The sequence below is a fragment of the Salminus brasiliensis genome, chromosome 7, assembly GCF_030463535.1.
Source record: "Salminus brasiliensis chromosome 7, fSalBra1.hap2, whole genome shotgun sequence".
Taxonomy (NCBI): domain Eukaryota; kingdom Metazoa; phylum Chordata; class Actinopteri; order Characiformes; family Bryconidae; genus Salminus; species Salminus brasiliensis.
Window position 1 is genome coordinate 43181589 of NC_132884.1, and position 118012 is coordinate 43299600.

Sequence of the window (118012 nt, forward strand, 5' to 3'; positions counted from 1 at the left end):
CTCTTGACCTTCATACACTATATGGACAAAAGTATTTGGACACCTGCTCATTTATTGTTGCTTCTGAAAATAAAGAGTTGATTCTGCTTTAGTTGGAGTGACTGTCTCTACTGTCTAGCATAGAAGGCTTTCTACTAGATTCTGGAGCAGAGCATTGCTGTGAGGATTTGATTGCATTTGGGATGTTGGATGAAGAGCACCACCATCCATCATTTCAGAGAACACAGTTCCACTGCTCCACAGCTCAATGCTGGGGGCTTTATAACCCTCTACTAGCCCACGCCTGGCATTATTGAGGAGCATGGAGCCAATAAGGTCATGATGTTTATTTGCTCCAGAGGGTCCTATTGTATTGGCAGCACTTACAATTTGTACTTTTTTGAATTTCTCCCCGACCTCTCAGCACAAGTTCATGAATACCAGCCTCATCAACGCTGTGTGAGGCTCTGACGCTAGCCTCGCACAGCAGGACCACGTCACTGCTAACTAGCTTTAGCCTGCCCAGCAGTAGTGCTGTGACAGCTTGGGTATCATTACAGACAAGCCTAGATGAGACAATTGCTGTCCTCACACACTCCCTGGTCACCCAAAACACCCCAACCCAGGGTTTTAGCACTGCACTAGTACGCAGCTGTAGCTAATCTATTCAGTGTGGCGCAGTTCGCTCCAGCTAATCATAACATGAATAATTGATTCACTCTTGATTTATAACTCGTGCTTGGTCTGAGCATCAGGCCTAACGTTTCTCAGTCTATTTCTCTGTATGCAGACATTGTAACTATACAAATCCTCAAGCTAATTCCGGCTAAATCAGGGCACCCGATCATTTCTTGAGTTCCTCGTGAACTAACAAGCTAAAGAGATCAGGTTTATTGCCCTTGTGTAAAACTTCTGTATAATCAGCCCTCAGAAACGGCCTCATTATGCTAGGCTGTTGTGACTCGTCTGGGCTCCTTTCAGTTTGGCTTTGCTCACACATAATCTCATCCAGGATAGCCTAAAGGCTAATGCATATGAGGGATGAGATGCGACTGGCATTTAAACGCCTTCCTATGATGGCATTTCTTTGACGGTAGCGCTAATCCAAAGTGGGTTGCGGATGCTGCGCTCGATTTGCTCCCTTAACCAAACATGACTCCATTTTTAGCAGGTTAGCATGGCTAATTTGTCTCATAATTAATATTCGCGTCACAGCAGTCGGCCGCATTTACTCTGCAGTCCTCCCTGATTGCTTTAAATGGGCACGCTGACCTACAAATGTCTGCCCTTGAACTAAAATCATTGAAAAGCATTTGTCACTGGCTTGGGAATGTGAGGCTTTGTGGGTTGTCACTACAAAAGCCTGAACGCCCCCCTCTCTCTCTGGATGTCTGCTGAAGAGTGGATGTGTCAGTCGCCAAACACAGATCCTGCTCTACATATAAACCTACACCGTTTTATTAGTGGTTTAAATAGACATTTAAATGGCTTCATGACATCATGGCCCATATCTGCAAAATGTTTTATAACCAAACTACAGACATCCCACCCTGCAACAGCTCATAGCATATATAGTATTGCCTAACTGAAATGAGTTGTTGCAGAGTGGGATGTCTGTAGTTTGGTATATATATATATATATATATATATATATATATATATATATAATAGTAGTTTGTAGTTTCACATCTTAATTGAAGGGGTTTGTGTAAACATGTTATGTCATCATTACTTTGAGAGATACGTTGGGTTGTAATTAGTTATTAGTTATTAAATGGCTGGTAGCACTTTTTATATTCGGCTATATAAAGTAGTGTTGATTCATGCCGGCTGTTCTGTGTGAGCAATTATGCATTTTTATTTGTATTGGTCTAACCAATGGGGCAGTGGTGGTTCAGCGGTTAGAGCGCCGGGATATCGATAACAGGGTTGTGGGTTCGATTCCTGGGCTCGGCAAGCTGCCACTGTTGGGCCCTTGAGCAAGGCCCTTTACCCTCTCAGCTCCCCGGGCGCTGGAGTTGGCTGCCCACCGCTCTGGGTGTGTGTGTGTGTACTCACTGCCCCTAACACATGTGTGTGTGTGTGAGTGTGTGTTTACTACCAGATGGGTTAAATGCGGAGGACACATTTCGCTGTACAGTGACAAATACGTGCACCTTTACCATACTACAGACAACATTATCTTGCAACAGCTTTTAATATTGACTTCAATTAAAAGTTGTTTCCTTTTCCTGTTTTTGATTTATTTTTTGTTACTCTGAAATATATTTATTGTATCTGATTGGTTCTGCTGTTGAGTTTGACTGTCATTCCAGACGTTCCAGAAAGTGGACAAATGAAGGCCCGGTTCTGCCCCAAACTGACTACCATGTCTGAATCTGGGTGCTGGACCTCAGTCATCGTGGCTGCAGATCAAAAACCTCCAACACAGGAGTTTTACAGGAGGAGCAAAAACCCTTCTGAACTTTCAATGGAAGTCAGTCATTCCTAGAGCATTCCTATTGGTCCCTTCATCATAAATCAATTGCCCCACCCCCAAGATTCTGATTGGTTCTGCTGCTGAGTTTAACTATCTTTTTATTTATAGCTACAGGCTGACAGTACGACTAACAACTAGCTTTACAAAAAGTTAACAAATCAAGGCCCGGTTCTGGCCCACACTGACTACCATGTCTGAATCTGGGTGCTAGACCACAGTCAAAGTGGCTGCAGTAGGTCCAGTCTTGCGGTCACTCAAAAACATTCAAATCAGCAGCTTTTCAGGAGAAGGAGAACAACTTCTTAACTTTCAATGAACGTCAAGGTAAAACTATCGTCAATCTAAAACTATTTCTAAATATAGAAGATTTTATTCCAGGTCATTTTGGAGCATTTCTATTGGTCCATTCATCATGACATTCTGATACAGTATAAAGAACAACTGACAGATCCACACAGTGAAAAACACCAAATATGGAAATACAAGTGACGATACTCATAATTGCTCACACAGAACAGCCGGCATGAATCAACACTACTTTATATAGCCGAATATAAAAAGTGCTACCAGCCATTTAATAACTAATAACTAATTACAACCCAACGTATCTCTCAAAGTAATGATGACATAACATGTTTACACAAACCCCTTCAATTAAGATGTGACCTAATATGACTCATCAGAATAATGAGGACATTACTGTAGGCTACAGAGAGTGCAGTCATTTTAATATAATAACAGAACATAAATAGTCGATGTAATATCCAAAGAAGCACACCAGCAACTCTCCGATTCAGCAGCCATACTTTGAGGGGACATGTTTTAAATATTATATGATTTTAACAAGTAAGTAAATTATTTATTTTTGTTGTTGAGGATATGAATGAATAATGATTAATAAATCAGCCAGTCTTAATTCGACCCAGCAACAACCCAGCTACAGTGACTGCATTCAGTTAAACTCCTTTAACAACAGCTTCTATAATAGGAACCATGAAGTAATAATGACACCTGGACGAACCTGACCACAAACAGCTCTGTCCTCTGAGACCTGGCAGAAGGTACTACCACATCTAAACACTGACCACCAGCTTTAGAAACAGCCCCCCTCAGTCAGTCAGCTATGGGTCATAAATAACTCTTTGAATGCTCAATATTTATTTATTTGCATCCTAAATAGCCTGGTGACACACTGGTGTTCTCTGAAACTCCATGACATCAATGTGCTCCATACTGCTGAGTGGTGGTCCCACTTTCCATTACACTGAAGCATACACTCTTTCAGCCCTTTACTCAGCACTGTGCTCTCAGATTACTGCAGTGCGCTCTGCTCAACTTAGTTCATATGTAACTCGTGCTGTGTTTCGTTCATCAGACGTTTTAGTTGAATGTATTGTTCATTATACAGCGTATTACTACTACAAAGGTGTAGAACATGGTTGGAGAGGATTATTCTGGAGGCGTCTGTTTTATTTAAACCTCAGATGTTTAGTCTGGTCTGCTCTCGATGGTTGAAGTGAGAGGTGAAGAAGATTGAGGTTAAAGGTTAGGATTAGGATCAGGGTTAGGGTTAGGGCTTGGTTTTGGGTTGAGGTTAGGATCAGGATCAGGATCAGGGTTAGGGTTAGGTTGTGGGTTGAGGTTAAGGTTAGGATTAGGATCAGGGTTAGGGTTAGGTTGTGGGTTGGGTTTAAGGTTAGGATTAGGATCAGGGTTAGGGTTCAGTTGTGGGTAAGGCTGGGTTAGGTTTTGGGTTGTGGTTAAGGTTAGGATTAGGATCAGGGTTAGGGTTAGGTTGTGGGTTGAGGTTAAGGTTAGGAGTAGGATCAGGGTTAGGGTTAGGTTTTGGGTTGAGGTTAAGGTTAGGATCAGGATCAGGGTTAGGATTAGGGTTCAGGTTGAGGTTGAGGTTAAGGTTAGGAGTAGGATCAGGGTTAGGGTTAGGGTTCAGGTTGAGGTTAGGATCAGGGTTAGGTTTAGGTTTTGGGTTGAGGTCAGGGTTAGGATTAGGATCAGGGTTAGGATTAGGCTGTGAGTTAGGCTGGGTGAGGATATTAGGTCTACTTGATGTATCAGATGAACAATAAATCTACTGAATGTCAGTAAAGCATCAGCAGAACATCTTCAGGATCTTTACCTCAGTGGATCCAGATGCTTCAGTGCTGCTGCTGCACTGATCTGCTGCTGATGTGTTAATTAATTCCTCTGTCTAATAAAGAACCACTCCAAATAAAGTGTTACCCCAGCAGTAGAGTAGAGGCTGTTACTGCAGCAAAGATGGACAAACTTCTTGTTAACACTCTTGATTTCAGAAGATTTGCGGGAGGTGCAGGTGTCTACAAACATCTGGACAATGAGAGCATTTCAAATTGGTGATAAATAATCAGATCTAAAACATATGATTTGTCAGATGTATTAAAATGAAGTCCCTTGTAGAGCCTCATAAATAATACACACATACAGTATCAGATTCACTAAGGAAGGGCAATTCTTTTATATTACAATGACAATATACTCTGCAGTATCCAATATTCAGCATTAATTATTCATGCTGTGCTGCCACTGCCTGTGAGTTTTATAGCAGAAGCAAATGAAATGTTCTTACCCTGGTGTACTTCCACCTCTGACTGTGTGTGACTCACAGCAAATGAAATATAGTATAAAGTACTGACGTTTCCACCACATTTGTAATGTTTTCCAGGGTCGTAAATGTCATATGAATATGGTAAGACTCAGTGCCAGTCCTAGACTTCACAGGGGCCTAAACCAAATCTACATCCTCTAGCAAAGTAATGTTGAACACGCCCTTCTTTAATATCTACTGTTAATCATCCCGTTCACACAGGAGTCCTGCTACTTCCTAAATAGGAAGATGGGAAGATTAAACTTAGTTGCACCCATTGCTGAAACAGATGTGCAAATGCACACACACAGCTTGTCTAGTCCCTGTAGAGAAGAAGTACTGTCAATAGTATAAGACTCTCTGGAACAGATCACCATGCTGCCTAATGCCATTTGGTATGGTATAAAGCCCCCCAGCATTAAGCTGTGGAGCTGTGGAAGAACTGTGTTCTCTGGAATGATGGTGGAGGAGCTCCATCCAGTACTTTTGGGATGAGTTGGAGATGTGGTATGGTGAGCATCCAACATCCTGTCAATCAAATCCTCACAGCAGTGCTCCTCCAAAATCTAGTAGAAAGTCTTCTTCTCTGAACAGTAGAGACAGTTACTCCAACAGAAGCAGCATCAGCTCTTTTCAATATCTTTGATTTCAGAAGAAACAAGAACAATGAACAAGCAGGTGTCCCAATGCTTTCCATGCCCATATAGTGTAATAGCATACTAATTCACATGCATGAAGAAACTAATACACTATTTTAAAGAGTTATCAAGAATATTCAATGGGCAATACTGAGATCAGCAAATTATTAAGGTTACATATACCAAACCCTCGTCTCTCAGCAGTGAGAGAGTTTTACTGTAGGAGCTCCAGATCTCATCAGAACAGATAAAGCAGGAGAACATAAATCCAGTAAAAAGGAGAAACAAGGGCTTCTCATTCGGAAGAAAGTAGTGAGATCTTGTCGGTGAGCTAGTCTGAAGAACAGAGCTCGGTTCCTCCAGGGTTCTCCTGGACGCCCCCCAGTCCAGCCAGCACAGCGTGGAGGATGTGTTCAACTCCATCAGCAGCAGCAGCAGCTCACCTGATTTACCATCATTAAGCCCTGATTTACCACCAAACCAGGTGTTGATCTGAGGAGAACTCTAAATAATACTAGACTCCATGAGGAGAACTTTGGAGATGTTCTAATGAGGAACACAGTGATGGAAAACCATTACTACAGTGCGTTAAATCAACTACTCTTGCTTGGGATTTGCCTGAATGAGACTAGAGCCTGTGCAAGCGCAAGAAATCTTTGGGTCAACAATGTTCAGATTTAAAGAGCAGGTATTTAATGAGGGCTTGAGGCAGACATTATACCCGAGACTGATTCCGTGATCCATCAGGGCCTGTTTGAGTCCCTAGTCCTTCTATTCTGGCTTAGAAATGAAGCAGTATCCTTCCAGCGCCTGTTGGAAACAGTTTGGAGTGTTACCACCAAGCAACACCATAGCAACCATACGAGATGCCATAGCAACCACATGAAATACCATAGCAACTGCTTAGCAACCATCTTGCATCATCATCAACCACCTGCAACTGTGTAGCATCAAACCAGCTGCCACCTACCTGTCCGGCCAGTGGGCCCCACGTTTCGACCCGCCATCCTTTAAGATCCACTGTCCAACGCTCGCTGTCCTCAAACCCAGACTGAATGACCCTCCTCTTCTGAGAGGACTTGGGTGAACAGTAGAGTATTATGGTCTCCATATTGACTTGTGTTTAGTAGTGTAGTAGCTGAGGTTATTCTTTTATATACTTAAAGTATATACTTCTATATGCTATTATTCTTGAGTAAACAGTGAAGCACTTTTGTAAGTCACTCTGGAAAAGAGCGTCTGCTAAATGCTGTAAATGTAAATAGCAATAAGCACTGAATACTGACTCTCCAGCATCTATGCAGAAAAAAACATGCATTTAACAGTTTAAAATTCTCAACATTTAACTCGTATGAGTGTGAGTGAAATATGCTTTGGGCTGTTCAGAGCTCCACCCTTACCTTTAGTACAGCTTCCATTCTTTTCAGGAGACCCACTTCCAGTGTTTTTGCAGAAAACTACATTTCAGTCTGAGAACTGAGAAAAGGTTCTTCTTCCCACGATCCAAGTCCTCCAAACATGAGATCTAGACGAGTCTGGGGTGTTTAGTCTGACGATTTAAAATAAAGTGTTACCCGAACATCTAGTGTAAAGCCTTCCTAGAAAAGTAGAGGCTGTTACTGCAGCGATGAGGGGTAAAAGTCCTGTTAAAACCCTTGATTTCTGAAGAACTGCAGGAGGAGCAGGTGTCTACAAACTTTTGGACACCTTTTATTCCAAATAGTGCGATAAACAATCAGATCTGTCAGACATATAGAAATGAAGTTCCTTGTTCTTTTATATTACAATGACAATATACTCTGCAGTATTCCCACAATTCCTCCAAACATATTCAGTGATGTTGAGGTCTGGACTAGTCTGGGATGTTCAGTTGTGGTGTTTTGAGGGCAGCAGAAGCTTCTTTGCTTCATTTGTCTGTTTGAGTTTTACCTGCCGCTGTTGCTAATGGTTCTGTAAAGCTGCTTCGTGACAACACCTGATGTGAAAAGCGTTTACATATATATGTAATTAAATAGCTAAATTTATTTCTAACGAGCTAAGAGTGCAGGAAGTCCAAACAAGCCTCAGCAATTTCTGATGTTCACAAGCCAAGTCATGTCGAGTCAGCCTACAACAACAACCGGAGGCATTACTATTCTGTCATCCAGACCGGACAGGGTGGCTTGGGAGTGCGGTTCTGGTCACTGAGCTGCTGCTGACAGCGAGATAAGCCTCATTAAAGTGTAAGTGAGTGTTAGAAATCTCTGAGAGCACAGGGGGACGTTCACTGGGGAAGCTAGTGTTCACAGTGGAATCTGGCTCCATCCTCCCTATGTAGTGCACTATGTGGTCAATCCAGCTTAATGAAGACACTCAGACACTTCTCGAAGGTGTTGGGAAAGATGTTAGAACCTGCAAATAAAGGATTTTTCACCAGAATCACAATTCAAAAATAGGCCTGAGGTGTGTTTCCGAGCTTGTTGCGCACAGAGGGACTGAAAGGCTTTATTTAATCAGTTTGGGAGTGTGTTGATTAGGGTGTGTAGGGTGTGTCCGGAGTAAAACTGGCTTTTTGTCGTCTGTTGGTTGGTCCTGTTTGATCAAAGTTGGCCGGGCAGTTATTTCCAGTCACACAAGACCAGGCTGTGTTTATGACTGGGGAGAGACCAAAATATTAAAAACTGAAGGTCAGATTATCGTTCACTTAAATCACTGATAATCATGAATCGTTGATAGCGTTCAGCTCAATAACGCACAAAAAATGTGATTGATCAGCATCAACCCTCCTCCTCTTAACCTGCTGGGCTTGAAGGGTCCAGAAACAGGTGGCATGTTGATTGTTACAGGAACTTCTATGAACTTTATGTCCAAATGTTTGTGGACTCTATGGAGCAGATAAACATCATGAACCTATTGGCTCCATGCTGCCTAATAATGCCAGGCGTGGACTAGAGGGGTATAAAGCCCCCCAGCATTGAGGAGCTGTGGAGCAGTGGAGGAACTGTGTTCTCTGGAATGATGGTGGTGGAGCTCCATCCAGTACTTTTGGAATGAGTTGGGGATGATGAGGTGGGGTGGTGATCATAACAATCACAACAAAAGATACTGTCCAGAGATTTTGGAGGAGCATTGCTGTGAGGATTTGATTGCATTCAACAAGATCAGAATGTTAGATGATAACCAGCCCACCTCATCATCCCCAACTGCCCAACTCATTCCATTTAAAAGTACTGGATGGAGCTCCTCCACCACCATCATTCCAGAGAACACAGTTCTTCCACTGCTCCACAGCTCAATACTGGGGGGCTTTATACCCCTCTACTAGCCCACACCTGGCATCAGGCAGCATGGTGCCAATAGGCTGATGGTTACTTGAGTCCTATTCTATTGGCAGTACTTCTTCTCCACAGGGACTAGACAAGCTGTGTGTATGCATTTGCACATCTGTGTCAGCAATGAGAGCAACTTAAAGTAGCTGAGTGCATGCATTAGAAAGGGTGTCCACAAACATTTGGACATATAAAAGTAAGTGATATTTATCTGTGCAGTCAGACGGGTCTGTGACCAGTCCTCCCTCTGGACCTGTGATTCATAAGGACTCGCTTTAGCCCCGCCCCCTGCAAACTGGCGAGGCTTAAACGAACCAGAAATACAAAGAGTTGCCTGTCAGGTGAGGGGAGAGGTGTTATACTGAGGGGTTCTCTGACGGCTTGTGTGTGTGTGTGTGTGTGTGTGTGTATTGCATGCATAGGCTCGTATTAGTGAATGCATTGATGGAGAGTGTGTGTGTGTGTGTGTGTGTGTGTGTGTGTGTGTGTATTGCATGCATAGGCTCGTATTAGTGAATGCATTGATGGAGAGTGTGTGTGTGTGTGTGTGTATTGCATGCATAGGCTCGTATTAGTGAATGCATTGATGGAGAGTGTGTGTGTGTGTGTTTGGGTGTGTGTATGTCTGAGTATGTTAATGAGAGAGACTGGCATCGTCAGTGAGTCATTAGTGAGTGTGTGTGTGTGTGTGTGTGTGTGTGTGTGTGTGTGAGTCAGATGCTGCTGATGCTCAGCCGTTTCTCAGTACGCAGCCGGCACCTGCTTCAGACCCACCACACTCAAAAATAGTGTCTCTCTCTCTCTGTCTCTCTCTCTCTCTCTCTCTCTCTCTCTCTCTCTCTCTCATCTTCATCTCTCTCTCTATCTTCATCTCTCTCTCTCTCTCACCTTCATCTCTCTCTCTCTCTTTATCTTTCTCTCGCTCTCCCTCTCCCTCTCTCATCTTCATCACTCTCTCTTTCTTTCTCTCTCTCTCTCATCTTCATCACTCTCTCTCTCTTTCTCTCTCTCTCTCATCATTATCTCTCTCTCTCATCTTCATCACTCTCTCTCTAATCTTCATCTCTCTCTCTCTCACCTTCATCTCTCTCTCTCTCTTTATCTTTCTCTCGCTCTCGCTCTCCCTCTCTCATCTTCATCACTCTCTCTCTCTTTCTCTCTCTCTCTCATCATTATCTCTCTCTCTCATCTTCATCACTCTCTCTAATCTTTATCTCTTTCTCTCTCTCCCCTTCATTTTTATGTACTTTTTCTGTTTGCTCATTCTCTGTCCGCTCTCTTTACTTCCTCCATCTCTCTCTCTCTCTCTCTCTCTCTCTCTCTCTCTCTCTCTCTCTCTCTCTGACTCAAACCAATGCGTGCAATCAGCTTTGAAGTGCATGTCTCAGATCCCCTCTGAATGGACTGAAACTACTGATTGTGCTCCGCCATGCTCTTGTCTAATGTGACTCGACGGGAATCAAATACCGGGTTTTTTATCTAGACGTGCTTCAGTCTCCAGACTCTCAGACTGGCCTGACCTGATTCTGCATTCCTTTACAAACATCAGATCAGCTTCCTGTATCAGTTCAGACCCTGAAACAGCAGCTTCAGGACCATGCAGATGCTCCACTGACTAGAACAGGGAGAACGTATGTAAAATGTAAAATCCTGTAGTGTTACTCTAGTGCCTCGGTCCACATGCTCCACCTTCAGATCAAGCTCCTGCAGCTCTCACACTGTCCAGAAATGCTCAGTCAAAAGTCATAACATGAAGTTCAGTAGAAAATGCTTTTGATGATCTTCCTGTGTTCCCATAGCAACATTGTCTACCAATTTCCTCACCAATCTGACAGATATTTCTCCAGATTCCCCCTAAAATTGTGTGTTTTCATGGCGAGTGTGTGTGATGACTGAGGTGTGTAAAGAAGTCCCAGAATTCACACCTATATTATCTGAATCTCCTCTAGGTGGCGTAATAGAGAACTGATTAAAAGCAGATTAACTTCAGCTCACAGAGAGAGCTAGCTAGGCTAAGGTACAGCTTCCAAACATGGTGGAGGTAGTTTCACACACTGCCACTGTAACCAAGACCCCCAAAGTAAACAATAAGAGACCCCACCCAATATACATTGACTGCAGCTGCTGTTTTTCGTCGGTTTGCTCTGGTCTGAATCAGGTAACAGGTTTAAAACCTGGAGCACTTTCTCCTCTTTCTCTCCAGAGATGCATCTGCTCATAGCTGTAGTGAAGATCTGGGCAGTAGACCAGCTTAACAACTGGCTACAGGAGCCGTTTAGCTCAAACCTGTGTAGACCATCTGATAGTCGGGTCAGATTGAGGTCAGATCACGTTCTCACCACAAGTCAAGCTAGCTCCAGGGTCAGTTTGGGACCAAACTGAGACCACCTCCTCTCAAGGGTCTTGGTGTGGTTGTTTTAGTCTGCATCCGAGTGAGATTACTGTATTCACACTTGTCCAAATGAACCGCATCAAGGGTGAAAACAGGCCTGATTGGACCAGACTGAAATATGTGCAGATGTAAAAATAAAAAATGCATTAAAAATAAGATCAAATATGATGGCTAAAGGTAAAGTGCAGCAAAAACAGGAAGCTCAGGTTCAGGAGTTGTTGGACAGAAATGAATGGAATTGCTTTTACATAAAAACATAAAGCAGCATATTTATTTATTTATTTATCATTTAATGAACATATTCTTTTTTACAATAACAGCCTTCAATAACAGAGCCTGCTTGAGGAGACAGAAGGATACAACAACCACAGACAAATGACAGAAATTATTGATTGAAATTAATTAATAATTGATTGAATTCATTCATAGCAAAGCCATACCTGGTGTGATTCCTAAATGTTAAAATTGTGATTAAAAACCTCCCATTTTAAAGTTTTCTGGAGTGTGTTCAGTCTTTCACAGCAGAAAATGATGAAATTATGAGGTTGATGATGATGATGTTTCAGGGCCTTCAGCTGAATGATGCTGGAGGACCTGGTGTTATATCTAACAGACACTGGTTGTCAGTAGGGTGGTGTCTGACCAAGGACAGTTTTGAGTGTAAACCAGAGTAAATGAGTGTAAACCACTGTAAACTGCATTGAGTGTGTAAGGACGACCAGATAATCGGAGTGTGAAGGTAGCAGTGATGAAGCAGAGCAGAATGGTGCAGAGCCTCCAGCTTTGAAAGGGGACTGTAAACCATATCGCCATAGTTCAGTCCTGACTTCACAAAATGGTAAGACAGGGTAAAGGAACCAAGCCAAGAACATCCCAGGGTCGCAACAGAGATACTGGAGATGTTCTTCCCTCGTCTTCAAGATTTATTTCTTCACCCATAAAAACCTCCTGCATGTTCTACATTTTATAACCCCTTGGACGGGCGTTTGGGAACATGCAATGAAAGGGGAACGAATGCTATATTTAAAAACAGGGCAAGGGTTAGAATTACAAGCAGCACGTTACAGTGAAATGAAGCTAACCATAGCCTCGCTTTGACTTCCACAGGCGCTGAACATCAGAATCCTGTGCTAATGCATGCTGGGAACGTATGCGACTCTGAATTGAGGTGTGTAGAGTAGCCTAAAGCTAGCTTAAAGCCTGTAAAATAACGACTGTATGCAGTTAAAATAAAATAAAAAATAAATGACTTGAGAAAAAATGGGACCCTTAGCATCTATGCAAGACTGGGGCAGTGGTGGCTCAGTGGTTAGCGCTCCAGGCTATTGATGACAGGGTTGTGGGTTCGATACCTGGGCTCAACAAGCTGTCACTGTTGGGCCCTTGAGTAAGGCCCTTCACCCTCTTTGCTCCCTGGGCACTGGCGGTAGCTGCCCACCGCTGTGTGTGTTCACTACCACAGATGGGTCAAATGCTGAGGACACATTTCGCTCTACAGTGACAAATACTTGCACCATTTCTTTACCTTTACCTGGTAGACCACTAACACTGCCCCCCTCAGATCTAAAAACATCAACAGGTGTGTGTGTCCATCCTTCCACTGCAAGAAGACAATTCAACAGTGTGGGACTGAGGATGTAGAGATGATTAAGAAACTGCTGTTGTTCTTAAAGCAACAGACTGACCACCCCAGAGTCCAGACCTCAACATTATTAATGTTCCCCGTCAAGTGTGTTGAGCTACAGTAATGTCGCATTACCAGAAGTTTGAACAGATATGGTGGAGCTTCTTCACATGTTTTAGAAGAAGACTGTACTAGCCTTTACCCTCCCTGTACTGGTAGCATTGTAGGACAGGGGATTTCTAGATACTGCAGCTGGTGCAGCTAAACATGATCCTATTGACACAATACTGTCTAATGCCAGGCGTGTGCTAGTGGGGGGGTAAAGCCCCCCAGCATTGAGGAGCTGTGGAGCAGTGGAAGAACTGTGTTCTCTTGAATGATGGTGGTGGAGCTCCATCCATACATCTGGGATGCGTTGGGGAGTTGGAGGGTGGAGTGGTAATCATCCAACATTCTGGCCTCACTAATGCTCTAGTCACTGAATGCAATCAAATTCTTACAGCAATGCCCCAGAATCTAGTAGAAAGTCTTCCTCCATGGACAGTAGAGACAGTAACTCCAGCAGAAGCCGGGTAGTCTTTTTAAATATCCTGGATTTCTGAAAAAACTATAAATGAGCAGTTGTCCCCATACTTTTGTCCACATTTTAGCACTATTGATATTTGCTGCATTGAATAATGTGTCATATTGAAACACCACTCTACTGTAGAGGAAGTGTGTATCATCGCTGGTATACACACACTTGTATTAGACTGTGCTTGCACATCTGTCTTCTGCACAAATCCTCTCGTGGCAAAAGACCAAGTCTGAGTGTATATTTAGCTCTGTGCTGTGATGCATTCTTTCATACAGTCCTTTCCTCACAGAAGGTGTGAGATCTTTAATTATAGGCTACAGTCAGACACATTTCAGGTGAGGAAACTTTCCCCCAAAATGAGGCCACATCTTATTGAAGTTCCTTCTATACTTCTTTAGATTTGTTTTTAGATTTAGATTACTTTTTGTAGATTCGTTTGTTAAGATCAGCTTGTTTAGATCAGCTTGTTTAGATCAGCTTGTTTAGATCAGTCTGTTTAGATCAGCTTGTTTAGATCAGTCTGTTTAGATCACCCTGCTAAGATCAATCTGTTTAGATCACCCTGCTAAGTTTAGTCTGTTTAGATCAGTCTGTTTAGATCAGCCTGTTTAGATCACCCTGCTAAGTTTAGTCTGTTTAGATCAGTCTGTTTAGATCAGTCTGTTAAGTTCAGTCTGTTTAGATCAGTCTGTTTAGATCAGTCTGTTAAGTTCAGTCTGTTTAGATCAGTCTGTTTAGATCAGTCTGTTAAGATCAGTCTGTTTAGATCAGTCTGTTTAGATCAGTCTGTTTAGATCAGTCTGTTTAGATCAGTCTGTTAAGATCAGTCTGTTTAGATCAGTCTGTTTAGATCAGCCTGAATATACTTTTAGCTGAGTCTATTCAGTCAGTAGAACTGGATTGTATTCAAAGAGGGGAAAAAAGGCTCGAATTAAAATGTTCTAAAATGTCCACAGTGGAACCTTCCTGGCGTGGCTCATGCATTATTTAGCTTCAATAAATCATTTTGTCAGAGGAAAAAGGTCTTAATGAGGTGGTAATGATATACCAAGGTGCCGCCTGATTGCCGTATTTCTAAATAAAGCCCAGATAACGTCGTCTTCTTCAGTCCATCATCATGAATTTAATATTAAACATAGTAAAATTGCTACAGTAGGAACGTTCTGCCCGATTTCACACTCATTTAAGCCAGTTAAATCACAATTACAGCTCCCTGAGCTTCCTGAAAGACCTTCGGGTGTTATGACTACTGTAAACCGGCTGCTTGTTGGTTCTAATTTTGTTGCATTGTCTCAGGTTTTACAAAAGGTGCCAGGATGCTGAAGAAGCTATTTCAGAAGCAGCTAACTTGAGAAATGTCTCATTCTGCAGATTTATGAGACGCTGGATTTATGGATGTGGATCTCTGTGAATGTGGTGAAAGGTATTTTTAAATATGAGCTCCTCTTTAAGGCACAGACAAAATGAGTGTGTATATTCCCCTAGCATTGCTTAACTTTAGAATACTATAAATGCAGGGTACACCAGTCTGAAAGAATCAAAACAGCTCTTCTAATGGGTGGACTAATGAGTGGACACAGGCGTTATCACTCAGCTTATATAATCTCCTTAGAAAAGCACTGACCAATACAACAGGGTGCACTGAGGTCACCATACCAATGTGTTTTCTATTAAATAACTGTACTGAATAAACTCATGAAACACTGCTTTTACCTCTAAATGGTTTTAAGGTTCCATGGATTCACTATTTTCTAATATTTCATGTCATGGAACTGTCACTGTCACACAATGTAGGACTCACAAATGGTTCTTTCACTCTCAACAATACTGTAACCTGTTTTTGTAATTTTTATATTTACATTTTTTATAAACATTTAAAAGATATGTATTTCATAATCCTAACCTTAACCTTAACCCAAACCTAATCCTAACTCTAACCCTAACCCTTACCTTTACCTTTACCCTTACCCTTACCCTTACCTTAACCTCAACCTGAACCTTAACCCAAACCTAATTCTAACCTAAATCTTAACCTCACCCCAAACCTAATCCTAAACTTAACCTGAACCCAAACCCAAATTTAACCCTAACCCTAACCCTAACCTAATCCTAACCCTTACCCTTACCCTTACCTTAACCTTAACCTTAACCTTAACCTTAACCCAAACCTAACCTAACCTAACCTAACCCTAACCTTAACCCAGACCTAACCCTAACCTAACCCTAACCTTAACCCAGACCTAACCCTAAACTAATCCTTACCTTAACCCTAACCCAAACTTAACCCTAACCCTAACCCTAACCCTTACCCTTACCCTTACCCTTACCCTAACCTTAACCTTAACCTTAACCCTAATCCTAAACCAAACCCAAACCCAAACCCAAACTCCAGAGTGTAGAGGGTGGTGAGCCGGTCTGTATTAGAGCTGTTAGATGATCAGTGCTCTCTCAGGTGAACGTCTATAGATCTGAACCTGGACTCTCCACATAAAGTGAAGATCAGCTGGATTCAGTAGATAAACACACAGTACTGTTTACAGTTGATTACTGAATGTATTCAGATGCTGCACTGCTGCTTCTTCTTTGATATGGAGTTGATATTTCTGAGAGTTTATGGAGGGATTTCATCTAAAAGAATCCCTCCTGCCGCTGCAGTTCAGCACTTTACCACTATATCACCCAGACCAGCTCAGGAGAGGCTTGTTAATGAGCCGGTGGGTTACATCAGGTGTTGTGTTGAGTTGTGGAATCTGTGCAGGACCGGGGTTCTCCCAGACCAGCACTGAGAAACACTGTTCTAGAAGCTGTGAGATGAATATAGACGTGTCCAGGCTGGAGGTAGAGCGCAAGATTTAGAGCTCTCTCCTCTATAAAGAATGACACGACATGACAGCTGTGCATACCTCCTCCACCCCCAGTGTTTTGGAAAAGTACTTTGCTAGCCAACATTACAAAGTATTTTCCCTATCAGTAGCACGTCGGCTGCATATCGGCGGGGACAACAGTGGCAAATTCTTTGCGAGCTAAATTGTACACGTGTTAATGCGCGTTTAGCACCCAGTAGTGCTCCAGCGGGGGCACAGATACAGGGGCTGTGATTCAACATGTTGACATATATTAAACCTTCTTAACTTTTAACGGTAAAAGATTTTATTCCAAGTCATTTTGGAGCATTTCTATTCATTATGGAATAGAAAGAATTCACATCAAACTATATGGCCAAAAGTATTGAGACACCCCTAATAAATGTTTTCAAGTGTTTAATTCAGTCTCATTCAGCCACAGGTGTATAAAATCAGCCTAAAATAAGCCTCTAGTCCTGCAGTCTGTCTTTCTTCCACACATCAGTGAAAGAACGGGAGGTTCTGAAGAGCTCACTGAACTCCAGTGTGGTTCTGTATGTAATAGGAGACACCGCTGCACCAACAACAACAAGTCAGCTGGTGAAATTTCCTCCCTCCTAGATCTTCCTCCATCAGCTGTGAGTGGTGTTATTATTGAACAGTGGAAGAGTTTAGGAGGAACAGCTCACAGAGAGCAGCTCAGCCACCGAGTGTCTGTCAGACCACGTAAAGTTACAGAGCGGGGTCAGAGCCGAGTGCTGAGCTCAGAGCAGAGTGCAGAAAAGCCTCCAACTGACTCAGTAACTGCAGCAGAGCTCCAGACCTGCTGCTGCTGGTGGAGCTTAGAGCAAAGAGGGGGACCAGCTCCATATCAATAATGCCTATGGGTTTAGAACGGGATGGCTTAAAAGCTCCTGTAGGTGGAATGTATAAGTGTCCCAATACTTTTGTCTATATGCTGTCAGTGTCAAGAACACGTGAACAGCAGCAAACACTGCAATACAAGAGAAAGATTTATGGTCTTTAGCAGACGCTCTTATCCACAGTGCTTTTCTGTCCACTAAAAATATCCCTAGCTAACACGAGGTGCCAGGATGCTGTCCCAGCTCTAAGCTTAGATACGAACCAGTGCAATAGTCAATACTGAGACCCGCATACACAAGAGATACAATATTTAACTCTGCAATATCACTTAGAGTACAAACGTCTAAGAAAATGTAAAAAATATATACATTTCAAATTAAAAATAGTTAAAAAATCCAGTTCTGGATCAGATCAATCATAAATTAGTGTAACTCTTATGACCCAGTCTGTTGGGTTATTCATGTGACCCAGTGATGCCCTGGGTGTATCCTGTTATATTGTAACTAGAGTTGCAGCGGTCCTCCATGATATGAAAATGGATTGTTATTATTCCGTGTACATTAGCTTAACACCAGTATTGAAAAATATGCAACCAAACAGAGAATCCTACCAATTCTTACTATTCTCAGAGTTTTAAATACAGTCTTTCTGTTAATGGAGAAAATAATCAGCAGATAAATCTATAATGAAAAAAATGATCAGCTGGAATACAATAGTTCAAATGAGCTTCACCATCATATGCAGTTTTCTTATTTATTTATTAGGCAATTTACATATCGCTGTTTGCTGTCCAATGGAAACCATGTATCTCCATTTTGTCAGTGTTTAGTTTTCTCCATGGCTTGAACCCTGTAGCTGCTTCTGTACATTATGTAAATCATTCTGGATGAATGGACCAATAGAAATGCTTTAAATGACCTGGAATAAACTCTTGTTCTACATGAACTTCCATACAAACTACAAAGTTACGTTTATTTCTTCTCTTGTAAAGTCACTATTTTGGACAGCAGCTATATACTTCCATTAATAAACTGTTTTAAGGATCGGTGTATAATAATAAAAAATAGTAATAATAATAATAATAATAATAATAATAAGATGAAGAAGAAGAACAACAACAAGTTATTGTGCAATGCTGTATTCTGTGATACAGTAAAACCATTTTCTGAGATGTTTATCATACTGTTACCACCCTAATTGTAACTCAGCACATGGTTGTGGAAATGACCCTGACTAAAAACCGAGCTGTTTTTAAGTGTAGTGGACATAAGCTGAAAATTGCACAGCTGCCCACTTTAAAGTCATATTTTGTTACTGAGATATGGTTTACTGGTTTCCAGTTTGGTCCATTTAGCAAACACTGAATGTATTTAGCAACACAGACTCTACTGACCAGAGGTGATATTCTCCTAACCCCATCACTCTACCCCGTCTCTGCAGTTTTACTGTAGAAGCTCCAGGATCTCATCAGAACATAAATCCAGTAAAAAGGAGAATCAAGAGCTTCTCATTCTGAAGAAAGAAAGTAGTGAGATCTTGTTGGTGAGCTAGTCTGAAGAACAGAGCTCGGTTCCTCCAGGGTTCTCCTGGACGCCCCCCAGTCCAGCCAGCACAGCGTGGAGGATGTGTTCACCTCCATCAGCAGCAGCAGCAGCAGCAGCAGCTCACCTGATTCACCATCATTAAGCCCTGATTTACCACCAAACCAGGTGTTGATCTGAGGAGAACTCTAAATAACACTAGACTCCATGAGGAGAACTTTGGAGATGTTCTAATGATGAACACAGTGATGGAGAACCACCATCACGTTCTGTCGGACTGTTTACACTGTTTATTAGTGTTTACTAATATTTGTGTTTTACTAAGCAAATTGCATTAAATTCTATGTGCTTAAAACATTTCTGTTTTGTACAGTACTGAATATCTATTGTCAAAATTAAATGGGTTGTAAGGAAAGTAGGACTTGTGTTAAGGTAAAATTGGACACTTTTAAGCAATTGGGACCGATAATAATCATGTATTGACACATTTTAAAGAGCTTAGATGTCCACCAGCCCAACCCTGCTCATACCACGCTGATACCGGGTTATACAGAACTCAGAAGCTGTAGATGAAAGAGTTACTGGAAATACTGGGCTGAATATCGCTATGATGCTGTGACCCTGATAGATTTGGTTCTAGTCCATGCAGGCCATTACATAATTACTGTGTTGACCTGAGCAATTATCTAACATCAACTACTGCCCCCTACTGGTAGAACTCATTGTTCCTTATTCTGAACCACCCAGAACACCGGTGTAAACAGGGTGAGCGCCCTTCAAAGGGTGTAGTCATAGCTGCAGGAAACATACATGACACCTGGAGATTGAGCTGAACTGGTCTGGGTGGGTTCAGACTGGTTAGGTTTGATCTGAGATCAGAGGCGTTTAGGGTGAGAATCCTGGAGAGGTTTTCTGATTTGCTGCTGGAAATAGTTCAGACGCACTAGCCTAGATTTCCCTTCTAGTTTCTCCAGAGGAACAAGAGCATGCGCTGAGGGGGGAGTAAAAAAAAGACTGAATTTGGGTCATAGAGAGAGAGAGAGAGAGAGAGAGAGAGAGAGATGCCTGAAAGAGAGCAGAGAAAGTTCCCTGAAGACACTGGAATTCAGCTCATTCTTCTCTCTGACCTGCAAAAAGGCAAACGGCACAAAGCTCATCCACTAAAAGCTTGGGTGTAAAACTTTCATGGACTTTACGCTTGAAACCTCTTGCAGATGTTTATCCATAAATGAATCACAACTCTGTACATTTTAATGACCTTATAATTGTCATTTGTGGAACTACAACCTAATTATTCATTTGTTGTCACAGGTCTGTCCACTAGAGGGCGGTGGAGAATCAGTGATGTGGTTGGAGGTCCAATGCAGTGTTCCTTTGACCCTGGTCCTGGAGCTCTGCACATTGTTGAGGTTTCCTGAACATGTCTAACACTCCTGATTCCAATCCCATCCTCAGCTAATCAACACATCTTTACTGGGTTGAACTGGGGTGATAGAGTCTTCCTAGAGTCTTTTTGTCTTCCTGACACAGTTACTGGAAAATGACGTGGGTCCCAGTTTAAATACCATTAATTAGTTCATAACAACTTTATAATAATCATACTTTATTATCATAAACAAAAAGGTCAACAGTGCCACATTCCTCCACACTTAGTTGAAGCTCAGTTGTTGGCAGCTGTGGGTTCTCCATCAGTCAGTGTTGATCATCAGATCAGCTCATTAACATATGAAGAGACTACTCTCACAGTCTGAGCTCTGAGTGATGTTGCTGAGCTTCGCCTCTTAAGCTGTGCTGATCTTCACATTTGGAGCTGATGAGTTTCACAGTTTACATTAAGAGCCTTTCTGATGTAGACACTGAGGTTCTGGTCCCTTCTGTTCTACAGAAACGAAGCAGAAACTGTCCACCATGTCTGCACAGTAGACTAGAAGTGGAGACGGACTTACCTACACATTTGGTAGACCCGCCCCTTCTCCCAGACCGAGCCTCAGTGTCTCAGACCGTCTTCATTGAGCTTCCAGTGCAGAAGCAGAGCGGATTTCCCCCTGGATTCCCAAATTGTCCAGGAAGTGGACGCTCCAACAGTGGAGCTCATGTAAGTTCCTCTACAGCTCAACTCCTCCATGTACTCAACAGAGACAACGCCATGCAGGTCCTGCTGCAGAACACCGGTCTCTTCCAGCCAAGCGTCTGATATGAAGAAAGATCAAACTAAACAAGAGGAAATGAGAAGGTCAGGTGATGATCTTTGAGTTAAATGCCGATCCTGATTGGGCTTTAATAGTAGAAACCTATTGAGGAAGATCTGCTGAAGCTGAGAAGTTTAACACTGACTGATAGGGATGACAATGGAAGAACAGGAAGCAGAAACACTTTATAAGGTATTTATGACCTAATTAATAAACAAACAAACAGTAAAACATGTATAAACCTTTACAATACATTGCTTGTTCTGTATCTAGAACAAAGCATAAACTATTTCAAAAAGCTGTAATTATAGACTTTTTTAGAGTTTCATACTAATGAATGCTACAGTTGACAATGAATGTTTGCTAAGTGCACCTTGAGGAATACAATGTAGAATAAAATATAACATACATTATATGGACAAAAGTATTGGGACATGTGTTCGTTCATTGTTTCTTTTGAAATCAAGACTTTCAAAAGAGCTGATCCTGCTTTTGTTAGAGTAACTGTCTCTACTGTCCAGAGAAGAAGACTTTCTACTAGATTTTGGAGAAAGAGCATTGCTGTGAGGATTTGATTGCATTCAGCAAGATCAGAATGTTAGATGATAGCCAGCCCACCTCATCATCTCCAACTGCCCAACTCATTCCATTTAAAAGTACTGGATGGAGCTCCACCACCATCATTCCAGAGAACACAGTTCTTCCACTGCTCCCCAGCTCAATGCTGAGGGGCTTTATACCCCTCTACTAGCCCACACCTGGTATTATATTGGCAGTACTTCTCTACAGGGACTAGTCAAGCTGTGTCAGCAATGGCTGCAACTTAAAGTAGCTGAATGCATTCATTAGAAGCGGTGTCCACAAACATTTGCACATATACGTTTTGAACCTCTGTTTTAGCATCAGTCATTATACGTGCTTAGCACAGGCTTGGAATGAACCCACAGCCACTCATGCAAGCAAGTGGTTTAAATCATTGTATCAGCACTTCTAATCCAGTAACTGGAGCTCAGTCAGTGTCGATAACTCTGCCCGAGTGCCAGATTGGCTTTTAATGAGACAAGCTGTTTGATTGTGACGCTAACGTTTACAAAATGACGCATTTTTCTGTCAATGCACTTTTGTTATATTATCTAACATGTGGTGCAAAAAAAAGGCTCGAAATCAGGCCCGACCAGGACGAATGTGACTTTCGGCAGATGCAATCGCTGGATCGCAAGTGCTTCCATATGAGAGTCCTCTCTCTCTAATCAACACTCATGCTGGAACACATCATATGGTACGTGGCTTTGGTAGCGTCCGCGCTTACTGGGGTTCATTACAGGATCCAGCGTGATGCAATTTCCGCCCAGATCTGTGCGATCTGAACACTCGATGTGATTTACTGCAGTTCCTTAGTGATAACAAAGGCCTAAGATTAGGTCATGAGGGCAGTTAGTCAGAAGTGGCAACGGCACTTAAACGTGTGACACTGATGAGCCTTTAACTGCCTGCGTTGCTCATCTAGATTAAAAACAGATAAGGAATCAGATGTTTATAGAGCATGGAGTGTGTGGCAGTGTGCGGGAACAGAGAAACGACACATTTCTGTACAAAATAAGTATTTTACTGTAGTACACAGACTCAGTCATCTTGGCCAAGCGCCATATGCGAAGGCTGGCCATTTAGAAACAAAACAAAATCAATATTTGACATGAATAATGGGCTTTTTTATGGAGAGATGAGGAGGGAGTGCATTCCGTGGACTTCTGCTTTTCTTGGCACAGACAGAAGGATTTACTGTAGACGAGGGAGGCTGGACCTCTGAGACGCGTAAGGCTTTGGTGTCTTCAAACATGCCTTCAGAAAGTAAATGGGGAAGGATTGTGCACCAATATGAATTATCAAAATCAAATGACAAAACCAAAACAATACAATAACAATTACAACAACAATTACAACAATGAAGTGGATCAAAGGGCAATGTGGATCAAAGGGCAAGACGTCATCAAGAGGTGTGTGTACCATTTGAAGTGCATTTCCACTGTTCCTTCTGTACTGTGGTAATAAAACCGGGTCTGAAAAGACACTACATTTCATATTCACACACACACACACACACACACACACACACACACATACACACGCACACACATACACACACACATATGCACACACATACGCACACACACACTTACCCCACGCAATTAGACCAGCATTCACAGATTCATCAGATATCAGGGTAATAACTACCCGGCTGAAAAATCCAGCTCAAGGCCAGTTTCTGCTGGTTGCTGCTTTCAGAGGGTCTAAGCTGGTCTTTAATGGTCAATGTGGTTGCAAAGCTGGTCATTCAGGCAAAAGCACACTGTATGCTGGTAAACCGGCATATGGTATGTTGGATTTAATTTTGGTCATGCTGGTCAACCAGTTTGGTCTTTCTGGACAACCAGCTTGGTCTTGCTGGTCCACTACTATGACCAGCATACCAAGCTTGATGGTGCTGGTCATGCTGGTCAACCAGCATGGTGTTTCTGGTCATGTTGGTTGACAAGCTTGGTGGTGATGTTTATGCTGGTCGACCAGTTTGGTAAGGCTGGTTCTACTGGTTAACCAGTTTGGTTCTGCTGGACAACCAGCTTGGTCTTGCTGGTCCACTACTATGACCAGCATACCAAGCTTGATTATGCTGGTCATGCTGGTCAACCAGCTTGGTCTTGCTGGTCGACCAGCTTGGTGGTGATGTTTATGCTGGTTAACCAGCTCGGTCTTGCTGGTCGACCAGCTTGGTGGTGATGTTTATGCTGGTTGACCAGTTTGGTAATGCTGGTCGAACTGGTTAACCAGCTCGGTCTTGCTGGTGGACTAGTATTTGCTTGATGGTGCTGGTCATGCTGGTCGACTAGCTTGGTGATGATGTTTATGCTTGTCAAACTTAGTCATGCTGGTTATTTAGCTCAGTTCGATTGATCAAGCTTATAGACCAGCTTATCCATCAAACTCAAGCAAAAACAAACCCTGGTCTGGAAATAAGCTACACTAGTCAACCAGCTTAACCTCCTTGACCCTCTTGTGCTGACCAGACACAGGGTAGTCACACCTTCTCTAGTCCATCAGTGAGAGAAGGAATCTATTTTCTCCTGTCATCTCCTGGAGCTGCTTTACTGTAGATCACTCCTCTCACTCTGGAGCTGCTGCTTTACTGTAGATCACTCCTCTTACTCTGAAGCTGCTTTACTGTAGATCACTCCTCTCACTCTAGAGCTGCTTTACTGTAGATCACTCCTCTCACTCTGGAGCTGCTGCTTTACTGTAGATCACTCCTCTTACTCTGAAGCTGCTTTACTGTAGATCACTCCTCTCACTCTAGAGCTGCTTTACTGTAGATCACTCCTCTCACTCTGGAGCTGCTGCTTTACTGTAGATCACTCCTCTCACTCTGAAGCTGCTTTACTGTAGATCACTCCTCTCACTCTGGAGCTGCTTTACTGTAAATCACTCCTCTCACTCTGGAGCTGCTGCTTTACTGTAGATCACTCCTCTCACTCTGGAGCTGCTGCTTTACTGTAGATCACTCCTCTCACTCTGGAGCTGCTTTACTGTAGATCACTCCTCTCACTCTAGAGCTGCTTTACTGTAAATCACTCCTCTCACTCTGGAGCTGCTGCTTTACTGTAGATCACTCCTCTCACTCTGGAGCTGCTGCTTTACTGTAGATCACCCCTCTCACTCTGGAGCTGCTTTACTGTAGATCACTCCTCTCACTCTGGAGCTGCTGCTTTACTGTAGATCACTCCTCTCACTCTGGAGCTGCTTTACTGTAGATCACTCCTCTCACTCTGGAGCTGCTGCTTTACTGTAGATCACTCCTCTCACTCTGGAGCTGCTGCTTTACTGTAGATCACTCCTCTCACTCTGGAGCTGCTGCTTTACCGTAGATCACTCCTCTCACTCTGGAGCTGCTGCTTTACCGTAGATCACTCCTCTCACTCTGGAGCTGCTGCTTTACTGTAGATCACTCCTCTCACTCTGGAGCTGCTGCTTTACTGTAGATCACTCCTCTCACTCTGGAGCTGCTGATTTACTGTAGATCACTCCTCTCACTCTGAAGCTGCTTTACTGTAGATCACTCCTCTCACTCTGGAGCTTCTTTACTGTAGATCACTCCTTTCACTCTGGAGCTTCTTTACTGTAGATCACTCCTCTCACTCTGGAGCTGCAGGGTTTTATTTTACACCACAAGAGAGAAGATCCAAACTGAGAGGAACAGAGTTAAACACTCTTCAGATTTTGATTCCCTGGCCAAAACACCACTCTACACCAGTAAGGGTTCTTGGGTAAGACTCCTAACTCCACATTCTCCCACCTGTGGAACGTCTTTCACCTGTAAGATGTCTGCATAAGAGCTTTAGAGAAATCTGGTAAATGTCAGGCTGCTTTCAGACAGCAGAGATCCATGATCCATGTCTTCTACATGTCTTATCTGTTTTAGGCTACCGTCCACAGAAACACATGTTTTAGTAGACTGTGAACTGGGGCTTTTGGAAACACTCTCAGTTTCCAGTGTTTTTGTGTGGACAGTTTTTGAAAATGCTGACCTCAAATTTGCTCAAATTTGGCTGAAAACACGATAAAGCTCAATTTCCCTGCCTGATCAGGAGAGCATCTGTGGGTTAGAGAAATCCTTTGTTGTTAGTAACTGTGCTTTAGCGTCACACCACACGTATGTCTAGTTTGGATGTTAAGCTGCTTCTTGAAGAATTTCCCTAGTCATTGTGAGGTGTTAGCACCTCCTGCTGGGCTGGCATGATCCCCGCAGCATTCTCATGTGGAAGACGAGATCTAAAGAGAAGAGAAATGCTCCTGGGGATGAAGAGAAAACCTGCTTTTTAAAACGTATCCAGATACGAGTGGATTGGGTTTCAAATGCAAGCAACCCATCTGTGACAAAGTCAAGAATGAGAGGAGTAAAGCTTTAAAGCAACATTATGCAAAATTTTAAAGCAGCGTTAATTAGTTCACTACAGGCTGTATTCATTACCACAGGGGGCGCTATTTGGCAATAGATGGAACAAGCTGTAACTTGCACAATTGTTTGTTCTAACTAAATTAAAAAAGAAATATTGGGCTGTTTTATGTTTTTCATTGTACCGTACTCGTAACTACGGTGGGCCTGAACTGCACAAAATACGCTATCTAACCAGTAAAGGTTAATTAATTACCACCATTAATAAGCACTAGGCTCCTACCTTTTACAGCACCAGGAGTAGATATATAGAGAGGATGGTTGAAGAAAATCCTTTTCTCATATTGTTTTACAGAATTAAACTTTGCTATCTTTACCACAGTCAACTACTACTACTCTTCAGGCAGGAAAGTGACCTACAGGAGCTGACACCAGTAGGTAACTTCCTCATTCTGGAACAGCTTCTGTAATGCTGTGCTTCTGCAGTTTATGCCAGCTTTCTGGTCTATAACCGATGTTGGTACACAACTGGCTACAGCAGTGGCCTCCAAAAATGAGTGATGATGTAAAGTGGAGCTTTTTCAGTTTCCTTTATTTACTTAAGCTGGGTGAAAAAGTCCCAGAAAAATCGTATCTGGTATTATTGTTCACTGGAAACAGTCAGACATCCCTACCAGGCTAAGCCCTGTGAGAGATGCTGGATGCACCACTGCAGAAGCTCCATTGCAATTCCACCAAGAACATTTTGAGATGTTACTTTTCTTCTACATGGAAATTTACTTTTACTTTTACTGCCATCATTATTTATTTAAAGTAACAATGCCTGTACTTATTTGAGTATGGGTTCAGGCTATTCCACACAGCTCTGATGAGTATGTAGACATGAGTATAACAGATGATGCACAGCATAGACCCATCCAGTTACTATGAACACTGATTAAACAGCACATGTACTTTTAAAAACATCAGCAAATCCATTCAAACTAAATAAAAACATACACTATATGTCCAGATACTTGTGGACAGCCCTTCTAATAAATGCATCTAGCTACTTTCAATTGCACATATTGCAGAAACAGATGTGCAAATGCACACATTGCTTGTCTAGCCCTTAGTAGAGAATTACAGGACTAAAGATAGGACTTTCTGGAGCAGATACATTTAATCAAGTTGGCACCATGCTGCCTAATGATGCCAGGCGTGGGCTAGAGGGGTAAAAAGCCCCCCAACATTGAGCTGTGGAGCAGTGGAAGAACTGTGTTCTCTGGAATGATGGTGGTGGAGCTCCATCCAGTACTTTTGGGATGAGTTGGGGATGATAAGGTGGTGTATTAATCATCATCCAACATCCTGACCTCACTAACCCTCTTGTTGCTGAGTGCAATCAAATCCTTACAGCAATGCTCCTTCTCCAACATCTAGTAGAAAGTCTTCCTCTATGGACAGTAGAGACAGTTACTCAAACAAAAGCAGGAGAAACTCTTTTTAATAGCCTTGATTTCAGAAGAAACAATGAAGGAGCAGGTGTCCCAATACTTTTGTCCATTTAGTGATCCATCTGGTCGTTCACAGAATGTCCATTCCATCATCAGTCCAAGCCTTAAACAGTCCTTATATATTGTAGAGTGCCTGTAGGGACTTGAATACAGTGTGCTGTGCTAACCCTCATAGTCTTTAGGTATGAACACGCAGCATCACAAGCATCTTCTCCACAGCCCAAAGAGTTCGGACCTCTTCCATGGAATCAGCATCGGCAGATTCCAGTACGACAGTCCTGGAAAGTTGCCAAGACAATTAGTTGATAGCAATTAGCCTTTAGTGTGAGATCACCAGCCATGAAGGCAGAGAGAGAGAGAGAGAGAGACATAGAGTGAAAGAGCAAAATGTCAGATGCTTTCAGCAGCTTTCTGCTTTGGAGAAGATCAGTCGTCCAGTCCAGTTTGTTCTCCAAGACCTCACTTTCCAAACACTAGTGCAGAGTTCCTCGACTGCAAGACCGACTTCGCTCCAGCGGCTCCGAAGTTCTCCACATCAGAAATCGGCGGGACGGATCATCATGGCTGTGGTTTTTAGGGAGTAGCTGGGGCCTCGGAAATGGTGCCACTTGATGCCGTTGAGCTTCCGAATGTTCTGACCCAAAGTGTAGTACATGCCGTTCAGGTTGGAGAGGCCACACGCGTCAAACCACCAACCTGTAGCGTGAAGAGTTGAGGAAAGAGCTTGAGGGAATGTCCATGATGAAACACAAGTCATCCTCAGACACTCTTAACAATAAAAGGTGCTACAGAGGAATGTAAGGAATGATTTTTGTAATAGAGATGTCCTGAGGTTCTTCACACTCACACATCACTCACGTCTCTGGCATTACTCAAAGAACCAGTTGTAGCTCCTATATATTTTTTTTTAAAGTGTATCTCCAAACAGCAGCTTTACAGAAGAATTTTCAATGGAAATCAAAGTAAAAATATCTATTTATTTATTTAATTAATTTTGGAGTATTTTGAGAATTTTTGAGATTTATATTATGTCAAAATGTGAAAAAGCTGCAAGATGGAGATATAAGGTGTTTGAGTTACAGCAGTGATATACAACAACAACACTATCGCAGTTGCATCCACTTATGGTAGTGTTTTAGGCTGCAGATCTGGTAGCAACCCACAATCAGTTTTCATAAAAACCATGACAAATAAGTATAATAATAATAACTATAATACAATTATTAAAATATAAATAAAACTTGTTTAGAGTAAGAATTAAAGACCCATCAAAATTAAACCATGATTCAAATGTAAGTCACTGCATAAAAGCATCAGACAAATGCAGGAAATATAAATGTATATATTTGTAGATAGATTACTGCAGAATTCCTACTGCACATTTACTGCTGTACATCTCACATTAAAGCTGATGACTTATTTCTAACCTTTTTAACCATTTAAAGCATAAAACATCATACAATTCTTTAAAACTGGAGTTTTATTTGACCTTCATACCTTTTATTTAAAAAAAAAAGGTAAACAACTTAAATAACACTAATAGGACTTTTATTTTGTGTCATATTTAATACATTCAGAATTGATTGATTTTTTAAAAACAAACTAAAACATTAAAGTCATAAAACTGTTTAACTCCTGATTACTTTTACACGTCATTTCAAATTTAGAAATCTGAATGTGTTTTTCCTGTATGCATATTTTCTTAGTTCTTATTTTTTGTTTATCGTGTATTATTGTTAGTATTTATGCATTATTAAATAAGGGATAAATGCTATAGGATCATAATAAATATGTATTACTTCATAAATAATAATACATTTATCACAACAATGTTGCTAAGGTCTCAAAAACAGTGTTTCAAATATGATACACTTGTCTTTAAAAGGTTTAAAAGTGTAGTGTAGTACATATGTAGTGCATATATATAATTATATATAATTATTATATATATAGAATATATAAAATATTTAATATATATATTTTTTGGACAAGTTCTGTCCAGTCCGGCTGTCATTGGTTGCCGGTTTTTCAGTCACGACATCAACATCGTTATTCACGCCTGAGAACCAGGTGCCTTACCACACCTTACAGGATACTGAGTCATAAATATTGAATACAGTCCCGCTGCACTGGGAGGAGATCAGAGGCGTAAAGACTCTATTATAGGCACCACCCACTACAGAATGAGACCTACATCACCCAGAAATCAGGAGACCCTTTAGGATTTTTGGGAGAAGCAAATCGGCCTCAAACTTCTGATGGTGTCTGGTGCCTGGCCAGGCTGTAGTGTGTTAAAAATGTAAATGAGCCGAGCATTTCTCTGTTTATTTATATATTATATTTACCTTATTTATTTATTTATTCACTTTGATTTATGAGAAAGTAGCACTGACTTTATCAGTGTCACTGTTATTGGTGTCTAATAGTAACGATTGACTCTGTTTTATCAATAGTAAAGAACCCTATGGGCAAATCTTGGGCTTTCTTGTGATCCATAGTGGTTTCGTCCAGTGGAGCCGGTCAGGAAGCTGAAGTTTCAGAACATGTTGGAGGTACGGAAATGTGGAGGCTAGTTAAAGCGAACCCGACACCTCCGAGCAGGACAGTCCACCTCTGTTTCTCTTCTCTCCATTTCTGGACTCACTCGCCCTCTCCACCGGCTTCGTGTGTTTTGACTGATATGAGTCCCCACTGTGGGCAAAGTATCTCCTAACCTTTTAAAGCAAACTGTGATTCTTCTGAAGGGTCCAGACCAGCCCTCCTCAGAGTGACCCCCGCAGGTCTAAGTGTGATTGGATTAATATCACTTTGCTCAATGCCTGTTTAGATTGGACTGGGTGGGGTGGCGGCTCCATCTTTAAGCTGTTTGATTATGAATGGCTATGCAAACACAGAGGGCCATTCTGAGGTCCCAGACTGGTTTTAATGCAATTAGCAATTAATAGACTGTTTACTTTGGAGATCATTAGAGGCTGAACTGAATCGTGGGATTGAGTAAACTGTTTGAACAGAGGGCCACACGCTGCGAGAGGGTGGAGAAGCCTGGAGTTCGGGAATGTGTCTTTGACTAACTGGACGTTTGGTGGACGAGTAAGGTAAGACAGTGAGGCCTTAGTGTTTTTTGAGTGATGATGATTTGGTGCAGTTTTAGGGGCTGTCTGGCTTTATGTCATATTATTATATTATCATTAATATATTACATTTATTAATGTTTAATTCTTTTGTTATTTTCTTTGTTATTGATGTAATAATTTGTATATCAACATACATTTAGCAATGTGTAGATCGGACCGATGCAACAGAACTGGACCTGTTCTGGCCTGTGGATTAGCGAATAGCCTGTCTACAGTGAAGCATGGCGGCGGCTCAGTGATGCTCTGGGCTGCTTTGCTTCCTCTGGCTCTGGAAACCTGCAGCGTCATTGGATGTCATTGGACCTTCCAACAGGACAATGACCCCAAACACACCTCAAAATCCACCAAGGCTTGATTTCAGAAGAAGTCCTGGCAGATTCTGGAGTGGTCGTCACAGTCGTCTAACTTGAACCCCATAGAAAATCTTTGGTGGGATGTGAAGAAGGCGGCTGCAGCAGCAAATTCGAATATCAGTGAAGTGGTGGACACTGCCCATGAGGACTGGGCTGAGCTTCCTCAGGAACTCTGCTGCCAGAAGCTACTAAGTACTGAAGACGCTGGTGATGAAGGGGTTGAGTAAAGTGTGTGTGGAGTATACTTTTGATTGCAACTGTATGCAGAGTTTTACTGATCAGTTTTTACATTAAATTCTTCAATATGAAGAGTTTTTAAGGGTTCTAAAGGCAGCGGTTCTATATAGAACCAAAACAATTCAAAAGCACCTTTGGTGTAAGCCAATCTTTTGAACATATAAATAACAACATGTCCAATGTCCAATTCAGCCTTTTTATCTATGAGTGCCATGTGACAACAGTTTTGAGTTAGAAAAGCCATTGATTACATTTTTTTTGTCAATCAATCAATCAATCAATTATTTAGTTTGATGGAAACGAATGAATGTCCAGCTGTCATTGTTTCATTAATTAATTACTTAATTATTAATTTAATTGCAATTTACACAGGAGCTTGATCAAAGTGTAGTGTTTTCACACATACACAACACTAAATGCCCATGAATGATTAAAAAGTGTCAAAGTAAATGATTCAGAGGTGTGTGAGTCACAGAAACCATCCTCACCTCCAGTCAGCATTAGTGCACACTTGCAAAGGCAGTTGTCGTTGTCGGAGTCCCGGGTGCTGAAGCTGGTGCCGTGCGATGCCAGGCTGCTGTGCTGTCCAGCTGTGCCACTGTAGCCCCTCAGCAGAAGTCTGGACACAGAAAATCAGCAGATTTTCAGAGATTACTGCAGAACGAGCAGAGCGTTATGGTTGCAAACAAACACATTCTTCTGCATGAAATCCACACACTCATTGGCCAGTGATTCAGAAACAACCCCTAAATAATGCACTATACTGATAAAAGTATTTGGACACTTGCTCAGTCGTTGTTTTCCTCTGAAATCAAGGTTATTAAAAGAGTTGATTCTGCTTCTGTTGGAGTAACTGTCTCTACTGTCCAGAGAAGAAGACTTTCTACTAGATTCTGGAGCAACATTGCTGTGAGGATTCGATTGCATTCAGCAACAAGAGTGTTAGTAAGGTCAGGGTGTTGAATGATGACGATCACCACCCCACCTCATCATCCCCAACTCCTCAACTCACCCCATCCGAAAGTTCAATGCTGGGGGGCTTTAAAACCCTTTTAGCCCACCCCTGGCTTTAGGCAGCATGGTGCCAATAGCTTCATGATGTTGATCTGCTCCAGATTCTATTGGCAGTACTTCTCTACAGGGACTAGACAAGCTGTGTGTGTGCATTTGCACATCTGTGTCAGCAATGTGTGCAGCTTAAAGCAGCTGGATGTATTCATTAAAAAGGGGTGTCCATAAATATTTGGACATGTAGTGTATTTGTAACTGTTCACTGAAGTGTGGCTTTTATGTAGAACATAAATGTGCACTACCTGTACTGCTGCTTTTCACCGGCGAGCTGGAATTTTTCATACAGTGAGTACGGAGTGTTCCCCTCCCAGTCCCTCAGCTCCACTCTGAGGGAGTACTGGGAGCGGGCGGTGATCAGGTGCACAGCCTCATTGCCCAGCCAGTGTTCTCCACCGGGGTCACCAAAGCCCTGAGGAAAGAACATCAGCAGATATTTTAACTTTACAACAGTGCAACAGATTTAATAAGACGAGCCACTTTATATTTAGCGTAGTTACACATTAATAACATGTGCAATAACAGAATAACTACTAGTGATGAATTCACCATTACATCCTTTATTGAAATACAGCTTATTTAACTACGTGTGCATTACTTCTGTAACGTATACCAGGTGTGTAACAACTAACCGGGTTAGTCCTAATTAATTGTCAAATCGTTTAATAGTTTCACCATAGCAGTGTGGGATACAGTTTTCTGGCTGCTATATGGTTGCTAGTTGGTCGCTATGGTGTAACTAGGTGGTAGGTATTATGTTGCTAGATGGTTGACATCCCAGGTGGTTGCTATGGTGTTGCTAAGTGGTTGCTAGACGGGTAGTGTTTTAAGTGTTTTAGGCGACTGCTATGGGGTTTTTAGGTGGTTACTATGGTAGTTGCAATGGTGGTTCCTCCTGGGGTCCCCATGTGGGGGGTTGGGATTGGTACTCCTTTCAGCCTCTCTGAAAGTCTACACTGCCATCGATTCTGTGCTGAAATGGTTGCTATGGAGTTAATATGGTATACTGGGCGGTTGCTTTGCAGTTGCTAAGGGGTTGCTAGATGGATACTGTAATGTTTTAGGTGGTTACTATGGTAGTTGCTATGGTCACTGAGGTGGTTGCCATGGAGTTGCTAGGTCTTTGCTAGCATATTGTTAGTTGGCTGCTGGGGGGTACTATTTTCAGCCTCTCTGAAAGCCAGCTCTGCAATGCTGAAATAGTTGCTATGGAGTTAATATGGTATCCCAAGTGGTTGCTATATGGTTGCTATTTGGTCGCTATGGTGTAGCTAGGTGGTAGCTATTATGTTGCTAGATGGATGACATGGTATCCCAGGTGGTTGCTATGGTGTTGCTAAGTGGTGGCTAGATGGGTAGTGTTTTAGGTGTTTTAGGTGATTGCTATGGAGTTTCTATGTGGTTACTATGGCAGTTGCAACATACTCCCACATGGTTAGGTCTTTGCTAGCATATTGTGTTAGTTGGCTCCTGGGGTCCCCATGTGGGGGGTTGAGGTTGGTACTCTTTCCAGCCTCTCTGAAAGTCTGCTGAAAGTCTGTGGGCTTGAGGGGTATGGAGCCCTCCAGCATTGGGCCTGAAGGGTTCTCTGGAGTGATGGACCTCTAGCCAATACTTCAACATCAGCACTTAGCTGAATACAATCAAATGCTTACAGCAGCGTTCTAATTTAAAGCCTTTCCAGAAGTGTAGAGGCTATTACTGCAACCCCTGGAAGAGCAGGTGTCTTGGACATATAGTGTACGGTATGAAAAGTGCGGACGCTCAGCAACACACTGGAGAAAGTGAACCTTCATAACTGTGTGAAACACTCCAGCTGATGTTTTACTGCACGGCTATTTTAGGAGGATCGCACAGCGAAAGCACCAGGCTTTCTAAAAACACTGTGAATGCCTGCAGTGACGCCAGGCTGTCAGATGCTGTTTTAGTCCCCATGTTTCATTCTTCGGGTGATTTGTTAGCTTATGTCATCGGAACGAAGCCAAGCTCTTCATCAAGTCTTCCACTGAATAAGTAAGAAAACATTTGGTAACTGTTCTCTTTCTGTGTAAATATTATCCAGCCCTGTGCGTGTCGTCCCACGAACCAATGTAAAGCAAGGACAGAGCGTCCTCTCCGCTTTAACACCAACAATATAATGGCTCAGTAGATTACTGGGTCCTGAGCCAGATCCAGGGTTGCCTGGGTAACCTCTCAGAATGCTGCTGGGTGCCAGGGCTTTATGTGTGAGTGTGTGTGAGTGTGTGTGTGTGTGTGTGTGTGTGTGTGTGTGTGTGTGTGTGTGTGTGTATACTCACCATTTTGTACTCTTTCCAGCCTCTCTGAAAGTCTACGCTGCCATTGATTCTGCGCTGAAATACTGTCCAGCCTCCTCCACTGGTCTCCATGTCACAGAACACCTAAGACGACAGCACGGTCAGGGTTCGGGGGGGCAGTACCACATCCTCTGACATTCGTTATTCTTAATGTATTAAATGTAGAAGTTACTTCCTGTACATCATACGTAACTAGATTTCTTTTCTAGATGGTTGCTATGGTATACAAGTTGGTTGCTATGTGGTTGCTAGATAGTTGCTAAGTGATTATTATGGTGTTACTATGTATTTGCTATGGTGCTGCCAGATGTTGATATAGTACCCCAGGTGGTTGCATAAGCTATCCTGAGTGAAGGATGATGGATGATGGATGCTATAGTGATGGTGGTGGGTTGCTATGGAGTTGTTTAGTGAAAGCGAGGGAATTTCTAGATGGTTGCCATGGAGTTGGTAGGGTGTCCCAGGTGGTTGCTATGTAGTTGTTAGGTGGTTGCTATGGTGTTACTATGACACTGGTAGTGGTAGCTGTGATGTCGCTATATGGTTGATATAGTATTCCAGTTGGTTGCTATGGTGTATCTACCATACTGGTCATCTATAACTGGAGGAGGAGGAGAAGGACGTCAAGTTGCTTTCTGTGAAGCTGATTTGTGACATCATCAAGTTATGAAAAATGCATTACACAAATTTGGCTTGACTTTGATGTATAGTGAACTTTGATGTTTAGCAAACTTTCGATGTTTAGTGAACTTTTGATGTTTAGTGAACTTTTGATGTATACTGGAACAAAGTCAAAATGCCTTACAATGCACACCTGTGGTATATACAGCTATCTTATGGGAATCATTAGGTCAGTTAATGGCTCAGCATATAATAACGTTTGATGGCCAAGGAATTTTAGGCCGATTTCCAAGACCAGGTGCACCCCGGGGTGCAGACTCAGTCCCTGTACTGTGAGATGATAATGATCTCAGACACATTGCTAAAAGAACACCAGGACGAAGTCAGATACATTTCTCCCAAATCTCCAGATCTAGACATCTCACTCGTACCTGAGGCACACAGAGTCCACCTCTAAAATAGCTAATAAACTTCCCCTCATGATGAATGGTCTAATATCCCTCTACGCTCTGCTCAGAGACGTTCTGCAGCATTCCAATCAGGACTAAAGCTGGTCTGAGGGCAACCAATGCCCTTCTCCATAGAAGATTCCTAATATTTAAACAGTGTTAAAATAACTGGACAGACATGATTCTTCAAACATTAACAATGAACAGACTGTCCGCTTTAATTGGACAAGCTATCAATCAATCAATTAATCAACCAATATACCTTTTCTTAAACTTGGAGTACATTGAGAGTGACCCTCATTTACAGTATAGCTAAGCTGATATATAAAATATGGATTGAGAAGTGAAAAGGACAAGTAAGTTATACAAAATACAATGAATTATATTAGTAAATAATAATAATAATAATAATAATAATAATAATAACAATAATAATAATAATAATAATAATAATAATAGTAAAAGAAAGAGAAATAAAATACAACTTTATATTTACCAAATTCATATTAAATGGTAACATCAAATAAAACAAATACTATAAAAGTAGCCCCTCGTCACATTAGACACAAATATAATACACTCCATAACTGACTGCAATCTGCAGCTCACAGACATCACACCAATCTCCATCTCCAAAAACCTTGTATCTCCAAACCTTGTACCTTAAAAACCCTTGTATCTCCAAAAACACTGTATCTCCACAAACCATGTATCTCCAAACAACCTTATATCATCCAACAATCTTGTATCTCCAAAAACCTTGTCTATCCAAAACCTAATATCTCTAAAAACATATATCTCCAAACAACCTTGTATATCCAAAAACCTTGTAAACCTTGTTTCTAAACAACTTTGTATCTCCAAAAATGTAACATTACAGGATCAAAACATGCAATGGAAATCAATATAGTAGAGTTTCAAGTCATTCTGGTTGTTTTCTACTGGCTAAAATGGAAAAACATGTTCTCATCTCACTGGTTTGGGGTCAGGAGCAGTTACTTATTTTTCTGGGAGAAGTAAGGCTTGCATTTACAGCATTAACCCTACGTTCTTCTCCAGAGCTCTTACATGTGCATCATGTTACAAAGGTTGGCGAGAATGTGAATGAATCGCTCCAGGTCTCTAGGTGCTGGGCTTGTCCAGCCGGGGAAATAAACCAGGAATTGAACAGGGAAGATACCCGCTACATTACATCCACCATTACCGCTTATCTGTCAGTATATGAAGTGCATATCATCATTAAATCATTATTTCCAGTGTTCTGGAGGTAAAAAACAGGCAGTCTGGAGCTGAACACGGCTGTTCATTCTTGACTCATCTCTCCAAAATTCTTCATTCCAGATGATTTTGATGTGCTTTTTAGAAAGCTGGAAACTGTATCAGTGGTTTGTATCTTGTGGTCAACCCTCTGCTGAGTTGGCAGCCAGGTGTGTTCTTCTCTTTACGCTAGTCAATACAAATGTAAACACTTTTCAATCCTGGGTAATGTTCTCCAATGTTCTCAATGTTCCAATGTTCTCCACCCAGTTTCCCAGAAGAATCTCAGTGTTAAGATGACCTTGACTGGTGGAGAGAGAGAGCATTCAGTGCGATGCTCACTTGACCATTTGAGAGTCAGCTTTGTGCTCAGGCGCTTTCGGGAAACTCAGCCTAGTTCAACAGTTTTCTTCATGATTATCTTCAGTCCTCCACTATGGTGGTCTCCTGTGATCTGCCAGGTTGTTTGCTATTGCTAAGCTCACTAGTGCGTTCTTAATTCTTAACAATGGACCAAACAGTCAATTCTGACATGCCTAATGTTTTGGCTGTGTCTCGGATTGACGTATTTTGATGTTTTAGCCTCGTGATGGCCTGCTTTACGGGCAGTGACACTGCTTTGGTCCTGAAGAAACAACAGCAACAGATTTTAGATGCAAATTACAATCAACTTTTTGTCAGCTCTCCTGTGTGTGACCTAATGGAGCAATAACACAACACTGGCCAAGAAACAACTGAGCAGCCAACTGTCAATTACTTGTGGTCCCTTGAAATGGGGGGGATTAGTGCTGTCAGAAGTTAACATGTAAATAATCTGTTAATGTATTTTCCTAGTTCGACCCTTTACACTATCTGTAGTTCAAGGCTGAACTACGCCAGCTGCTCGTGAGCCATACATTGCTCTGATAGATCTTGTATTGTCGTTGTCATGCAGAAATATCGCCATGCTTTGCGTATGCTTTGCGTAATTTTATAATGATTGGACCAATAGAAATGTTCCAAAATGTCTTGGAGTAAAATCTTTCACACTGACTTCCATTAAAAGTTCTTCTTATGTAAAGCTAAGATTTAGATTATTTTTCAAAAATGTCTATTTAAGGTATGTCACCTATAAATGATTAATCATTGAAATGGGAGCATTTAGTAATACTTAAAAATACTCGTCAAATTGTCATGTCTGCCTTTGTTTGGTTTTTGCTATGTGCTGTTTGGGTCTTGTCTGCCCTAGCCACGCCTGTCCATTAGTGCTTTCACCAGTGTCTCCTTTGTAGCCACGCCCCCTTGTTAGTCCCAGGTGTTCCTTGTGAGTCTCTTGTTAGTGTCTGTATAAGTACCCCCTTGTTTCGTCCCTTGTCTGGTCGTGTGCGTGTTGTGCACTGTGCTTGTTCATGTTCATGTCAGTTTCACGGTTTGTTGAGTTGGCCTGTTTATGGGATTCTTGTGTTGTTTATTTGGTAAGCTTTGTTGTTGTTTGGTTTCTGTTTGTTTGGTTTCAGTTTCATGTATTAAAAGATCCTGCGAGTACGTCTGCCTCTGTCTCGTGACAAACCGTGACACAATTAACTATCATTACATTTGATATAATAAATTATATAATTGTTACTAGTGTATGAAAACTAGAGTTGCAAGCACTTTTAACACATGTAGCAGCTCAAAGTGCTTAAGCGTAAAAATAAATTCATTAAATGAAATTAAATCAGTTTAGATTGTCAACTTTCCTCAAGTGGACTTTTGAGTCTGCTGAAGCAGTGATGTGGGCAGGGGTCTGTACCTTGGTGGGTTCGGTCATGTCTCCGATGTAAATGTGATAAACTCCACTGGTATTCTGACCAGACCTGTAGACTTCAGCACAGTCGTGAAACCTCCTCTCGCTCGGTATGGAGTCGGACACTGTAAGGGAAGATGTTTATATGGTCAGTAAATAAAAATGTGTCTAATAATTAACCCATGAAAATCAAATCAAATGAAAACAAAACAGGCTTTTGTCAGAAACACAGTCATTCATGGTGAAGGGTCTTGCTCAAGGGCCCAACAGTGGCAGCTTGCCGAGTCGGGGTATCGAACCCACAACCCTGTCATCAACAGCCCAGAGCTCTAACCGCTGAGACACCACTGTCCCTCACAACAAGTTAAATTTGTTGTTTTCTTACAGTCAACTGGTTCTGACAGTTAACCCACCCGCTCAAAACGCCCCCTGTCACTAGCAATGCTCCCGACACTAGGAGGGTAAGTACTTTACTAAGTACTGATACGGCATCGCCAGGCAGCCAGCATGCTTGGAGGAAAGTGCCAGGTCCCCCAGATCCAGCACACCAGCTAACGAACACCTATAACAACCAAGACTTCGGCCAATGATGGCAAAGCGCCATGGCAGGGAGCCTCGGAAGCCCTGTATTATATACAACATGCAATGAAAGGCCTACATGACTGTCTGATCACATAAAAAATAAAAAATTACGAAGATAAAATAAATAAAATAAAGGATATTTTTAATATATTTTTATATATAATTTTATAATGAATAATTTTATATTCTACATATATATATATATATATATATATATATATATATATATATATATATATATATATATATTATTCATAGATAATAATGAATCTGTGAGAGTAATATAATTATTAGTGTAGAATTGTCAGTGTACAATGTATTTGTATGTGTGAGTAAGACCTAGTCATCGTCAGTCCCAATTCTAACACTGTTAATACTGTAGCAGTTCTGTGAATATGCTGATATGAACAGCTGCCAAATCAGAGTTTGTTTGGTATCCTTCACTCAGGCATGGGTCAAGCTGCATGTTGGCTCTCTGCTTTTCGGGCTGATATCTGTGTTGTTGGAGTCTCAAAGAGATTATTTTCTAAATTGGAAATCACAAGAAAGTGGCTTAAGTGCTGAAACTGGAGAGGGGAATGTGTAAGCTGATCTGCGCTTGGAACGTGAACAACATGTGTGTTTTAAATTAGCTGAGCTTATCAGTGCAGTATGTGTTCGTGGTTGTGGCGTATGATATATTTAATGCACTAAGGATGTAAAAACACAGAGCCAAAGGCATCAAAGGTCCAGAATCTTTATATTCTATACCTTATAACTGCTGGAATGACTGTGGGCTTAGTTCACACACAGTGATAAACCGTCAGTATTTTACTTATCAGACCTCCATATGAGCAGCACCAGCACATTACAGAGCTCTGGAGACTCAGATAACACATAAAACAATATTCCAGGGGTCCATTAGGAGGCAATAACATGGCCTACAACTTTCCAGAACTCTTTATAATTAGTTGATTAAGTGTAATTATTTAATTTACAATAAAATAGACAAAAATGACAGAGCTACATATGGGCTTCAGAATCTAAAGAAATAAGTGGATGGTCAGTTTACCAGATGCATAAGTCCTTTTCAAAACTCTTGACCAACACATTGGTCATTCACACATACAGCATTTTACACTGTGAAGTGGTTCACTGCTTGAGGGCCCCCTTGAGGCCCTTAAAGTCAACCTAGTCCATTTCTGAAAACTCCAAAAATAGAAAGCAAGCACAGGGAATATATAAAAAAGAATATATAAAACCGGTATATAATATGTAAAATACATAAACTCACTGGGGTAGGAGCTGGACCACTGACTGTATATAGGATATATAAGATCTATACACTCACTGGGGGAGGAGCTGGGCTGCTGACTGTATATAGGATATATATGATCTATACACTCACTGGGGGAGGAGCTGGGCTGCTGACTGTATATAGGATATATATGATCTATACACTCACTGGGGGAGGAGCTGGGCTGCTGACTGTATATAAGATCTATATGATCTATACACTCACTAGGGGAGGAGCTGGGCTGCTGTCTGTATATAGGATATATAAGATATATACACTCACTGGGGGAGGAGCTGGACCGCTGACTGTATATAGGATATATAAGATATATACACTCACTGGGGGAGGAGCTGGACCGCTGACTGTATATAGGATATGTGGAGTCCATGCTTTGATGGGTCAGAGCTGTTTGACAGCACAGTGGGGACATACACTATATATATATATAGGTCCCCACTGTGCTGTCAAACAGCTCTGACCCATCAAAGCATGGACTCCACATATCCTCAAACTAATGCAGTGTATTTGTTAATAAATGTGTGTGCATTTGTGTGTGTGTGTGTGTGTGTGTGTGTGTGTGTACCTGTCCCTGGAGACACCAGGTTGATTAGCGTGTGAACGGACTTCATCAGCTGCTGTTGTTGTCTCTGTAGGGCTGAGTTGTTGCTGCTGGCGGCATGCAGCTGCCTCTCCAGGGCCGTGATGGCGGCGGACTGCTTCCCTACCAGATCTCTTAGCCTGTCTTTCTCCTCCTTCATGTCCTCCAGCTCTGTGCGCTGCTGCGTCTCCAGCACCAGAACTTTACTCTCCAAACGGCTGCAGAAGACAAGAACATTCAGCAGTTATTGAGTGGATGTTTATTAAAGCAATCAGACGAGTGACTGTAGAAAACATGGACAGCACACTCTCTCAAAAGTGAAGCCACTACAGGTCTACAGCCATCACATCTACAGTACACTCCTGACCCACCATCACATCTACAGTACGCTCCTGACTGACCCACCATCACATCTACAGTACGCTCCTGACTGACCCACCATCACATCTACAGTACACTCCTGACCCACCATCACATCTACAGTACGCTCCTGACTGACCCACCATCACATCTACTGTACACTCCTGACTGACCCACCATCACATCTACAGTACACTCCTGACCCACTATCACATCTACAGTACACTCCTGACTGACCCACCATTACATCTACAGTACATTCCTGACCCACCATCACATCTACAGTAGACTCCTGACTGACCCACCATCACATCTACAGTACACTCCTGACCCACCATCACATCTACAGTACACTCCTGACTGACCCACCATCACATCTACAGTACACTCCTGACCCACCATCACATCTACAGTATACTCCTGACCCACCATCACATCTACAGTACACTCCTGACTGACCCACCATTACATCTACAGTACACTCCTGACCCACCATCACATCTACAGTACACTCCTGACTGACCCACCATCACATCTACAGTACACTCCTGACTGACCCACCATTACATCTACAGTACACTCCTGACCCACCATCACATCCACAGTATGCTCCTGACTGACCCACCATCACATCTACAGTACACTCCTGACCCACCATCACATCTACAGTACACTCCTGACCCACCATCACATCCACAGTATGCTCCTGACTGACCCACCATCACATCTACAGTACACTCCTGACCCACCATCACATCTACAGTACACTCCTGACCTACCATCACATCTACAGTACACTCCTGACCCACCATCACATCTACAGTACACTCCTGACCCACCATCACATCTACAGTAAACTCCTGACTGACCCACCATTACATCTACAGTACACTCCTGACCCACCATCACATCCACAGTATGCTCCTGACTGACCCACCATCACATCTACAGTACACTCCTGACCCACCATCACATCTACAGTACACTCCTGACCCACCATCACATCCACAGTACACTCCTGACCCACCATCACATCTACAGTACACTCCTGACCCACCATCACATCTACAGTACACTCCTGACTGACCCACCATCACATCTACAGTACACTCCTGACCCACCATCACATCTACAGTACACTCCTGACCTACCATCACATCTACAGTACACTTCTGATCAACCTGGGCCCAAAACATCAGCTTCTGTCAGTGTACAGGACTTTTACACCCCTGTAATCATATCATTTAATGGATCCTCAGCTGTTCTAAGTCTTCTCAGTAGACTCTCAACCTCCAAGAGGAAATGGCTTTGGAAAAAAACTGGGGAATCCCACTAACAGAGGGCACGGTTCCCATGAGCATGTTGGACCATGGCACTAGGCCAGGTCAACAGTGGGAAATTACTGCACCATTCATGTTCACTATTCATCAGTGTGAGGCCATGTGGTCACATAAACCTACTGTCTTGGCCTGAGCACAGGATTCACTCTTGCTTCTTTTTTTACATACACACACATGTCCACAAGTATCCGGACAGCTCTTGCAATTAGTGAATAATTACTGAATACAGCTTAACTTGCACCCACTGTTGTGAGCACATTAGCCATTAGAGGTCACTGTGCCTAATGCTGAGCATGGGTTTAGTGGGGTATAAAGCCCCCAGCATTGGGCTGTGTTAATCTGGAGTTCTCTGGATAGATATGTTCAGATTTGAAGCGAGGCTTCAGTAAGGCTTGATTTTCTCCTCTTTCTCAACAACAATAGCTTAACAATAAGTGCTGATTACATGACTAGGGCAGTGTTGGTGGTCTACCACCACCCAGGTTTTGCAGGTTTTTTAGGAATCCCATTTTTCTCTGGATCAAACCCAATTTGGGAAAATCTTGCTTTTTCACGTTCACTTTCTCCTTCCTCATGCAAGTGGATAATTTGATGTCCAATCTTCTTAAAAACGAGTCTCCCAATAGCTCTCAATGTCCCTGGTCTTATTCATAAGTACTTTTATTGTCATTACACTTGTACAGTACAAATATTCCTATTGCATGCTTGGGCCAGCTTAGGTCAGCACAAGAATTACACTTAGCCCCTTAGAAAAGAGAGGGTACAGGACCTTGCTTAGGGGCCCAACAGCAGCAGCCTTGCAGACCCCACTACACCTTTTTTATCCATGAGGTCCATTTATAATGTTTGTTTGGGTTTAGGTACCAATAACCTCTCTTCTTCCCTTATCATTAATTAAACAGGCTGCTTGAATCACTGGTAGACTCTGGAGTGGGGGTGTGAGGGCAACTGCCCCCCTGGTTCCCATGGTTGAAAAAGCTTCACTAAAGTGGCTATGAGGCACAAAGTGACTTACAGGTTGTCCTTCACATGGAACAAAAACAGGTTGAGTGCCCGCTAAGCCATTTCCAAGTTTCTTAACGAGTGCACTTGTGGGCACCCCTACTTGAAAGTGTTGGGTGCTCCTCTAATGGAGAATAGTCCCTCCAGTGGATAAAATAGAATGCAGTGCTATAAAGGGTGACCCTACATGTCTGAGAATGAGGGGAAGTTTCCTAATGGAAGCCCCATCAGTGGATGAAATGGGATGTGGTGCTCTATAGGGGTCCTAACTTCCTAGCCTACGCTCCCTACAGGTGCCCTTCTGAGGAACAAATATGTAACATTGTAAATATATATTGTATAAATAAATACATATTGTGAATATGTATTTATTATTTAATGCTTATATGAAATAACAATTATTTAATTATCACACTGATGTTGCAGGTTTTAAAAAACTTAAATATGCATAAAATATGAAAAACTTGGTTTTTAAGAGTTGCATATTGCTGGGCTTTAACCCCAGCACCCTACTGCAGTGTGTGAGGAGGTGATGCAGCAAGCTTTCTCTTAAGTTCTAAAGACTGTAGCCTTTTAATCAAGGATGAAGACCGTATATCGTACGGGGTGCATCATGGCGCTCTGTGCACCTTTTGTACACTTTTTATTTTCGGCCCTGCCCTTTAAACAGCCCGCCACTGGTTTAAATGAATGTGCCTCTGTTTATGTAAATGAGCTCCATTCTGATTGGGTGCCTTGTGTTGGTATTGTGCCTCATTCAAATTTCTGTCTGGGCGGAAACACTCCTTATAACTTCAGTGTGAAACTGCTGAAGGCTGAATACGGTACACATGGATGCATGTTGTTTCTTGTGACATCACAAAAACTGAATTCTAAATGAGCTGATTTTGGGGCTTAGTTACAATAAATGGACTGTATGGACCGAGAAGTTTGATATGTCGAAACTCAGCTTCAAAAACTTCTTTAGTTTGAAAAATTAAGGACAGCCCTTAATTGCAATTTACATTTACATTTACAGCATTCTCTCCAGAGTTCTAACAGAAGAGCTTCACTGTTTACTCAAGGAGAACCTCAGCTAGTTTAAATAGACTAATAATTTAAAGCTCCTCTAATATTAGACTCTACTAAACACAAGTCAGTATGGAGACCATAATACTCTACTCTTCACCCAAGTCCTCTCAGAAGAGGAGGGTCTTCAGTCTGGGTTTGAGGACAGCGAGCGTTGGACTCTGCTGTTCGGACACCCAGGGGAAGTTTGTTCCACCACTTCGGTACAGGACAGTAAAAAGTCTGGACGCTCGTCTTCCGTGGATCTTAAAGGATGGCGGGTCGAGCTGAGCCGTACTTGAAGCTGGAAGGGCTCTTGGTGCGGATCGGCTTTTGACCATTGCCATCAAGTACGGAGGGGCTGGCTGGTCCAGTCTTGGCTTTGTAGGCCAGAGTCAGGGGTCTGAATCTGATGAGGGCAGCAGCTACAGGAAGCCAGTGAAGAGAGAACACAGCAGTGGAGTGACATGTCTGAACTTAGAAACGTTGAAGACGACTCGACCCGCTGTGTTCTGGATAAGCTGCAGGGGCCTGATGGTGAGCAGAGGGAGACCAGCCAGAGGAGAGCTGCAGTGGTCAAGTCTTAAAGTGACGAGAGACTGAACAAGCACCTGGGTGATTCTCTAGAGAGGAAGGGTGGAATTTTCTGTATGTTGTACTGGAGGAACCTGTATGAGTCAGATTTGCAACATGACTTGAGAACGATAACTGATCATCCATGACTACACCAAGGCTTCGAGCTTTTGAAGATGGAGTGACCAGTGAGTTCTCAAAATTTCACCTACATTTAAAGGGTCCATTCCCAGTTTACTCTTTAAACGCTTAGGAGTCACCTAGCTAAAGAAACTGCACACAGCTTGTTTAAAGTAAAGAAAATATAATATCATTGTTTTATTAACCACAGGTCCTCATGCCTTCCTTATAGTGCCCTCTGGTGGCAGTGACGCAAAGATTAAAAGATGCTCTTTTACTCAGTATCATAAATATGTCACATTTTGAACAGATTGAAGTTGTTGTAATGACCATTGGAACATTTCTGAGTCAGCTTTAAGCCAGCTGCCTCATGATGATTCAGCATAAATCAGAAGCGCTAAAACAATGATGTCAGCAGTGTGATGATTATAAACACATGCGAAACATGTCCCAGCATGAGATGGAATCGGTCCTTCAACAACATCGATCGACTTTATATTTTGCTTCAGTTGAACTCCACGGCCTCTAGACTACCTCCCCCCCTCGGCCAAGCTCTCTGCAACTCTCCGCTGTCCTCCCACCTTATAAATAAACACCCAGCAGCCGTGATTTTCAACCTGTGAGTCTCAGATGCAGGAGAGGCTCTGAGAGAAAGGTTTTCTTTCAAAACACAAAATGCAGTGTGGAGGAACTGGAAATGGGAGGATGTCTTTGCTTAATGTTTACATTTAATTCATTTAGTTTAACGGGCTCTTACAGACTCCAACAACTAACATCTGATGCTTTCAGTGAAGAGGTGTTCTCAGAGCTGAGCACTCAACTCCAACCCTAACCTTGACCTTGAATCAACTCTAAATCCTAAAACCTAAACATTAAATTTAACTCTAAACTTAACCCTAGCCCTAACCTTAACCTCAAATCATTTCTAAATCCCAAACTTTAAATCCGACCCTAAACCTGACCCTAACCCTAACCATTAAATCAACTCCAAACTCTAAACCTTAAATCTAAATCTATCCCTAACCCAAACCCTAACCTAAACCAAAACCATAGAATCAACTTTAAACTCTAACCCTAACCTTAACCTTGAATCCACTCTAAATCCTTAAAGCCTAAATCTTAAATCTAACCATAATCTTAATCCTAATCTTAATCTCGAATCAACTCTAAATCCCAAACCTTACATTTAACCCTAACCCTTGAATCAACTCCAAACCCTAAATTTTAAATCTAATCCTAAACCTAATCTTAACCCAAACCAAATCCATCAAATCAACTCTAAACCCTAACTTTAACCTTGAATACACTCTAAATCCTAAAAACCTAAACCTTAAATCTATCCCTAACCCGAATCCTAACCTTAAATTTAAATCAACCCTAAATCCTAATCCTAATCTTAACCTCGAATCAACTCTAAATCCCAAACCTTACATTTAACCCTAACCCTTGAATCAACTCCAAACCCTAAACCTTAAATTTAACCCTAAACCTAATCCTAACCTTGACCTTGTATCAACCCTAAACCCTAACCCTAATCAAAACCAATGAATCAACTCTAAACCCTAACCCTAACCTTGAATCCACTCTAAATCCTAAAAACATAAACCTTACATCTAACCCTAACCCTAAACCCTAACCCAAACCACTGAATCAACTCTAAACTCTAACCTTAACCTTATCTTAGGAATTAGGGTTACATTCAATACACAGTCATTTAAATTATGATATATAGCATTTCCCAATATATCAAAACATATTTCTGTAGAATAAGTGATCACAGCACCGAGCTCAGCTATGGGGCAAGTAATCAGAGGCCAGATCCTCTGAGCCGAGGCCAGATCCCTCGCTTTCTATATGATACGTTTATTCAGTTTGAAAGAGAAAGCGAACTCAGTCTGAACTGGTGTGGCGCCGTGGTCACAGTGTCATTTCTGAGTGTGTGTTTGTGTGTGGTTGTGGTTGTGGTTGTGGTGGCCACAGTGTAATATTCTTCTCTACAGAATATGATCTTGTGGTCAGAATGTGAAAGACTTGCTCGCGTGATAAAGGCCTAATGTATATTCTCTACTTAAAGACAATGAGATCTCACGGTCTGCTGTAGCGACAGTGTATAAACCCACAATGCTCTGCTTTATCGCCACTGCACTGCAGTAACATTTGCTGAATATTAGCAGGCTGCTGCTGGCTGTTGTTCCGATCATGTGTGACCATTTTAGGGGACTGGCTGGACTTCAAGCTGAAAACCTTGTAAAAAAAAAAAAAAAAAACTTTTTTATGACTCTGCTTACGTTTATGCCCTAATTATACATGATTTATTAATGCATAAATTATACAGCATTATTGAACATGTATTGTATTGTTTATACCACCAACATTGTGTAAATGTGTGAGAGAGAGAGAGAGAGAGAGAGAGAGAGAGCATTACACTACAGCAGGGCGAAAGCTGCAAATACTGAGGTTGAATCGAGCTCCATGAGGCCTGATGTAATCGTAGCTCCATACCTTTTGAACAGCTGCCTCAGTTGTGAAGGACAAAAGCACAGCCTTTTACATGATCCAAAAACGAGCCCGTTCTCTGACCCGTATTTATGCAGCCAAAGAACACTGAATACACAGAGACCGTACAAAGTGGAAAATCATGCCCTGGCCTGTGAGACCATTTAAAATCTGGGCTTAATATTGAATTTTTGTCATTTTTCCGACAGTGATAAGAATATGATAAGAGTGATACACTGATTTTTACACATTGGTCACTTGTTTTCAGTCATTTTTGAAAAGAACAGAAATGGTCTTACTTCCAGGAAGATGCTAAGCTGTTGCTATGTGGTCACTAGGGTGATAAATTTCAGGTGGTTGCTATGGCGTTGGTGGGTTGTTGCAAAACTGGTTGTTGCACAACTTTCCCATTTATGTCTACCCTTCTTATATTCTAGATTTATTATTATTATTATTATTATTATTACATTCAATAATTCCTTGAGATCTCAGTTTGGTTCCACCCAATGTACCACAAAAAATGCAAATGACAATAAAGTCTCCTTGAATCATCAAAATCATGAAACTGACCCCCTTTGGAGTATTGTTGGAGGGTCACAGCTGTTAAACACTTTACTATAGAAGCTAAGAGGCTTTTTGTTCATGTTTGGGAGATTTTCACCCCCTTCCTGCAAAAGACTTCTAGTCCTGTGAGATTCTAGTGTCAGGCAGGCAGGGACATCATAGGCAAATCCATTATCCAAGTCACAAAAACAAAGAAGAGTGTCAGTACCAACAAAGAACCATAAGCACATGAAGTATAGTGTCATGGTGACTCCACCGAGAGCACTCAAAACAGAGGTGCTTAAGAGCAGTCCTCATCAGTCCCATAATCAACAGCACCTGTGTGCTTGGAGCTGAGTTTCAGGTGAGGGGTGGAGCTTAGCCCCTCTTTCATATTAGATCTCATGTCTTGTGCATGAGCTCCCCATTGAGGCCAGCAGAGGGAGACATTACAAACGCTCCCTGTCTCACCGGCTGCAACACAAGCCCAAAACATGGAACAGTTGGTAAGGTGTTCTTTTCATGAAACCATTTTTGTTCTCTAAGCATATTTTTTGCTGTTAGTCCACCAGTCCACAGGACTCCAAAATACATTAACGACTTGTTCCTTTACAGATTTCTGACATTGAATTTCATGATGAAGAAGCAGGAAAGGGTTTTGTATGATGATTCCTCCATGTAGGTGATATTAGTGCAGGGGTCGCGGCACAGTAGAACAGTGCTCCGCCACTCCAGAGTCTGATTAATCTTCCTGAAGGTCTTTTACAGTCAAACAGAGGTTCAGATTTACTGTTCTATAGGAGCAGTGAAAGTTTTCTTGGTCTTCCAGACCTTTGCTCGACCTCCACTGTTCCTGTTAACTGCCATTTTTTAATTACATCATGTGCTGAGGAAACGGCTCCTGAAAACACTTTGCTGTCCTCATAGTCTTCTCCTGCTTTATGGGCCTAATGAAGATTGTGAACAGGCTACAGCCCTAACTAGCTAATTAAGGTCTGGGCTCTTGGTAAATGTTATTTGAGAGCTAAGGCCTCTTACAGTGACCTTTTGCATGGTTCTCAGTTTCTCCTTTTTTACTCTATTAACACAAACGTCAGATAGGACTTGACCACCTTGTTCCCCCAAGACCTTTGCTTCGAAACAGAAATGCTGAATTTTACTGGAATCAGAACGTTAGAGCAGTAAAAATGATTTATAAGCTGTTTATATGTGTTTTATTGCACACGTTATTGCTGTTTCTTCACTTGGCAACCTGCATATAGAATTCTGGCCAGGACATGTTGTTCACAGTTTGTGTTTACTTGCTTCAGTAGAAATAGAACTCCTATTTTTTCTCGTAATAGGTGTAGCCCACACCATTTCTCACAGTAATTATGAAAGCATTTTGTTTGCAGACTTGTGTGCAGCTCTGAAGTGCTGTGATTCCCTCCCAAACTGTAAACACCCGCACAGCTGAGACTGTGATAGGGGATGAAAGTAAGCTCCACACTGGCTTTAGTTTCGGATGCAGTGGCCTCTCACAGCTCCAGTGCTCGCCTGTAATAATCTACAGTGTAACCAAAACAGTGCTCACAACAAAGTTTAGCTGCTGCTCAAAGATGAATTACATCAGATAGTGTCTGTTTAATGTAGAGAAAGCCAAGTAGAAACCTTTCTGGGAAACCTTCCTGCCCCCCCATCAGAGTGCAGCAGAGACTAGCCTGGGGTCTCTTCCACGAGCTGTGTTTACTCTGTAGTTATTCAGCATTACAAACAATCAATTAAGTGCACCATGATTTCCCATTGCATTCAGTCCTGCTGCACCCAGAAACTCTCACATCTCAGCGACTCTGGGAAATTACTGTTTTCTTTTGCTCCATGATCCGCAAGACGGCCAAATGTTCAGCCTCTCTCCTCCACTCTCTCTCACTCTCACTCAAATTCTTTATATGGGTCCACAGTTCTTTCAAAGGTTGAATAATGGTCATCATCTGTTCAGCAAAAACACAGAATAATAAACAATCTGCTTCGAGGGGTTGTACATACAGTGATGTGCAAAAGTTTGGGCAACCAAAAGTTCAGTTAAATCGCAAAACGTGCAAAAACTGGTGCATCAGAAGCAAGAGTAGTGTGTTATTTTAGTTTTGTAAAATTTTAGAGTGAAGATGTTTCTGCACGCCAAGATAACTTATCAATAACTTTATTGATAATAACTTTTCCCAAAGTCTCAGACTTTAATTCACATTTGCATTAAAGGTGTTTAGCAGACGCTCTTCTCTTCTCCAGAATGACTTACAGAAGAGCTTCACTGTTCACTCAGAAAATACCCTTATCTAGTTTATACAGACTAGAGTCCAACAGTTGGTAAGGTGTTCTTTTCATGAAACCTTTTTTGTTCTTAAAGCATATTTTTTTAGTCCACCAGTCCACAGAACTCGCTTCCAAAATACATCAATGACTTGTTCATCTACTCCTTTACAGATCCTCTAATCTTAAACTATATTAAAATCCGGAGGCCAGTCTGGAGACACAATCCACACACTCTACACTCTGCCTAAGTACTCTTGGGCTAGAGCTTGTAAGGTCTATGGTCTTCACAATTGCCATTCAGAAAGGCTGATGATGCAATTTAATTTTTTTTTTAAATATCTGACTCTGCAAAATTCAGCAGCCATGGGCTCCTCTAAGCAGCTGCTTATAAAGCTTGAGAAGGCTATTAGAAGTTTCTATGTATGTATGTATGTTTCTATGGTAGTTGTTTCCTATGTAATGTCATTAAGAAATGGCGGTTAATGTGGAGGTGCGGAGTGTGGAAGTTAGATGAGGTCTGGAAGATCTCGGTCTATCAGCAGTCAGAGAGAACCGATTTTAGGGTTGCTGCTGGAAAGGCAAATTAAATCCCCTGTTTCACTGTAAAAGACCTTCAGGAAGATTTAGCAGGCTCTGGTTTGGTGGTGCACTGTTCTACTGTGTGGCAACACCCAGAAAAAACATCTGTTCTGTGTTTTCATCATGAAATTTAGCAGCCGACATTTTTTTCCAGTGAAATCTCAACCAGCCTGATGCATTTTAGCAACACGTTCTGTGGACTGATGAAGTTAATGTAGAACTTTCCTCTCCAACTGTTCAGCACGGAGGTGGATTGATCATGCTTTAGGCTTGTGTTGCAGCCAGTGGCAAGAGGAAAGTTTCACTGGTGAAGGAAAGAATGGGTTTTGTTAAATACCAGCAAATTCTGGAAAATAAATCCATCTGTAAAATAAAATACCATAATGACCCTAAACACACTTCACAAAAGTCCTTAATGGACTACCTCAAGAGGAGCAAGCTGAAGGTTTAGCAATTGACCTTACAGTCACTTGACCTGACCAGAGCAGCACAATGACCCAAGAACCTCACAGAACATCACAGAACTCGAACCTTCTGCAGGAAGAATGGGTGAAAATCCACCAAACAAGGACTGAAAGACTCAGCACTTTTAGCTACTGCAAAAAGTGTTTACAAGATGACAGGTTACAAGTACTGACCATGCAGGGTGCCCAAACATTCACTCTGGAAGCCGTAAAAGATGGAAATAAATAAGTCATTTTAAAATGTCATCTTAAATTTGATGTCTCTTGGAAGTCAGATCAGCTTTAACTCACTTGTGTATTCACAGTACCAGATATTTTGACCAAGGGTGTCCATATTTTTGCATGCCACTGCACACACACATACATACATACACCCAGTGTCTTTAAGTACTTTACAACATCAGAATCATTTTCTACCTTAAACTAGGTAGGTTAGCCCAAACACAGCAAGCTCCTGAGTATACCTTACCTGTTCTTGTCCCGAAGTCTTGAGATCTCTGATGTCTGCATTAGAAGCTCCTTCTCCAGTTTGTTAGTCGATAACGAGTGCTCTAACAGCTGGATCTCCAGTCTGGACGTCTGGTTTATTACCTTCGCAATGCACCAGAGAAAAGCATTAAACCTTAATACCTGATGGTATGTTTCTGTTCTACTGTGTAAAAGTAAGTAACACATCTCAGGTTAAAGGAACAGGCCTTTTAGTGTTTGTGAAATTCAAGTAAAGAACAATCTGGTAAGTACCGGAACGAACACAGATAACAGGCGAACTCAAAACAAAATATTTTGGAGCAGTTATTTATGCTAATCTTGGTAATTTATGCTAATCTTGGTTATTTTTGCTAATCTTGGTTATTTATGCTAATCTTGCTTACCTTGGCCTCAACTACATTGAGCTTCCTGGTTTGCTCAGCAGTTTGAGTGAGCAGATTGGTGCCAATCTCCAGCATGGTGGCTGTCTGGTTGTGGACCGCGTTGGCCTGGATATGCACCATATCGGACTTTATGTTCTCCTGGATGTAGTTCTCCAGCTGGGGTCAGAACAAGAGACAGAGAGAAAAATCTGAATGATATTTGGAGAAACATGAACAAAAGTAATGCACCGAATTTCGCTGATGTGATATGTAGTTTAACCAGGGATGAATTGGTCACATTGATCACATTGGTTTGAGTCTTTAATTATTGATTAATTGCATGAGTTTGAGTAGTTAAGTTAATCGTGGTTAATTGTGTATAAGTAGCTGATTCCAATTAATCACTTAGGTTAATAAAAGTAGACAAACATTAAATACTGTGGAGTTAGGAAGAAAAGTTGGCTAAGCAGGTGTCCCAATACTTTTGTCCATACCATATATGTTAGACATAGTTCCTGTTCTTTTCCTTAATTTCCATAAATGCCTACCAGCAGCTAGCGGAAAGATCTAACATGGTATATTGTGGCGACAATGCACATAGACTTGTAACCTCCAGACCTAAGAGAATACGTCATATTAAAGTCCAAAAGTTTAGAAAAGCACTGAAATATTTGCTGTTACTATATGAAAACTATGAAGCGTCACTCAGGATCCCCAGTCTCTCCAAGCTTTCCAGTACACGTTCATTAGCAGATGTTATGTGCTAAAAGAGTCTCGCTCAGCCGCAGTCTTTGAGGGTCGCAAGCGAACTGTGAATGATCTCTGTTCAGACAACCTGAACTAAACCTTCATTTATCTTGGCATTGACGCACTAAAAGCTTCCAGCAGCCCTCCACAGCGATGGGTAGGGACCAGGATGTTTATTATCAAACATGGCCTTGTTCCCTAGCCAAGTGGCTCCGAGACCCAAGGGAGACGGATCTAGTGCCAGCCAAAGGTGGACCGTGCTGACCCTCTTAGTCCTAGTGTACTCCAAACTCCAAAACAAATATGGCTTCTTCGAGACACTCGAGAGAGGGACTAATGAAAGATAAATTTATCATAATCGAAATAAACAGACAGAATCTCCTGAGAGAGCTGTGCCCCTGATGTGGTCACTCAGAGTTTTGAGACGAAGCCGTCAGCAGAGATGGTTACTTATTTAGAATTAGTATTTTCACTTCTTCTCTAGTCTGTCAGCAAGGAAATCTACTTTCTCCTCAGTTCCAGTTTAGTCATTAACTTTCAGCTCCTGCTTCCTTTTCTGGGCTTGGTTCAGCTCCCGGTCTGCTCTACTGTTAGTCACCAATTCCAGTGAATTTTACTGGGAATCCCATGTATTTCTGGGCTTTCTTTTACCAGTCTCACTGGTTGAGAAGCAAACAATCATTCAGGGGGGAGGTGTGGTGTTCTTCACTGCAGAGAAACCCAATGACTGATTTCTTTACAGTAGTTGTGAATGGAACCAGGTTTCGGTTGCCATGACTACAACACAGATACAGCCCATTTTTTTATTTCCTATCCAAACCCACCAATGAAGCTACACGAGTCTTCTGAGTTTTATATGGAATGATGATGATGATGATGATGGTAAAACAGTGAAGAATCTCAACTAATCCAGTTCTCTTTAGGGACTACTTTCTGTAGCCGCACTACACCTTGCAGCATGTATCCCTCCACCATTTTATTGATCTGATTTTAAAAGCAGGTTCTAGAGCCGAGCTCTTCTCAGAACTCTGGTAGAACCGTGTCTCAGGCATCAGGCAGCGTCTTCATCACCATTAGGTGAAGAACTTTCTGTGAGGAGCTTCAGTTTATTAGAGCTTCAGACGTCTGCTTCCCTTCACCTCCACTGTAGAACCACAGCTCTGACTGGAGGAGGTTATCTAGAACCAGTTTTACACCAAACCCACTTAAATCTTAACAGGTTAATTTGTTATATTGTTTGGAATAAGTGTTATAATTACTTGTACATCAGTTGCCTTACAATGCCATGCATGTACCTCTCCTCCTCGATTGGATTTGAAAAATATGCTTAATATCCAAAACCTTTACAAAACTACAGTAAAATAATAAGAGGGTCAGGAAGAAGTGGCTATTTGACTTTTTTATACTTTTAAAGTTATTTTTACTCTTTATTCTGAGTCATTTCATCACAGCAGTAGCAACACACACCTCTCTGTGTCTCCTGTTGCGTCCAGAAGTGTGAAGGACGTGCCATTAGATCCCCTAGATTCGGCGTCAGGAGCCGAAACCGAAGCCTATAGTCACAAATAGATTACATGCTGGTTGACTTGGAAAAATTAATTGAGATCAACGGCGAAAGCAGAAGGTCAGGCTTTCTCATGTAGTTGCTGACTCCCGTAAGACTTTGCACGCCCTGACCGGTTAATTGACCCAAGCTTCCTGCCTTGGATTAAAATCACACAAGACAAGTCCAAAGACTGAGCTTGGGAACACTGATTTGGGTTCAGTGGGGGCTGCTAACCGGCACTAACTTAAACCAGATGTCTCGCCTCGCTCTCGTTACAGCTCTGCACTCCGACTGCGCTGGATTTGCTGGAAGTGATGCACAGTTACCAGCAGTAAAACACTGATGAGTTTTCTCTGGTGGTAGAAGAACACTGGGGGGTAGAAGTTTGCCTCTTCCAATGTTATTCAAAGGATCGTGATACAAACATTAAACTGCAGTGATGAACCAACATTGGTTCCTATAACTGTGGTCATTTCCAGTTGTATGGCAGAGCTGACTGCCTGGCTGGAATGCTGAAATGCAGAACAGCAGTGTTACGCAATGATAAGCACTGCTAAAATGTCACAACAAGCACAAAACACCACAGCAGCTCAGTTTAAACTGACACACTGGCTGGTCAGAAATAAACAAACAGCAAAAACCCTGTGCTGAAGCACAAATAAACTCAGAATGTGTAATTGTATATTTTTATTTATTGTTAAAACGCTGAAATGGATTGGACAAGTTGTCTGTAAAAATACTGACTCATTTATTGACTGATTTTATCATTCATTTAAATTAGATGTAATGTTCATGTCAAGGTGTGCTAGGCCAGGCTAAGATGGGATGAACACTCGCAGAGATGATTTCAAAGCAAGCGGATTTATGAACAAAAGCAGATAACAAGAAGGGGGCAAGTGAGGCAATTGGAGCAAACTCAGGGGTACAAACATAAACACAACACAAACATGACAAACAAGAGGGCGAAACAAAACGAACCTGGGACTAGGAGCTGGGGTGGCACGAGCGGCTAGCGCTGGGGGGAAAACTAAAAGGGGACCAGAAAGGAATCCTGCAGGCAGAGCCTGGGCTAAACAGGGGTTAACGTCAAAGGGGGGGAGCTGGGGGACCAGCTACTGAGCCAAAACAGCTAGGCTGACCAAACCTGGATATGCGGCGTGCTCCCGTGAGCGAGGGTCACCTTGCTGGGATGTGGGTAGCCAGAGAATCCGGACCGTGAGCGAGCGAGCGAGCCATGCAGAAAACGTGGCTAGCAGGGTGACCTGCTACTGAATGAGGACACCAAGCAGAAGCTGGCCTCAACACACCTCTACAGTATGGGGAACCTCTCGGGCAACCTCAAGGTCCCAAACAATACAATTCACCCAGTCCCAGGTGTAACTCATGAACCAAACAAAGAATGCGACCAACCGAACCAAAACACACGTGAACACAAACGAACTGAACCAAACACTTAAATGAACATAAATCGAGTCACTGAATCAACAAACTTGAACGTAAACGAAACGGAAGTCCTTATTTGGGTAGCGGCTCGAGATCGCCCCGGGGGAGGGCGCGATAACGAGGGTCTGACAGTTCATAGTAACATTAGGCTTAACTTAGGCGTAACTGTATATACCACCAGAGGTTTGTGAAAAAACATTTTCGCTTGACTTCAGCTGCATTAAGGTGCATTAGGTGCATAAGGTGTTAAAATGCATCTACAAAAGTTTATATAGTCTCCATAGAAAAGCACTGACCAATAAAACGGGATGTTCTGGAACATAAGGCCACCACACCCAATGCTGAGCATAGGCTAGAGGGGTTCTCTGGAGTGATGGATCTCCATCCAATATCTTTGGGTCACCTCAGAGCAATGATCTAACATCTAGTGTAAAGCCTTCCCAGAAGAGTAGAGGGTATTATTTGCAGCCAAGGGGAAAAATCCCCAGGCCAATTCCATTTATTTCATAAGAAACATACAGTGGGGAGAACAAGTATTTGATACACTGCTGATTATTCAGGTTTTCCCACTTGCAAAGCATGTAGAAGACTGTAATTTTTATCATAGGTACTCTTCAACTGTGAGTGATGGAATCTAAAACAAAAATCCAGAAAAATACATTGTATGATTTTTAAATAATTAATTTCCATTTTATTGGGGGAAATAAGTATTTGATACACCAGAAAAAGAAACTTCATATTTGGTACAGAAACCTTTGTTTGCAATTACAGAGATGAGACGTTTCCTGTAGTTCTTGACAAGGTTTACACACACTGCAGCAGGAATTTTGGCCCACTCCTCCATACAGATCTCCTCCAGAGCCTTCAGGTTTCGTGGCTGTCGCTGGGCCACACGGACTTTAAGCTCCCTCCAAAGATTTTCTATTGGATTCAGGTCTGGAGACTGGCTAGGCCACTCCAGGACCTTAAGATGTTTCCTACGGAGCCACTCTTTAGTTGCCCTGGCTGTGTGTTTTGGGTCGTTATCATGCTGGAAGACCCAGCCACGACCCATCTTCAGTGCTCTTACTGAGGGAAGGAGGTTGTTGGCCAAAATCTCACGATACATGGCCCCATCCATCCTTCCCACAATACGGTGCAGTCGTCCTGTCCCCTTTGCAGAAAAGCATCCCCAAAGAATGATGTTTCCACCGCCATGCTTCACGGTTGGGATGGTGTTCTTGGGGTTGTACTCATCATTCTTCTTCCTCCAAACATGACGAGTGGAGTTTAAACCAAAAAGTTCTATTTTTGTCTCATCAGACCACATGACCTTCTCCCATTCCTCCTCTGGATCATTCAGATGGTCATTTGCAAACTTCAGACGGGCTTTGACATGCGTTGGCTTGAGGGAGGGCACCTTGCGTGCACTGCAGGATTTTAATCCTTGACGGCGTAGAGTGTTACTGATTGTTTTCTTTGAGACTGTGGTCCCAGCTCTATTCAGGTCATTGACCAGGTCCTGCCGTGTAATTCTGGGCTCATTCCTCACCTTCCTCAAGATCATTGATGCTCCACGAGGTGAGATCTTGCATGGCGCCCCAGACCGAGGGAGATTATCCGTTATTTTGCATTTCTTCCATTTTCTAATAATTGCACCAACAGTTGTTGCCTTCTCACCAAGCTGCTTGCCTATTGTCCTGTAGCCCATCCCAGCCTTGTGCAGGTCTACAATTTTATCCCTGATGTCCTTACAAAGCTCTCTGGTCTTGGGCATTGTGGAGATGCTGGAGTCTGACTGATTGAGTGTGTGGACAGGTGTCTTTTATACAGGTAACGAGTTCAAACAGGTGCAGTTAATACAGGTAATGAGTGGAGAACAGGAGGGCTTCTTAAAGAAGAAATAACATGTCTGTGAGAGCCAAAATTCTTACTGGTTGATAGATGATCAAATACTTATTTCCCCCAATAAAATGGAAATTAATTATTTAAAAATCATACAATGTATTTTTCTGGATTTTTGTTTTAGATTCCATCACTCACAGTTGAAGAGTACCTATGATAAAAATTACAGTCTTCTACATGCTTTGCAAGTGGGAAAACCTGAATAATCAGCAGTGTATCAAATACTTGTTCTCCCCACTGTAGGAGAAGCAGGTGTCCACATACTTTTGGTCATGTAGTGAATATTCTGCCAGCCATTGGTGGTTTGATTGATGGTTTGACCACTGCTAACCAGGAGCCATTTAGGAGACCCTTTGACCCCCAGTTGTTTGGATATAACAATCTGACCCTCGTCAAAGTGTCTCAGGTCTTCAAGTTGTCCATTTCTCCACATCCAAACAGTCCTGTGTTTACATCAAATGCCAAACAATCTCACATCCACATGAAACAAATCTCCTGTCTACTACGTCATACATTTTATGTAAAAAAAAAAGTATCTGGACACTCCTTTCAGTGAGTTTAGCTACTTTACGGTGCACCCATTACTGACACATGCATTTAGTTGCACATGCACAGCTTGTTTAATTCCCATAGAAAAGCATTGCCAGTGTAACAGGATGCTCTGGAGCAGCCACGCATCTAAAGCCTAAAGTCACCATGTCCAACGGCATCCGGTACATAGAGGGGTATAAAGCCCCGCAGCACTGGGCTGTGGAGCAGTGGAACTGACTTGTGTAGAGTGCTGGAGCTTTAGCCAATACCTTTAGGATAAGTCTGAGTGGCATTTGTGATCTTTACTAATTATCCATTATCAGTGCCTGACCTTACTAATGCTCTCATGGCCGAATGCCATCAAATCCTCCACATTCTAGTGCAAGGTCTTTGTTGAAGAGTAGAGGCTGTTACTGCAGCAAAGTGAAAGCAGACTCCCTGTTATTATCCTTGATTTTAACTCTGCAAATCTGGAGAAAACGTGTCTATAAACTTTTGGACACATTGAATATACATCATCACTGCTAAAATTGCTTATCCATCACTGCTGGAAAAGGGAAAAAGCTTTCTTAATTTTCAATTCTAATGTAAAAAGGTGAGAAAGGGAAAAAGGAAGGGGGGTGTGGACAGCCTAGTGTACCCAGCAATGTGTCCAATGGGGATTTCCCAAAGCTCTTTACTGGAATATTTACTGTCAGAAGGTGTAATTGACTTTCGTTCTTTTGAAATCTTAATTCAGTGACTGCATTTTTACTGCACACCATGATGTGTCCCTACCAATGTGAGCAGAGGTGGAGCAATGATCCAACATCTAATGCAAGGCCTTCCTAGAAGAGCAGAGGCTGTTATTGCAGCCAAAGAGGGAAAAAAATCCCCAGGACAATTTCATTGATTTCAGAAGAAAAACAAGAGAAGCTGATGTCCATATACTTTTAGTGAATATTCTGAAAGTCATTTCTGGTGGTTTGACCCAGATGGGATACGCACATCCTGTCATCGGTTGGTGGTTTGATCCTCCTCAGACCACTGCTGACCAGGAGCCATTTAGGAGACCCTTTGACCCCCAATTGTTTGGATATAACAATCTGACCCTTGTCAAAGTGGCTCAGGTCTTCAAGCCGCCCATTTCTCCACATCCAAACAGTCCTGTGTTTACATCAAATACCAAACAATCTCACATCCACATGAAACAAATCTCCTGTCTACTACGTCGTATTATGTAAAAAAAAAAAAGTATTTGGACACTCCTTTCAATTGAGTGAACGTTAAGTGCAATGTGAGCAGAGGTGGAGTGTTGCTCTGTGCTCAGGCCTTGTATAAATACGTCCAACTGGGAGTCAACTGGGAGTGGTCATAATGATTTGGCACATTAATGTGGTCATCTGATGTCTGCACTGAACATCTCACAGCATCCCAGCAGGAAGACAGACAGCTAGACAGACGACAGACAGACATAGATGAAGATTGACAGACAGAAGACCAGTCTCCCCACTGCTCATCTGGCTCACCACTCCATAACCCTCCTCTAATCTCAGCTTTATCTCTGGCACTCGCAATCTCGAGCCCCCTGCCTGGCACCCACCGCACACTGTCCACCGCCGTCCAGCCGGCCAAACAATAACTTCCTTCAACCGTCTCTGACTCCCGTCCAGCGCAGCTATTCATACTGAAGCAGTCTTAATCCTCGCCTCTCTCGCAGACTCCAAAGGCCTTTCCAGACACGCATCTGAAACCCTCCAGGGCTCGGACCGCCAGATTTGTTTACGGACCGTTCCTGAGATGCTTTGGACGATCTGCTGAGTTGACAGCAGACTTATTAATTTCCTGGTGTTGATTTTGTGCGGGAGATTTCTTAATGCTCGTTTTAATCATGGAACGAAAATAGCGTTAAGCAACATGTTTGATTTAACACTAATGAGCTGTAAAACATTTCTGATTACGCGTTTCTGCCAACGCTTAAAAGCCAAGAGGAAATGAGTACTGGCAACGCTGACTGTCCAAAAGTTTATAGACACCTCCATTCTGAAATCAAGGCTATTAGCCGGGAGTTTATCCTCTTTTACTGCAGTTTGTCCACATTAGAAGCCTCTACTCCTCTGGAAAGGCTTTACACTAGATGATGAAACATTACTATGAGGAGGATTTGATTGCATTTAGCCACCCATGAGAGCATCAGTGAGGTCAGGTACTGATTTTGGATGATTAGTTCTAGATGCAGTCCACAAATGTAGTAATGCTTCCCAGGCTTAAGCTATACTGGGGTACCCCCGCTCAAATATTCAAACAGCTGAAATATATTATATATCATTTTAACACTACAAAGAAACAAACAGTGTCATTAATGGAAAGTGTCACTCTGTGCTCTTAAAAATAAAGCTGTTAGAACATACCTGTCAAGGCATGGAGGCGAAGGTTTGACTCGCTCAAAGACATCTTTTGTAGCACCTTAATTTGAAAGGGTCTGTGATCATCTCCACAACCTGAACCTTCACTTTAGCCAGGTTTACGAAAGGCCTCACATCTATAATTACCTGTACATTGACTTTTAAAAGATATTGGAGTATTTGAATAAGTAATCAAATGCTCGAGTTAGAATATGCAAGATGATATATGGTGATGGTCAAAAGCCGATCTGCACCAAGAGCCCTTCCAGCTTCAAGTACAGCTCGGCTCGACCCGCCATCCTTTAAGATCCACGGAAGACGAGCGTCCAGACTTTTTACTGTCCTGCACCGAAGTGGTGGAACGAGCTTCTCCTGGGAGTCCAACACTCGCTGTCCTCAAACCAGTGAACCGTTGGGTGAAGAGTAGAGTATTATGGTCTCCATACTGACTTGTGTTTAGTAGAGTCTAAGATTAGAGGATCTGAATTTTAGTCTATTTAAACTAGCTGAGGTTCTTCTTCAGTAAACAGTGAAGCTCTTCTGTAAGTCGCTCTGGAGAAGAGCGTCTGCTAAATGCCTTAAATGTAAATGATATATTGCGATTTGTTTATCAGATTTGTTAAAAGAGCTTACTTTGTATCCAATCAGAACAGTGGGATATGAAGACAAGTATGACACTGCCATCTAGTGGGCAAGGTTCAAACACAACAGTAAATGAACCACTGTCTAATAATCTGTATCACTTTACTTGGATAGTCTGCCTCATAGTTGCTCACCTGACACCTAACCCCAACCTTCACCTTAATCCTAACCCGACCCCTAACCTTAACCTTACCTTTTAGGGTTAGATTTAAGGATTAGGTTAAGGTTAGAGTTATGAATAAGGTTAGAATTAGGGTTAGGGCAAGATTCAATAGACAGTCATTAACATTCAGGTTCAGTTGAATGTTAGTTGAATGTCAGGTGAGCATCTGCAAGGCATCTACAATGGACCGTGCAAGTGAAGTGAAGTACTTAAACATCAAATCTGGGTTTATGTGAATATTTTTGACAATATTTTCTTACACCCCTAGCAAACAACACGCAGATCCATTCCCAACTGTATCAGATAGAAGAACACTGCTCCACAGACCAATGCTGAAGGGCTTTATACCCCTATTGTGCTCATGGCTGCTCCAGGGTGCCCTATCCTGTTGGACAGTGCATTTCTATAGAGATTATACAAGCCTGTGTCAGCGATGGAGCAATGGGTGCACCTAAAAGTAGCTATGTTTAATCATTACAGGGGCTGTCTGGATACTTTTGGACAAGTTCTGTGAAGAGATTTGGCTTTGTGTGTACTGGGTTGTACCAAAGATTTCATTTAATCAGTTTTACATGTCTCTTAATCAAAAACAGCTTTGCCGTAATCCCCATTCCTTTGTACAGTACATGTGTTGTACAGTTGATTTAATGACATTTTGTTAAATAGGCAGTTATAATGGTTAACAGATGGTATTAATGTTGTGGTATAATCTGCATTGGGTTTCCAGATATCCTGTAAGGGTATAACTGATTGTGTTCAGGCACGCGCGCTGAGACAGAAACACCCAGAGTAATTTAACTTATTGAACATGGCAGTTTGGAAACACCATAGAAAAATATAGATTTTGTAACCTGAGGTTTCCCTCCTGTAAAGATCTCCGGAAGACCAGGAAAACTGACAGCTTGTTTTAAATTCCACAGCTTTACGAGCTTTGTTCTCACCACGTTTTTCTAATTGCAGGCACGTTATGCAGTCATGTTAAAGCCGTGTGCTTTTCAGCAATAGCTGGACGGGTTTGGCTGCAAGTCAATGTTTTGTCAAAGTCCAGAACTTCAGCAGTAACTGGTCACATAAGTGTCACTCAGACATGTGCACTACTTTATAATAAAACTATCCTTAAAAGGACATATAAATGAGTAAAATGTGTTTATTAATAATTATTAATGAGGCTAGAGACATATTAGAAATCATTAGTAAGCAGTTATAACATCATTAAATAACTGATTGCTTTCCCAACAGTGTTTCTCCACATTCCTCCACACTGTTAAAGCTCAGTTGTTGCTGGTTCCTGATCTCACTGTGGGTTCTCCATCAGTCAGTCAGTGTTCTAGCGGTCAGCTTTAGCAGAGCTCTGTTAAAAACTGACTACATCTGATCAGCTCATTAACATATGAAGAAACTATTCTCACAGTCTGAGCTCTGAGTGATATTGCTGAGCTTCACATCTTCAGCAGTGCTGATCTTCACGTTTGGAGCTCTTTAACTAATGCTGATAAGAGCCTTTCTGCTGTTTTATTAAAGTGTTAATAAAGTCAAGTCAAGAGGCTTTATTTTAATTTCAACTATATACAGAGTACACAGTGAAACCAAATAACGCTCCTCCAGGATCATGGACTACAAGTGTAACACGGAACAAGTGCAGACAGACATTACAACACAATGCAGACAGTGCAGATGAGACAGTGTGTAGGCAGGATACAATAAATAAAAAAATCAGACAGGCTGAGCTTTGATTGAGATTATAGTGCAAATAGAATGTGCATACTATGATATTGTGGAAGATCAGCCAATACACAGTAGAGTGCAGCACAGGTAGGTGAAGTACTCTAGCATCTACTTTAAATAAATAAGTAATTGTGCAAAAATGCAATGTGCAGAAACTATGTGCAAAAGAGTTCAATGACGCAATGAGGTAGTGATAACTCAGTAATGAAGAGAAATAGACCGTCTGAGATGAAGAAAGATCAAAGTAAACAGTAAATACATGCAGGCAGTTATTCAATGCAGGAAACCACCCTCTTTTTCTTCTTCATTTCTATTGTGTTATAATTCCACCTGTTTCTTGCCCCCACAGTTCTCAAGATATCAACACCATTACAACTCTGACATGTGAGTTCTGATCTTGAATAAGGTGCTTGCATGAAGCTTTTTGGTAACTGAAATAGCATTTGTGAAGAAAAGTAAAAAACAAAAACATTGTGGCCAAAACACTCCCACAGGAATGCATTGAAATGTGTCCGTTAACATGTAACCCAAAAATGGAAAGTCCTCTGCTGGTCCCATTTTTTGAGTTATAGTCACCAAGTTTGGCCCAATTGTAAAGTTAAGTTTTATGCTTTATGCTTTTTGGTTATATGGTTCTTATAGAATTATCAAACACATTTTCCTCACAGGAATGAATGTTCAGAAAGACGATGGGCAGTTCTCCCACACACCAGCTGAGAGATTGTGTGGAGCAAGCTTTCTCTCCATAGCTTTCCAGTACTGTCTGTGCATGGAGGAGCTTTTGGACCAAGCATCTTCTGGGCAAAAGATTTGGCATGTCACAATTTAGCCAAAGGATTGTGGACACAGCTCTATTAGCCAAATGTACTGGATGAGATTTGGGACCAACCATCTTTTGGGCAACAGTTTTGGCACCCCACATTTTACCACACAGCTGTATCATAGCAACACCTTATCAACCACCTTGCAACACTTTTGCAACCAACAGGTATACTATAGCAATACCTCAGCAACCACTTTGCAAGACCTTTGCAACCAACAGCTATAAAATAGCATTACCTTAGAAACCACCTCGCAGCAACTACCTTACAACACCTTTGCAACCAACAGCTATACCATAGCAATACCTTAACAACCACCTTGCTGCAACCACCTCACTGCAACCACCTCACAACACCTTTGCAACCAACAGCTATACCATAGCAATACCTTAGCAGCCACCTCGCAGCAACTACCTTGCAACACCTTTGCAATCAACAGCTATACCATAGCAATACCTTAGCAACCACCTTGCTGCAACCACCTCACTGCAACCACCTCACAACACCTTTGCAACCAACAGCTATACCATAGCAATACATTAGCAGCCACCTTGCAGCAACTACCTTGCAACACCTTTGAAACCAACAGCTATACATAGCAATACCTTAGCAACCACCTCGCAGCAACTACCTTGCAACACCTTTGCAACCAACAGCTATACCATAGCAATACCTTAGCAGCCACCTCGCAGCAACTACCTTGCAACACCTTTGCAATCAACAGCTATACCATAGCAATACCTTAGCAACCACCTTGCTGCAACCACCTCACTGCAACCACCTCACAACACCTTTGCAACCAACAGCTATACCATAGCAATACATTAGCAGCCACCTTGCAGCAACTACCTTGCAACACCTTTGAAACCAACAGCTATACATAGCAATACCTTAGCAACCACCCCGCAGCAACTACCTTGCAACACCTTTGCAACCAACAGCTATACCATAGCAATACCTTAGCAACCACCCCGCTGCAACCATCTCGCAACACCTTTGAAACCAACAGCTATACCATAGCAATACCTTAGCAACCACCTTGCAGCAACCACCTGCTACACCATTGCAATCAACAGCTATACCATAGCAAAAAACACCCATCTCTCAGAAATACTGCTGAGCTGTAACCACACTTGCAGTTTCTGAAGGATCTGCACTCTCTAGTTAAATTTGAAAAGTGGGTAAACACTTTTGATTGCAGCCGTTCTCTATTAGGGGCAGTTTTCTACATTTGTACCATTTTCTAAAAACACTGGGCACCAGCGTTACCATTTCAGTATCTCAGTGGAATGGTTGAGTGTTTTTTACATGATGTCAACCAGCAGCCTCTGTTTTATTACTGAAAATACATGTTGAACTTGGAGAAGTGTGGTGATGTTTCCACATCTCTCTCAGACAGTTCACTCTACAAAAACATTTCTTCCATAAACATTATTCTTACACACCCTGCAGAACAGAATGCTGGTTATAAATAACCTGTTTTCCCTTTGTTTTCTGGTCGGGAGAAGAGATTCACATTTGAACATCACACTGGGGGAGAGCCAGTTTTATAAACCAGTAGGTGGGGGAAATATGTCCCAGAAGAGGTATGAATAGACTCCGCTATATGAGGCTCGATTCATTTTTATCGTCTAATTTTTCTACTTCAGGAGCCGTCCACCTCCACTGTTCCCAAAATGCAACCAGCCAAACTTGTGACATCATGTAAAAGAAATTCAAACGGACAGTCTGAAGGGTACAGACAGTGGAGACACTCAGTCATGGAAAACTGCAGAGTTCTTAGTGGTGTTCTAAGGTTCTAGATTCAATGTAGAAATTGCATTTGCCAAGAAAAACATTTTTGCCTCTTGACTGATGTCTTATAGAGTTGTTAGGGGTATGCAATAATATTTGATTAACGGGGCAGCAGAATATCGCAGTGGTGAATACCATGATCTACAAAAACTGACCACAGTTTTAACCACAGTGTCTACATGTTCCCCGAATTACTATACATCATAATAGTAAAATATTCATAACATGACAGAACTGCCACTCACTGGATGTTTTCTTTATTACACCATTATTCTCAGTAACTCCAGAGACTGTTGGAGTGCTGAAAATCCCAGCAGATCAGCAGTTCTAAAAATACTCAAATCAGCCCACCTGATACCAACGGTCTCCCCACGCTTATATTTTTCCTCAATTCTGATGCTTGATGTGAACATGAGCTAAACATTCTGAGCCGTATTTGCATGATGTTATGCATTCCACTGCTGCCACATCACCGGCTGATTAGATAAGTACATGGATGAGTAGCGGTAAAGTGGTCATTTGGGTAACCATTCAAATGTAATTACATAATTACATATCATTGTCATCCCAACAAAACCTTGTATTTCCAACATACAGTAAGTAAATGTAACTCTTAACTTACTACATAGTGTTACTACATGAGGTCAGGATGGTGGATGATCATCACTACACTTCAGTCCCCAACTCCTCAACTCATCCCATCCAAAAGTACTGGATGGAGCTCCACCACCATCATTCCAGAGAGCACAGTTCTTCCACTGCTCCACAGCTCAATGCTGGGGGGCTTTATACCCCTCTAGCCCTTGCACTAGCCCAATATATTCATGTTTGTCTGCTCCAGAAAGTCCTATTCTATTGGCAATATTGGTATACTGTATATTGAAGCAACCTTGAGCCATCTGTATTTGGGAAATACAAGGTTTTGTACCAACAGCAGGATACAGCTGAAAATAGTATGTTGTGCCGAACCCACAGATCTTTTTGTCTTTTGGTCTTCTTTTTGTTTTGTTTTTTTTCTCAATGTCAAGAAATGACAAACCTTCTTCAGTAATCTTTGAGTCAGAACTGATTCATATCAAACTTCAGCATGCTTTTCTTATCATCACCCAGAGCTGCGACCTCCAGGGGTTAAATAAACCTGTGTGATTCTCAGGAGACACTTGGAGAATCCCAGATGTGTGATATCTCTGGAGACTATTCCTAGTTCAAACAATTCTTTCCTTAGTTGTGAATTTGAGAACCTCTGTAAATGCCATGGAGCTGACCCTGAGCCTCTGTCACGTCGAGTACAGAGACACACTATATTCCCTAATGTTTGTGGACACCCCTTCTAATGAATGCATTTAGCTACTTTAAGTTGCATCCATTGCTGACACACAGCTTGTCTAGCCCCTGTAGAGAAGTACTGCCAATAGAATAGGACTCTCTGGAGCAGATCATCATGAATCTATTGGTGCCAATCTATAAGCCCACCAGCATTGAGCTGTGGAGGAGTGGAACTGTTCTCTTGTCCTTTTGGGATGAGTTGGGCCAAACTAAAACGCCTGTCACTCAATGCTATCAAATCCTTACAGCAATGTTCCTGCTCCAAACTCTAGTAGACAGTCTTCTTCTCTGGACAGTAGAGACAGTTAAAGACAGTTACTCCAACAGAAGCAGCTTTTTTAATACCCTTGATTTTGAAAGAAACAATAAATTAGCAGGTGTCTCAATATTTTTGTCCATATAGTGTAGCATAGGTCTTCACCACATTACCTGCTCCTTCTAAATAAGGTATGAGGCTAAAGACATGAGGCTAAGCTGAGCTCTCTGAACACATTCCACTTGAGTTAAGGAGGTTGTAGGGGGGTGTAAACTCCCGCCAATCCTGGCAGCAAACATCACACTCATTCGCTCCTCAAATCAAGACCAGATGGGCAAAATCAACAACCAACCCCTGTCGCCAAAGCCCACGCTCTCTTTTCAAGTCACCCCCCCCCCCATTCCTCCCTTCACAGCCCACAGTATTTGTCTGTTCGCTCAGCTTTCCTTTTTGCCCACTGTCTCTGATTCATGGTGAAATAGCCTTCCATCTCTCCATGTGTCCATCACACAGCCAAGGACCAATTAAACAGAGAAGAACAGAGGCAGAGAGGAGCATGGGAAAGCAACATTATATTTCATTACACAGTTCTTTAGAAAGAGCTTGGGTTTGTCTGAATCTTTTGGGGATGGGAATTAGTGCTTTTACAGGGCTGTGCTGATGGGGGGCTGAGAGGGGGATAAGTATGGGTGCTTTGAGTCACTGGGTTTATTGTCATAGGCTCCTGCTGACAAGTTAGGAAATGCTTTAGAGTTCTTTATGGCACTTATAAAGGATAATATACGACTGCAATCAAAAGTATTCACCCCCACAGCAAATTAGGTTTATTAGCAAAAGAACAAACTTCCAGCTGTTTATAATAAACCAATCAAACGAGCTCAATTTAAATATCTAACACAACTAACAGAACCATTCAGCACATTACTACTCTTAATGACGACTGCAGTGTATTACTTTTATTACTCAACCCTTCATCACCAGCGTCTTCAGTACTTAGTAGAACCCTTCTGCGGTTCTGACCTGCTGCAAACGTGATGCACAGCCAGACTCCAGCTTCTGGCAGCAGTGTTCCTGAGGAATCTCAGCCCAGACCTCATGGGCAGTGTCCTCCACTTCACTGATATTCGAATTTGCTGCTGCAGCCGCCTTCTTCACATCCCACCAAAGATTTTTTATGGGGTTCAAGTCAGATGACTGTGATGACCACTCCAGAATCTTCCAGGACTTCTTCTGAAACCAAGCCTTGGTGGACTTTGAGGTGTGTTTGGAATCACTGTCCTCATGTGCATGATGTTTTCTCCTAGAATTTCCTGAGCCCTGATTGAGTCCATCATGTCCATACAGAAGACATGTTTCCAGAGCCAGAGGAAGCAAAGCCTCAAAGCATCTGCGAGCCACCACCATGCTTCACTGTAGTCAAGGTGTTCTTTTCAGCATAGGCTTCATTCTTCTTCCTGCAGACGTAAATACTGCTGATCCAGAGGCCTAAAAAGGTCCAATTTTGTGGGTTTCTGAGCAGACTGGAGCCGACCGTTCTTGTGCTTCTGGGTCAGTTGAAGTGTTTGGGCATGGAGGCCTTCAGCGTTTAGTGTGCGCCTTACTGTGCAAACTGAAACCTCAGAGCTGGCAGCTGGTGAACACACTCTGTAATTATTAGTCCATCTCACGCTCCTATAACCAAGCAAAGGCCAAGAAACTGCTAGTAAAGACGAAGCGAAGGGTAATGAGCAACACATTATGAATCTCTGGAGAAAAAGGAATTATTAACACACTATAATTCCAGCACCAACAAAACACTAAGTGAAGAGGAGTCTCTACACTCCACCAGCTGCAGAGCATTGCTTTCGACGGACGACCTGTTTCTGTGTTTGAAGTGTGGAGCTGATGTTCCTCCCCACCAGAAACACTGCAGTGAAGACAGGCATCTCTTATCAGAACACAGTTGGGGAGTTGGGGCTTCAGCTGCTGAACTGAAATCCTTCTATGTTAAACAGCTTAACCTGATTGAGAAGAAGCTAACCATCCATCTTAACAAAACTATTGGGACACCTGCTCATTCATTTCGTTTCTTCTGAAATCAAGGATATTAAAAGAGTTGATCCTGCTTCTGTTGGAGTAACTTTCTCCACTGTCCAGAGAAGAAGACTTTCTACCAGATTTTGGAGAAGGAGCATTGCTGTGAGAATTTGATTGCATTCAGTAGCAAGAGCATTAGTAAGGTCAGGATGTTGGATGATCACGACCCTCAACTTCCCAACTCATCCCAAAACATCCCAAGAACACAGGTCTTCCACTGCTCCACAGCTCAAAAGCTGCTTTGTTTGTAGCTGCACCCATTGCTGACACAGATGTGCAAATGCCCACCCGCAGCTTTATCTAGTTCCTGTAGAAAAAGAACTGCCAATAGAATAGGACCCTCTGCAGCAGATAAACATGAAGCTATTGGCACCATGCTGCCTAATGCCAGGTGTGGGCTAGAGGAGTATAAAGCCCCCCAGCATTGAATGCATTCGTTAGAAGGGGTGTCCACAAACATTTGGACATGTAAGAGCTCTTACGTTATGTGAATGATGATACACAGGTAGGAGACTGTGGAGTTAGGAGTCTTGCCCAAGAACTCTTATTGGTGTAGAGTGGTGAGCTTGACCAGCCTGAGGTGGTGATGTCCACTATGCTACACCAGCTACAATCAACTGAGACAGATTGTAGGAACTCAGCTCCTTAAAACCCCTCTAGCCCATTTGTTTGTTTGTTTTGTTCTTCTAAATGTTCTGGGATATTCTTGGGTCATCTCGCTGCACAGCTTGTTTAGGGTCCATCCACATATGTCCTGAGATGTTTGGTTTAGGGAACTGTTTAGAGGTACGTCTTGGCCCATTATCCTTATAGCTTTTCAGCTTCAGCGCTTTTTAAAGATGGTTTGACAGTTGCATCCAGGATTTGCTGGTGTTTTGCAGAATTCACTCGTGCAATATTGCCAGTGCCACTGGGGGAAACACAATTCTTTCCTTAGACACAAGACAAAGTACACAATTAGCATGGTGTACTTTTCATGAACCACCGTTCCTTTCTTCTCCATACCGTTGCTGATTAAGGCCTAAGAGTTCTATTATGACTTCATCAGTCCACTTGAAGTGGACTTTAATGGTCTTTGCTACAGGATTTTTTTCAGCTGAGTAACATGTAACATTCACACTAAGAGGCGACAAGTCCCTACGGTCCCTTTAGGTACACAAAGCCTTTTTTGTAATGCGTCTGCAGACCAGGTTGGTCTTTTTGGGCTGGATGGGTTTTAGGCTGCTTGTGTTGGTGTACATAGCTGTGTACAGCATCCAACTTCTGACAAGAAAATCTACCTACGTCTACATCTACTCCACTACTTCTACTAGATGTCTGAAATATGCATTATGAGATTTTAAGATTGAACACCTCAATAAGCCATAACATTAGTTCCACAGGTGAGGTAAAAGCATTGATTATACTTATCTACAATGCTATCTACTGTTAAGGGAGGATCTATTAGTCAGTCAATTCTTGAAGGTGATGAAGCAGGAAAAATGGACAAGCGTAAGAATCTGAGACACTTTGACAAGAAGAACCAAACTGTAATGTTCTAGACAATGACTGGGTCAGAACATTTCCAGAACATCAGCAAGCAGGTCTTTTGGGGTGTTCCAGGTGCGCCCAAGGCAAACTGGTGTCGAACTTATAGGACTTAAAGGATCTGCTGCTTACATTAGTCTTAATGCCAGAGACCACAGGACACCTTCAGAGGTCTTGTGAAGTCCATGCCTCAAATGGACAGACCTCTTGTAATGGAACTGAATATTAGGGAGGTGGTACTAATGAAATGGCTAAAGCTGTTGGGAATGGGAACAAATAAAAAGATTTGATGTTTTTACTAGTGTCCACATCGTCTCTACTTTATCGCCTGATAATGTGAATGCAGAGTAAGCTGTAGGAGGCTGAAGATCATGCGCTGCAAGTGAAACGGAGTTATAAGCTAATAAAGCTGTGTCAGTCCCACTAGTGAAAGACAGTTTTACACATCGTAAAAGGAGATGTTCTACAGCTCTTTGGCTGAAGCTCACTGCCTAATATGAGGCACTGGAGGGAGGCTTAGGGTAATCAGTGAGTGTGTGTGTGTGGGCATGTATGCATGTGTGTGTATGTGTGTGTCTGTGTATGGCCTGGAACACCAACAGTCTACTGGGCTACAAACATCTCCTCGAATGAGTTTACAAAAAATCCACACCCTGGAGAAGTGTGTATACACTCCTTCTCACTCACATACACAAACCCTGTATCAGAGTACACAGAGTGCCAGAGTGCCCACCCTCATATGAAACCCCCTGAAAATAACTTCCCTTTCTTCAGAGGACATCACATTACCAATTCTGTCTCCATGACTACCAACAGCCACCCTGCTGCCGAGGCCTTTGGAGGAATGATACTGCAAAAAAAAAAAAAAAAAGAAAGAAAAGAAAAAGGAAATTCTGCCATCGCCTTTTCATCAGACAGCACCGTTTGACGACTCAAGAAATACGATACGTCTTGTTGGCTATGTGCTAAAGACACGGCATAGCTCTCTACAGAGCCTCGAAAAGCAGTGTCATCACTTTGAGGCCATATGCAGAGCCTCTAGGTTTCATCCACTGGTTTCTGGAGCGGAAAAGAGACGGCCTCCCCTGTGTATCCACCACTGGACACAGTTTCCCCTCTTTGGACCAGAATTCGTTAATGAGCCAAGGAGACGTTACAGTGGCGGGCCAAAACGCATGATTATATGGCCCATTCAGCTTGGGCTGTCTTCGCCAGTGGTTTTGTCATCTGCGACGCTCCTTAGAGTTTGGGTGGCTTCAAAGAACATGCACAAGGATTCGTGCAGGGACATAAAAACGGAGAGCAAAATCCAGATGTTTGCTGAAAGACACTGCGTATATGATTGTCTGTCATGTCCAATGTAAACGTGGAGGGTTGAAGTGATAATACGATCCACCGTAGGGATTTGTGGGCAGGGAAGTTATCCGTCAGAACCTTATACAAGACACTCACCTCATATAAATAACAATTCTATCTTATTTTTAGATCTCGGTGTGGTAGAACAGCGCTAACGTAATGTCAGTGGAGGTAGAGGACGTGTGGGGTGCTGGCTGTCAGTACATGTTAGAGATAACAGCATCAAATGAGCGTCAAGCTGCCAAGAGATGGTTGTGAACAGGACAAAAAAAAAAGAAAAAAGAGAAAATATGGGATTAAATGGGAACTGGGAAAGATCTCGCGAATCGTACTCACCAGTTCGAGTGTCTCTGATGAGTGGTTCAATGTCAGGACGAATAATCAGCACGAATAATGACGCCTTAGTCTTCAAGGGTTAGTTTAACCAAACCCTTCAGTGGCTGTTAGTATGCCATTCTCTCAGAGCTGGCTTTATTTAACCCCTTAACTCTCCAAGGCTTATTACACACCAAGGTGATTTAAATTGGGAAGAAAATTATGGTGGCTCAGAGTTAAGGGGCTATCAATAACAAGGTTGTGGGTTCGATACCTGGGCTGAGCAAGCTGCCACTGTTGGGCAATTGAGCAAGGCCCTTTACCCTCTCTGCTCCCCGGTGCTGGAGTTGGCTGCCCACTGCTCTGGATGTGTGTGTACTCACTGCCCCTAGTTTACTTGTGTGTGTGTGTGTTCACTACCACAGATGGGTAGGACAGATTTCGCTGTGCAGTGACAAATACGTGCACCTTCATTGAAATATAATACATTTTATTATATAAAAATGGTTAATTATCTTTCCTAGAACCATCGTGGTTGGACCATGACGCATCCATGTCAAGAACCATTATGGAAGTGCATACAGACTAAACTAATGACATGTACCATGACCAACTTGTTGGATGAAAGTGCTGTAGATGCTCCAGGTCTTTCTTCACCCCCTTCGTTCCCCGGTGTTTTGGTTCTCGGTGTCTGAGATTTCTCCTCTACGTGTTAAACACAGGCCAAACGCCTGACTCTCACGATCTGTGTGTGAAATCTGAGGATGACTGACATATACATTAATAGTCTGCGATGGCTCACAGTTGTCTGTGTGTATACATCAGAGGGCTGTGTTACCTCCGCAGGCATTATAACTGTCTCTGAAAAATGTGTTTCGTACGTGTTTTGGGGCCTTGAGGCTAAACCCAGTCTTAATTTCATGTCAAGTTATTCATTACTCCACACAGTAATCCATCAAATATAACAACTAGCCTCCTTATCGCGTGATGTGCTGTACGTCGGCGTCCTTCGGGGAGGTCCACATGCTCTTGCCGCACCAGTTGTAACCAGTAACCCACGGTTGCATCAACTTCATGTCAGCATGACTAATCTGGTGGAGTTAGGAGCTCTCACTCTCGCGTTTGGTTTGTGTCAGTTTACAGACGTCCTTTCAGCGAGAAGGATGCCGGTGTACAAACGAGCAAACGCCGGTATCAACACACACACACACACACACACTCACTCAGGAGAGCATTGCAAAACACTGCAGAGGAGCAAACTCAGCACAATGCGAACGCCTCTCCAAAGAACCAATTTAATTATTTTCTCAGAGCCTCTTTTTCAGGGCTCTAATTGTGCAGAGGTGGGGGGGTTAAGACTATATTTGATTGAGCCAGACTCCAGCATTAATTATAATTATCAAACACGCTGCTCCTCTGGACGTCTACCGTGTTTACTTAGCAATTCAGATCTCGCTGCAACCAATCAGGGGTCGACTGCTGACCCTGCAGAGGAGGGAGAGTACAGCTGTGCTACACCAGTTGAGATTCCTCTCTTTGGGCTAATGTAAACAAACAAGCTGGAGGCCAATGCTCATAAGTACCACTGCTGACCAACAGAGTCCAGAGAGAAGACAGGAAGCTATGTGAGATCCATCATCTTCTGCATGCTGTATTTAACTACATTAAATGTCCATACATTTGAAAGAAAATGCCCGCTTGATTGGCAGGTTTGACAACAGGGGACAGTGCGTTAACATTTGGTATCTCCATTTTTGTACTTTTTCACATACTGGTAGTTCTTCTGTGGCTTGTGTCCAAATTTCATGATGAATGGACCAATAGAAATGTTCCAAAATGCCTTTGAATAAAAACATGATTTTTACATTGACTTCTATTGAAAATTAAGATTTTTTTTCCTTCTCCTGTAAATGTGCTGTTTTGGAGATACATGGTTTTGTGTGTTTGGAATCACTTGTTGGATAAACTAATATATACCACAAGACAGATGACACAGAAGTCAGGGTTCGGTTCGCACCACAGCTGAATTCGGCTGAATTCAGAGATCTTCTTGATGCTCTACAGATTTCAGAACCATCTACAGGTGCCTGTATCATTCTGGAAACATATAAAATATTACTAATTATGCTAAACCTGTGAAGATGTGCAGGAATTATTTAATACATGTGGAACCAAACTGTTTTTTATGAACAAATATTTATATATTATTGAAAATACTAAATCTAAAATGTTGAACAATGATGTGTACAGTCCTGATATATAACTATACTAGATCAGACATAGCCATAGCCAGTGTTTTTTACTTGGCTTTAATAAACAGAATTTTCTTGACCGTATTAATCTTAACTACAGACCAGTTATTTAAATTTTATTAGACAATTTAATAAGAAGTTTTTGTTATCCTGCCTAAAACCTTCTGTTCTACAATCAGAAATGGTTTGCTATTAAAATAGCATTCGTAGATAAGCATTTAATGAATTAAACTAAATGTGCACTAATCAGCATGTAAGTAGGATAATGTGAATGTATGAATGTAAGTCCCTGCGAGACGTTCAGTAATAAGCAGCCGGCTGACTATCAAGCCCAGCTTCATTAATAACTAAAGTAATGGAGGAATATTGCTGATAAAATGTTGTATTGTGGTGTCTGGCTTTCTTCTCTGAAATGTCAGGCTCATAATAAAACCTGACCCAGGCAATTGCCCTTGGCCCCAACAGCACAACAGATTTGGACCTTTCCTGACACAAATGGAGGCTGTCAGGCTCAGAAATAATGCAGCGTTCAGGAAAACTGGGAACTGGGAATTTCCCAACTGTCTGTGTCCCATCATGGAGAAGATGCACATTATATACTAATAGGTTGTTAAACGTTTTAACCACCGACAGGTGAAGTGAAAAACATTGATTACCAGGTTCCAGTGGTTTCTGTGAAGGACTGGATATATCAGGCAGCAAGTCAACGGTCAGTTCTTAAAGATGATGAAGGTGAAAAATGGACAATCTGAGGAATCTGAGACATTCTGACAAGAACCAGACTGTGATGTTCTAGACAAGTCAGACTGGGTCAGAACATCTCCAGAACATCAGCAAGCAGGTCTTGTGGGATGTTCCCGGTATGCAGTGGTCAGTACCACCTACCAAAAGTGCTCCAAGGAAGGACCACCGGTCAACTAGCAACAGAGTTATGGCTGCCCAAGTCTGCCCAATTGATGCTCATGGAGGTCCCACCCACTTTTTTGGGTTTAAGGAAGACATTTATTTTAAGAATGGTTTCTGAATGATTCTGTGGGCACCATCATGTTGAAGTCATACCATGGAATTGAGAAACACTTTGAGTGGGAGGTTGATGACCATTCAAATGAGTTTTTCAGACTTGGAAGTCAAAAACGTCCCAAACGTCCCTCACTCTGATCATGAACACAGGATAACTCATGGTTGCTTAGCTCCAGCATCTGCTCTTGGAAGTGCAGCCGGTTGCGGCTACAGGTCAGCAGGTCAATCGGGATGAAAATTCAAATGCCTATTTTTTACCAGCTACAGAAGCTCCCCAGACAAAAATGTAGTCATGTGTCCTTTCTTCTCTGACACTGGGTTATGCATCAGCCCTGTCAGGTAATGGTTTCAGCAGTCCCTCTCCCGCTGGACGTAATGGTGTGTTTAGCCATTAAACACTTTATATTTCCATTTTCTTTGCAGGAACCGTGCTTAACAAATGAGCCGGCTCACGCTGATGGGAGTCACAGGTCTTTTCAGCTGGACTTCCCAAACATTTGCAATGGAAAACTCATCATCAGCAGCTCTGGTGATGATAATCAATGTGCTGTTGCAGAAGCTAGGGAGCACATTTGCTGTGTTTGACAGGGATTTGAAGGTGTCCTCCCAAACAACATTCCCATCCATGTTGCTTGTAAAAACCATTCATTTTAATTTCATAAAAGGGCTTATTGCAATTGTGCAATGTGGCGTTCAGGCTTCTGGCAGGCATTTCTAGAGGATCTCAGGCCTTTCCTCTGGCTGTAGTCAAAAGAGTAGTATTTGAGGTCTTTGACATTCATAAGTTCTGAGGAAAAAAAACTGATGAAACATTACTGGAATATTAACACACTGCAGCAGATGGTCTCGAACTTGAGCAATGTTTTCAAGACTAATGGATTCTCTATTAGGGACTTGGAGGGCCTGAGAATTCTTGCCTCCATGTGTTTCAAGTACTGGCTGTATTTAAAAGCTGGATGAGCACAGGCTTACTGTAAGCCTCAGCCTCTCCTTCTTTCTACTGAGTTTATTCAATGATAACAATTAATAATTTTGAGCAGTTTTTCATGCATTTTTAAGCCAAAGAGAACCAACACGCTGATTACTGTACTGTAGTGGTTGTGTTACACTGAGCATGATGAAGGGTCTAAAAGCTCTCAAAAAAAAGTGTCTCATTAACTCAGTTTCAACCGCTTTGCCCAATAAGGGCTAATAATGAACCTCAAGGTTGGACCTAAACTCATTAATCTCTCTAATTTGAGCAAGACTAAGAAAACAGAGCCTGCAGAGCTACTGGTCCAGATTTGGCACTTTATGGAAACTGGCCAGATGTTTGAGGTCATGTCTGATGGGTACCCTTAATTTTCACCACAGTGGTCTTATTTATATTCTAGCTTTGTCCAGGATAAATGAACCTAAACTGAACTGAACATGGCTTTTAGAAAATAAGGATAAAACCAAAGAAATGTAGAACTAATAAAGCAAAGATTTTATTGATTCCCAAAGCAGCCTCGGTCGTTAACCCTGCAGCGGAGGATGCTTCAGATTCTGATGACTCTGGGCTTTTGTCAGTGACAAAAAACAAACCCTGAGACCGGAATTAGCCTTCTGCACCACTCAGCATATAAAGCCCATGCTCACTTAAGCCTTATTTACAAAATGTCCCTGAGCGCCACTGAGACAAACTCCAGATTAGGCTCTAAAGTTACCTCTCAAACACACCAACATTCAAACATTTCAAATCAATGTTGGCAGAGTCGTCACAAGTGCCATGAAGTTCAGATATCCAACAGAAAATGATATCTAGATATCTAGATTCCATTTTTTATGGTAAATTAAATGCGCTACTGGCTTTCTTAAAGTTTAACAAATCTCTATATCATGCAACGCTTCTACACCAGTCAAATAAAACAAACCTACAAACCAGGGAACCTTAAGAGTGCAATTTGATTCAGTTTAAACTACATGGAAAAAAACAAAACGTCCTGGTTGAGGCTCTCAGTACAGAAGATTTAGCAAAGTTTCACTCAAATCACGTCTATATTCTAACCTTCACCACTTCAACAGAAGAGAGATTTCATCACATAACAGCACATCTCATTAACCAGCTACAGGATCTGACCTTCAGTAATTTGAGATTAAGTGAGGGCAAGAGGGCAGTGAATGTCAGCTGGGAGTCAAACTCCTGACCTCATGAGTCTCGAGTCTGGAATGCCTTTCTAAAACAAGTTCGAAAATGTAGAGTGGGATAACGGGATACTGCTGGATAAACTTCAAGGGTAAAAACTGGATAGCTAACATGGATAGCTGATAAGAAAATCTGCCGAAAGACAAGAACGTCACAGACAATCATTTCTTTAAAAGTCACTACCTCTGAAATCAATCCTGAAAAGTAAGACAAGATGAGCATATGGAGAAGTTGAAGTTCTGTAAATATATTTTAAGACATTTGAAGTATCTCCTTTCCTTTTCCGCCAAATTTGGCAGCATTTTAGATGGAAGCTCTATGGACAATAACATTAACATTCCATATGAAGCTCTAATAACATTAATATCCAGTATGAAGTTCTAATAACATTAATATCCAGTATGAAGCTCTAATAACATTAATATCCAGTATGAAGTTCTATTAACATTAATATCCAGTATGAAGCTCAAAAAATATTATTATCCAGTATGAAGCTCTAATAACATTAATATCCAGAATGAAGCTCTAATAACATTAATATCCAGAATGAAGCTCTAATAACATTAATATTCAGAATGAAGCTTTAATATCATTAATATCCAGTATGAAGTTCTAATAACATTAATATCCAGTATGAAGCTCTAATATCATTAATATCCAGTATGAAGCTCTAATAATATTAATATCCAGAATAAAGCTTTAATATCATTAATATCCAGTATGAAGCTTTAATATCATTCATATCCAGTATGAAGCTCAAAAAATATTAATATCCAGTATGAAGCTCAAAAAATATTAATATCCAGAATGAAGCTCTAATAGCATTAATATCCAGTATGAAGCTCTAATAGCATTAATATCCAGTAGGAAGCTCTAATAACATTAATATTGTGCATGAAGCTCTAATATCATTAATATTTATTATAAAGTTATATTATTAGCATTTTAAGCATTTCTAAAGGTGGTTGAATCTTACATCAGTATTCATCAGGTACAGCATTTCATTCTTTCCATAATTATTAAGTTATGGTCTGCACAGCTGCAGCGGAGTTCCACTGTGGAATTAAGACTTCAGTTAACCTTACTGACCTTCGCTGGGAGTGCTTTCAACTGAACCAGAGCCAAGAGGCTGTTTAAATTCATCAGTATGGAAGAGTGAGTGTTATCAGTGTGGAGGAGTTCTGGCTGAGATTGGACTCTCTTAATGCTGACTGATGTTAGGGAGCAGCCAACTAGACCTAGGAAACATCCAAGTCCCCCGGTGCAAAGCCCACCAGCCTCTATGTTCTCAAAGACACTTTCTCAAGAATGATAAACACGAGGAAAATGTTTGTTTAACAAACTAAAGCCGGCTGCTGTGATGAGGGCCACAGCAAGTGTGTGTACATATATACACACACACACACACACACACACACAGGGAGAGACCCCATACTGCAGACGCACCCCCAACCAAACCACACACACACCTAATCCATCTGTCCTGTTGAGTTCACTATCTCTATTAAAGCTCTTACAGTGACAGAGACTCTGCTTCAGATCTGCTTCAGTTGGAGTTCAAAGAGTCTGAAGAACATTCTCACTATTTTCTCACTACTTCTCACATTCTCACATTCTAAGTCTTTAGTCTCTAAGGTGCAAGTCCGATTTAGGTCTTAAGTCTCGGAGTTGTCTTAATTCTTAAGTCTTGAGTCTCTGGGTTGAGAGTCTGAATTAAGTCTTGAGTCTCTAAGGTGCAAGTCCGATTTAAGTCTTAAGTCTCGGAGTTGTCTTAATTCTTAAGTCTTGAGTCTCTGGGTTGAGAGTCTGAATTAAGTCTTGAGTCTCTAAGGTGCAAGTCCGATTTAAGTCTTGAGTCTCTGGGTTGAGAGCCTGAATTAAGTCTTGAGTCTCTGGGTTGAGAGCCTGAATTAAGTCTTGAGTCTCTGGGTTGAAAGCCTGAATTAAGTCTTGAGTCTCTGGGTTGAGAGTCTGAATTAAGTCTTGAGTCTCTGGGTTGAGAGCCTGAATTAAGTCTTGAGTCTCTGGGTTGAGAGCCTGAATTAAGTCTTGAGTCTCTAAGGTGCAAGTCCGATTGGAGTCTTAAGCCTCTGAGTTGTGAGTCTAAATTGAGTCTTGAGCTTCTGGGTTGGGAGTTTGAATTGAGTCTTGAGTCTCTATCGTGTTAGTCCTAGATGAATCTTGAGTCTCTAGAGTGCAAGTCCAAGTTCAGTCTTGAGTCCCTGGGTTGTGAGTCTGAATTGAGTCTTGAGTCTCTAGGTTTTAAGGCCTGGTTCAGCCTTGAGTCCCTGAGTTGCGAGTCTAAGTCAAGTCTTGAGTCTCTAGGGTGCGAGTTCGAGTTGAGCCTTGACTCTCTGGGTTGTGAATCTGAATTGAGTCTTGAGTTTCTGGATTGCGAGTCTAAATCAAGTCCTGAGTCTCTAGGGTGCAAATCCAAGTTATATCTTGAGTTTCTGGGTTGCGTCTTGAGTCTCTGAATTGAGTCTCTAGGTTTTAAGGGCCGGTTCAGCCATGAGTCCCTGGGTTGTGAGTCTGAATTGAGTCTCGAGTCTCTAGAGTGTCCCAGATGAGTCCTGCGTCTCTGGGTTGCGAGTCTAGGACAAGTCTTGAGTCTGTAGGGTGAGAGTTCGAGTTCACAAAACTCTAGTCTTCTAAACACCTGGACATCTAAAGATCATTTTGCTTAATAAAAAAGAGAAAGGTCCTCATCTAAACCATTTAAAATCACTACATGTTCTGACAGTTCTGTCCTCTCTAGTTCAGAGTTGAATTCCCAGGCATATTGCTTGGTTCTCCCACCACGAGCATGCTCTTTATTCTGTGCTTGGACTGAATGTTCTTCGGAATAACATGGGGCAGGGCCGCTCTTTCAGGACCTTTTGATAGGTTTCTCAGATTTGATGGCTTGATGAGGGCAGTACTCAACAGCCTAGCCCTTGGCAGACTCTGAAGGAAGCCCCACGACTGTGGCAGTTTACAAGACCGTAAGAGACAGCACAGGGACGTCGTAAACTCTGTGGTCTTCACAGCACCGTTTCCACCAATACCTCTTCTCCTCCAATCTCGTGATCTATTAGTCCTTCTTTCGGATCCCAGTGGAGGAATGAAACCAGCAATAGGCCGGAGACAAAACCCATTAACGTTTCACTCAGGAGGCTTTAAATGCATTGGAGCATTAGGAGGAACACTGCTTATCGAAACAATCACAAAAGGAGACGTTTCTCCCAGAACTCGTCCCAAGACATCTTTACTGGGTGCTTATTGAGCAATGTCCACTTATACAACGCAGGCTGTCCATGTTGAATCTGCCTCATGCCTCATGTGTTGTTTTTAAACTGTTAAATGGCAGACTGAATAAATGGCAGCTGTTCAACCGTGAGATTTGCTGACCATTGGTGGGTTTCTGTAATGCAGAGAAAGTTGTAGTGTCCAAATCCCTGTGGAGCAGTGTTCTTGTTCAAAGCACAGAACAAGTGCAAACCGGATAGACTTGAAATTCTCCCAAGAAGCCAGTATAGAGGAAGCAGGAATAGTAAAAATGGGCACATCAGTTGAACAGCATAAGCAAATCAAGTTTAAAGTGGCAGAAAGTGACTGGGTTCAATGGATACGGAAAGGAAAGGAATTTGCTGGTCTTCTCCAAGTGGAGCCTTAGAGAGAAAAGGTGGGCTGACATCGTCAAAAAGTCCTTACAGTCTCTTTATGTCCACTAGACGTCTCAGTCAAAGGGGCCTGGGGCCTTTGGCATATCTCAAGCTGTTCTAAATGGGACGTGAAAATGCTAATCCGCTACCCTTTGATGATGGAGGAGCTCTTTTCCAGAGATCTTTGGTCCATGGCCATTACACAAAAAATAAGCAAAGACTTCAAATGGCCCCCTTTGCCTTCCAATGCCACCCCCTATCCCTCCCTTGCCCTCTTTCTAAAGAATGTGGTATGTCTTTTGTTGCTTCTGAATCTTGTAGGCTATCAGCTAGGAGCTGATCTGTGCCACATCAAAGGAAGCTTCTTCCATTTAGTTACCTAAATACCCCCTGCTGTCTGATAGCTTCTTTCTGTGGGCGATTGCAGATGTGCTGAAGTTCTTAAAGAACCAAACTCATGAGTCAGCACTTTGAGGGCTAGTTCACAAAGGACCTGAGAACAAGCTAAACCAAAGGCCTTCAGTGGCTGGAACAAACTAAACAAATCAAGAGACTTCTCTACAGCATAAATAATGGCATAAATCAGAATCTCAGTGATTGCAAGCATGTGAGCTGCCCTAACCACTGCTGGCTTTATCACACCTCATCAACTGTCCAGCACCATTAACCTCCTTTAGAGATGAGTGAAGGGTCAAACCAATGTTTCTCCCATTATGCCCACGTGGGTGTTTCACTATATGTCCAAACGTATGTGGACACCCCTTTTAACGTATACATTCATCTCTGAAGCAAATAAACTGGAGCCTATTGGCTCCATGCTGTCTAATGCCAGATGTGGGCTAGAGGGGTATGAAGCCCTTCAGCATTGAGCTGTGGAGCAGTGAAAGAACTGTGTTTTCTGGAATGATGAAATGGAATGGTGATCATCATCATCATCATCATCATCCAACATCCTGACTAGCGCTCTTGTTGATGAATGCAATCAAATACTCACAGCATTGCTCCTCCAAAATCTAGTAGAAAGCCTTCTTCCCTGGACAGTAGAGACAGTTACTCCAACAAAAGCAAGATAAACACTTTCCAAAGAAAAACTGAATTAGCAGGTGTCCCAATACTTTTGTCTATATAGTGCATGTTGGACACAAATATCCTCTGACACACACAAGTCAACACAACTACACCAACACCTATTCATCCATCCATTACTTGAATCACAATGACTTAGCATATCAATTCATATCAAGTACTTCAAGTACCACCGACGGCTGCTTTTCACCAGCTGAATGGACTCCATGGTTATAAATCACTTTTCTCAGCTGAATGGACCAAATGCTTCTCAGTTTAATTTCTATGCCGTCAAAATGACCATAGACTCTTTGATCATAGCCAAACAGAAAGTACAATCCAACTGATTCAGCAAAGTGTCCTCATCACTTGGTTCCATTGAGCTGCCTTGATGTGTACAGCTCCGCTAATTCCCTTCATTTTTGGCCAGAACTGCCATTTGAATAAAGTCAGCTTGATGTGAGCAAAAGCTGAAAAAGTATAAAAAGGTTCTTTAATCTTCTGAAAGCTCACAAAGCAGCTTTTAAACAAAGAGGTGTTTTTAGATATTCTTCACACAACACTCAGCTCATTCATCTTGTCGTATTGATTTACCCTGCACTTGTTTCGCCGCCTCATGCTTGCCAACACAGTCACTTGCTCAGCCCACTTCCATGTGTTTAGGCTCACATAGCCCAGACTTTCCAAAAAGGCACAGTTAGTACTGTTAAAACTGTACATCAACACATTCCTCAACTACAATTCTCCTACTACAGGGTCCGTGGTTTGATTTATGGTACTAGCAAGCACTTGTAGCCTTCAGGTTATGTTCTTCAAACTTTAAACGGTTGCATGGTGGTGGTGCCTCAGAGCCATCTATATCCAATAATTTCAAGTTGACCATTATTATACTACTCCCACATTGTGGCACACGTTGCGGTGATGTAATTTTGTCATTTTGGAATAAAGAGCGTTTCTATTGATCAATTTATCAGGATTTTTAAAATAAATTTATTTCTAACTTTAGTGAATTCTACCCAATTTGGAAGACCAAATTGTGAACTTCCCCCCCATCACTAGCCATGTTAGCACGTCTTCCCCAACACATGTGAAGTCAGCTGCCGCCTCTTTTCCAACTGCTGCTGATGCAGCATCGCTAGGTAGCCAGTGCGCTCTGAGGAAAGCTCCCCAGCTACGATACAACAGCTAACAGATGCCTGTGCTGACCAGCATCACACTAAGAGTAGGGAAGTGCCACTAACCCATTCCTGGGAGAGAAAGGCCAATTGTGCTCTCTCTGACTTTGGCTGCTGATGGCAAGCAGCATGACCCGGGATTCGAACCAGTGGCATAGTGGCCTTGGTCCACTGGACCACTCTGAGCCCTATTCATAATGAAATTCTGACAGAAAACACTAATAATGGAAATAAATGTTTCTTTTTGCAGGACAGTGACGTATGGTATGTGGTTCTAAGAAACAATTTTACTTTGTGTAGATTCTTCTTTAAACTTCAAAGAAAGGTTTACATGGTGATGGTGTTTCAAAGAATCATCTACTGGCTTTAGGAGTTTGTTTGTTACTTCTATTATTAAAGCAACACTGTGCAGCATTTCTACCTTGATGCTCCACTGACCGAAACAGAGAGAACAGCATCACTGTGGCTAACTGCAGTGGGCAGGACAATACTTACAAGAACTGTGTAATGCTGCGTCAACCCAGCGTCAAATTCTGTAATTTGACTCTACCGCCTCAGTCCACATGCTTCTTCTTTTGCTTTTAGTGATTAGTTGTATTAGGTCTGTATGTCTCAGCTCATCCAGAAAGACATGTCCTTTAAGGGTGCCGCAAAGCAGAAAATACTTTTCCTGACTGTAGAGGGAGCCCAGGAGCAAGAAATGCCGATTGTCCATAGTGTTGCTTTATGAGTGTGTAAAAGCCATTCTGGGAAATCGCACCTGCAGTTTGGAGCATTAAGACCCCACTGGGACCAAAATCGAAAACTGGAAAGAAGCTTTGCCCTTTATCGTATTACTCCCAAATGGTTTTGGATCAGAATCACATCTGATGTGACTTCATTTAGTGTATAATCACACATATGTCATGCAGCTTAAGCTATAACGCCATGGTACATACCTTCAGTTCACAGACCAAGAAACAAGGTACTGGGTTAGCTCGCTATTAAGTACTCAGACAGTTAAGTCCAGCTTATAACTAGTTTGTACTGGTTGCTAGTTTGGGATAGTCTAAGCTGGTCTTTGATGGTCAAGGTGGTGAAAAAGCCGGTTGTACACTCAAGAACCTTTAGAAGAACAATGGGCACCAAGACATTGATGAACAAGGCCCATAATGACAGGTTCTGCTTCTATTTCCTAGCCCTGCTATTTCCAAACTCCTGGTCATTCTTACCTTCTGAAGCCACTGGGTGTTGTTCTCCATGGCCGTCTCCAGATGCTGAAGCCTCTGCACTGACCACTCGCCCTCTCCTGGTGGTGCATCTCTCTGGACCACATTGCTGCCTCCATAACGAGCTGACCCACCCTTGCAGCCATCCATCTCCGGCAGGATGAAGGTGTAGCTGCACTGGCCGTGCTGCACACGGTGGACCTTCCTCCTCCTTTCACCTGGCCCTCGCTTCTGGCTGTTCCCATTTCCAGCAGAGATCGGACTGACCACTGCCAGCAGGAGCGCCAACCCCCATTTGAGAGCGCTCAGCTTCATGGCTATGAGCACAGACAGACTGAAAAAGGCCACCTGCAGCTGAAGGGCTGTTGCCAACCTGCCCTCGCTCTCAGTCACTCGGCCACACAGATGGCAGACATAGCTGTTCAGATGCTAGAGGAGATGCTCCAGGCTTTCCAGCTGTCCTGCTCCCCCACCTTCCGTTCCTCCTCTTCTGTTCTCCAGTTGTTTGGTGTTGGTTGTGGTTCTCTCCCAACAGTGGAGGAGAAGGAGGTTATTTTCCTGACTAGGTCTTGTTTCCTTTAAACTTTCTCTGGCCCCTGAGCTATGTGAGGAACTGTGCTGAAGCTCTGACCCCCCAGTAGACACACACAAGCACACACTCTCACAAGAGAGAGGCAGAAGGAGAGAGAGGGAGAAGAATGAGGGAAAGAGTGAGCAGCTCTTCGGGGAGAAGGAAAACAAGACAGATGTGAGGAGGACCTTCCTTCCTATCCCGAAGCAGCGTCTGAACTGACCAGAGAGAGGGAGTTCTGCCCTCTTATCTGGGAGTGAGGGAGTGTGTGGGGGGTGGAGGAGAGGTGAGGGGGAGAAGCTGAGGGAGGTCTATTAGCTCACGCTCTGTCGCTGATCTTCACTGAAGCATTTCCTCACTCTGCTCTGCTGAAGGATCAGGAGCTTCACTGTTAACTATTCAGAAGTTTGGACCCCCCTGGTCAGCATGTCTGCCAGTGTAACAGTGTAACAGTGAGTAGAAGATGAACTGATCTCCAAAAGGTATAAAAAGATAAAGAGTCTTCAAAATTTTAATCAAGATGAATAAAATAATTATTTTTTGTTTGTTTTGCATAATTTTTGTATTTTTGTAACTATAATAGTAAAAAGAGGAAAGTGCAAAAGTTTGGGCACACAAGAGATTTGAGCCCTCACACAAGGGCTATGGCATGTTCACAATCATTGTTAGGAAAGGGCAAGCCATGCAAATGTCAGAGCTTTATTAAGACTTGTCAAGCCTTTTCCCAACGATCAGCAGCCATAGGTTCCTCTAAGTAGCTGCAATGCAGCTGAATGTTCAAAAGGTGAAGGAGCAGAACACTCTGGCAGATGAAGAGAGCAGAGCTGTAGGAAGAAACCTTGGGAGGAACCAAGACTCACAAGGGAGACCCGACCCGTCCTCCTCTGATCAGAACTATTTATAAATTATTGATAAGTTATTATTATTTATAAGTCAACAAACCACCTAAACAATTGTGCTGCTCAGGTGTGCAACATATTCATAATCATAATAATAATAATCTTGGTGTAGAATAACTTAATATAGTCCTGGCAGTGATGGTCAGAGTGATGAGAGGAATGATGGGTAATAGTGGTGATATTAATAGTGGCAGATAGTTAAGAGTCCATTTAGGTTTAACATGGTCATTAGACAGGTAGCAGTGGTAGGAGGGTGTGCAGCCGGTCTGACGTGGGTGGTAAGAATCGAAATGCTTAAATGCTTTCTATATATTGTGTTTCTATATTTGTGTTCCACCATCATTGTGCTCCTACAGTAGAGAGCTCTTTAGTGTTAATATTGTAATAGTGCCCCCCCCCTAAAAAAAAACAAAAAAAAACAGCATGTACAGAACATTAATCACAAGCCCAGTCAGCCGAGCTGCGCTGTTCATTTGTATGGGAAGGGGTTGAAGATTAATGGTGAAATGTTAACTTGTCTTATTTTATAACATGAACAGATGTGCCTGATTACAGATTATTAGTTAATTACATTCAAGCTAAAATGTCCAACCAGTTTGAGAGTGAAATTGGAGCTTGGTAACCAAGACTGCCCAATCAAGCACTTGAACCCTTTTACTGTCAGTTATAAAAAGACTGAGATGATTAAATCCAGGTCTTTTGTGGAGACCGATATCACTCTCCTTCCTCTTCATGAGACTTTTTAATGCACTATGCCCCTTGCCCATTTGTTTATTTTTACATAATACTTATTTTGGGTTCAGTTTGTGGCGTGGCTCTGCTCCTTGGGGAAGGAGGTCGAGCTCAGTGACTCTTTGCCCCAACCGAAATTATTCTCATGGGAAACGTGGGAGAGAGAGGACCAACGCCGGGGCTCTCCGCTATTTTCATGAAGCCGTTTTTTTCCCTCTTTTCTTTTCTTTCAAAACTTTAAACGTAGCTGTTCACCTTTCCTGTGGGAATTCCGCAGCAGGATTGATCCTGTACGCACTTCCACCCAGTACACACAGTCCCCCTTCACTCAAGGGTAGCTGTGTTTTATGGATTCTTTGAGTCTTTTTTTTATGTTTTATGTGAATTTCTGAACAGGATTGACATTGCAGCTCTTTTTAATGATACATATGGAGAGTCAGGCTCACATTCCAGCAGATTGGAGCAGCTATTCTTGTTCAGTCACCTTCTATCAATCAGCATCCAACTTCCCAAACTTGCCACAGTACCATAGTGAATTGGAAAGAAAAAAAAGCATGAGGTGGAAGTAGGTGTCTTTACTCCATGCAGCACCATGTTCGCACGTCTAACAGAGAAATGCTTCACCCAGATTTCCAACATATTAATTATTGACAATATACTATAGAGCCTATAATCTGTAAAACTGGCTTAAGATAAAAAGCTGGCAGGCAGACTGTCAGACAGACAGACAAATAGATAGAAATATAGGCTGACAGACAGACAGATTAATAGACAGACAGGCGGACAACCAGATAGACAAGCAGAAAGACAGATTAAAAGATCGGCTGACCGGTGGATAGACAGATAGATAGATGGATTAACAGACAGACAGACAGACAGACTAATAGATAAAGAGAGTGAGATAGAAAGAGACAAATGGAAAGACAGACAGACAGACAGACAGACAGACAGACAGATAGATAGTCAGGAAGATAGAACTATAGGCAGACAGATGGATAGATTAGATTAGATAGATAGACATGCAGACAGACAGACATGCAGACAGACAGACAGACAGACAGACAGATTTCTGAATCCCTGAAGAGAAACTCAGTTCAATACATTACAACAAGTACATTGATGTAGCAGTTAAAACGAGGTACTCCGTTAACTAAGCAGGTGGATGTGTGGGAATACTGATTGATGTAAGGCATGAAGTGCTAAAAATGCAGAACCTAAGATCATCCAGATGGCAAGTTTAGTCCACAAGCTGTTGAATGCTAGCAGTCCTGGTGAGAGCGGACGAGTTGTAAAATTTAATAGCACCCGGCAGGTGGGGGCCTCCACCACCTTTTCCAGTATGAACGACTTGAATCCAGTAACAGTTTTCTTTCTAACCGTACTCAGCATTTTATATACTTTGATAGATTGATTTGTCTCAGACTAGGTAAGCAAACCACTCTACACCAATAAGATTCCTTGGGTAACATTCCTAACTATGAGATCTAGATAAAACCATCAGATAATTGATAAAATGATAAAATCAGGTGCATTTGACTAAAATAACTGCTTTTCATTGCCCAGTTTTGAGTTGATGTGGGTTCTTGTGCTCAAATGCTGTGTCTGGTTTACACTAAAAACATATCCTCGGTTACTTGGTTATGTCCAAATAATTGAACTTTGGATTAAATATGTCCAAAGTGCATTGTTCCAGATGTCCTGGTCCAAGGGTTTTCTCCCTGCACACCTTCCATGAAAACCAAACATGTGCTGGTCTCTTTTTCTTTCAAAAGCTTCTCTGATCTAATCATCTACAGCCAATTTGGGGCCACTTATTCAAATTCTTGGCATTTGAGGTAGTAATAAATGTGTTTTCCCCCGTCACAGACAAAATTGTATTTGTGTTAATTACATCTTATAAATTATTTTTTACATTTTTTTAAAAAGGTCCTCCCGACTTCATTGAAACCTCTTCCATGATGGTGTCCCTGGTGGTCTGTCCTGTCGTAGTACCCCTTCTTGATGTCCTTCTGTATGGTTCATCACAGCTATTCTGTCCCTGCTGGGTGGTAAAGTGCAGAGCCACATCCAAGACAACCCCACTTATGGCATTGGCTAATGATGCACAGCTTCAGCTGATGGATTCTGGAGCTTTGTCAATACAAGCATTGTACACCTTAAGGGCACGTAGCATTTTCCTACAAGTCCACTGTGAGATTTCTTCTTGTTCTGCCTTTAACACTCTGTCTCAAGTTGGCCTGGCTGCTGACTTTCACCAGACCAATTATTACTTTGCTTCAGTGACAGGGATAAAGAGGCTTTCACATCATTTCTGGGGCCTACGAGTCCATTTAGATGCTTAAAACCGGGGTCAATGTCTTGTCCCTCCGTCTGGAGTATATCTATAAACAGGACAGTGCTGAAAGGTCCTTCACTGGTGGATGTCCGTGCAGCTGCCAAGTAGTCTTTGTTCTTTACAAAGTCAGTGTGGTCTATTCTCATACACTGAGCTTTCTACCAGGGGCTGCCACAGCTTCTTTCATTCCTCATGACTTTCTGGGTATATTTATTTTCCACCGCACTTCTTATCATCTCCCCAGCCAACTTGCCCATGTGGGGCTTACATAGATGGAACCTACATAGATGGAGCTAGGTGGGTTCTAGGTGGGCATGGGCTCTGACTAGGTTTTTCCATGTGTTAATACTGGGACCCAGTTGGGCTTCCCAAATGTGCCCCATTGTTACAGCCCACCGTAATTTCACATGGCCCCATGTACAGTGTACAACCCCGCAACAGGGCCCCATGGCTAATTCTTGGTCCCATAACAGACCCTGGTGGGACCCTAGTGGGCATCGATATGTGAGGCCAACATGGAACCCATGGACAAAACATTCTCGTTCCCAATTGGGAGTTGGGCTACAAATACAGGCCCCACATGTTCATGTTATCTGGGTCTAGTGGGGAGTAGGAACCCAACAGAACAGCCGTTACCAGTGAAACTGATTCAGATAACTCATGACTGGCAGGGTTGTCAGGCTTTTGGAAACTAAAGTAAGATTCATAGAGAGAGTCATTTTGGCTACTTTCACAATTGAAGTCTAACAGTTCAATTCTTTTCTCATCTTCCTGCCCAGTATTTGATCCATAGCCGTCTTTAGAGTGAATGAACCTACTCTTTGTAGGAAGTAGAGAACTGTTTGAGGTACCCGTCAGTCGGATTAGCAACAAAATATGTTCCAGAGATAATTTGGTCCAAATAGAGCTCAAATCTAGGACCACATATGAAAGTGACTCAGATCTTCTGATTTAAAAAAAATGCATTTACACATTTGAAAATATCAGATCCGGGTCACATTAAGGCAAATTTTTATGCCAGATTTATGCCACTTCAACCACGTAATCAGAATGTAGCCGTTGTTGTACGCTGTTAAAAATGGTTCTTCAAGGGTATTGTTTTAAAACCAGTGGTTCTATATAGAACCACAACAACTGAAATAACCATTTAGATGCTTTACATGTTAGAGGGTTCTTTGTATCAGTGGAAAAACCTTTGCATATGGTTCTGAATAGTACTAGGTACTACTAATAGTACTAGATAGAGTCAACTATCCCTTTTTTTCAAAACTATCTAGAACACTTTTGTTTAGAGTGCATCTCATCTCTGTAGAAGCAGTATATTCTAGGCTTTGCATTCTGGTCATATGACTTTTACAGAAATAATTATATTAATATGTTCTGTTTCCAAAACAAGAGGACACATGAAACTGTTGCAAAACAAGCTGAAAGCTCTTGTTATTACTGTTACTTTCATATTTCAGCCATAACTACAACATTAACATTTAACAGAGCTTTCAGGTGAAATCAAGGCAGATTTAGAAGCATGGCTTGATGCCATGAAATGTTATATTTGTCATTTTATTATTATATTACAGTTATGTGTGTGTACATATTTGTAATCTTAGTTTCAGTTTTGAACCTAGTCTTATTTAATTAAATTCCATCCTCTATTCACAACCGATCAGAAATCTCCAGAAGGAGAAGCGTGAAGTTTATTTTACTCACACCTTCCATATTTTTTATCTATATTTTAATTATGTAATGTAAATGTATATCTCTCATTGTTTGTTATTTAGTATATTTTTAATTAATTTAATTTTTATGTACAGCAGGATAAATATAGCATATAAATAGTACTAGTCAATTGTTTTATTATTATTATTAATAATAATAATAATAATAATAATATTATTCAGTTCAACATTGTACAGGACAACATAAACACTGTTAGCAAGCAGAATATGTAAGACATTAACAATAGTGAAAGACAAGACAAAATATGAGACAATGTTCAAAATGAATAATTACAGAGGCAATAAATACAAATATATACAAATATGTGCAAATGTGTGCATGAAGGCTGGGTGATTAAGGTCCAGACTAAGTTAGTATACTAATAGTGCAATTATATTTCTGTTCATCCAGCCTTTAGGAAATGCTAATCTAGGAGACATCTGTTGCAGTGAAACATTGCTCCTTGCCTCCTTATTAAACCTCCTTATCATGTCTAAAGGGACAACTGGCTTCCAAAACACAATCAGCTGCTTAATTTAAAGGCATTGAAGAGCCCTGGGTTTTCCTAAAGGAGGCTGTCAAGTAGCAGTGAGGAGAAGCAGAACTTTAATGATTGTAAAGGTTCGTTTTGCTTTATTGGGCCAGTTGCCTGAAAGTGCTTTTTGTTGAAACACAAACAGTTTTAGTGCAACTTCAGCATCATAGAACCTCCAGCAGGACTACAGTGAAGTTTGTTCTGCTCACCCTACTGCGTACACACACAGTCGATCTAGAACCTCCAGGTGGACTAGAGTGAGATGTATTGCGCTCACAACCACACAGACTCACAGCCTACCTAGAACCTCCAGAACAACTAGAGAGAAGTTTGTTCTGCTCACCCTACTGCATACATTTACAGGCTATCTAGAACTTTTGGAAGGATTAGAGTGACATTTATCCTGCTCACACTGCCATTCACATTTAAAGCCTACCTAGAACCTCCAGGAGGACTTGAGAGACATGTATTCAGCTCACACTACTGCTTAGACTACAGGGATGTTGGTCCAGGTGAAACTGGTCCCACCCAATGCAAATCAGAAGGTGATTGGCTAGTTCCTAATTGTGTTGGCGTTACCTATCTAAACCCTAAAAGACCAACACCTCAGTTCCTCATCCTCAAATATATTGTTCCATAGCAGTTACTGAAAATGTTACAGTAGCTAGAATCATTTATAATAGGTGCTGAATAATAGGTCTTAAACGTACAGTTCCGGGGGTTAAGTTCAGTTCTACCAGTGAAGTCCTGACCAATGGGAGAGCTGGTTTAGCTGCATCTTCCCAGAGACCACGGAGACAACAATCCTGATTGAATTTTTTTAATCTTTTTGTTACCATCAGAACCGTATAAGAGTAATACTGTACTACTGCAGAGTTTAAGCACTGGCTTCATTCTACTGAATAACCACCTACTAAAACTACTAACAAAGCTTTTAGGCCTCTAATCCCATTATTCTACAGCTTGTCTCTCAGCAATAAGGGAGTTCTGGATTACATTGTCTGAAGAACAGAGCTTGGTTCCTCCAGGTTTCTCCTGGACGCCCCCCAGTCCAGCCAGCACAGCATGGAGGATGTGTTCAACTCCATCAGCAGCAGCAGCAGCAGCTCACCTGATTTACCATCATTAAGCCCTGATTTACCACCAAACCAGGTGTTGATCTGAGGAGAACTCTAAATAACACTAGACTACATGAGGAGAACTTTGGAGATGTTCTAATGATGAACACAGTGATGGAGAACCACCTCCACCTTCTGTAGGAGTGTTATTATTAGTGTTTATTCTGATATCAGAGTTTTACTGATCAGATCAGCAGCTTTTTAGCTCCAATTCTTACAGGGGACTAAAACTTTTACACAGTGCTGTATTTGTAATTCCTAGAAAGCATTAGGCCTTTCCTGAAAGTCTGGAAGGCAGTGAGGGTTCCCCACTGGTACTACATGTGCTGAATCGTTCAAATCACCCTGTTCAAAAATATGAATCAAACCGTACATAGATGTTCCACCAGGGGAGAGAAACGTTTGATTGAAAGCGTGCTTGCTGAGGGTACTTTCAAGTAGGTTCTCTCTTTATTTTGCTCATTTTTTCAGAACCCAGCTCACACCCTCAGTAATGTTCTCCACCTGCACAAACACACACACACACACACACACACACACACACACACACACACACACACACACACACACACACACACGAGGGGGGACCTCATAACCACAAACAGACGGCAACGCGAAACCATGCAAAAATAAGAATGTCAGCGCTGCGTGACATCTTCCCTGTTCGGGCCGTCTGAGTGTGATGATAAGGATGATTAATCTCCAGCCTCCTGCAGAGATTCAGTAGCTCATCCTAATATCTACAAATATAGAAAACCGCCAACAGTGGGTTAGAGGATAGTGGTGGGGGGGGGGGGGGGGGGGGGTCCTGCCTTTTTTAATGCAAGATCAGTTTGGGTTTGGGGGTGAGAGTGTAGGATAGTTAATGAACTAATGAATGAGCTTTTTATTATTGAGTTATTTTGATTGTTTGCATTTTTACAGCAACATGCAGATTACAGTTAACATGATTAATTAACATGAACAGACTACAGAAAAAAAAGTATCAACATACACCATTTTATATTTATGTGTTTTAATATTGGCATAAAAATGAAGTTGACACACATGGTTCCATAAGTGATGCCATAAAGAACCATATTTCTAAAAGTTGTGTGTTAGGAACCTTTTAAAGGTTTAGAACATACACCTCAAGCATCTATGTTGGTTCTTTATAGACCAACCAAACGTTGTTCTTCAATGGCATCAATCAAATGGCATTTGTGGCATCTTGGCTTTTTTTATGGCATCTCTATTTTAAGAATGAGGCTTTACAGTTATTAGAGTGATTTTAGGATATGGTGATTGATTCTTTTTGTGGTCACTATGTGTGAACTGCTGAGAGACCTGACCCAAGAGCTCACCAATGCCTCACAAGACCCTGACAAATCCCTCTGATTTTTTTTTATATCTGGTTGGCGACTCTAAATCCGGTATCGTGAAACCGAATTTAAACAGTAAAACTGGAAACGAGTGTAGCAACTAGATACAGCCAATGAGAGCGCAAGACACAGGGTAAGGAGAAAGCTGTGCTTGTTGCTACATGAAAGGTTCCTTGGTCTGTTTGGGCCCAAGAACTAGAGGATCTTTTATGGTGTCCACTGAGCTGTACCTGACACATAAAATAATTAAAATAAAAAAATAATGAAGAAAAGGCAATCCACAGGTACAGCAAACAAATCGAACCAGGTCAAAACCAACAACAGAGAAAGCAGACACATGTGCAGGGCAAAATCATGGTCAAGAAACCAAGCAGAGGTCAAAGCCAACAGCATACTGTTACAGAATGGTCAGGGAGCGGACCCAACTACAGACAGGCTGTGGTTAATGTGACTGTGGGTGCTTAGTTGCTCCCAGTTGGGTTTGAACCAGCAACACCATACCACTGTGCCACCAGCAAACACAGGCAGTTGGTGGAGTTGCTCCCCTTAAAACAATTAAATAAAAAAGGCGGGAAAACCAAACAAAAGAAAAGCCAATATGGCGTAGCTCTGTCTCAGTACTAACTGAAGCACCTCTTTAAACAATCAAACACAAGATCAAAGCTTTCTTTAAGCTGTTTGATTGTTGAGCTGTGATCTCTTTTCTTTTACAAATCCTTTAAACTTTTCTTGATTCTCCTTTTAAACTCCTTTCTTTTCTCACGTCTCGCTTTCTTGTACTTCTGTGTACTTCTGTGTACCGTACCGTACCGTACCGTACCGTACCGTACCGGTCACCCCTCTACAAAGGTGGGACAGAGAAGTGCTGTTTGTCACAGCCTTAAATGCTGTGACCACCAGGTGTGTCTGATTGACACTGATTAGCCCTAGTATTTCTGGGGATTGGAGTTGCCATGGGTAACAGTGCATCGTTGCGGTCGCCCTCTGCTGGTAGGCAGCGGGAGACACTGACGCCTTACACATACAGGATCAGTTAAACAAAGCAAAAGGGCAAGGCAAAAAGCAGAAAACAGGTCAAAACCATGATCAAAAAAAACAGAAGAGGCCGATCAGTATGCCTCCAAAAAGTCAACGGCAATACTTCACAAAGAGACAAACCGGAGAGGGGTTCAAATACACAAACAATGAGGCACAGACAGGTGAGGGTGATCCGAATTCAGGCAACGATTAAAGTAAGAACTGTTCATGATTGGCCGGTTGAGGGCAGGTGACAGTGACGTGACTCTGTGGGGAATTATGGATAGTGTAGTCCAGAGAGTCCACTTGGCCAGGAGGTAATCCCGGGAGTATGACAGTACCACAGCAGAGTCCAGAGCTAGGTGACAGACATCACAATAGAAAAAAAGCTGCAAATAGCGTCACATCAGTTCTCGGGTGTGTGTTTTTATGACAAAACTAGTTTTTGGAGAACAGGTGGACATGTAGCAGTTTCCTCCTGGTGAAAGATCTTGTAATTCGTGACTTTGTGACGCTGATTAGTTGTGTATTGTGCAAACGACACCCACTGACTCTGGTCTACAAAGCCAAGACTGGACCAGCCAGCCCCTCCGTACTTGATGGCGATGGTCAAAAGCTGATCTGCACCAAGAGCCCTTCCAGCTTCAAGTACGGCTCAGCTCGACCCGCCATCCTTTAAGATCCACGGAAGACGAGCGTCCAGACTTTTTACTGTCCTGCACCGAAGTGGTGGAACGAGCTTCCCCTGGGTGTCCGAACAGCATAGTCCAACGCTCACTGTCCTTAAACCCAGACTGAAGACCCTCCTCTTCTGAGAGTACTTGGGTGAAGAGTAGAGTATTATGGTCTGCTAAATAGCAAAGCACTTTTGTAAATCGCTCTGGAGAAGAGCATCTGATAAATGCCTTAAATGTAAATGTAAAAGATTCCTGATTACAAGTCATGTAGTGTGAACTTACTGTGAACTCAGTGTAGGGTGTGGGTGCTTGCCAGGTAATTGAACCTTGGTCTGCCGTTGGGTGAGCAGTGTTCTTACCCACTACTCTACACCAACCAACCGATTATTGTAGAACAAAAATAAAAAAAGTTATTGTAAAACTATATATATATATATATATATATATATATATATATATATATATATATATACAGTGAGTCCAAGAAGTATTTGATCCCTTGCTGATTTTCTTTGTTTGCCCACTAATAAAGACACTATCCTTCTGCACTTTTAATGGTAGATATATTCTAACATGGAGAGACAGAATATCAAGACAAAAATCCAGAATATAATTTTAAAGAATATATTTTAATTAATTTGTATTTCAATGAGGAAAATAAGTATTTGATCCCTCTTGCCAAACACACTCAATACTTAGTGGCAAAGCCTTTGTTTGCAAGCACAGCGGTGAGACGTTTGTTGTAGTTAACCACAAGTTTAGCACACACACCAGGGGGAATTTTGGCCCACTCTTCTTTGCAGATCCTCTCTAAATCATGAAGGTTGGTGGGCTGTCGCTTGGCAACTCTGACCTTCAGCTCCCTCCATAGATTTTCGATCGGATTGAGGTCTGGCGACTGGCTGGGCCACTCCATGACCTTAATGTGATTTTTCTTGAGCCAATCCTTTGTAGCCTTTGCTGTATGTTTAGGGTCGTTATCATGTTGGAAGACCCAACCACGGCCCATTTTCAGATCCCTGGCAGAGGGGAGGAGGTTGTCCCTCAGGATTGTGCGGTACATGGCTCCATCCATCTTCCCAGTGATGCGGTGAAGTAGCCCTGTACCCTTGGCAGAGAAACACCCCCAAAACATTATGCTTCCACCTCCATGCTTGACGGTGGGCACAGTGTTCTTGGGGTCATAGGCAGCATTTTTCTTCCTCCACACATGGCGGGTGGAGTTGAGGCCAAAAAGTTCAATTTTGGTCTCGTCTGACCACAAAACCTTCTCCCAATAACTTGGTTCATCTTTCAAATGATCATTGGCATACTTGAGGCGCGCCTCCACATGTGCTCTCTTCAGCAGGGGTACCTTTCGGGCACTGCAGGATGTGAATCCATTGTTGCGCAAAGTGTTGCCAATTGTTTCCTTGCAAACTGTGGTCCCAGCTGCCTTCAGGTCATTTGCTAACTCCTGCCGAGTGGTTGCAGGACGATTTCTGACTGTTCTCAGAATCATTGCCACCCCACGAGGCGAAATCTTCTTTGGAGCACCGGGCCGAGGTCTGTTGATTGTCATGTTATACTCTTTAAACTTTCTGATAATTGCACCAATAGTTGTTACTTTCACATCCAACACCTTACTAATCTTTTTGTAGCCCATTCCAGCTTTGTGAAGGTCAACAATTCTGACTCTGAGGTCCTGTGACAGCTCTTTGGTTTTACCCATGTTGGAGACTTGAAATCTGTGTGATCTGTCTGATTCTGTGGACAGGTGTTTTTCACACAAGTGATTAGTGAGAACAGGTGGCTTCAGGTCAGGTAACAAGTTGATTGGGAGTGTCTAACTGGTCTGTAAAAGCCAGAACTGCTAATGAATACTAAGGGATCAAATACTTATTTCACTCCATGAAATACAAATCAATTAATATATATTCCTTAGATTTATTTTCTGGATTTTCTTTTTAATATTCTGTCTCTCCATGTAAGAATACATCTACCATTAAAAGTATAGAATGATCATGTCTTTATTAGTGGGCCAACGAAGAAAATCAGCAAGGGATCAAATACTTCTTGGACTCACTGTATATATATATATATATATATATATATATAGAGCTACATTTGAGCGCCCATGTCGCAATGGTGAGCAAGCTGGCAGCCTACCAAGGCTCAAGGGGGTATTTCAAGGGGGGACACTGCTCCTCTTATCCAATTATATTCCCTTAAAGTGTCAGGAAAGCAAAAAAAATAAACTGCCTTGATTCCTGATCAGATTACCCAATATACACCCCAATACCCTTAAATTAAAACTGACATTCTGCACGTCAACCTCGGGGTCGCTGGCGCCAAATTAACACTAGACTGTGTCCCTGCCCAATTACTAACAGTCTATACTGAGCACATGTTGCCAACAGTAACCCCCGTAGTTTGTCACCAAATGACTCTGATGGAGATCTCAGTTCTCAGAAAGTTTGAACAACGGCCTCCTCGCCCTCTCGCTCCAAGCTCATTATCATTTAGATATGGAGAAATTACGCCAAATATATATTTTGGAACGAGAGCAGATGTTGGATCGCGCCTTCGTCATCCCTTTGTGATTCCCTGTCACTGTTTATCCACTGGTTTGAAGTTCAGACACAGGGGTAAAATCAAGCAAGCGAGGTTTTCACAAACCACTTTTTTTTTACCTTCTTTTAATCTCTTGGTGGAGATGCCGTCAAGTCCGGGTTCAAAGGGCTAGACCTTAGACCTTACAACCGCTGGAAATACGTCTAGGGTCTGTTTCACACATCTTCAAAAGACGCTGATCTGATTGAGTTAGCACATCAGTCCTGGTCCAGCAAGGTCCAGAGAGAAAGATGAAAAAAAAATGAAAAAAAAGTTGTTGACGGGAATGCTTTTATGGGATTATGTGGAGGATAAGAAACTCAAGATGGATGTGCTAAATGTTCCTGTCCCTGTAGAGGAAGGTGAATGCCCTTTGGTTGAGACTCCCTGTTGCAAATCCAAACCTTCAGTGTGGACTGCACTAAGGGTCAGTCCCTTGTGTTCAAATGTAGATAAATGCAAATGAAAACACAAGCAGCAGAAGAGCCTGGAATTCACTGTACTTCCCTTTTCAGAAGAAACACAATGGTGCACAGCACAGACAGAGACAGTCATGAGTGGCACATGTTCTTATGTTCTTTACATACCATTAAAGGTCAAATTCTACCCATTTCAGTTTGACCACTAGTCTAGTAGTGAAGATGCATCACAGCTGGTCATCTAGAAAAGATGCAAGAGACTGAATTAGATCATCTAACCGATTTCAAACGTAACCGTAGCCATAACATTAATATCACCTACCTAATATTGAGTAGGTCCCCCATGTGCTGGCAAAACAGATCTGACCATTGAAGGTGTCCTGTGGTGTCTGGCACCAAGATGTTAGCAGATCCTGATAGTTAGCTGGTAAGGTGGGACCTCCATGAGCATCAGTGAGCCAACTGGGAGCCCCTGTCGCTGGTTCACCGGTTGTCCTTTGGTAGGTTATGTGTTTGGTAGGTACTGACCACTGCATACCAAGAACACCCCACAAGACCTGTCTGGTGTTCTGGAGATGTTCTGACCCAGTCATTGTCTAGAACATCACAGTTTGGTTCTTGTCAAAGTGTCTCAGATTCTTACGCTTGTGCATTTTTCACCTTCATCACCTGTTTCATTACCTTCAAGAATTGACCGCTGACTTGCACTTGCTTAATAGATCCAACACTTGACAGGAGTCACTGTTTTTCACTTCATCTGTCAGTGGTGTTAATAACTGATGTGTGTATTACCAGTTGGAACCTACTAAATATAGTTATATTAATATTAATGATAAATACAGTTTCAACCTAGTTCTGTTGGCACCCTCCTTAGCAGTACCTCCACCATGTTTGACAGGAGGTGATATGCATTGTATCCTGAGCCCTATCTCTCCTTCTCCATACTCAAGTTCATCAAATTGGCAGTTTCCATGAACAACCAGTAAATGTAGATTCAACACTCAACTTGTCATGAAGTAATGATGGAAACAGGCCCACACCAGGCCATGAAACTGCTTATCTGTAAATTGTCTGATTTCTTTTGAGTCTGTGAAAAAATGAAGGAGGTGGTCTTCTAAGTTCTAAGTTCAGCCACGTTCAGCTTCTTCTCTGCTGTGTTCTCTCTTCACTGGCTTCCTGTAGCTGCTGCCCAGGTCATCAGATTCAGACCCTGACTCTGGTCTACAAAGACAAGACTGGACCAGCCAGCCCCTCTGTACTTGATGGCGATGGTCAAAAGCCGATCTGCACCAAGAGCCCTTCCAGCTTCAAGTACGGCTCGGCTCGACCCGCCATCCTTTAAGATCCACGGAAGACGAGCGTCCAGACTTTTTACTGTCCTGCACTGAAGTGGTGGAACGAACTTCCCCTGGGTGTCCGAACAGCAGAGTCCAACACTCGCTGTCCTCAAACCTAGACTGAAGACCCTCCTCTTCTGAGAGGACTCAGTGTGCAGAGTGTAGAGAGTGTGGAGGACTGGGTCTCCAGACTGACTTCTGTATTTAGGAGAGTCTAAGATTAGAGGATCTTCTGGAGTCTAGTCTGTATAAACTAGATAAGGATGTTTTCTGAGTGACAGTGAAGCTCTTCTGGAAGAACTCTGGAGAAGAACCTCTGCTAAAGGCCTTCAATGTAGATGTAGATACCAATATAAGTCAGTGAAATATAATTTCTATATCAGTATCTTCCAGATGTCAGGAGCTATGAACAGAACCGAGGTTTAATTTGTTGGTAGTTTGCAATAAGCAAAAACATACATCAATTAAGCATTAAATCTGAGGCCAACATTAGCGCCTATCTTAAATATTTAGGTTAGCTTAAACATATTTCATATAATTGTTTACATTTTTTGCTTATGCAATGTTCACAACTGAACCACTGGAGAAACAGTACATTTCCACTCTCCCAGAGTACGTAAACATCAGGCCACGCTTTATCAACATCCTGACAATTAATACATCTTTTTTTTTGTTAATCCAACACGAAGAAGCCTCGTATGATTTCTAGGAAATCTGTAATCTGACTAGACGGCCTTAGACGGCACGTCTGAGGTTACTCTCCAGTCCGGAGCGACTGCTGAAGGTCAGCACTGGTTGCCTGGCATTAAAAGACAGCTCCAGAATCCCAACATAAACATCCTAAAGCCCATCCCCATGACACTGTAAACCTTTCAGGACCTAACAGCCATGACAACTGCTGAATTAATGGGGCTCAGTTCTCGCTTCTCGGACCTAATGCTTCAGGTCACTCGCTGTTTATGTTTGCCACTGGCTATTTATCCTTCTATTATGAACTGCAATTCTGCACTGAAAACTGCAATCACCATGTTACTGCAATCACGTCTTCTCCAACAATTTGGAGGTGTTTTTTATAAACTGCTCTGGACCGGGGCCACATGCTGTACTGGCAGGAGTTTTAGGCCTGCTTAAATCCTATCTTATCTCTGTTTTTCTTTCCAGATTGAAGTTGGTTTGTACGATATCAGCTACTCTCGTAAACACAGCCACTACGGGCCTTGTTTCACTTGGCGAGCTTCTAGCCTTGGAGCTTACGAGCTATATTTGCAAATCACAAAAATTAGGCCGGTTACAGCTGAGCTTGAGGTTTGGGGAGTGACCGTCCAAAGATATTCGGAGCAGTGAGGGGACAATATAAACATGTTTTCCTAGAAAAGGTGATCAATCTTTTTATTTTGGACATATTATCTTAAGGAGTCTGCAACACTGATACGTTATATAGCATAAGTGCTTCTTTCAGGCCTGGTGATAAATCATCAAACATGTCGTTATTACTCCATTTAAAAGGAGCTGCCATCAAATATTTCTTTTGGATTCATGGTGATCTTTGATTCGAGTGTCTCCTCTCCCTCTTGTCGTGCATCGTCACATTGACGACATAATAGGTTTTTGTGTGACGCGGAACTTGCGTTTGTATATCTCCTGGTGTGATCACACTGCACTCTCTGATTGGCGTTCTCTGGAGAGATGGTGTTTCCTGGCCTCTGTGATGGAGAACAGGGCTTAAGCACTCTCATTACAAGATCACTAAAGGCAGCCGAAATCAGGCCCAGACCTCAAACGTGCTCGTAGGCACACATTCTCTATACACACAGTTTGGAGAGACTGTGTGTGTGTGTGTGTGTGTGTGTGTGTGTGTGTGTGTGTGTGTGTGTGTGTGTCTGTGATGTATCAGTACAGATCCAGAAGACAAAGGGTGTCACCATCTCATCAACTCAAGTCAATCCCCCCATCCTTTAAAAGTATGCTTTTCTTAATCCCTATTAAATGTAGATACACTGGAGGACAAAAGTATTGGGACATCTGCTCATATATTGTTTCTTCTGAAATCAAGGTTGAAGTAACTTCTGTTGAAGTAACTGTCTCTATTGTCCAGGGAAAAAGGCTAGGTTTCTACTAGGTCCAATAAGTTCATGTTCGGTTTATCTGCTCCAGATAGTCCTATTCTATTGGCAGTACTTCTCTACAGGGACTAGACAAGCTGTATGTATGCATCAGCAATGTATGCCACTTAAAGTAGCTGAATGCATTAATTAGAAGGGGTGTCCACAGACATTTGGACATCCATAGTGTTATAGTGCAGTACAGGGCAGCCAATTTGCCAAAAGTAAAGAGACACCCTGTCATTTCATGCCAGCTACAGACTACACAACACTTACGCTCACATTACTGTAAATGAATTTCAAGATTTGACCATAAATAGATTTCTCCACACATTGCTAGCACTGGCGTCGCTGTTGTTGGCTAAGCTTTGGTGGGTCAGTAGTTCCCCTACTGTTTATTTTTCACAGTCTACAAAGCATGAACGTGTTTTCTCAAGCACTAAATTTTTATTTCTCATTCTGGGTATGCTTTTAGGCAGCATGATGCTTGAGCTCCTAGAACATCATCTTCGTCATTATCATCATCATCATCACTGCCTTCAGCTTAGACCACGGTATGCAGCCAGAAGACCCTGGATACTGCTGAAGTTATTTTCTTCGTCACTGTTTGGTGTGAGTTTGGTACTAACTGTCAGAACAATACAAAAACTGGATTGAAAAACAGAAATTCAAAAAATTACCAAATTTATCTTAAAATAAATTTAGAAAAAAAAAAGTTGGGTTGAAAATTGGATTTAAAAAGTATGGGATGTGAACCCAGTGATGGATTAGATTTTTTCCAATAACTGACAACATACCAGGAACGAAAGTCATGTCCTCTGTTCTCTCAAAGCTGTTTGCAGAGATTTAGCGGGTTATGGTGATTAAAGCAACTCTTTGTAGCATTTATACTGTAAAATAACATAATGGAGGTGCTTCACTGACTGTTATAGTGAATTCCGGGTTTGGCACACTGCAAACTTTGTTGGAGTGGGCAGAATAACCATTGTGAGAACTGCAGTCCACATGCTTCTCTACCTTCCAGTGACGGTTATGTCTCTTGCAGCCCCTACAGAAGAATGGGTCCTGTAGTCCCTTCCCAAGAAATGCCGACTTTCCATAGTCTTGCTTTAAATGGGCTGTTGGTCATTTCGCCCAGTGTACCTGTACTGCTCCCAAGGGAAGGTGAGGACTGACACATGCACAACCAGCCACTGCCATCGCTGCTAGTGTAACGCCACAGGGCAACCAATGCTCTTAGAGGCTAGCACACTCAGAAGCTCTGATCCGTAGGAGAACAGATGCACACTGAAGTGATGTGGGGCAGTGATGAGAGGGACAGCCGTCTACCCAACCAAAGAGAGATAAAGAGGCCAATTGTGCTCTCTCAGGCTCTGGCTGCTGATGGCCACAACAGATCCATTGTACTGTATAAGTACATTATATTACAATTATATTATTATTGGTTTAATATAACATCTGGTTTGTCCATCAAACATTACTATTTGATACCACTTCTTAATAAGACTACCCTTAAAAAGGCTAATGAGTGAAGTTATTAATTATCCGTCAGCTTCAGCAGAGCTCTGTTAACAGGAGCTCCCAACAGGAGCTTTAATTACTCACTAATAATCATCTGATCAGCTCATCAACATATGAAGAGAGTACTCTCATAGTCTGAGCTCTGAGAGATTGCACAGCTATGGATTATTGAATTCTACAGATTATTTTTCTCATATGTTTGCTTCAGGTGCCACCCATACAGGTGGTTATACTTTGGACCATGTATTTTTTTTCATCAAATCTGCTATAATAATATATAGTAATAATAATAATAATAATAATAATAATAAGCTTAATATTTTGATTAGCGACCATGAATGTATTTTTTTAATCTCTCTGGCGATGCTGATCCTCTGTGACTTGTTGTGTATTTTGTAATGTGTGTGTGTGTTTTTTTTTTTTTGTACATTTTTATTTTGTGTATTATGTTTTGTTAAGCACTTTGTGACTCGTGTCTGTGAAAAGTGCTGCATGAATAACATTTACTTACTATATGTTCACTCAAAAAGTGGAAAGTTAATTGAAACAGAGTTTATAGTTCATAGATCATTTTATCATTATTTTTAATCAATCATTAAAATAAAAAAGGTAAAAGATGGTAAAGGTAAAACCTTTTATTTTTTTAATACAATGTATTTATTTAATAATTTATGAGGCTTATGATTTGAGCTTCTTGGAAATTAGTTATTAGGATGTTCATTAGTATTGGTAAATAATTGTTTATATAGGTTAATTAATATTCATTAACATAGCTGCATGAGTTTAGAGGTATTTAAAACTCCTCCCACTCCTCTCTCTCTGTCTCTCTCTCTCTTTCTCTCTCCCTCTCTCTCTCTCTCTCTCTCTCTCTCTCTCACAGCCGCGGTCATACAACTGAAGCCCCCAGACCACAACATCCTAACCACAGTGGGCCCCGGGTGTCCCCAGTGTCCTCCTTTTAGAAAAGTAAAATATGGTCACTTTAAGGATCGAGGGTGATTGGATTCTGCTGTTTTGTTGGTTTTAAATCACAGAGCAGCAAAGTGGCACTAAATCACTGTTCTGAGAACATCGAGCTCAGCCGAGATGGACTTTGAGCTACATTCCCAAAGTCGCTCCCAAAGTGTATTCCGCACTCTGTCTTTGGATCAGGAATGCGTTCAGGCACAGACTGTAGTCATCCACATCAGCAGTGGTGAGGTCCATTTGATTCTGGATCAGCACTCTTGTGAACCCTGATTGAGACACAGGAACCATGGGACATGTGTGTGTGTGTGTGTGTGTCACAGAAGGCTAAGCTGTTGAGGATCTAGGGGTCTGGGTAGTGTTTAAGCTTCCCCCATTAATCCTCCTACGAGTAGGAAACTTCCTGCAGCTAACGACACCATTCTCAAGGGAACTGTAATTTATGGACTACGAAGCTATTTGTGCATAAATTGCAGCCCCCTACCCCAACCCCCCCAACACACACACATATGAATGTCTTAACATTGCGAAAAAAAGGCAGCACGCAAATTGATGTGTGTTCAGGGCACAGTTGAGATCGTCCCAATGAGGTTATTTCACACTTAGCGTTTGGACAATGAAGAAGCATTTTTCCAAATGCGGTCCAAAAAATCAAGGCCAGGCAATGACCATCATTTATCATCCCCAGCAATATCGAACTGCAGTGACTGCTGTTTCTGAACACACTCCCCACATCTGTCATCACTCTTCACTCTACAAGTGCAGTGGACTTTATTCATGCGCTGCCTCGTGATTTTGATCACACCCCTGGCCCTTTATTTCCACAGGAGCCTCATTACAGTGAATTAGTATACTGGGCAGATACATTCAGACCTAAATACATCATCAGAGTTTACGTCTTATTGTCTATGGCTTACAGTGTACTCTAATCCTCATCATCAAAAATGAGTTTGAGCCATATCTGCTATAATTTGTGCCTCACATGGATGCTTCCTGAAAATGTTACGTATCCAGTATGACGCAAAGTGAATAAAACAATGGTAAACTAGTTCCATTTGGCACAAAGCAAAGCTTTCATGTAATCTAGCAAATTAACAAAAGCACTGCAATCATGATCATTAGTGATGAGACCAAGATCAAGTCCAGGACACCTTGAGCTCAAATCTACAAATCTAAGACCTACAGCAGGACACAATAAGAAGTCTGAGTCAAGACCAAGACTCAAACAGCTTGAGACTGAGCCAAGACCAGGACACATGGAGTCCAGGTCAAAAAGAAGACCAGGATACATCAGTTACAATCAAGACAGACACCAGAACAACATCAAGTCCTCATCACGACTGAAACCACGATAAATCAAGTCCAAGACCAGGACATATTAGGATGGAGTCCAGACCAAGACTGAGACCAGGACACAGCAAATCTAAGTCATGATTGACACAAGGATCAAGAATGAATTAAGACCAAGACAAGGACATATGGAGGCTGAGAACAGGACACAGTAAAATGCAGGCAAGACCAAAAACACAAAGTAAGAATCAAGACTGCGACCAGAACACATTGAGACTCAAGAGCAAGTCTAGGACACATCAAGACTGAATCAAGACTGTAAACCAGCAGACATGGAATCCAGACCAAGGCCAGGACACACTGAAACTGTCAAAAACAAGGCTGAGACAAGGACACATCAAGTCCAAGCCAAGATTGACACGATGATCAAGACTGAATTAAGGCCAAGACAAGAGCACATGAAGGCCTAGAACAGGACACAGTAACACTCAGACAAGACCTAGACACATCAAGTCTGAGTCAAGACCGAGCCAGGACACATCAAGACTGAGTCGAAACCGAGCCAGGACACATCAAGACTGGGTCGAAACCGAGCCAGGACACATCAAGACTGAGTCGAAACCGAGCCAGGACACATCAAGACTGGGTCGAAACCGAGCCAGGACACATCAAGACTGAGTCAAAACAAGACCAAGGCCAGGACACATTGAGAGACAAGGACACATCAAGTCCAAGCCAAGATTGACACAAGAACACATCATGACTGTGTCAAGACCACGACTAGGACTCACGGAGGAGAAGCCCAGACAAAGACCAAAGTTCAAGTCAAAGCTGAGATTAAAAAACACTGACTCAGAATCAAGACTGAGGCAAAGACACATTAAGTCTATGTTAAGACCAAGAAGAGGACACATCAAGACACTGTAAACCAGCAAATATGGAATCCAAGCCAATACCAAGACCAGGACACATTGAGACTGTCAAGAACAAGGCAGAGACAAGAACACATCAAGTTCAAGCCAAGATTGAAACAAGAACAAGAACACTAAGACAAAGACTGAGACAAAGACACATTAAATCTACGTCAAGACCAAGAAGAGGACACATTGAGACTAAATCAACACTGTAAACTAGCAAATGTGAAATACAAGCCAAGCCAAGCCAAGACCAGGACACATTGGGACTGTCAAGAACAAGACAAGTCCAAGCCAAGACTGACACAAGGACACATTAAGACTGAGTCAAGACTTGTACTTAGTAAGTCTACATTAAAACCAGGACACACTAAATCACAATCAGGACTGAGATCAATCAAGTCAGAGTCAAGACGAGGACACATAGAGTCAAAAAGAATGGACATATCAAGAGTATGATCGGGACACATTGAGTCCGAGTCAAGACTAAGACCTGGACACATTAAAACATAGTACCGTCCACTGTAACTCTTGACCAACCAGCTCAGAGCACAGCCTGTTTCAGTTAATAATGCATTTACAATGACAGTCTGACGTCTCCGCTGTAGACCTGCAGACTTTATTGGTTTTAACACCACTGGCCGTGTTCTGTTACTTATTAAATAAACCGGAGAGCGCTCTGGATTCGGGAACAGACTGTCCGATAAGGACGAATGGCCCCAAACGTATGTATTTAATTAAGATCTATTAATAATGCAGAGATGGTTGAAAGGGGGAACACGGGGAGTGTGTACTCTGCAGGATCCAGGTCTGGCAGGAGCGATCAGATAAAACCCAAAGCTCAGACTTGCACCTGTGTAAACGAACCTCACACACAAACCTCACACACAAACCTCACACCTCCTTACTCTCCTTATTTCTGAGACTTCTAATGGGGTCCTCTTAATTCAGTGGATCCACTCATACAGAGCAGACTGTCAGAATAGAGCCACCACCATCCATCAGTCTACATTCACCTTCTCAGTAATGCAGAGGTGATTAGTTGAGCAATGTGCATGATGATAAATGTACAGTCAAAAGTTTGTGCACCCCCGGTCTTCTACAGCAATGCACTTTTCTAAACCATAATTACTGTTTATTTCATGAGTTTAGTGAATATGAATGCTCAGATCTGTTAAATTCTGTCTGTCTGTTTCATGATTTCATAATTACATGATTTTTTTTCCAAGATTGATTCACATACACTCGGAAAATCAACAAATTTATTTACACTGGGGTGCCCAAACATTTACATATCACTTCATAGGATGAAACATGACATATACATGAATGTAATATTGACATACACCTTTCCATAAGTTTTAAAATACATTATAGCCTTTTTTGGATGAATATCTTGTGTAATTAATAAAAAATACTGATTGATCCTGTCAGCTTAAATAAAAGTGGAAGTACAAACACAGTTATATACAAATGTTTGCAGAGCTCCGTTCAGATGACAGGTTGTTGATATTGTAAGTATGAATAAGTGAACAAATCTTCTTAAGAGGATGAAATAAATGAATAAATAGAAATAAAAAAAATAAATATAGAAGTTAGTCTCTTTATTTACTTAATTACTTCACCAACACATCATGTAAAAAAGGGTGCACAAACTATCACAATCAATACAATTTCTGTTTTATATATATCTAGGTCTTTAGCTATATATATATATATATATATATATATATATATATATATATATATATATATTATTTTATTTTATTTATTTATTTTTTTTGCCCTGGTCACCATCAGTTGTCAACCAACTTCATACGTGATTCTGCACTTAATTACTGTGTTTAACATGTGTCTCAACACTCTTATTGTTTATTTGTATTTTTGTAAGCAAAAAAACCTTTCAGATTAAATTTGGTTATATTTAATAAAACATCCATACATTCTAACTGATCATTGTGTAGCACTGTAATTTCTTCTGGAGCACTGCTAAAATAAGCTGTTCTTCATGTTGTGTGAAAGTATTATGATGAACCAAAATTACTGGTAGATATAAATCTGTTTACATTAAGATACATTAACAAGGCACTGGTAAAGATACCGTTTCCTTTATAAAAGGCTTTGATAACAGCAACAGTATTTAGTAGATGGCATGAACAACATGGTGTTTTCTATAATCTTTAAATGTTACCCTGGTTCACACTTTCCCAATAAACTTCATTCCAAGTATTATTAAAAAAAAAACTATGAGTCATCAAATGAATCAGCACTAAATGAATAAAAGCATCAATAGAAACACCCGTCTCCCCAATGTCTAATACCCATACAATCTTCACCTGAGACTGTATGCTGTATGAAAGGCTCTGAGCTTTACTGTGTTTACATTCTTTAACAGGAGGCATCTTCAAACCATCCACAGCGTGCACCACCAGACCTCATATTTGACATGATGAAGTTTTGCTCCAGCAGAGAAGCAGCAATGTCCCATCAGGAGCTCCTAACCTCACATTCTTTACTCCACCTCTGCTACACCTCCTCCAATACTTCAGTGAGACTGAAGGCCTTATTGTGGTCAGTGTGTTAGTGTGGAAGCAGCACACACAATGGACAGGGTTCAACCATCTCCATAGGAAAACAGGATTTGGAGGGCTCTACTGTCATCTAGTGGTAGCACAGGAAACAGTTCATACTCAGACTGAGGAGCCCAGATTTCAGCCCTGGTCCTGGAGCTCCTCTGTCCTTTATAAGTTTGTGTTGCTCTGCTTTACACAGCCACTCCAACTCAGAAAGAGCTTCTTCATTAGCAGAGAAGTTGGATGTTTGATGTGACATATGGCAATATATAATTATAATATATATATAAATATCTTAAAATATATGACCCCCCCATACTAAAATGTATATAAAATATAAGCCAACAGAAATGACACTGACCAGTTTCAAATTGGGAAATATATTTGGGCCATATCAACATATATACTAGGGATGCATCGATTCGATATTAGGATCGAATATCAGTCCCGATATTAACAGAATTAGCTGGATCGGGTATCTGATAATTAGACCGACCCATGGAATCCATGTTTGCAATTTTTTTTTACTGCTTGTCTGTTTGACCAAGTTACTTATTTATTCTCAGGTTCAGCTGCTAGATTTTATTTTGAAATACTGTTTAGACAAAACAATATTTAAATATAAGATGAATTACTTATTTGCTACTTATTTTTAGTTAGAGCTGATACATTTGATGTATTATAATACATTTTAAGCCTATTTTATTTTGAATTCAAGGTCCTGCACAATTGTTTATTATTTTAGTGACAAATAAATAGCAATTTACATTTATATCCATGCGTTAACCTGTTATATTTTGTTTGACAAAGTTATTAAAGTAATGTGGAAGTCAATCCTGATGCCTTAAGTCTCTCTCACATGGTGAGGTATACGGTTTATTAATACAGCAATGATATCAGATGGGTATCGGGTATCAACCGATATGCAAAGTTCATGTATCAATATCAGTATTGGAAGTGAAAAGGTAAGATCGGTGCATCCCTAATATGCATGATACACATATTAAACAATATGTACTATGTATCAAACATAAATGTACTGTAATTATTATTTAGTACAAATACATGCACCATTGTATTTACCTATTTGTACGCAGGGAAATCACTAAACGTCAACAGAAGCTGTTAAAGAACTGCATCTGTTTTGTCCTGCCATTTGCACAGTTGCACACGGCTCTGTTTATGTTTGTTTCTTGTCTCCGCCCTAGCCCCACCTTGTCATTAGTGTTCCCACCTGTGCTTCCTCTGTAGTCCTGCCCTCGTTAGTCTCAGGTTTTGCTTGTTGGTCTAGCGTAGTTCCTTTGATCTAGAGTTTCTTTACCTGGTCTTGTATGTGTTCATGTCAGTATATGGTATGTTAGCATTGTTTGTTTGTTTGTTTGTTTGTTCTCCAGTTTGTGCTTGTCTAAATCCTATTTTGGTTTTGTGGTAATTAAACTGCCTGCATTTACGTCCACCTCTGCCTCCAGGTTCCGCATACCGTGACAGGTTTGGGTTTGGTTTGGGACCTGCACAGCCTCTGACCGCAAGTCCCTCCAACGCATTGTGAGGACAGCTGAGAAGATCATCGGAGTCTCTCTCCCCTCCGTCATGGACATTTACACTGCCCGCTGCATCCGCAAAGCAACCAGCATTGTGGATGACTCCACCCACCCTTCACACAGACTGTTCTCCCTCCTGCCATCAGGAAGAAGGTACCGCAGCATCCGGTCCAACACGACCAGACTCTGCAACAGCTTCTTCCCCCAAGCCATCAGACTCCTCAACACAACTCAACTTCTGAACTGATATCTTTCTGGTACATGTACACTCTCCCTCTCTCTCTCTCTCTCTCTCTCTCTCTCTCCAACCATTTACCCCAGATAACATGGGAAGCATTTTTTTGCACAAGCATTTGCACTAATAACTTTACTACCTCACTGGACTCTATTTATCGCACATTGCACAACTTGCACACTACAGTCATTATTTATTATCCTCTGTCTGTACTGTGTTGTCTGTCCGCACTTGTTTGTTTGTGTTGCACTTGTGTTTTGTATGCACTGTCTATGTTGCACCATGGTCCTGGAGGAACGTTGTTTCGTTTCACTGTGTACTCTGTATGTAGTTGAAATGACAATAAAACCCACTTGACTTGACTTGAGAAGACCAGACAAAAAACACTGGAACAAAGGTACTTATACAAAGACCAAAGCAACAAGCAACACCTGGGAGGGCGGGACTACAGAGGAGGCACAAGTGGAAACACTAAAGACAAGGCGGGGCTATTTTTATATGGTAGTTATATACATGATCCTAAGAAATAAATGCTTCAAATATGCACGTTCAAAAATATGCACAAAAACTCTGCCCCCCCCCCCCCCCCCTCCTATACTATATGTCCAAATGTTTGTGGACACCCCTTCTAATGAATGCATTCAGCTACTTTAAGTTGCCCCTATTGCTGACACAGATGTGCAAATGCACACACAGCTTGTCTAGTCCCTGTAGAAAAGTACTGTCAATAGAATAGGACTCTCTGGAGCAGATCAACATCTTGAACCTATTGGCTCCATGCTGCCTAATAATGCCAGGCGTGGACTAGAGGGGTATAAAGCCCCCCAGCATTGAGCTGTGGAGCAGTGGAAGAACTGTGTTCTCTGGAATGATGGTGGTGGAGCTCCATCCAGTACTTTTAAGATGAGTTGGGGAGTTGAGGATGATGAGGTGGGGTGGTGATCATCCAACATCCTGACCTCACTAATACTTGTCACTATGTACAATCATCACATTCTCACAGAAATGCTCCTCCAAAATCTAGTGTAAAGCCTTCCCAGGAGACAAGACAACCATATTCACCATTAGTGTTAGACATAGCTGGAATTTAGCCTCCGCCTTTAACTCATCCACCCTCTTCTGGCTGCTCTGTCTCTTTGCATTTGCAACATTAGGCCCCTACAATTGATCCAGAACACAGCGGGACGGGTCGTCTTCAGCATTCCTAAGTTCACTGGTTTCCTGTAGCTGCTGCCCTCATCAGATTCAGACCCTGGCTCTGGTCTACAAAGCCAAGACTGGACCAGCCAGCCCCTCCGTACTTGATGGCGATGGTCAAAAGCCGATCTGCACCAAGAGCCCTTCCAGCTTCAACTACGGCTCGGCTCGACCCACCATCCTTTAAGATCCACGGAAGACGAGCGTCCAGACTTTTTACTGTCCTGCACCGAAGTGGAGGAACGAACTTCCCCTGGGTGTCCGAACAGCAGAGTCCAACGCTCGCTGTCCTCAAACCCAGACTGAAGACCCTCCTCTTCTGAGAGGACTCAGTGTGCAGAGTGTAGAGTGTATGGAGGACTGGGTCTCCAGACTGATTTCTGTATTTAGTAGAGTCTCGGATTAGAGGATCTTCTGGATTCTAGTCTGTATAAACTAGATAAGGGTGTTTTCTGAATGACAGTGAAGCTCTTCTTCTGTAAGTCTGAATGCTAAATGCCTTCACTGTAAATGTAAACAGAGGGGGTACACATACCCAGAGCAGTGGACAGCCATCGCTACGACACCCAAGAACCAAGAACCCAAGAACCCAAAGGTGGCAACTTGCTGAGCCAAGGTATCAAACCCACAACCCTGTCATCATTGGCCCAGTGCTCTGACTGCTGAGCCACCACTGCCCGCAATAGTAGAGGGTGTTACTGCAGTTAACTAGCAGCTAATGTTTCTTTGTTTTGGAAGAAACTGGAAACATGAAAAATGGACAAGCGTACGAATGTGAGACACTGTGACAAGAACCCAAACTGTGATGTTCTAGACAATGACAGAACATCTCCAGAACATCAGGCATCAGGTCTTGTGGGGGTGTTCCCGGTATACAGTGCTCAGTACCTATCTGTACCTACCACCTAAGTGCTCCAAGGAAGGACAACCATTGAACTGGGGACAGTATTATGGGCACCCAAGGCTCAAGGTCCCACCTTGGTGCCATACCTTAAAGGGTCAGAGCTGTTTTGGTGGCATGAGGGGACCTACACAATATTAGGTAGGTGGTTTTAATGTTCTGGCTGACTGATGTAGGTTAGTATATGGTTAGCTCTTGCTGACATGCAGTATTTGTGGTTAAAAAAGAGGAAATACTCATATTTTAAAAAGACAAATGTTTATTCTAAAAATTACACAACATTAGATGATATAAATCAATCTTTCAAATGTTCAAAGTTTTGCCTGTAATAAATATGATGTTCTCTCATGCGACACATACATGTTCAGTATGCTGATTGTTGCATTTTGGAGTCAACAGCACTGATACTGGCAGTGTCAGCAGCTGTTCCTCCAACACCGGACTGCTGGCCCAGCCTCGCGCAGGCTGAGGCTGTACTGTAGAAGGTACACAATGTTCAGTCTTTAATGTTAATATAATGTGTTTCCATCCCTCATCAGATTACTTAAACCACATGATGTAAAATCACAGGACGGTGTTTTAAAATGGTAATAATAAAAAAAAAACAAGATGTATTAAAGAGTTCAGAGGTTTTGGAGGATAGTAACCACAGCAATCCTCACTCATGGATTTGTGATCCAATCCCAAGTTCAGATTTGTCAGATAAAAACCTTGTAGGTCCATCTCTAAAAACTTGCTTAACCTTTAATGAACGTCAAAGGAAAAATATTATATTCCAAGTCATTTTGGAGCATTTCTATTGGTCCATTCATCATGAAAATTATATGATACAATGTAAAGAACCACTGCCAGATACATTATGGAGAAAAGTGAAAAATTGTAAAATGAGATTTTTTGCACCCAGATAAAGATAAAGGTTTTGAACCACACTGATTAAAATGATGGTGAACAGTGGGGTGACTGATGTGTGTGTTATCTAGGTATGTATTAAATCTATATATCATGTAGAATCAGTCAGAATACCTCAAGAAAATTGGGAATCAAATTTTACAGCAGTTGACGTCACAGGAAATTAGAATGTGGATAAAAACTTTTTTTAAAATCTTTAAAATTAGAACTAATAATACTTTCTGTATCCATAGTTTCACATAATTGTTTGGTCAAATGAAAATAAGTAAACAAAGTCTCTACCTGACATTTTTAACACAATTTTATATTTATATTTTCTGAATTTAATGTATTGGAAAACATAAGAAAACTCACTGTTTTGTGAATACGTAAAATGAGGTAAAAAAAAAAAAACATATGTATTTAGTGTGTCTCTGTAGAGGATGTGACACCTGAAATTTGACTGGGCTGACTTGGGCTACACAAACTGTTGTACAAGACCATATATTTCTATTTTTATATCAACATTGTATAAATTACTATTATAGATGGTATATCAGTATAGATCGATAGGAATGGGTATGGAGTGTTGATATGGACGGGTATGGGGATATGGGTGTATGAGTATGGATGTTATTAATGGAATGGGTATGAATGGGTAAGAGTATGAATTGGCATGGCATAAGGGTATGGATGGGTATGGGGATATGTGTAAGAATGGGTAGTATTGATGGATATGGGTGCGTATGAGTATGGATGAGTGGAAGTATGGATGGCCATGAGTATGAATGAGTAGGAGTATGAATGGGTTTGGGTGTATGAGTATGGATGCATATGGGTATGGATGCGTATGGCATGAATACGTAGAAGTATGACTGGTTTGGGTGTATGAGTATGGATAAGTGAGATGGATGGTTATGGGTGACCATGAGTATTAATGAGTATGAATGGGTGTGTATGGGTATGAGTATGAATGGGTTTGGGTGTATGTATGGATGAAAGTATAGATGGTATGGGTGGGTGAAAGTATGGATGGTAATGGGTGGGTATGGGTATGGTTAGGTAAAACTATGGGTGGTAATGGATGGGTATGGATGGGTAAACGTATGGGTGGTAATAGATGGGTATGGGTGGGTAAACGAATGGGTGGGTATGGATGGGTAAAAGTATGGGTGGTGATGGGTGGGTATGGGTATGGGTGGGTAAAAGAGTGGGTGGTAATGGGTGGGTATGGGTATGGATGGGTAAAAGTATGGGTGGTGATGGGTGGGTATGGTTATGGATGGGTAAAAGTATGGGTGGTGATGGGTGGGTATGGATGGGTAAAGCTATGGGTAATAATGGGTGGGTATGGGTATGGGTGGGTAAAAGAATGGATGGTAATGGGTGGGTATGGGTATGGTTAGGTAAAACTATGGGTGGTAATGGATGGGTAAACATATGGGTAATAATGGGTGGGTATGGGTATAGATGGGTGAAAGTATGGATGGTGATGGGTGGGTATGGATGGGTAAAGCTATGGGTAATAATGGGTGGGTATGAGTGGGTAAAAGAATGGGTGGTAATGGGTGGGTATGGGTATGGGTGGGTAAAAGAATGGATGGTAATGGGTGGGTATGGGTATGGTTAGGTAAAACTATGGGTGGTAATGGATGGGTATGGATGGGTAAACATATGGGTAATAATGGGTGGGTATGGGTATAGATGGGTGAAAGTATGGATGGTAATGAGTAGGAATGGGTATGGGTGGGTAAAAGAATGGGTGGTAATGGGTGGGTATGGTCCAGTACTTCTGAAACACACCTGATTCAACTTAGAACTACTTTAAAAGCAAGCTGAACTCGAGGTCTGGGAAGGCGAACCTCATCTGTTCCAACACGTGGCGACAGCGAGGTGTGAAGGCAAGTTCACTGAACACGTCTGAACACTTGGCGCCCTTTTGCACAATTGAACATCTCTGTAAGTCTTTCTTCTGTAACGCAATTAGGCTGCTGAAGAAGAGCACGTCGAAGGAGCAGATGTGGTCAGAAAATGGAGACCAGAGGACAGAACAGCCAGAGGCAGATACAATAGACATGGAGGCCCAACTCAAACCACATAGTGATAGACTGAAGATGTTCGCCTGTTATCCATCAGATGGAAATGTGCAGTGTCATGGCATAACGGAGTCTGTCTGTATCCAGCCATTTCCAGTACAGCTTGTTTAAAAGAAAGCATGGCATTAAAAAAACCAAGGCACTAGTATTGGGCACAACTGCCCAAATTGTCAAAAAGAATATGATTATTACAGTCTTTCCTCACTACATACTCTTCATATAAAATACACTATACAGACAAAAGTATTGGGACACCTGTTTATTCATTGTTTCTTCTGAAATCAATGGTAATAAAAGAGTTGATCCTGCTTCTGTTGGAGTAACTGTCTCTACTGTCCAAAGAAGAAGACTTTCTACTAGATTTTTAAGGAGCATTGCTGTGAGAATTTGATTGTATTCAACAATACCACTTGATCACCACCCCACCTTATCATCCCCAACTCCCCAATTCATCCCATTCAAAAGTACTGGATGGAGCTCCACCACCATCATTCCAGAGAACACAGTTCTTCCACTGCTCCACAGCTCCTCAATGCTGGGGGGCTTTATACCCCTCTAGCCCACGCCTGGCATTATTAGGCAGCATGGGGCCAAT

General features: G+C 41.9%; 1 protein-coding gene across 1 annotated transcript; it reads right to left on the reverse strand.

Moving 5' to 3' along the window:
- Positions 1 to 27472: 27472 nt before the first annotated feature.
- On the reverse strand, positions 27473 to 86651 carry angpt4 (angiopoietin 4). Its single transcript, XM_072684938.1, has 9 exons — positions 85888 to 86651; positions 52839 to 52994; positions 52436 to 52557; positions 41139 to 41371; positions 38704 to 38822; positions 34588 to 34689; positions 32536 to 32702; positions 31711 to 31841; positions 27473 to 28194 (listed from the first exon to the last, which is right to left on the reverse strand). Exons 1-9 carry the CDS (start codon positions 86197 to 86199, stop codon positions 28034 to 28036), a joined length of 1503 nt encoding a protein of 500 aa, XP_072541039.1. The 5' UTR covers positions 86200 to 86651; the 3' UTR covers positions 27473 to 28033.
- Positions 86652 to 118012: the final 31361 nt, after the last annotated feature.

Excerpts from the sequence above, each read along its gene's own strand:
- angpt4 (XM_072684938.1), bottom strand. The coding sequence starts at position 86,199 with ATGAAGCTGAGCGCTCTCAAATGGGGGTTGGCGCTCCTGCTGGCAGTG. Across the intron at positions 52,558-52,838 it reads TCAATGTAGTTGAGGCCAAG|GTAATAAACCAGACGTCCAG; the intron begins GTAAGCAAGATT and ends TGCATTGCGAAG. Across the intron at positions 32,703-34,587 it reads GCTGGAAAGAGTACAAAATG|GGCTTTGGTGACCCCGGTGG; the intron begins GTGAGTATACAC and ends TTCTTTCCTCAG.